Source organism: Lolium perenne, chromosome 3, assembly GCF_019359855.2.
Source record: "Lolium perenne isolate Kyuss_39 chromosome 3, Kyuss_2.0, whole genome shotgun sequence".
NCBI classification, from domain to species: Eukaryota; Viridiplantae; Streptophyta; class Magnoliopsida; order Poales; family Poaceae; genus Lolium; species Lolium perenne.
The window spans coordinates 284,704,798-284,848,976 of NC_067246.2; the positions used below are offsets into that span (position 1 = coordinate 284,704,798).

At 45.1% G+C, this 144,179-nt stretch overlaps 7 protein-coding genes across 10 annotated transcripts in view; 4 read left to right on the forward strand and 3 right to left on the reverse strand.

Moving 5' to 3' along the window:
- Positions 1-16,104: 16,104 nt before the first annotated feature.
- LOC127339976 (uncharacterized) lies at positions 16,105-21,108 on the forward strand. The gene is made up of 5 exons (XM_051365762.1): positions 16,105-16,434; positions 19,594-19,781; positions 19,872-20,492; positions 20,706-20,858; positions 20,983-21,108. The coding sequence occupies exons 2-5, from the start codon at positions 19,602-19,604 to the stop codon at positions 21,106-21,108; spliced, it is 1,080 nt and encodes a 359-aa protein (XP_051221722.1). The 5' UTR covers positions 16,105-16,434; positions 19,594-19,601.
- An 817-nt stretch (positions 21,109-21,925) lies between these two features.
- LOC127344255 (uncharacterized) lies at positions 21,926-25,487 on the reverse strand. 2 transcript variants are annotated; one of them, XM_051370483.1, is made up of 3 exons: positions 24,489-25,487; positions 23,391-23,484; positions 21,926-22,192 (listed from the first exon to the last, which is right to left on the reverse strand). In XM_051370483.1, the coding sequence occupies exons 1-2, from the start codon at positions 25,438-25,440 to the stop codon at positions 23,438-23,440; spliced, it is 999 nt and encodes a 332-aa protein (XP_051226443.1). In that variant the 5' UTR covers positions 25,441-25,487; the 3' UTR covers positions 21,926-22,192; positions 23,391-23,437. The 2 variants fall into 2 exon arrangements, with proteins under 2 accessions (XP_051226443.1, XP_051226442.1); XM_051370482.2 differs by lacking the exon at positions 21,926-22,192 and having other exon boundaries at positions 23,462-23,548.
- A 10,192-nt stretch (positions 25,488-35,679) lies between these two features.
- LOC127344254 (protein YIP4b) lies at positions 35,680-38,822 on the forward strand. Its single transcript, XM_051370481.2, has 3 exons — positions 35,680-36,394; positions 38,109-38,183; positions 38,302-38,822. Exons 1-3 carry the CDS (start codon positions 35,891-35,893, stop codon positions 38,560-38,562), a joined length of 840 nt encoding a protein of 279 aa, XP_051226441.1. The 5' UTR covers positions 35,680-35,890; the 3' UTR covers positions 38,563-38,822.
- A 3,874-nt stretch (positions 38,823-42,696) lies between these two features.
- LOC127344253 (uncharacterized) lies at positions 42,697-44,203 on the reverse strand. The gene has a single exon (XM_051370480.2). It carries the CDS (start codon positions 44,123-44,125, stop codon positions 42,959-42,961), a length of 1,167 nt encoding a protein of 388 aa, XP_051226440.1. The 5' UTR covers positions 44,126-44,203; the 3' UTR covers positions 42,697-42,958.
- A 29,481-nt stretch (positions 44,204-73,684) lies between these two features.
- Positions 73,685-75,263, reverse strand: LOC127344251 (putative F-box protein At5g60060). The gene has a single exon (XM_051370479.2). It carries the CDS (start codon positions 75,170-75,172, stop codon positions 73,886-73,888), a length of 1,287 nt encoding a protein of 428 aa, XP_051226439.2. The 5' UTR covers positions 75,173-75,263; the 3' UTR covers positions 73,685-73,885.
- A 33,174-nt stretch (positions 75,264-108,437) lies between these two features.
- Positions 108,438-114,083, forward strand: LOC127344248 (polypyrimidine tract-binding protein homolog 3). Its single transcript, XM_051370476.1, has 15 exons — positions 108,438-108,633; positions 108,732-108,825; positions 108,950-109,021; positions 109,125-109,201; positions 110,606-110,687; positions 111,780-111,909; positions 112,143-112,207; positions 112,301-112,350; positions 112,431-112,472; positions 112,582-112,633; positions 112,756-112,804; positions 112,907-112,920; positions 113,051-113,158; positions 113,241-113,384; positions 113,495-114,083. Exons 2-15 carry the CDS (start codon positions 108,769-108,771, stop codon positions 113,882-113,884), a joined length of 1,332 nt encoding a protein of 443 aa, XP_051226436.1. The 5' UTR covers positions 108,438-108,633; positions 108,732-108,768; the 3' UTR covers positions 113,885-114,083.
- A 26,312-nt stretch (positions 114,084-140,395) lies between these two features.
- LOC127344247 (uncharacterized) overlaps positions 140,396-144,179 on the forward strand; it is a 15,927-nt gene continuing 12,143 nt past the window's right edge. Inside the window, exons 1-9 of one of the 3 annotated variants that reach the window (XM_051370473.2) lie at positions 140,396-140,619; positions 140,738-140,805; positions 141,245-141,374; positions 141,707-141,965; positions 142,047-142,275; positions 142,355-142,505; positions 142,606-142,821; positions 143,917-144,072; positions 144,174-144,179. The exon at positions 144,174-144,179 is cut by the window's right edge and continues 15 nt beyond it. In XM_051370473.2, coding sequence (XP_051226433.1) covers positions 140,548-140,619; positions 140,738-140,805; positions 141,245-141,374; positions 141,707-141,965; positions 142,047-142,275; positions 142,355-142,505; positions 142,606-142,821; positions 143,917-144,072; positions 144,174-144,179 — 1,287 coding nt within the window. In that variant the 5' untranslated portion in view covers positions 140,396-140,547. Of the gene's footprint in view, positions 140,620-140,709; positions 140,806-141,241; positions 141,375-141,651; positions 141,966-142,046; positions 142,276-142,354; positions 142,506-142,605; positions 142,822-143,916; positions 144,073-144,173 lie in introns of those variants that run through there. The other 2 variants (XM_051370474.2, XM_051370475.2) reach the window with 2 other exon arrangements.

The window sequence follows — 144,179 nt, forward strand, 5'->3', positions numbered from 1 at the left end:
TTCGCTTTGTCGTGCTCGTCGACTCTTGCTTGTGCTGCCGTATCTCTTGCTCCACTTGGCCCTTCAGGGGGCTGCCGCCGTTGTCGCCGCAGTGTCGTGGACTATTTTGCCTTGCCGTTCCTTCGGGAGGCGTTGAAACGAACGCCGTCCCCATAGCTCCAACTCCTGCTATCGCCATATTGTATAGTGTTTCCCTTGGATCACCCGGGAGGTGGTTTAGACGCGAGGATAAAAGCTTGTGTCGCCATATACCCAGCTTCGGTGTCTTAGGGATAATGTTTCCTCTTGTGTCTATCGACATAAAGGACATGTCGAGGTTTTGAACCAAGTGCTCTCTTTCTGCTTCGGGTATGTGTTGTAACCTTGATCTTCCTCTGTTCCGAGCCTCCCTGTGGCTATCACCCGAAGTTCTAGATTGTCGACTCAGATCTGCCCTTCTCCCGCCGGATGCGAAGCTGCTTCCTTTCTCTGTTCAACTCACTGTCTGTTTTTCCAATTCCCTCGCAGCTCGTGCGAGCCTATATTGATATGCTTGCAATTCCTCCGGTGTGGCCGTGGTAGCCATTGGTTCTGCACCGTTCATAGCTCTCGCGGCTCTGTCCCACGCTGTTTGTGAAAGTTGGACTCTATCTCGCGGCTCGGCCCGACGTATTTATTGCCTGTGCCTTGTCGCAGATTGGAGGGATCGACGTATGGATTTCCCAGATCGTCGAAAGCCTCAGATGTTTCCTCTTGATCTTCAATGGCATAAATATGATGATACTTTGTACTCAGATCTATGTTGGGTTTGGTGGCATCATCGTTTAGATTGATGAAGACCTTGCCCACTGTGATAGATTTGTCGATGAAGTCATAGCTGTCGACATCGCTTGAGCCATCGCTTATATATGAGTCCGCAGATGACTCAAACGACATGTCGTTGAAGATCTTGGCGAGTTTCTCTCTTGTTCTGGTGCTGATGTAGCGTGTCGCCGAAGTTTCTTCTTCTCCTGACTCGGTTGACGACGCATAGCTTGAAAAATCGGAATCGACCTTCGACGATCCCGACGAAATCGGAACCTCGACACGATACGATCCTTCCTTCTCGACGCGAAAGTGAAACCTTCCGAACGTCATCTCCATGGGCTCCGCCAGATACGCATATGCATCCAAACGGGAGGGTGGGTGAGGAACAAAATCGACAAGACCAGCAGCGATCTGTTTACCTCGATCCATTGTGTTGCTTGCAGTTGATGATGTCGAAGATCTTGAACGTGCCATCGAGATCAGATCCTTACGCCTCTAATTCCCACAGACGGCGCCAATTGACAAGGTATCAACTTGTCAATGCCTATGGATTGTAGGCTAGGGTTTAGTTAGAAGTAGAGGGCAAGTAGATCTCGAAGGTTTCAGCCGAAAAGTACTCGACGATTATGAAAATTAGGGTTTGCAGATAATGATTCGATGATCTCCTCGTCCCTCGACCCCCCCTTTATATAGGAGGTGGAGCCGAGGGATTCGTGTAGTACAAATTACAGAGTCCGGGACGGTTTCTAACTTATCCCGCCAGATTACAAAATAACACTTCCTATTACAACTCTATCTTTCCTTAAATACATCTTGGGCTCTCGAATCCTCTTATTCTTCGGGTAGTGGGCCTTCAGTAAACCCCGGGTACTATCTTCGGCAAGCCCATTTGGGATGCCTATGTCACTTATTGATGCTTGTCTTGAAGTGCTATTCATGAAAAGTCTTTGTTATATGATTCACTTGTTTACTCATGTCATATACATTGTTTTGATCGCTGCATTCACTACATATGCTTTACAAATAGTATGATCAAGGTTATGATGGCATGTCACTCCAGAAATTATCTTTGTTATCGTTTTACCTGCTCGGGACGAGCAGAACTAAGCTTGGGGATGCTGATACGTCTCCGACGTATCGATAATTTCTTATGTTCCATGCCATATTATTGATGTTATCTACATGTTTTATGCACACTTTATGTCATATTCGTGCATTTTCTGGAACTAACCTATTAACAAGATGCCGAAGTGCCGCCTCGTTTTCTGCTGTTTTTGGTTTCAGAAATCCTAGTAACGAAATATTCTCGGAATCGGACGAAATCAACGCCCAAGTTCCTATTTTCACCGGAAGCATCCAGAACACACGAGAACCGCCAGAGAAGGGGGACAGGGCCACCAAACCACACCCCGGCGCGGCCAGGGGGGGGGGCGCCCCCCTATGGTTTGGGCAGCCCGTGGCCCCTCCGACTCCGACTCTTCGCCTATTTAAGCCGTCATGACCTAAAACTTCGACACCAATTGACGAAACCCACAGAAACCTTCCAGAGCCGCCGCCATCGCGAAGCCAAGATCTGGGGGACAGGAGTCTCTGTTCCGGCACCCTGCCGGAGCGGGAAAGTGCCCCCGGAAGGCTTCTCCATCGACACCGCTGCCATCTCCACCGCCATCTTCATCACCGCTGCTGCTCCCATGAGGAGGGAGTAGTTCTCCATCGAGGCTCGGGGCTGTACCGGTAGCTATGTGGTTAATCTCTCTCCTATGTACTTCAATACAATGATCTCATGAGCTGCTTTACATGATTGAGATTCATATGAGTTTTGTATCACAATTCATCTATGTGCTACTCTAGTGATGTTATTAAAGTATTCTATTCCTCCTGCATGGTGTAAAGTGGATAGGGTGTGCATCATGTAGTTCTTGGCTTAGTTTATGATCGTGATCTCTTATGGATTGTGAAGTTAACTATTACTATGATGGTATTGATGTGATCTATTTGGTTGTGTTGATCTATCTTACACTATAAGGTTACTTAAATATGAACAAATTGTGGAGCTTGTTAACTCCGGCATTGAGGGTTCGTGTAATCCTACGCAATGCGTTCATCATCCAACAAAAGTGTAGAGTATGCATTTATCTATTCTGTTATGTGATCAATGTTGAGAGTGTCCACTAGTGAAAGTCTAATCCCTAGGCCTTGTTCCTAAATACTGCTATCGCTGCTTGTTTCTTGTTTTCTTTGCGTTACCGCTGCAATACCACCACCATCAACTACACGCCAGCAAGCTATTTTCTGGAACCGTTGCTACTGCTCATATATATTCATACCACCTGTATTTCACTATCTCTTCGCCGAACTAGTGCACCTATTTGGTGTGTTGGGGACACAAGATACTTCTTGCTTTGTGGTTGCAGGGTTGCATGAGAGGGATATCTTTGACCTCTTCCTCCCTGAGTTCGATAAACCTTGGGTGATCCACTTAAGGGAAAACTTGCTGCTGTTCTACAAACCTCTGCTCTTGGAGGCCCAACACTGTCTACAGGAAAGGAGGGGGAACGTAGACATCAGAGGGGTCTTCTGCTACAGCGGCGACTGTGGTGGCGATAGAGAAGGAGGGGGGTTTTATAGGCCGATGCGACTCGGGAAGCGGCGAAGAAAGGGCGGGAAGGAGGGCTGCCGCATTAGGGTCGTCGTGACGCATTGAGAAGGCGCATCGATAATGGGACGTCTCACCTGCCTCCACCTCGAAAATACCATTATGGAAAGTTATCACTGCGTGATTTGTGTCGATGACAACCACTCGCCACGCTGCCTTCGGCATTGTGTCCGGCGCGCCCATAACGAATATTATGTAGCAGGGATGGTATCAGGGCATTGAACACGGTATTGAGCCGCAATGGACAGAAAAGGTCTTTGGGCCAAGCGACTGAGCGCGCTTATCTATCCGGCGTGCTTCAAAAGTTCGTTGAGAATGCTTTGGGAACGTGACTGGAGATGCTCTTAGAGCATGTCTAACAGACCCCTTAAAAGGGGTAAACCCGTATAATAACCGCCAGAATACGGGTTTCGGCTCTACCCGGCCGTCTAGCACGCCCCGTAAAAATGGCTCCCGGTCCGATTTTTCCTGTTTTCGATTACGGGGTGGGACTTCGCCCCCTACTTGTGCGGGGTGGGAGCGGGGATAGTGGGCGAAACCGGTATCGTCCACTCCACTGCGCGCGAAGGGTTTCGCTGAAGCCAACCGCCGCTGCCCGATCTCCTCCGCCCCGCCCTTCCCGGCCGGATCCCGCCGCCATGGACCGTCCGCAAGAGCCGCCTACCGCCGACGGTACACCTCCTTCGGCCGCGGTGGTTGATGTCCCCGTCGGAGGTCCGCCGACCGCCGGCGTCGTCTCGGCCATGATCTCCGCCACCATCCCGTCGAAGAGGAAGAGGATCCCGAAGCAATTCTTCGAAGCACCTGCGGCGGCCGCAGCTTCGCCGGCCGCAGCCTCGCCGGCCGCAGCTTCGCCGGCCGAAGCCCCGCCGGCTGCCAAGAAGGGGGGCGGCAGCATGAAGACGAAGGCGGTCGGGCCGAGGGGCGCCGCGCCGGCCAAGGTGCGGACAAAGGCAATCAGCCGCATCGGCCTCGCGCCTCCACCGCCCTCCAAGGTCACGACCCCTCCTCCCTCCGTTCCGGCCGATGCGCCGCCCGCGCCGCCGCCACCCACCATCGACGTAGACAAGGTGTTCGATGTGAGTCCACAACATCCTACTTGGACATGCTCAACGAATCCGCGGTGAATTTGGACACCGGTATCGATGCATTCGATGGGGAGTGCAACGTTGATGACCTTGATGACGAGGAGGAGGATGAGGGTGATGAGGAGGAGGTGGTTGAGGTTGATCCGGCTGCCGCCGGTTCTTCGTCGACGCCGAAGCCACGCACGGCGAACTACATCGAGATCGAAGACGCCATCTTGGTCGTGCTTGGAGCAAGGTGGGGATGGATGCGTGCACCGGAGTGGACCAAGGCGGCAAGCGCTATTGGCAGCGCATTGAGGATTTGTACCACCAGCTGAAGCCTCGCACCAAGAGCATGGCTGACAGATCCTACCGCTCCCTTGAAGGCCGATGGAACATAATCAAACCAGCTTGTTCCCGTTGGAGTGCTACCATGGATCAAGTGGCCGACAACCCTCCTAGTGGATGCGTGCCGGAGGACTATGTGAGTTTTCCTTGTTTGTTGCTCTCAATATTTATGTTTTGATGATGAGAAAACATCACATACTATTGAAATTGGACCAACTCATGAAGTCCAAGGAGGCATTGACGATGAAGACATTGGAGACCAAGCTCATCATCACCGAGAAGAAGAAGGAGGTGAAGCTTGCCAAGGTGCAAGCAAGGCGGGAAGATGCCAAGCTGAAGGCCGAGCTTGACATGAAGATGATCGCACTCAAAGAAGCCAAGGCCATGAAGGAGCTCTTGGCCGAGGAGGGGGATGTCATGATGATGCGCACCGATGGCATGGACGAGGATCAGCTGGCGTGGTGGAACGAGACGAAGGTGGACATCATAGCGAGGAAGAAGGCTGCGGGTGAAGCTCGTGATGCAAGTGCTCGAGGTGAGTCTCCGGCGAGTGGTGGCGCCGCTGGCGATGATCTCGTTGACGGTTGATCACATTTGGGAAATTTGGTGGCTTGAACATTGCCTATGATCGCGTTGTGATGTTAAAAACTATGAATTATGCATCATATTTTTTAGATGTGCTATGTTTGATCTGAAATTGTTGTGCAAATTGCTGTCTAAAACCCTGTTTTGAGGGGCCGAAAACTCGGACGAGCTAGCAGAACCCGTATCGCCACCCCGTAAAACAGAGCGGAGCTCCCATTAGGTCAAGGTAGGGCAGACGCCCTACCTTTATTTTTGGTGAATACACTTAGATACGCGTGTTTTTTCTGGAAATTTTGAGTGGTCATACATCGACAACGGACTCCGTATGAAAAAGTTATGCGTGTTTCAGTAAAAACACTGCGCAAAATCGATTACAGACCAAAAACATAGACTATTTTTACCTCCAAATATAAACTCGTATTCTAGATTCAATGTGAATAATATTGCTTGCATTACAGAGATTTATCATTGAATGTACTCTAATATATACAAGATAAGCTCGAGTTATTCATTATACATACTCGTAGAATTGAAGATTTTTAGATATTTTAAAGGCACCTAATAGTTTCTCCGACCGTATTATTACTCCATTAAGATGACATAGGGTTTACCCGTGACAACATCAACAATGAAAGGAATTTTCTAGCAACAAAATAATCAAAATCGAACGAGGGATAATCAAACGTCTTGATTATTTGAATTACATCATATTTTTTAAAAAGATGTAAAGCTTTACCGTTGAGTTAGCATTATTGGTATGTTTTTTTAGGTTATACTTATAATTTTTTTGTTATATTGAGATATTACTACTTTTTTTTAGAACTATTTAGTATTTGCATCATTCAAAGTTCGCCCTACCTTAAATTTTTATCGTTCTTCGCCACTGGTGGTGATACGTGTTCTGCTAGCTCGTCCGAGTTTTTGGCCGACGAAAAGTGAATACAGGACCCTTTACTCGTGTTTTAAGGGCGAAAAAATACGGAGCCTGTTAGACATGCTCTGAGCCGATGTTTTGGAGGATGTTTACTTCTGAAGCTAAGACGCTAACCCGATCTATGTAGCCCTGTTAATAACCGCGCCCAACCTATAAGAGTCTCCTCCATCATCTCTAATGGCAATGGATGTCGGCATGTCGCTGCTGGAGTTCCACGCTGTTGCTGGAACGAGAAAGTGGTATCTGCGCAAGCAGCCGGGCGACGTCGTTCCCAAAAGCTTTGTGGCCCAGAGAAGGAAATGTTGGGTCGTAAACACTAGACATTCGGCGGAGTCGACAAAATAAATAGATCGGTGTCGTTGTCGTCGAGCACCACCGGCTCGAGGAACACCACGGCCACCGTCGGTGGAATCGGAAGGGCCAACAAAGCGACGGACAAGTTGAGACCTAATTAATGCCCCAAGACGTAGGTCACGGTTCAGCGCTTGAATCAATAGATAGCACTAACGAAGTATCCTCCTTTACAAAATGTAGTGTATATTTTTTTTTTGAAAAATCAAAGGAGGTAAAGTTTGGCCAATTATGTAGGTGTAGAATATCAACATATAGATTACCAAATCAATACCATTATATTAGTCATGATGTATATTTTTATATGGTATACATTTGGTTTTGTAGATATAGATAATTTTCTCAATAAGCTTGGTTAAATTTTACATGTTTTACTTTTTAAAAATATATTAATTATATGCACTACATTTTAGCAAGGACATCTTATGAACCTCTTGTCTGTGTTGCCTCTCAGCGCCGCCATGGGTGCCTCATCCGAGCCTGTCATTGGACTCTCCATGGCGCGACTCTGCACCCATATCTTCACGAGTTCATCAACTTCGACTAACTCGATCATCGTGTTGCCCACCGCCCACCCTGCACCGTACATGCACCACATCATCACAGGCTAATCCAACTTCAAGCTCGATCTCGCGGCAAACAACTACTCCAAATGGAAAGAATTCTTCCACTTCGTTCTAAGTAACTTTCATGTGCAACACCACGTCAAGAAGGCGCGCGGCCCAAATGGCGGCATGAAGATGCCACCATAGTCCTCTGGACCTATGCCAATATATCCAACGAGCTGCTCTCACCGTCATCGATCAGTTCCACCCACGCAACACTGCCTTCCAAGTCTGGAAGCTCCTACACACGTATCACGGTCTTAACTCACGGTTGTCACACACAGTGAATTAGAGACAGAATTCATTATATTTTGAATACAAGAGAAGAGAACGTTGAGAAGGGAGATAAACAAGAGAGGGGTAAGTAGTCAAAGCTACAACATACATCCATCATACCCGACCCCCCGCTATCCCAGATTACATAGGCCCGGTGGCCTTTGCACTGGACACAAGCAGGTTAGTTTCTACATGGTCCGACCTGACCGCTTCAGTCATTGCCGCCTGGGTCCTTGTCGGGTGCGTGACATTCCTCTCCACTTGCTTGCCTGAAGTGGCGGATCTAGCACGATATGTTAGCAGGTGAATTTGGATAATCTTCAAATAGTCTGTTCTTGTTCTCCCAGGTAACCCAAGATGAAGGCATATTAGACCACTGAACAAGGACCATGATGAATTTTTTTGTTGCCTGCTTGAAGTTCTTTAGTGTCCACAATGGCGAGAGCAACAGTAGCTTCACCCATGGAAACACAATGAAGAGGAAGATCAATCTCAGTTGTGACCTGAGTTCGCAATGCAGGTTTCAAGAGGGAAACACATACCACCAGATGATTCTTACTGCCTTGGGGATAGTGGCCATCTATGGAGCTTGGCATATCTGGAAAGAACGATGTCGTAGGGTGTTCCAAAAGTCTTTCATGCCTGAACGTCAAATCCTGGAGCTGATCAAAGATGATTTGTTGCTCCTAGGAGCATACTTGCATGAAAGGGAAGGAGGAGACGAGCCAGGCGCCCAGCCGGATATCAACGATTAGTCATTTTTAGAGCTTAGTTTGTTGGCATTTTTGTTTTTCCCTTTGTCTCCATGTCAGCTAGTTTCTCTCTAGCCTGTAACTGAATTCTATTCTCCTACTTAATTGATTTGGCAGAACACCTGCCGTTTTCCCTCAAAAAAAAAAGATTGTAACTGAATTCTATTCTCCTACTTAATTGATTTGGCAGAACACCTGCCGTTTTCCCTCAAAACAAAAAGAATCTTACTGCCTTGGGGAAGATCAAGCTTATATGCAACAACACCCACCCGTTGTAGTATCTTGTATGGATCAAAGTACTTGTAGCTCAGTTTTTGATTTGAACATCAAGGAATAGAAGTTTGTACATAAGGTTGTAGTTTTAAGTACACACTGTCACCCACTTGGAATGATCTATCCATTATTTTCTTGTCAGCTTGGCTCTTCATGCGTTGCTGGGCACGCAACAATTGTTGTTGAACCAACTTGTTCATATCCTCTTCTTCTTTAAGCCATTGAACTAAATCAGGTGTTGTCTGGGATTCTGGGAAGTACCATCTTGAATTCCAAACTGTTTAGGTTTGTAACCATATAACACTTCAAATGGGACTTGTTCAATGCGGAATGAAATGTTGTATTATACCAATATTCGGCTAATGAAAACCATTTGGACCACTTGGATGGACATGAACTGCTCATGCATCACAAATAATTTTTGAGACATTGATTAAATCTTTCTGTTTAACCATCCATCTGTGGATGGTAACTAGAGCTCATATTCAATGTAGTATCAGTTAACTTGAACAATTTCTGCCAAAAGATACTAGTAAAAACTTTATCTCGATCTGAAATGATTATCTCGATGTTGACGTGGTGCATGAACAGCTAGGCAGTGTGGGCAGCGCGGAAATCTGCTCAGCCAAAGTTGATGAAGTCGCGCCGATATTAGTGCAAAAAGGCGCCAGGGAGAGTCCACTGATCGGCGCAGATAAGGCGCTAAGGGCGACAATGAGAGGCGGCACCAGCGAGACGCTTAGGCCAATAGTGGGTAGAATAACCGTGACACCGAGAATGCCCGCTCTTGAAACAACAGGTCTAGCCACCATGGCGATAGAAGGGGCATCAGTGGGGAGAGGGATTGCCTGAGAGGGTGTTGAAGCAGAGTGGGAGGACGCACCGACCAAGCTGGAAGTCGGTGTGGTGTCGCTCATGGTGAAAGTGAGGTGAAGAGTAGACAAGGATGCTCTGATACCATTAAGAACAATATAATCGAGACGATCTTTAATCCCTAAGTGTACAATGTTACAATGAGGTTCTTATAACATAATCGGCATAGGTCGGGGATGAATGTGCACACACACTGTGCGTGGAGCAGCTTGTGGCGACTATGTTTAATGGACTCGGTCTAGGTTGTTATTGTGTATCTGAGGGAGCGTTGCAACACAATTACAAGTGATTGACAAACATATTTCAACAAGATATACTAGACACACAGATAAAAATTTGCCGAAAACAAACTAGGTTTCATAGTAAGTCCAAAAACATCTTGTTTTGAAAATAAAGGAACCATAAAAAAAATTATGTGTGTTCAACAAACGCCATGAGAGTTGAGTATAAGTTAGGCAACTAAATTAACTGAAGCAATATAACTCATTAGAGCCTTACCAAACTGATGGAGTCTTTTTTATTGATGTACTAAACTGTGTTAACAATTTAGAGTTTCTTTCGAGGTGCCATAACGCTATACTCGAGACATAAAGTAATATAAAAACTGAAAGAAAGTTTACCATGACATTCGGTACGCATTTTCTTTTGTCAACATATTTAGCAGATACCGCCGGAGACAAATATGGACCGAATACGGTGCTGACGTAGACGAAAAGCAGATGATTACCGAAACCAAAAGACCCATTGATCATACAGAAAAACTCAAGCAGACCGACAAAATTGTTCCTCAACCCTATCACGATTGCTTGGTGCATGTAATGGGAAGCAGGGGATAGCTAGGTTGCCTAGGTAGTTTAGTTTGTCAAGGTTACATTTTAGGTGTGCTAGATTGACCTTTCAGAACAACCATAAAACAAACATTTCGTGTTAGTCGGAAACGGACGCTCGAATATGACTTCCCGTCCATTTCCTCTTCCACCGAAATAAAATCCTTTTCATTTCCTCTTCCACACAAAAAATCATTTACATTTCCATTTCGCAAAATACCGTTTTCATATTTTCATTCCCTTTGTTTTTCTTGTGAAAAAGTTGGAAAATGTTTGCTCTATTTTCATCCCTACTAGGCAGTACACTATCTAGTTTCCTACAAATTTAGTTTTGGTTACTACCATAAAATCATACTTCAGAAGAACGGAGGAGCCAGATAAATACTTTTAAACTAGTCACTCATATGAATTTGTATGTAGTACCCCCAATTACTTGGGCTACTTAGTACCTTCAAATAAAGGTGGCACTTTATTTGGTGTCAATAAACAAATTTATTGCACTTAGAATTAGTGTAATCTAGAGCAAACTACACATTTTTTGTTTAATCTTAAATTGTTCTCAAGTTGCAGAAACACCCACCCAGTCTGATTTGACTGGATTTACTAGAAAGATTGAAAAACGTTGCAAGTTGCTGAAATGTGCGGGTTTACCGAAAGTTCAGAAACTGGTGTAGGGATTCAAAGATAAGTCGTTACAAACCAAAAGGAATTCTATATCTCTGCAGCCTCATCTTCTTCTCTCTGGCAGCATTAGCCTTGTGCTAGTCTTGGCTTCTTGCATTCTAGCTCACTTTCAACAAGGGACGGCTGTGGCCGTTTCACGATACCAAGTTTCTCATATCTCCCAGCTGCAGCTGAATAGACGTAGATAATGTACAGATTATATACATGCAACAACCTAGGACAGCAAAGCTGAATTCGGATCTTCAATGGACTGAATGGAGTTTGTTACCGCCTTCCCCATCTCTCCATCCTCTTCGTCCTCCTCCGTGCCCTCGTCCTCCTCCGTGCGGCGGACTGTGCCCTCCTCCTCCATGCCCTCCAGGCAAGCGTTCGTTTCCTGAATAGTAAATAGATGTCATTTGGAGTATCTTACAGAGTTACAGTATTATAAGTACAACTTGAGGATGGAATACAACAGAGCGCATGGACGCAACAGATCATCGGTTTCTCGTCAACACGAACATAGGTAAGAGATCTAGACACACGGATGGGAGAACTTATATACTAAGAATGCTCAATCGACGAACTGAAATCTGAAAGAGAAAAGCAATGGAACGCACCTCTTCTAAGAGTTTGATCATTTCATCACCCGTAATTTCTCCACGGTTCATGCGATTCATGATGGCATTGATCTTCTCCGTGTTCAAGTGCTTGAACAGGTATGATACGCGGGGGGATAAAGGACCGGAGCTGGCTTCCCTGTCAAACCACTTGAAGGTGGTTACCTTGCCTTCGCCGGTTATCTTGCTGCCACTTGACATGATTGATAGATGGGAACGGCAGCGGCGGCGGGCAAGGAAGGGAAGGCGTGTTTGGAGAGCGTCCGGTGATTTGTTTCAGTCGGAGGTTGGACTCGCATAGGGAGGGCGTGTTTGGAATTTGGATACGAGCAATTCCAGTTTTCAGCAGCCGGTGGGCTAAAATTCGCCGGTTCGATTACACATAGAGAACTTTTGGCCCATACAACACGCTCCTTAAAGCAGCAAAAAACATGGCCCATAGACACACTTGATTCGGCCGTATGTGGCGAGATACGTGTTGGCGAGCGCAAATGGGAACGTGGCTGCACACGTGTAGAAAAGCGGTAGTCCACGCGCCATAATTATCCTTGCCGCACACTTTCCCCTGCCACTGTGTCGTTCTCACCTGTCCTCTCATCTTCCTCATCTCTCCTCTCTTCACCGGTGATTGCACTATCATCGGTGGATCCAAGAGCACCACGACGACGATGGAAGAGTAGGCAATCGAAGTCGAGTCGAGCGCCTTCTTCCATGGTTAAGCTCTACTCACCGAGGTTCAACAATGGTGGTATGTTCTGCTCTTATCTATACCTACTAATAAAGGAGCTAAAGTTTTTGCCAAAATTTTCATCTAACTTTTTATTTTCCGATTTTGCCCTCTCATCGTAATACATAATACAGCTAAATGCCACTATACCGGTTCCTTCAGATACAAAAGAACGATTCTCTTCCCGTCTGCGCTGTCGAGCTGAGCCGCCACGACGCCGCGGGAGACCTGGTTTTCCTTGACGGCGGCCCCTTCCCTCGACCGGGTCCTCTGGACGCGCGGCTATGTGACCACTGACTTTTTCTCAAATCAGGCCCATAGGAGAAATTCACAAGCATCGATACTCAGAGTTAAATAGTCCCACATCATTCTCTTACAATGAGTGCCACCGGTTTATATACGTTGGAAATATCACCAAGGTGAATCAAGTACCACACCATTGATTGGTGCGAAATCTGCTGCCTACATGAATTAAATTAAAGAGAGGAAAAGGAAGGATTGAAAAATATATCGGCTGGAATTGACCCGGAGGAAAAAGGTGAGCGCAGGCGCGGCGTTCAGAGAAGGAAATGGGGCATCGGATCCCCTTTGCTGCAAGAAAGCCTTATCCTTTCAACACCACACGGATCTCCTTTTCAATTTTCCCTAGCACGTGTCATCCAAACCTCTTCTTCTGCTTTACATGTTCCCATCACACTAGAGATATTTTTCCTTCTCATTTTTCAGCATGTATTTCCATAAATGCACATAAAACGTTTTAATAACTGCCCCACACTAGAAAATTCCCAAAAGACGTGTACACGTTTGGTCTTCCTCATTTTCCATCGAGTATTTCCAACATAATATTATCTTCAATATACCAAAATACAAAATACAAAATTATATTTAATTTTTATCAAGATGGAGGCCCGTGGGAGACGACCGCGAGTATTTCCAACATAATATTATCTTCAATATACCAAAATACAAAATTATATTTAATTTTTATCGAACATGTGCACACACGATGGAGGCACGTGGGAGACGACCGCGGCGAGGATCCAAGGGAGGGCGCGGCACCGAAACCTTGTCGGTGTCAAGCAAGACAGGACTATTGGTTGAAAGACGGCCAATCATAGGAGGGTAAGCATGTTCAAGCTAGGTGCATGAGTCAAGCGATTTTATTATGGCAGGTAGAGGTTCGTTCAACAAGTGTGCATGTGACATAAGCCCCTTCCACTGACGATGTTTCCATAGTTTTGTAAAAAATCATTTCGGTGCAACGCACGTATATGTTTCCTAGTATAGCCCTACAGCAATGAATTCATCCCCGCAATCTAAACCTGCAACAAAGAAGCCATCACAGCGATCTACCCCTTCAGCCAAGAAGTCATCACCGCAATCTACCTTAATCAACAAGGAGGTATGGTAGAATCTGCATTGACAAATAAGGTTAGTAGATCTGTCAATATGCTAACAACACGTCTTGTTGTTCCTTCTATCAGGATCCATCCTCATCCAAATCTGTCAAGAGCAAAGCGAAAATACGTCATGTTCCAACATTACCAAAGGATTCCACCGAAAAATCCAGAGAATAGAAAGTCATAAATGCGACAGGAGCAGATAAGGTACATATATGGAATTCACTACTTTCTTGGTGTGGAGGTTGCTTGTATTGTTATGACGCAGAAGAAGTACTTCTTGGACTTGCTGCAGCGGGCTAGGATGCTTAAGTGCAAGATGACTACAGTTGATGGTGAGCTTTTGCCATCTGAGGATGCTAAAGAGTACAGGAGTATTGTTGGTGGCCTCCAGTATTTGACGATCACGAGACTAGGTATTTCATATGCTCTCAACAGAGTTTTTCCGTATCTTCAGGTGCCTCGCGACGCTCATTGGTATGTTGTTAAGCGCATCTTACGCTATGTACGACTCACAGTGTCTCATGCGCTGCACCTTCGGCGGCCGAACCCCTATGGGGTCCTCTCGGCGTATTCTGATGCGGACTGGGCTGGCAGTCCGGATGACAGGCGATCCATGGGGGCTATGCTGTGTTCTTTGGCTCCAACTTAATCGCCTGGAGTGCTCGAAAACAGGCTACTAAAGCTGAATACAAGGTTGTGGCCAATGCCACTGCAGAGCTCATCTGGGCACCGTCTTTGCTTCAGAAATTGGGGATTTTCTAACAGCCTCCCATCCTTTGGTGCGACAACATCGGTGCTACATACCTCTCGACGAATCTGGTATTCCATACCCGAACGAAACACGTCGAAGTTGTACTCCTTCTGTCCTCACAGAGTCACAGGCTGGCACTCTACTACCTACGTGACGCACTGGCACATACTGAATCAATCTGATGGCCGCAAGGCACCGACGCATCTTGAATCTGATGACGGCAACGAAGGGGCACAGCCTGAACCTGATGACCGCGACGCACGATCAAATCCTGACTGATGACGGCAACACGGGCGAATCTGAATCTGCTGCTTATGATTACGAATATGAATCTGAATCCAATGACAGTGGCGAGGATGACATGAGTACATTGAGAGAGCGAGCGGAGGAGCAATGGACTTGGAAGAGGAGCCCTACGTCGATTCCTTGCGGCGCTGGTGCCGCCGCCTCCCTCGAAAGACTCACGTTCTATGTCACTTCTGGTCTGGCGGTACACCCAGATGAGCGCACCATCTTTCTATCAACTGTCCACGAAACTCGTCCTAGGAAGGAGATAATGAGCACTTTTCCTTGGACACCGATCAGCCTGGTGGGGAGTGGACACGCCTAGGCGACTGGAATCTGCCCTTCATGAGCAAGGCACACTACGACCGCGAGCTGGATGCGTTGGTTGGGATCCAGTACTCCAACAACACGGGCACTTGCCATGGTGGCAAAGTCATTTCTAACGGAGCCGTTCCCTACCGGTGCTCTGCTTGCCGTTCATTTTCGTCGAGATTCGTGTAGCCACGTCAGCGTAGGTGGGTATTGTCATGAGTAATTCAAGTATTCGTGTTTGCTGCCGTTCCATCTGTTTTCTCTCTCCCTCAATTACTCCATCAGTCCATCCCCTCCTGAGAACACTTCTTCTTCTTCGTTGCATCCGGCTCTCAGCTCGCTTGGGGGCCGAACGAATCCTCAACCTACACTCCAGCTGTTGGAGATTTCGCGGCCGCCGCTGCGTGAGTCGAGGTGCGTATACAAACCCACGGCCGCCCTTTCTGATTGTGAGGTTTGCTAACTTCGCATTGAAACTGCAATCCCCTTTCATTCTGCCGCCGCCGTTACTAGGGTTTCCCTCTTGTATTTATCGGGACAGCCCCATTAGATCTAGCAGTTCTCCACCTAGATAATAGCCCATCTGAACAGATTCCCTTTACACAGTTTACCCGCCGCCAGTAGTACCAAATTTCGCCCGGATGCATGCTAGTTCTTCTCGTTTAAGCCGGTATCTCGTTTAAGCTGATGCTCTGTTTGAACTCTAGGTGGAGCCAAGAGTTTAATGCGTGTACTATAATTACACTGTAGCCTCTAGGTCCTGGCATTATAGTTTAGAAGCGGAAATGTAGCCGAGAAAAATGTAATATTACTAACCTACAAACTGGCTGTATCCTAACGGAAATGTGCCCTGTATATGTGTGAGCTTGCCTACCATAGCTGTTAGGTCGTATATGTTTTGCCATAATTATCTCATACTCCCTCCGACCCGAAAAACTGGGCGGGCGGGCGTTCTAATTCAATTTTACATAAAACCCCTTAGAATTTTAAAAACTTTTGCAATCAGGTCCTCCCGTCGTGTTCCTCGCATCCGGAGATCGCGCGCCGCTGCTCCCCGGCGACCGCGCGCCTCTGCTGTCCGGCCACCGCGCGCTCCCCGGCGACCGCGCGCCTCTGCTGTCCGGCCACCGCGCGCTCCCCGGGGAGCAGCCGCTGCTGTCCGGCGATCACGCGCCGCTGCTGTCAGTGGCTCCGCCCCCCGCGGAGAAATCCCAGCGGCCGGAGGCTTCCCCTTCCCCTGCCCAGGCGACCTCGCCGACGGAAGGGTCGAGCTCGCCGCCGGAGAATTGCAGCGCTTCCAACCTCGCCGGAGTATCCTCGTCGCTGCTGCCCCCAGGCAGGTGAGCTCGCCCTCTTCTTTACCTTGTGTTCCCGACTCATCCCGACGGCGAGAGAGGATCGGCTTCTTGGCCTGCATTATCATTTCACAGAAACAAAGGCTCAATATTCCTGCCCCACCTTGTTGGCAGAAACCAAGGAAGGCATGAATGCATGCTTAGAGAAAATACAAACAGGCATGCAACTATTTATCAAGACAATGTCTCTGTTAGTTGATAACCTCTTTACGCTTCTCAGCACGCTCCTCCAAGCGGAAACTAAAACCAGAGGCAACAGCATTCTTGCGTTGAGTATTGGTACTCCTGAAACGCAACGCCGAATGACAGCATTCTGTGTTAACATCATAGCACAAAATGTGAGTGAACCCATAGTTAGACCAGATCCCTTTTACATGCTCACATACGTTTTAGTATTGAAACTTAACTATATTTACTAGAGAAGACTGAAAATTCAGTAAAATTATGTGGTCAGTGCCATACTTATTTGCTATCAAACTGATTGTCGTCCTGTAATTCCTCGAAATAGGCTTTCGCCCCGCTATATTAATATAGCAACCAACCGATACAACAGGCACGCTGGGACCGCAGCACAACCAAGTCCAAAGGAACGAAAAAGAAAGAAACGAGAAAACAATGCCGACGCTGGCAGCTCGACAAAAACGAAGATGACTCGCAACCGCTGCGCCCTCCGAGTAGTTCCACCACACACCCAGCCTACCGAAGCCCCGCGTATCAAACAACACCTTCAACAAGGAAAGCGACGACGACGCCGCTGCTGCCCGGACGAGTCCTAGGGTTTCCCCCGATACGCGGAAGGGATTGGGGAGGAGGTACACCCGACGCCCTTCAAGAAGGCAGGGCGACACCCGCAGGCGTCTCCGCGTCGGTGTCGGGCACGCCGACAAGGATTTCTCCCGCCCACCAAACCCACAACCCCGAAAGCTTCGATGTGCTCCACCTAACTTCCGCCCACCAGCACACGCCACCGCGGTCTTGAAGCCATCAACGCCGTCTCGCTGTGGTCACCGGAGCAGGGCCTGGACGTAGAGAATAGCAGTAGCCGGGCCGGGGGTCGCAGCACCTCAGCCGCGCGGGAGGGAACTACCTCCACCGCCTTCGCGGTAGCCGACCGGACATGGCAGCGAGGTCAAACCAGGCCCAGCTGGCCCGGCCGGGCCCAAAAAGGCCCGTAAAGTCCCCACTGCCGAGCTGCAGCAGGCCGGCCGGAGCACCGCCGACACCCAGCCACCGCCACCGCGACTTCTCCGCCTCCAGGGAGCTCCGCCGGCGAGCCAGACGTGGCAGCCCGCCCAGCCCCTCCGGGCCCCGCCTGGGCCCAGATCTGGGCGTAGCAGGCCCTGCATCCCGGCTGCCGGCCTCGCTCCGCCGCCAAGGGCCACGCCGCCGCTCCTCCTCCCACCCGACGAACGGAAACCACGCCGCCGCGCCGGACCACCGCCCGCCGAAGAACACCGCCGCCGTCCCGAGGCCCCCGCGCCCCTGTCGTAGCCGCGGGTAGAGTCCGACCCGCCACCGCCGGCACCGCACGGGCAAGGCCCGGCGGCGCACGCCGACGGCGGCGGCAGGGGAGAGGAGGGGAGGGGGAGCTAGCCGCGGAGGTGGAGATGCGCGCCCGGCCGCCGCAGGGGGGCGGCGCGGGATGCGAGAGGGGAGGGGGTCTTTTTTCGATCGAGCTCAGTCGTCCTGTAATTAGACCAATTCCCCCTGCGCAAATGCATTCGAATTCTGCAACTTAATTAGATTTACTGCATGTAATGTACAAAATTCAGTAAGCAAGTGTGGCAAGTATTGAACCCATACCGAGACCAAATATATCTGAAGATACTTTATGAACAATCTTAAATGAAACAATTAAAAAAATGCTCGAATATGTGTAAATCATAGTTGTGTGATCAAAATAATATTACTGGGTTAAGTGTGAACCAAACTGACTAAGCATCTTCTATATATATGTTTAAATGAAAAATTAGCAGCATGATTTCAAAATTGTACTGGATATAGCACAAGCATGATGTATTTCACTAACAACATAATTGTGATCTATATACTTGAAAAATTGTACAAATCATGGTAAACAAATAGATTGCGAAATATAAGGTAAACAAATAGCAATATGTTGGTATGTATTAATTATGTACTACTTATGTATGATATATTAGCTAGCCTACATATCCTATGTGTATCTGTGTGACCTTGCAAACCATAGCTGGTAGGTCGTATATTTTTTGCCAATAGGTTACTAGTATTTAAGTTAGTCTATGTTAGTGCATACTGCCCGTCATTCTGGTGCGTGGACCTGCAAAAGTAACGGTTGTACTTGTCAGTTGGTTATGCAAAGAATTCAATATTTCGTACTAGGCCCACAATCAAAGGGAATATCAAAATAGATTTTTTAATCTGGTACTAAAGATTACATCCTTGTTTAATCGTGAGGAAATTCCTTATTGGACACAACACTTAAATGTTGTCACTTTGTTGAAACTGAAACACTTTTTCTTCCCAATTTGGCACTAGGCATAAAATTCGTTCCTTGTATGACACTACTGTCTACTTTGTTGGACTGTTCGGTCCAAATACAAATTAGGCTGGTCAGTTATTGGTTTGAGTGACCAAAATAACCCTGATATAAACGTGAGTACAGACCTGAGACCGAACCATCCAGGAGCACAGGTCTCCACTGACGTTGCAAGACCTCTCACACATTCACGAATTCAGCGCAGAACGAATGAGAGAGACACAGTTTTTTGCTGCGTACAACATACAGCTTTTCACCTTGTATACTCCTTATCTGATCCTCTTATGACAGAAAACAAATGGAGAATCAGCTAACAGAGCCTTTTCATGTTTCATCTAACAACATTAGTGTTAAAAATGGACGGATCTAGTGTCTAATAGGGAAGAAAAGAAGTTTCGGTCTCAAATAAGGAAACACATAAGAAGGTAGTGTCAAATTATGAGTTTACAGGATATTAGTACTCTTGATGCAACGATTTATTTGTTTTATGAACTTCCTGTTAACCCCAGTTCTACCTCGTTGACAGTTTAGCTCCTCTGAATAGTTATTCTTATGTATGGCTCAGCTTGCCGCATATTTTTATCATGATTACTCTACTAATGCTAGTTATAACTTTTTGTGTATAGAGAGCACAATGGACCTCAGCGATGACGACTTTGAGAGACCATCACGTGCATCTCCAAGATTAAAATCCAAAAAATGTACCAGGAAGAAACGTATGGACGGATATGTCTCTGATTCAGGATCTGAGAACAGAACAACCACGAAAAGGAAAAAAACCAGGAAAAACACAAAGGATGCTAAGGCCAAACAGGTGATGAACCCATATTCTTCCTTCCTTTCTTTATAGGATTATTTACACGTGCAAATTGTTCCTGACTTAGTACCCTTCAACTTTAAACAGAATATTGGGTTCAAATGTTCCCCTCACTTGTTGGTCGATCTTGTGAGGAGCCTTGACACGGATCAGAGGAAATGGGTTGAGGAGATTGGCTTTGCGGTATTTCTTTCCATGCCAAATTGCAGGCTCCCTAAGGACTTGACTGTCTGGCTAGTTAACCAGTGTAGTTGGAAGGACAAAGCTCTTATTGTACGTGGTAGACCAATCAAAATCAAACCCCTTATCAAGAAATTGTTAGGTATCCCTGATGGTCCATATGATGTTCCTTTGCCACGTAGCAAACGTGGGAAAGCCAAGGGGTCCACGGATGAAGATAAAGAACTAAAGGAAGAGAAAGGTGCTAGGTGTTTGAGCTCTAAGTCCACACTAGAGTCTCTAGTAGCGACCCATGACCCGGAACAATTTAAAAGATCTTTCATGCTCTACGTCCTCTGTATATATCTCGCTCCATCAAGTGGACACTTTGTCAACCTTAGCTACTCCCCAATTGTCAACAATGTTGAGATTATTAAGGACATGAATTGGTGTGACCATGTAGCCGATGTGCTCATTGAAGGTATTCGGGAGTATAGAGAATCGAAGGCTGCTAATGTCAACGTGCACGGATGTATTCATGTTTTGCTTGTAAGTCAGATGGTAGCCATTACATCCTATATGTTTTCTTCAGAAGTATATTACACCTGATATGTGTGTTGGTTAAGTAATCATGCACGGATGTGTTCATGTTTTGCTTGTAAGTCAGATGGTAGCCATTACATCCTATATGTTTTCTTCAGAAGTATATTACACCTGATATGTGTGTTGGTTAAGTAATCATGCCTCAACTTTTTTTTGCAGCTCATTTATATTGATGTTGTTAAATCTGCCATTTTGAAAGTCCCCCACGGAGACCCTCGTGCAATCTATGTTACAACTGATATGCTGGACCTTTTAGATCTGACTGATTTGAAGTGCAGAACAGCTGATGGCCCAGTGTATGGGAAGCTAGAGGTAATTCCGATGTGTCATACATTTTTCGTGGAGTACATGTGTGCATCTAGTTTCAGCATAGAAAGAGGAAACCATGCTACTTACCCAGGTATTCACAACATTTTTGGATTAAACCGATTTTCAGATGGACGAGTCTACTTACGCGGACGAGTGCAACCATGGCAACACAGCAACATCAAGCTCACATGATGTAGGTGCCAAAAATGACAGTGATCCTTGCAGCCATAGCTTGCCCGTCATTCATCTTTGACAAGGTAATTGACTTGTAGGAAAAACATTTACAGAATAAGGTCAGCAAGCATTTTCCTGGCCTATTTCATCAACTCACAACTCTGTGCTCGTGATCAGGTTTTCCTCAATGGAATTATGGAAATCGACGCGCAGTTTGTGAAAGCAAGAGATGAAGTCTATGCAGAATCTTTCAAAACATTGTCAGAGATGCTTATGAAGATTGATTCCGAACGAGCATCTGCCATTCGTTCTCTCCACGAGAAATTGTATGCTGCACAGGCAGATTCTTAAATCAAAGGCGGTTATCAATGTGAAGAGGCAAATCCTTGCTATATTTTATGGCATTAGCTTTGGTTCATCTATCCTGGTCCTAATCAAAAGAAAAAAGATTATTCATGTTTATTGCAAGGAAGAAGTGAGACATTTTAATTCTTTAGAACTCATAAGTAAACACCAAATTTAGGCAACCCATACAAGTCTTCACAGCAAATAAAAGAAAGCAAAATAGTGTTGATACAAGCCCTACTTCAATCCGCACAAAACAAATCCCTATTTATGCAGTAGAAAAGGATGGATACAATTCAGCATACATTGAGCTTCTTCTTAGCTCCAACATGAGATTACTAATGCTGATTCAACACTGACTAGCCAGAAGTAAGCCCCTCTAAATATCGAGCTCGGAACCAGATAGAAATTCAACAGAAACACAGACAAAATGAAACATCATGGAATATATGCACAAATGCAATGTCAAAATCTCCACACTTGATACACCACGGAAGGTAATCAAACACATTCGCACATGCGCACACAAACTAAAATGCAAACAAGATCAGTTCACAGTGAGCCCACCACAAGGTAGTGATAATTCATCGAAGCGAGTCAATTTGCAGTCAACCTTCATGCCAGTTGAAGGATGCCAAAGAAAATTAGATAACAGTCATTAACAAATTAAGCAATTAATTCCTACAAGTGTTACTTCACAGCTGACTGGTGCATGATACATAAAGGGTTGATCTCCGCGTCAAGCATACAAATGGAAGAAACTACACCCAACAGCCCATTTCTGCATCTCAATACCACCAGAATGTAACAATAGGTACCTGCAGAGCAAGTAATACACTCAATCAAAGAAACTTGTATTATTCAATCAGGAAAAGTTTTTGGAGTTATTCTCATATTGTTTGTATGACTCGAACAGAAAACAATAACTTCCAAATTTGTGCCAAAAGCTCCAAAGTTGAATGAACTCAACATTATTAGACAAAACCAACATCTGAAACGAGAACATCAATAGGTAATTTGTAGTCTGATAGTACTTGCAACTTATATTAGAAAATTTTGGCTACACTGAGTATATGCCAAAAGAAGAGGGGGCATATGAGGGGTTCCTCGGGTAGGAAATCATAAACATCTGACTGGCTCATAGGCAACTTATAGAAATGTACGAGCTAGCTAGTCACTACAAAAGTGAATTTGATCAAATTCATGCAGTACGAGCCTCAGGCAAGGGGCCAGGCATCTTATTAATTGATACTTCGTTTGATCCAAAATGACTGCCATTCTTTTACTCCGTACATCATTGAGTACTTTCGGCACTACTTTACTGATAACATGCTAGTAAAAGTGTAAAGCTAATGCATGTTACTAGTTATATAGCCGTGTCATTTTGATCCCTGTTTGATATGAAGTATTAAATATCCATGGTGGCCAAAATTGAAGAAATTAGAGTATTAGACTGCATATAAAACGTAGCTACATATGGTTTGTACCTGCCAAATTATATTAGTGGCTAGTTACATATATATGCAATCTGGTGGGTAACAAGCGACATGTTGAGAAACTGTTTAACCGAACAGCCTTACAAAAGAACAATCATCCATAACACTACAATGACTCCAAGAAAAAAGATAAACAGATGTATAAGATTTAGCGAAGGCATAATCTTCGAGTATCGTGTCTATCATTAGTTCACTAAGGTATGACGGTGATCCAGAATAAGAAGGAATGTGAAAGGTTAAGCCTATAAGTCTGTATAAATAAAGGAATTCTGAAAACAAATGCTCAGTTAATTCTACTTACAACATAAGGAAAGGGTTAGTTCATTTGCTACTACTTAGCATGACAGGAGTCTCTCTCTAAGATTATGCACACAATAGAGAATGAGGAACAGTTCTAAGTCATCGGTCATTGGAGGAGCTAGAGGGAGAAGAGCCTACAGTAACATAAGGAAATGATAGCAGTACATTATTTGATGGAACAGATCCGATACCTCAAAATAAATGCAGAAGATAAACCTACCTGCTCAACAAGTAAATCGTGACGGCATATCTAACTGGACAATCCTCTTAAGTATTGTGCGGAAGATCAGTTGCATCATGTCCACCACCATTGCCTGTTTCAGCAAGCATAAGAAGTCAAACAACCAATGACAATCCAAGGAAAAGCCAAACTCATAGCTGTAGTTTGTAAACACAACAGTTTTTATACATCATTAGGAATAGATAAATAAACTAAAACTACCTTCAAATTTAAAGAATATATTGAAAACATCGTAAGAATGAAGAACATACACACTCAGACTATTAGCTGGTCAGAACAGACAACTTATCAATTATTAAGCTTGTTTGATGCCATATCAGGAAAAAAATCATAATAATAAATGGCGGCAAAAAGTAATCATGAGTTTTCAGATTAGGTTATCTTCAAATATTGTTAGCACTAAAATGAAATGAACTCTATTTATTAGTTTTCCCAGGTAAAAATGGACTTGCCACACATGACACATTATCTGAAATGTGATAGAATGACCAGCTATTCATAAATTTTAAACAAATTAATCATTACTGATTTAAGATTACTAACAAGATTAGCAGAGACAATCATACTGAATGAAAGAATTAGAATTAGCTATAAAATTCCAAATATACCTATTGATTCAAAGAATTTTCATAGGGATCTCGAAGAATTTAACAAACCAACAACAATTGATTGCCAGGACTTGCACAATTTTTAAGTGAACTACTGAATAGAGAATAAACAACTTGATACTTAATAGTATCAGCTCTAAAAGAAAACCAGCAGCAAAATTTCAGTGAGCCCTTGCTAGCAATAACAATGTGCCATGATCTAAAATATATCAGGCACAAAACTCAAAACCAACTCCAAGTCAGCTTTCTGTGAGCAATATAGGGTATGTTATGTTTTTTAGTGCCACACATTAAGTTATCTCCAGCACAGAGAATTGAACTTGGCAAGCTCCATATGTGAATACAACTAGTAACACATATTGATTGAATTGTGACAAATTATTCACAATCCACAACCAAAAAATTAAGGAAACATACAGAAGCTGTAACAGACAAGACGCAAGACACAAGGGCCAGTATCATATCATACCTGGAAGGTAGAAGCTCATGTAGGGCAGTACGCTAAAGTATTCTCCAGGCTCATCAACCTTCTTAGCCTGCCCAGATTTGAGCTTGATCGTGAATAAGCCAACACCTGAGCTAACGAAGATGACACCCACACCCTCTGCAAAGCCGACCACGATTGATTCGTTGTTGGGATTGGCAAAGCCAACCACGATTGATTCGTTGTTGGGATTGGCAACAGGAATTGTCTTCTCCAGCTGGATGACCATGTATTGTACCCATTCTGCAGCTTCTTGTGTATCCACCTTCCTTGACCACGTATAAAGGGTGGAATCCTGAATGCAGGCAAAGCCCAGTGAAGTGTTGTCCTCCATGGCCATGAGGGTGATGTAGTACACGTCTGGTGTCGGTGGGTCAATCATGGATAAGCGATCCTTGCCCAAGTCATACTTGACGATTGCATTATCCCGTCGAACTGTGAAGTAGACTGCATCTCCCACAACGGCGGCTCGCCTAGGCTGGAGATAGGGTATGTAGTAGTATCTTTCACGCACCGCTTGCAGCACGTGCTGGGCATAGGTTTCACAAGTGTTGTCAAGGCATACCGGCACGCTCCACGCACCCGTCTCTGATGAGTAGACGCTGGCAACTATGATCTCCGTGTGGTCATGGGTGCCCGCCAAGACGACGCGGAAGGGGCCGCCGTGGCAGTCGAGGTGGTCGCAGCCCTCGGCGGCGCAGAGCACCGCGGCGGAGTAGATGAGCCATTCGATTTCCTTGGGCTCGGGTGGCAGGCAATGTCGCTCGCCCGTGATGGGGTCCCAGACGAGGAAACCCGGCAACATGTGGATGAGCACGCGGCCGTGGCGGCAGTCGAGGGGGCGCGTGCGGCGGCGGCCGTCGGAGCCAGGGTGGGGGAATTCCGGCATCGACGTGGTAGAGGAGAATCGAGCAGGCGGGTCGCCTTGGATCACCATGCGGCGGTGGAGGAGGCCGAGGAGGGGAGGGGCGCCGTGGAAGTCGCGGTAGCGAAGGGCGATTCCAAACCCTAGCTCAAGCCGCCCCCTCCTCCCCTCCCCCCGCCGCCGCCGTCGGCGCGAGCCGCCGGGCAAAGCCCGTGCGGTTGCCGGCGGCGGCGGATCTCGGCTCCCGCGCGTGAGGTGGTGGCGCGGGGCTTCTCCACTCGACGGCGGCGATCTAAAGCGACGAACCGATGACTCCTCGCGCGGTGGGCCGGCGAGCCGCGGCGAGGCGGTTCCTCGTGGTGCGGCGGCGGAGCTCGGCAAAGCTGTCATCTTCCCCGGACGGCGGCAGCGGCGGCGCGGCTTCTTCGAGCGGTGGGTGCTCGGGCAAAGAGGCGGCGGCCTACGGTGGTGCGGCGGCGTCGTCTATGGCGGCTAGCGGCGTCCGCGGATGCGCGCCGTCGTCCTTGGTCGCGTGGGCGGCACGGTGGCGGTGGACGGCGGTCGCGACGCGGTGGCTGCCCCAGCGACCACCCGTCAGATCGGCAGGTCCGTCTTTCCCTCCCGCTGGTCCTCTTCCCCACCAGGTTTGGTAGTCGGAGCCTGCTGGTTTCGGTGCCGATTGGGGGTGGTGGTGTGAGATCGGGTGCAGGAGAAATCCTTGGTCGGCTGGTTTGACCACAGCAGTGGCGACGCCCACGGGCGCCGTGTATCCCTCTTGAGGCGCTGTTGAGGTCCCGATTCTCCCCACCCGGCCGTGTTCCCGGGTGAAAACCTACAATCCTTCGGATTGGGCGACGACGACGCCATGGGCGCCGTTTCCTCCTTGGGGGCGTGGCTTGGGGAACAGTTGGCCGGTTGAGGGTGCCTTTGGTGGTTGGAGGCTGGTTGCGGTGGTATCCGAGGCTTCTTGGTGCCCTGCTCCTTCCTCATCAGCGATTACGGTCCCTGTTTACGTTCCCAGCGGCAGCTCCTTCGGTGTGTGGCAGCGCAACCTCGATGGTTTGTCAGCTTCGGCGAGGGGTCTCTAGCTCTGACCAGATTGGTGTGTGGTCAGTATCGGCCATAGCTCAGGGGAGTGCATCTAGCGTCCGACGGTTCGGCGTCCTTCGAGCCAGGACGAGAGGGAAGGGTCCCTCTTCGGCGCTGGAAATGGTCGATGCTGCTCCCCCTCCCATCATGTGCTGCAGATGATGGTCTTCCTCAAGGCGGCAGGCGGTTCCCTCGAACCTGGGCTGTTCCTTCCTTGGTGGCTTCGCGAGGAGGCTTCGACATCAACAAGCTGTGTTCTTGTGTGTATCTTGTGCTTTTGGTGTTCGTTGTTTGTAAGCTGGTTAGCATCTTGTATCAAACTCGGCCGTTTGTGGCTTTATTAATTTAAAGCTGGGCACTTGTGCCTTATGTTTAAAGTCGCGGTAGCTGCGGTGGAAGCCGGGGTCGCAGATGATGCCGAGCCACGGCTTGCAGACGAGGGCGGCGCGGACGAGGTGCTCGGGCTCGTCCGGCGGGAGGCGGAGGAGGATCTCGGCGATGACATCATCGAGTAGCGGGGGTGGCGGCGGCGGCGGCATGGTGCTGTCTCGTGGTTCGTGTGGAAGAGCCGACAGGCGACAGCACTCTGCTAGTCTAGTGAGATTAAAGCCCAAAACTTTTTCTTCGGAGAGAAGCCCATGATTGCTAAAAGTGAAAGCCCACTGCACACAATCGTCTAACACGACAACCTTTCATTTCGTAGTGAAAGCCTACACACACAAATGTTCTAAAGCTCATTTAAAAAGTTCTAAAAAATATATACACAGCCATATAGGCAGATTCAAATGTATTTGCTGCTGTAAAACAACTCACGTAGCTATCGAGCCAACTAACACGACAATATTTCCTATAAAAGAACCTTGATAACTTTATTTATCTCACGCTAGTGCATATAATTGACTCAAATTTCACTAGAACAATAAGACCAGCATTTATCATTTACTATTTTTATCATATTTTTGTAAAAAGTATCAGAGTTCAGCCAAAATGTGATCCAGAAACGTGAAAACAGGGTTCCTCTTAAGCTACTGCCCATAATTGATTTAATTTTGACTGGAATATTAAGGAAACCATTTATGATTTACTCCAAAGTTTCAGATTTTTCTGGGTAGTGTCAAAATCTAGCCAATTTTGATTAAAAATTGATGTCGGATTAATCTTAAATTATTGCCTTATAGTGCGGACACCATTTAATTTGGTGCACATGAGCACCAGTGATCTCGTTTTTCAAATAAATCAAAAATCATATTTTTTGAGTTTCAAAAAGAAAATCTACATATAGCCAATAATGTGTCTCACATATGTGTAAAATATCAATTTAAAATACTTTATATTTTAAGCTACATAAAAATGACAAAAGTGCAGATCTGAGTAGTTATTTTCAAATCTCCAAAAACATATTAGATTTTGTTATTTTTGTCTAGCACAAAATAAAAACAATTTTCGGTTGAGATTTTTCATGATTGTGAGATGTATCACTAACAATCTCCAGAATTATTTTTTAGATTTTTTGATAATTTACAAATATTTTTTGAAAAAAACTGGTGAGAGCACCGGAGCTCGGGAGCCAAAACGCACTTTTCGTTACTATAATGGTTTGAGATTTTTCTAAAATAAGTTTGCCCTTTTAGTAGCACTTCGACAGCATTAGTTTGACCAACATTTGGTTAGCACTTAGATATGACCTTGAAATAAGAATGCACACATAATTTGAAATGCTAAATAGTACACGCGGATATGTTATGTTATTTCCATGCTATTTTCTTATAAGGACATCATTTATGGTCTTTTGATATTAGTTCCGGCCAAAATTTGACAAGGAAACTTGGAAACTGAATTTCTCTTAAACTACTACCTATTATGGATTGTTTTATTGCATGCCTATTAGGAACGACCTTTATCATCTACTGTAACACCTTGGGCGCGTTTGGTAGGCTGTGCCGAATTCCAGCACCACTGGCGCAGCGTGACGAGCGTTCCTGCGCGTCGCGCCACTTTTAGCCCAGTGTTTGGCAGGTTGTGTTGCATCGGCCCGAAGTGCATGTTGTTTACATGCCTCGATAAAGAGTTCCATCTCTATTTAGCTACAACGCATGTTTTTGGTTGTCATTTTGGGCATCCATGTTGTGCTTCCCCTCCCCACATTCAAATATGGTGACCTTACCATCACACAAGAGCTCAGATACAGGCATTAGCACAACACACAGTTATACACAATGTCGTTGCCTAATCGACGGTACCTCGGAGGAGGGATCCTCACGAGGGGGAGAAGAAGTAGGGGCCATAGGGCGGAGTGCACACGGGACGGTGGTACGCGATTTACCCAGCTTCGGAACACCTGCACGATGACAGGGCCTACTGCTGCTTGTCTGGAATTATCTGGGCGCTTTCGCGTTGTTACAATGAGTTGAAGTTCTCGTGCCTCTAGGGCTCCCGGGATCCGGCTTATAAAGGCGCACGGATCTAGGGTTTACATGGAGAGTTCTAGCCGGATTACAGATAGCCTAACTACGGTACAATATCTTGCCGTGCACGTCACGGATCCGCCTTCCATATACGTCGTACTAGATCCGGGTTCCTCACGGGCCTCCGCGGATCCGGGTTCCTCCTAATGTCGGTACGGATCCGGCTTACTGATCCTGGGCTGGACTTCTTCCTTCATGATCAACAGCAACTGGGCCGCCCGATGGGCCACATGCCTCATCACCATCTGTGGGCCACCCGGGCTTGCCGGATCTAGGCACTGTCGATGGTACACCCATGAAGTATACCCACAACACACAATGAACAGGGTACTTAGTACCTAGTCCTAACGCCAGAGTGGTAATACGCGTACTTAAACCTGGAGATAGACTACACAGGTACAAAATAATTGTAGTGTACTTACAATAGTATATTTACAGTCAGTGTGAAGTTAAGCTTGACTGGGAAACGTCATAATTAAACCTAACTGTATAACTGAAATAACTAAAATACGGTTGCAGTTCGGTTTTTTCCAGTCTGGTTTTTGGTTTCAGTTCGGTTATGCACAGCGTGAGGGAGCAAGCACCAGCACCTTAATGGCGAGGATCAGCATAAGGGTCCTCGCGATGCCTCCTGCAGCCGAAGATGCTGGAGCACGAAGTCTCCTTCCTGAAAACATCGACCTTGAAGCCGTCATCCTTAGGGTGAAGACGATCGTGTCGTCGACGTAGCCTGGCAGCGAAGTCGCTCCATCCCTTGATGAAGCCGACGCGCTCGACCCTTCACTGGAGCTGCACCTTCCGCTCGCAACGCTCACCCATGTACAAGCACACCTTCACCAGCGGGCCATTGTTCTTCAGCTTGTACTTGGTGATCAGGTGCTGCTCCATGTAGGGCGGCACGGCGAGGGAAAGGAGGTTGTGGCTCTCCAGCTGCACGAAGAACGCCGGCACCTGCGCCCTTGGACCGTGCCCCATATCAGCAGGACGGCCAGCGTGCACCCTTGGCGCGGTGATCTGCCGGTGCACTTCCATGAACCATGCATTGGGGTCATGAAGCTGCATCCGGACGGCTATGTCCCTTGCGTTCAGTATGAGCCCTTCCGGAAAGGTTTCCAGGAAGAGCCAGTTCTGCAGATGCAATGATAATGCAAAGTGTTAACCATACTTACGTTGTCAACACCGGGATCAACTCCATGAAGGCCATGAAAATATCAAGATCGTCATTCCAATGCTAATGTCAATCACTATCATGTACATGACATTGATGATGGAGCATGGCAATGTCAAGCTCCATCATGGACTTGCCAATGTCAAGCTCCATCGTGGACTTGCCAATGACAAGTCCATGATGTTTGGCATGCCAATGTGAAGAAATGTCATGGACATGACATTTTCAAGTCCATCATGGAGCGTGCCAATGTCAAGCTCCATCATGGAGCGTGCCAATGTCAAGCTCCATCATAGAGCTTGCCAATGTCAAGTCCATGATGTTTGGCATGCCAATGTCAAGCAATGTGAGGTCTGCATGTCATGCCAAGCTCAAGCTCCATCATGGACTTGACATTGTGGCCAAGCTCAAGCTCCATCATGGACTTGACATTGTCATGTCCATGACATGCAGACCTCAACACTTCACATGCAGCGAACATTGACATGAATCCTATCTACATGCACATCAATTGGAGAAGCTACAATGTCATCGACCACATCTACATTAGCATATATTAGATAGGGAGGGATTGAGAGTGCTTACGATGAGGTGGTTTGAAAGCGGCCCTGACTGAGGAGGAGGCCACGCACCGGCGCCGACATGTCCTCGAGGAGGCCGCGCTCCTAATCCAGATGGAGGCGGATGCGGGGCAGGAGCACCCGTCGGCTAGTAGGGCGCCGGAGCCGTAGCCGGGAAGCGGGGCGCCGAGGGAGCTGTCGGTTGCCGACGAGCACGTGGTCGCCTGAACTATCAACCAATCTCAGCAATGGGCATTACTAAATGAACATCTTCAGATATCAGCTGCATAAATTCTATCCATTAGGCTGGTGCCAATGCCTCACCTCACTATAGCCTGCCACGTCAGCTTTTTTCCTCACTCTCACCCCACTCTCACCCCACGGTGCCAGTGCACAGGCTATAGTGCCAGCTCTCACTTCTCTCTCCTCCACATCACCATTTCTTTTTCAGATTAAGTTATTTCACTCGATTTTTTGTAGACATTCAAAATAATGCAAGAAAATTATTTTATTCAACTAAAAATGTTACCGATTACATAATAATTAATTAAATTACATAATAAATAAAAATTCTACTCCTCTTCCTCTTCTTCCTGCTCCTCCTCCTCGTCGTCATCATCTTTCAGACCAAGCTCTTTTTCCACCATCTTGATGGCCTTCGCATGTTTGCGCTTTTCTCCTTCGTTCATGTCGTCGGTTGATCGGTCTTTCATTTTGTTCCATTGCTTGAATAGCTTAGCCTTCACTAAACCCTTCATCATGTTCCTCATCGCGAAGGATTTACTTCCTACCTCACTGCTTGATGAGGAGTCCTTCCCCTTCCTCCTACCCTTACGTGCCGCGGCCTTGGCCCTATCGCGGCCTGTTGGACGCTCCTCCTCCGTCGTCGCCTCGCTAGAGCTGTACTCACCAGAAAGTCCTAGACGGCTTCTCTTGGAAGTGGACTCGGTTCCACTACCAGGACCATGTTGTCCTTTCCACTTCGCTTCATTGCGAACAGCTAGCCACCAGTGGTGCCGTCTGAACGGCTGAGTCACTCTTTTGTCATTCGCGTACCTCTCCATTTCCGCCTTCATGACCATATCATCGTCTGCTCCACTCTGACGTAACGCTGATTCTTGGACGTGGAATGCATTGAACAGGGACACCTCCTTGTTGTAGGCGTTCCAATGATCCTTTAGCTGCTTCGAGGTCCGATGACGGGCAGGATCCGAGGTAGAGTTGAAGGTTGCAGCTATCTGACCCCAAAACTAGTGCCGGTCTTGCAATTACCGGCAACAGAGTCCTTGGAGTTAAAAAACCAAGCATTAACCTACCCCGAAATAGATATTGTTAGTGAAAAATCCAAGCAAGAACCAACCCCGAAATAAATATGTGATGGGTAAGTAAAGTACCAGTTTTTCCTCTTCCGCAACAGTCCAGTCAAGCCTCTTTGCACGCGGTGGTACGATTGTTTCTGCGGCATTGGACTCGGAGCTTGGAGCGGGAGCGTCAGAAGGTGGTGGGGGGTACGGACCATATGGCGCGTATGGATACGGAGGTGGAGGGTATGAACCGTACGAAGGTGGTGGGTAAGGAGGTACAGTGCCACTCCCACTACCTGTAGGTGGAGCATTTGGAGGTGGTTGGGGGTATGGATACAGAGGCGGAGGGTATGAACCATATGGCGCCGGAGGTGGAGCGTATGGCCCATATGGCCCCGGAGGTGGTGTGCCGGAGGAGTATAAAACTCGGGGAAGCGGCGAAGAACCGACATTGGTGCGACGATGTGTCGGAGAGACATCATCTAGGTGTATTGGTGACCCGTCGGGCCCCAACAGATCCGTGAACGTGGTCAAATCTGGTGGAGTCCAACCGGACATGGTGGAGAAGATTTGAGAGAGGGAAGGTGATGAATGAGATGAAATGGGTGTGGAGTGAGTGAAACCATATGGGGGGTATTTATAGGGGGTGGGGATGAAATTTTAGGGTTTTTGAACCAGCAACGGCTACCCCAACGGCTAGCTGACGTGGACGAATCAGATCGCGCCACGTCAGCTAGCCGTTAGACCCTATCGCCCGCTCTCGCCCGCATCTCGCCCGCCAGTCACCCGCCTCTCGCCCGCTCTCGCCCGCCCTCTCGCCCCCAGCGCTCTCGCCCCGCCTCGCCAACGCTGCCGCCCCGCTATCGCCCGCCTCTCGCCTCCCTCTCGCCCCCAGCGCGGGCGGTAGCTGGGCGGTAGCGGGCGATAGCGCCGGGCGCCCGCGCCACCGCCCCGCGCTCTCGTCTCGCCCCTCTCTCGCCCCTCTCTCGCCCCGTCGCCGGCGATAGCGCCCCCACTACAGCCCGCGTTGGCACCAGCCTTAAACCAGTGAGAAGTCTGTAACCTTTCCGTACTGATTTCTCTGTTAAGGTAGGCACTACATCATCTGACTTATATCCATCGACTTGCATAATCTGAGTTTATCATTTAAAAATAAAATAGCATCGGAACTGTACCAAGAATAGCAGCAGAAAACCCGTCAGCGAGGAGATTTTTTTATCCTATAAACGAAAGAATATGAAAAGGCAATAATTTAAACCAGAGATAGTCTAACACACCAGTTAACGCATAGACATATACTCTCATATGCAATACCTCAAGGTTTTAAATCTCAACCTGAAGAAAACATATATCCTTTTGCTATCCCTGCGGTGTGCACATCAAGAATTAAAAATTCACCAATGAGACCGAATGGGAAATGCAGCTCAGTTAACTTAAATTCATCGGAACACTATGGAAAAACAATGAACACTTTTTTTCTTGAGGTTCTGCAAAGGCTCATACTTCTCGACTGGATAAATCTCCACAACTAATCCTGAACCTATTTAATCTTCCATGGCAAGCTCAAGACCTTTGCAGCTAACATATATGTCAAAATTAAACAACCACATAATAACAAAAAATAGCTAGATTTTAGAAATAAAATACATGAAAATAGTACAAGGCACAATATTCCATGCACCAAGAAAGCATATTATCATAAGAAATCCAGATAGCTAGCATATTATGATATATAAAATTCAAGGATCGGATACTATTGCAAGAGAAATCTTTTACTCAATGTATGAAGAAAGATAAAGTGAATCTCTCATAAACTGTAACGGGATTCCATGGATCGAGTCTATTGGGCATCAGTATAAGATTGAAAGTGTCATCACTCCAATTGGAGGTTACATGCAGCTACGGGGGATGTCGATCGGGATTGGATAACAACCCAAATACCTGGCTCTGGTTGTCTCTGCCCTGCGGCCGCGGCACAACGCTTGGGCGGTGGTGGCGGTGAATGGATGACACCGGGCGGACGACAACGTCAGTGCGAGGACGGACTTGTGATGGAGATCCTACTCGTTTGGGATCACGCAGCGGGAACAACGATAGAAGCGGGGACGTGGTAAAGGGCGTTGACGGCGCTCTGCGGGTAGGCGCTTGTGTGAGCAACGGCGGCGCATGGCGGACCTCGAGGGGGCGGTGTAAGATGGTGGGCACCTAGGAATGGTCTCGCGGGGGTGGGCGACCGGGGGTGCTTGGTGTGCTAATGGGACGGATGCATCAGAGAGGGCCTGTTGGAGCCCCGCTGCTCGTGAAGGTGAAATTCCGGTTGCAACCGTGGGCGGAGAGTGGGTAGAAGGTGGTGCTTATCGTGGACGGAGAGCAAATATGGTGACTGTGCGGAAACTAATATCTGATTGATTCCTTTGTATGGCTTACCTTATTATAGCTAATTAAATATATAATTAAATATAGATAAAGGAATATGCTATTACAACTAATTAAATAAAAATCGCTTTCTTTGATCCAGTACGCGGGAGTGAAAAGGTGATCTAACGAAGGAGAGATTCGAGATTAGATCGAACGGTCCGGATGCTCCCAATCTTCTTCACCAAATGCGTTGTACGACCTACGACCAACTCCAATATAATAGTATAGAATAGTAAAGAAGATTACACACAAGAAAAAAACAAGTCCAAAAAGGTAGAAAAAGATTAATAAAATCCTAGCTAGCTTATAAATCAAGCCCGTTGCTTGCATCTAGCGCCATGGTAAAAAAAACATTATTCCCGTAGCCCAAGAACAAACAAAAACCCTACAAACTGCAGCCAAATAGGCCGAGCCAACAAGGATACGAGTCGCTAATCTTGGCGACAAAATTAATTGAACGGCCGAAACCATTGCGCGCGATTAACTTGTTTCTCGGCAAACTAAAGAGTTATGTTTGGTAGCTCGTGTCAACCCAGAAAATCCCATCCCAACTTAGATTTTCGGTGAAACATATGTTTGTTAGCCCGTCTCAACTCATCTCAGCCATGCCTATCTCATACAAAAAATGCCCCTCAACCAGGCCAGGTTATGAAGCTCAGATTGAGTTTCACAATCCAGCCAAGCTGAGTCCATCCCGCAAAGTTTCTCGAGAGACCCATGAGCGTACTCCCAGACCTGAGCCCGCCTCCTCACTTTCCTCTGGAACAAAAATCCCACACAACTGAAATACACGGCCCCACGCCCCTCCTCTGGCCACTGTCAGCCGCCCGCCACCGCCTCCTGGTCGCCGGCCGCCACCGCTTGTCGCCGAGCTCATGCCGACGCTCTCCTCCCGCGCCTCCTACAGTTCATGCCGAGTCCGAGCTCGCGCCGGCGCTCTCCTCTCCCGCGCCTCCTGCAGTTCCTTCCGAGCCCGAGCTCTCACCATACGGGCTAACAAACAAATTATCAATTTAGATTTTCTCACCACATACGGGCTAACAAATACACCACAAAATATTATGCTAGATTGTATGAGGTGAGATATCTCAAGTCGGAGAGTGAACTTGAAGTGATCCGGGCTACCAAACACGCACTTAGCAAATCGCATTAATGGTACGAAAGCCAGTTCGGCTCTGCCGTGCATTTGCCTCAACTCTGGGCCGTCCATTTCCCCGATGGACGACGCGTGAGCCGTGCAGCCGGTCGTCGCCTGGCCGGCCTTGCATCTGAAGGCAACGCTCTCACGTGCCCTCCCTCGTCTCGCCTCAACCCCACCGCAGCAAGCAAAGCAGGCCGGCACGCACCCGCAAATCCCCAACCCCCACTCCCGCCAGGGCGCGAGATCTCTCTCCCTCCTACCCACCGTCTCCCACCCAGATCCACCTCGCCGACACCGCCAGTCCCCGCCGCCGCCGCCAGTCCCCGCCGCCGCCGCCGCCGCCGCCGCCAGTCCCCGCCGCCGCCGCCGCCGCCGCCATGTCGCACAACTACGGGGACACGATCCCGCTCAACGCGTCGTCGGCGCAGTCCGACATGGACGAGATCGAGAGCCTCATGTACGACGCGCCCTCCGCCACCGCCACCGTCCTCCCCGCGCGCCCGCCCTCCCCTCCGCGCGCCTCCATCCCCATCTCCAGCTCCCCGCCCCCGCCCTCCTCCAAGCCGCCGCTCCCGACCTCCTCCATCCCCATCTTCGTGCCCCAGGCGCCGCCCTCCGCCGCCAACGCCCCGCCCGCCTCCGTCTCCGTCGCCATCGCCTCCGACGGCTTCGGGGCCCCGCCCAACACGCTCACCGAGCCCGTCTGGGACACCGTCAAGCGCGACCTCGCGCGCATCGTCAGCAACCTCAAGCTCGTCGTCTTCCCCAACCCCAACCGTGAGGACCCGGGCAAGGCGCTCAGGGACTGGGACCTCTGGGGGCCCTTCTTCTTCATCGTCTTCCTCGGCCTCACGCTCTCCTGGTCCGCCACCGTGAAGAAGGTACCCGCTATCCCTCCCTACCACAGCCAGATCTCATGGTAGCCTTTGCATCTACATGACATGTTTTATGGTATGGTAGATCGGGCTGTAGATTACTCAACTACATGACATGTTTCATGGTTTGTTTACTTGGAGGCAAGCATCTGCGATTACATTCCGTTGCAAGCGCAATGTTGCTCTTGCGATAACCAAATCTGAGGTTGTAATCAAAGGTGTGAGTCTGGCTTAGAACAGTCACTCATATATGGTAAGGTAGATCCTCGGGCTGTAGATTACTGAACTACATGACATGTTTCATGGTTTGTTTACTTGGAGGCAATCATTCCGTTGCAAGCTCGATGTTGCTCTTGCGATAACCGAATCTGAGGTTGTAAGATTAGGTGTGAGGCTGGCTTAGAACAGTCAGTTACTCATATAATGCTGCATCTTGTTAATTTAGACGAGCGAATCATGTGCTTATTCCGCTATGGGTTCTACCTGTCCTCACATCCGTTAATTTTGCGCATTGATAATTGTTGCCATCCTAAAAAAGGAATCCTGCTAAACTGATGAATTCTATATTATCAGTTATTCAGATACGGCTTGTGCAATATGTTTTTACTTTCTTAGTTCTCGATTTGTTTGGAACCATCACGTTGGTTCAACTTGATGTACCTGTACGCTATGGTGAATGATGTGCTCAAGTAATTTGCTGGCATGTTTACTCTCGCCACCTGTCATCCGTTTCTCGTAAACCAGAACTATCTAGTGGACCAGTTGTAGATTTGTGCTGACCTGCGAAGCTTCTAGGTACCATTACGACAAACTAGGTGGCGTTCTTTGTTATTTTAAAACAAAATATGGTATAGCTTACTGGACATGCGCGCTAAACAGCTACATTCTCGTACAATATGTACGCATCCTTGTGAATTAGAATGTGTAGTGTCACTTGTAAGATTGGTGCACCAAAAAACGTGCTTCTAGAACTTGTTTTAGATTCTGTAATATACTAATATTGCAACACATCCTTGTGAATTAGAATGTGTAGTGTCACTTGTAAGATTGGTGCACCAAAAAACGTGCTTCTAGAACTTGTTTTGGATTCTGTAATATACTAATATTGCAACACATAGTGACAGCAAGTTACTAAAGCTGCTTTTGGGGAAAATATGATCTCAATTGGTAATAATCCAGAAGGCCGTGCTAATTCTGCATGGCTAAGCGAATACCTAGGAGAAGTTTTATTTTATGACATTGTACACCTGGTAGAAGTCAAAATTTGATTCTTCAACATTTTATCTTGCAGAAATGTAGTTTTGCATTTTTAAATATAGGTTTGATGGTTGTCCTGAATGAGTAGAAAATATGCGAAAATATATCTTCAGGTTCTTTTACTACCATGTTTAAGTGTAACACATGTCATTGAATGTGGTGTTTATTGTAAATAAGTGCATGCTATGGAAGAAAGCATGGTGGTTCCCTCATTTTCTTGTAGATTTCAATGTTGCACTGAACAATCGTAGTTAGAAACTGATGAACCATTCACTTTTGAACTTTCGGTGGTTTTCCTTTCTCTGTGTTGTCATGTTAGCATTGTTACACAATTTTCCACATAAGCGGCCAATACTTATATGCAGTCCTCCCTTATAGTGGTCCTCCTATTTTTCTACTTTACAGTTTATCTTTGTTTCCTTCTGTGCAAAAGTGCTGATTTCTGTGTCATCTCTCTTTGTAGTCTGAAGTATTTGCTGTTGCATTCGCTGTCCTGGCAGCTGGGGCTATAATTTTGACACTAAATGTTCTGCTTCTGGTAAGCGCTCTCTCTCTCTCTCACACACACACCGTTGCTATAGTTATATGCACACTTGCTTAATCGTACTGTACCCTAATGTGCCATTTTGGAATGATTTCTTGCTGCCAACCTGCAGGGTGGGCACATCATCTTCTTCCAAAGTCTCAGTCTCCTGGGGTATTGTTTGTTTCCCCTGGATGTTGGAGCCCTAATTTGCATGCTGAAGGACAATGTCATACTAAAGACCATCGTTGTGACAGTCACATTGGCGTGGAGCTCCTGGGCTGCCTACCCATTCATGAGCGCTGCAGTTAACCCAAGGAGGAAGGCTCTGGCACTATATCCTGTATTCCTCATGTATATCTCAGTCGGGTTCCTCATAATTGCCATAAATTAATCCTTGGGGTCAGCAACTGTAGTTACATCTGAAATGTTGAGAATCTTCCTCATTGAACAAGCGGAATACAGACATGTTTTAATAGACACTATCACCCCTATGGAGTCGTTGCTCGTTGTTTTGTTGAGATTTTGGCCTTCACATGAGCAAGAGGCATAAGGCTGTAAAATTAGTTGAAAAGTCTATAAGGGTTGACTGTTGTAAAGGGCATCTTGGCTTTGGACCACGTAATTGACTATATATCAAACTTTCTTCAAACATCGATTGTTTGCTGTTTCTAGTAAACTAGATAATTCATCTGGTTATATGCCCCATCCTTTATCTTGGCGGAGAATATGGCTTTATCTTGAATGTACATTGTTATGCCAATATGCCCCTTAATATGTAACTTGCTCTACCATCTCTGTGTTGATGTTTTCTGTTGTACCTAGTTATGCCTTTTCTGTATGTGTTGCATACCAGGATCTGAAAACGTTGTGTACACGGGTTACATGTAGGACACTTGTTGCTTTGGTCTTGTTTTTTTTTTTTTTGAGAAAGATTACTGCATTACCAAACATACAAACCAAGGTGATACAGACGCAGAAATCTCGAGAACGCTCGAGAAGACACAGGAGACCTGGAACAAAAGCAGAAAGACCCCTCAAGAAAGGAGAAATTACAAACAAGGCCCTGCAAGATCTTTCTGCCGCCGACAACAAGGCCACGACCAGCCGCCGCCAGAGGACGCCGGAGAAGGCCGCGAGCCACCAGCAAACCCAACAACCGAGGTCGCACCATTGCCAATAACTGGCTTTGTGAGTCGAAGAAGGTCCCCGCCGCAACCAGCGAGGCACAGCCGCTGTGGCGCGTCGACCGGGGAATACCCCGTGCTAGCTCAGCCACGAAACCAGCCGCCCCCGTCGAGCACGTCGACGGAGCAACGCCGGATCCGCCACCTCGAGCCACAAACCTTGCTCCAAGGCACCATGTCACCCGAGCTCCGGCGCAGGCGAAGCCAACACCGGCGACGAAGCTCCTGCAAAAGCTCCCGGATCCACAAGCAGAGTCGGAGGAAACTCTGCCGCGGCGACGACGGATCCGAAGCACAAAAGCCCAGGGGTTGGCCGACGCCGCCACCTTGCCGGCCAAGCCCGAGCACACCACCACCAGATCCGCGCCCGGCGACGCCAGACAAGGCCTCGCTTGACTCGGATCTGGAGGATCTTTATTCGCCGGCGACGCCAACCTCACCGGAGCGCGGCGACGCCCGCCGGAAACCGAAGCTAGAAAGTCTAAACCTAGACTACAGCTATACACGGCCAGGCGCCAGATCCATTGACCCCCCTTCCACCAAAGAGCACGAGGCTCTCGGGGAAGAGGAGTCGCCGGAGCCAGCGCCGGCAAAGCGGTCGCCTCCCTTTTCGCCTCTGCAAGCACTGTAGAGAGAGAAGGGAACGAAGGGGTAGTCTTTGCTTTGGTCTTGTTGTCAATAAACTCCCGTGCGTTTTTTTTCGCAATTCCGTAGGCTGGAGCTGGAAACAGGCGCGCCAGGAAGACCAAATCGCGTCCCCCAAAAGAATTTGGCGCGCCGTCGGACAAAAAAACGTTCCTAGCCGCTCGTCCCAAATGCCCGTTTTATTCAGCACGGCCAATACGGTGTTTGACGTCCCGAACCCATCTCCGCTACATAGGGGACGCTCCGGGCACGTCGGACACAACGAAATGAGAGGCGACAAGGTGCGGGCCCGAAGCGTCAGCGTCTCGGATGCTCAACCGTCGCCTATGTAGCGACGGTGTAGTTGCCGGGAAGCGGAACCGTCGCATTGGCAACCGCGTCGACCGACGCGCCAACCGCCGGAATGGAGCGCAAACTTCTCGGAAGAGCAACCGCCGCTCTCTTCGACTTCTGCGCCGCTGTTCATCCACGCTCAATAAGATCCGTACGTAGGTGCTTTCAGATCTTCAACCAGCCGCCATTCATCCAAGCTTTCATCCGACACCTCCAGCGACGATGAGCTACATCTCCCAGCTTCCATCCGACACCTCCAGCGAGGGCAAGTCTGCTGGATGGCGCCATTGGTGGGACAGAACCCGGACACCCACCAGCGGCGACGATTCCCCGCCGCCAGTTGACAGTGAGGAGGAATGGCTGGGCGTGGAGGAGGACGCGGAGGAGGCAGCGGCGGCCCGTGCGAAGGCGGAGGCGGACGCGAAAGCGAAGGCCAAGGCGTAGCCGGCGAGCACCGGCGACGACAAGGAGGACACTAGTTCCTCTGACGCGTCGGCTGACACTGCCTCTTCGGAAGAGGTGACGAGCAGGAAGCGCCACCGTGATGACGACGACGAGGCGGGGCCATCATCGAAGAAGAAGTAGCAACTCAGCGAGGTCGCAAGCGAATGCGATACAACAAGGGAACAAAGTATGCATCCGCAACTATCAGGTTTGACCCATAGAAAATTACCAATGTATCTTAGGGCATCTCCAACCACGCGACCCAAACCGCGCCCGCGCGTCCGTTTCGGTCGAGCCGGACAAAAACGCGGCCCAACGCGGGGACGCACCGCAAAAGCGGACGGCCGCGGAGTCCGGAACGACGCAAACCCGGCCCAAATCTGGGCCGGGTTTGCGTGGCCGCGGATGGCACGCGGCGTCCTCGCGTGTCCGCCATGTCCGCGTGGCTGGCCCACCTGTCGGTGCCCCAGTCCTATTAAATGTGGACTGGGGAAGGGGACTGTCCCTATCCAGTCCCCACTCTCTCCACTCCGGCCGCACGCGCGAGCTCGAAGCTTCCGCGCCGCCATGGCCCCGAAGCGCGAGTTCGAGCCGTCCGCCAACGACCACGAGGCCGGCAGCAGCCGGCCAGTCGCGCCGCCGGCGTTCGCAATGGGGCCGCCGGCGACGCCGAGACGCGACCGGATCTACGTCACCGTAGCGGTGGCGCGAGATGTTCCGGGGACGCCGGCGTCCCAATGCCGTGGGGGACGTGCACCTCCCCACGGCTGGCACCTGAGCCCGGATCGGGTTCCGGTGCCGCCCATCCGGCGTCCGGCCGCGCCCGCGTCGCGGAGATCCGGAGGCGCCGCGCGCAGCTGCCGGCGGACCTCCGCAGACCCCGCTTACGGCGACGCAAGTCCCAGCGGGACTTGTGGTTCGAGGTGGAGCACGATGCGCGCCGGCACACGTGCTTCACCTCCGCGACGGCGGCCTCGCGCGCAAGCGCGCACACCCGCAAGGCGGGCTGGCCGTCGCCCGGCGGCCTCTACATCGGCGAGCAGCCCCGGGCCCCGCACCAGCCCCGTGCCCGGGCGGAGGAGGACGACCCGAGCCGCGGCGGCGCTCGCGGCGTCCCGCGAGTAGAGCGATCTCGACGAGCTGGCCAAATGGCCGCACCTCGCCGAGACGTTGCGCGCCTCCGCGCTGGAGGAGGCGGCCAGAAGGCCTGTGGAGGACGCCTGTGCGGAGGCGTGGGCCTTCCTCGAGCCGGCGCGCCGTCGGGAGGAGGCAACGCGTCGCGGCGCTCCGGGAGGAGGAGGAGCGCCGGCCGCGCGCTCGGCGGAGGAGGAGCGCCGGCCACGCTCCGGCTACGGCGGAGCTGCAGGCCGCAGCGGAGGAGCAGCTCCGCGGTGAGTCCGCGCGAGGGCACGGCTGCGCAGCCGGCGAGCCCGCCGAACCCGGACTCCGCCGGGAAAGGGCGCGGTGGTCGCCACGGCCGGAGTCCCCGATGCCCTCCGGCGTTTCGAGCCGAACAGCCGCGTCGCCGCCGGGCGTCGTCGTCATCGGCGCCGACGACGACGAGTACTACCGGGGGTAGTATCGCGGCGGCCACCGCGTGCTCGCAAACCCTGGCTAGGGTTTGCTTTTTTTTAGTTTAAAGCCCATATAGGGCTTTCTTTTGTGTAAAATTTGCCCAAAATAGGGCTAAGTTTAGTGACCAACTAGTTTAAATTTATGTTTTGTTGTTTTCCTTTTTTATTTTCATTTTTGTTTTATTTTATTACAAATGCGCTGCGTCCGCGCGTTGGGCGCAGCGCGCGACCCAAACGGACACGCGGGCGCGGGGCGCTGTCCGCGTGTCCGGGCGGCCACGCAAACGGTCCAAAATGGACGGCCAGCGAGTCCGTTTGGGTCGACCGTTTGGAGATGCCCTTATGACCCAAAGGTGCTATACATGTAACACTCTGAACATTTTTTTGCCAGTATGTACACTCTGAAGTCTGAACATGTGGTGAACGAGCCAGATTAAACGGGGATCCCAACCAGCATTGGCTTGCACTTATAGAGCTCGCAGTGCTCCCTTTCGGAGTATGAAGTTCATCTGCTCAACTCACAAATAGATCAAAGTCACCTCATCTACTCATCTCAGAGACAGATGACAGTCATAGGGAGAAGAACACACACGCGCGCGGACAAGTTTCATCCATCGCAAAGGCGGGAAGCCTGCTGATAATTCCTGGACGCCGACGCGTGGGAACAGGGAACCGAGGGGATGATCCACACGGGCTCCACGTCGGCGGAGTGCCCGCCGGCGATGGCCACTACCGAAGTCTCGAAGTCTTCCAGCGAGTACACGCCGATGGCCTGCGGCACTATCATTTCCACCTCCCGCCGCGCGAAGTAGACGCAGTTCTCCTGGACCCCCGGCAGCGCCGCCGTCACCAGCACCGACACCGACGCCACGGCCCCCACGAACACCGCCCTCCCTGGGAGCTCCTCCACCTCCTCCCAGTTGCACTCCTCCGGCCGGAACCGATGCACCTCCACATCCACCTCCGCCCAGTCCCCATCCACACTGTACAGCTTCCTCACCAGCAGGAGCTCCCCCTCGGACTCCACCAGGTACGTGCGGCGCCGCCACTGCCGCAGCACGTTCCTCTCATGCCACCCGTCCTTCTCCCGCAGCTCCGACACGGCCGCCACGCGCGCGCGGAGGTCGGCTCGGTAGGCCAGCACCGTGCCGTCGTAGCCCACCGCACAGAGCCGCCCGCGCCAGAAGGCCATGTCCCGGAACCCTCCGTGCTCCGCCCCCGCCGCGATCGAGATCCAGGCGTCGGCGCCGGACACGTCTGGCTGCAGCAGCGCGAGCGTGCCCGAGTTGCCCAGCAGGGCCGCCACCCACCCCAGGGAGGTAGGCGGCGCGGAGAGCATTATCTTGGCGACCGGGAACACGGGGGGCCGGGGCATGGCCACGGATTCACCGGAGAAGAGGTTGCGGAGCTCGATCGCCCGCTCATCGTCGAAGGCCATCGCGAGCCAGCAGCCGATCTGGCCGCAGCACCGGCCGGCGTTGAGACGGTCGGGGAGAGCGTAAGGGAGGATCTCCAGGCGGCGGAGGCTGAAGAAGGCGAGCCTGCCGCAGGATCCTGGGCGACGGAGGAGTAGTCGCGGGGCCTCGAAGGGGAGGTCAGCCGAGAGCAAAGCTCGCGCGCAAGAGCGCCACGAGGAGCAAACGAGGCGGACGGCGACATGGTCGAGCGGGTCGAGGCGGAGTAAGATGCTCTCCAGAAGCTCCGGTGGTAGATCGGGCCAGGCGGACTGCCCCGCCGCAAGCTGCCGCCGGGGGGGATTTTGCGAGGAAGCCATCACATGTTCGACGCCTCCCTCCACTCAGATGGAGATTTCCCCCCACTCTTTCTTTTTCTTGTTTTCCTCCTTTATTTGAACAGGTTTCCTTCTTGTCTTCTCATGAGAGAACACTCTCAAGTCTCACCTCCCAGTCTCCCACGCTCTCACTCTATCAGCTACACTTTTTTGTTTATCTAAAAAAACTACACTTTTTTTTGTTAACCTCCTTAAGCATTGTTTGGTACTACAATGATTGTGGGGATTGGTGGGAATAATACTTTCGAGTATTAGGTGAATCACACCTACCATCACTCAATCCCGACGAAACTCCATTCCCAATCCACTAGGCAAGGATAGAGGTATTAGTGGAAATAATATTTTAGATTATTGGGTGAACCACACCTACCGTCACTCAACCCCGATGAAACTCCATCCCCAATCCACTAGCCAAGGGTAGAGGTATTGGAGATTGAGAAAAATACACTAAGATTTGGAAAAAAGTAGGATAGATGGGGATTATACTCGCTTAATACTCTATCACCAAACATGCATTTAGAATAATTGGTGATTTGGAGTTCGCTCCAAATCCACACTAAAACTCCAAATCCACAACTTTTTTTTGGCTAAAAGCCATACTAACGGTTTCTTCGCCCTTCTCCCCTTTTTCCTCACGAGACACTCCGACAAGGGGAGGTGACACCTTTTCCCCTGATCTCCATAGCGAGGGTGCTGATTTTTCTGCCCCTTAACTTCTCCTTCGGCATGAGAACGTAGTGAGACCCCATTCCTCCATTTTGGCCTGAGAGTTAGGGTTAGGGTTAGTATGTTGTTGTGCGTCATTTGGGTGGCGGGAGCGATGACGGCAGTGCCCTTCATGGCGGAGTCTCAGAGTTGATGGCAACGTGTACTCGTCGATCCTTCAAATCGACAACGTTAGGGTTCATGGATAGTGTCAGTGAGGCGGTGGCAGCGACTCCAACAGATGTGGATGTCCTCCTTCTCTGTCCCCATTGATGCGGCGTTGTCTCCGGCTCCATGATGGAGCAGGGATGACTTGTTCAGGACTTGTCCGGTTGCTCCAACATGTGGTTGTGGCGGTGCAAGCATGCGGTTGAAGATGGCAACTCCAAAGCATGGAACGTGGTCCGTGGATAGTGGATCTGGCGCTACTCATCGGTAAAGCGCGAGGAAGATCTACCTCGCCACCCGCGGCAGGTTAGGTCTTCGACTCAAAAATCCTTGATGGCAACGTTAAGGTAATTCAAAACCCTAAATTTATTAATTCCTACCTCCCCTTCTATCTAGTTTTAGTAGATTTGAGCCCCGAGAGATCCATCTTCTTCCTCATCTCCACTACCCACCAGGGTTCTGGCAAACCAACCCTCGCCAGCTTCTCGTTTGGTACGACTACCTCTCATGGAGGTTGTCGTACTCCCAAGCTCCAACGCCACATGGGTCCTGACAAATAAGAGGAGGGTGTGGCACAAGGGGAGGAGGGTAGAGGCATATGTGTGTGGTGGTGGTGCGCATCTCCCTCGTATCCGCAAGGATGAACACAACGTGTTCGTGAAAATGGAAAACTAGCTATAAATAAAAAAAAATACAACATTATTGGGAAGGACGAACTAGGAGAACACACCCCAATATATAGATGTTGTGTCTGGTGCCCCCAAAGCCTTCCCAAATGACTCGTGACGTAAATTGTATGAAGGTTCCGACTGGTGATGCTCTTAGGGCATCTCCAATGGCCCGACACATGTTCGTTTGTGTCCGCGCAGACAAATTTAGGGGAAAACCCTAGCCCAGCGACCCGACGCAAATGGACCGACCTGTCTGCGGCGATCCATTCGTGACCCAAACTTGGGTTGGCAATGCGTAGCCGCAGACAGTCAACACGTCTCGTGTCCCCTCTTCTACCCTAGGGCCCACAAGACAGTGGCACACAAGACACTTCTTCACCCGCGCCACCATGTACGTCGACCCCGATGCCCCAACCGCCACCCATTCGCCCCCAATTGCCGCCCCATTGCAGGCCCCTGCTGTCGGCCAATATATGAAGGCCACGACCCCAAAGAAAGAGATGACGCCGCTCGGGAGGACCATTGACACCAAGAAGTATGGCAGCAGGCGTGCCACCGCGAGGGGAAGGAAAGCCCATGAAGCCGCCACCGACGCAACAATGGTTGCCGCTGACATGGCCATAGTCCTTCAAGTAAACGCTAAGGTACTGACCTCTATAGCTGATGTGTTGGGCGTCCTCTTATAATCAAGCAAGAGGCGGTCGCTTAGGTTCAAGCCGCCTGCTCCACAAGCTCAATATCTTCCTTGAACGCAAAGCCGCCTCTTGTATATAGTTAGCCGCACATGACGCCTCTTGTCGCGCACGACCAGGTACCGATGAGTCCAAAAAGTGACATGTTTTTCATTACATAATTTTTTTTGTCTCATTACATGTTCAGCTGTGACTATGTCCTAAATGCATGATTATAAGTACTCCTTTTTTATGAGAGATTTGCACAAGTAATAGTTTAGTAGTATTTATCACTTAATTTTCCTTGTGTTTGATGTGTGTAGGTATTATGAATGTTTATGAACAAAACATGAGGAAAGAAGCCAAATCAAGACAATCTGGAGGAGTTACAAACACCCAGACTTAGTCATTTCAAGGGTGGAAAGGAGCCAATTTTTCCATCACAAGATAATAATGATCCAAAAGACCATAGTGTTGTAACCCTCATCGATAGGAATCCAACGAGTTGAAGAACATCTAAATCAGAGTTTGTACAAAGAAATGGTGGCCAAAATACTAAAAAGGGTCATCGACTTTAATGAGCGCTAGTACGTTCTTGATGACCGTACCGCGCGCCCGTACCGCGGGTTTCAAGGTCACAAAAAAGCCCAAATTTGACGCGATTCTCCACTGATTTCTCCCATGTTTATTCCTAGATTTTTCTTAGGTGGTAAGGTCGGTTAGGGGACTATTGGTCGGATGCCTCTCGTAGACCTATATAAATGAGGGGAGAAACCAGCACAAGATCCAATCTCCACCACATCTCCGCACGGCGGATCCCTGCTGACTCCATAGATATTCACACCACCACTGCGCCATTCAAGGAAGAGAGGAAGAAGGCTTGGGACGATGCATCGACATCAACACCATTACCATCTCCGCGTTCATCACTGATCCCACCATCCACCGCATTGTAATCCAAACTCTGTTGTGGATCTTACACGTGTATCAGATTTATCCATCCATGTTCATTCATATGATGTCTTGTGACTCTTTTCTTGAGTAATTTAGTTGGGGATGTGGCTGAACCCTTGTTGGGGTATGTTGTTCATTTGTAACATGTGAAAGTGGTGGTTGTCGTCAATGATGTTTTATGGTGTGCACTATGCAATATTTTCCATTAGGGACATTAAAGGTAATCATCGTTTAGTATGGTTGAAGGTACGTGGACGTAAAGTTCCGCCACCTCTTTCAACCATGTCTCAACGAGGGGTACGAGGTACAAGATCCTATGACCATAGCCATGAGGAGACCCTTAATTACTGGACCTACGTACGCGGCATGCGATCAGAAAGATAGTGGTTACGAGGGGTGCATAATAGTACTTTTGGGAGCACCTTTATTCAGAACTCGCATCACTTCACACATGTAGTAAAAACATATTAAATCCTAATCATGATTTAACTATTGTAGTGGTTATTCTAGACTCCCCTCCCTCATAACACCTTTATCTTGATTTTAGTTTACTTTTGGTTTTAGTTACTTTCAGCTTTTACATTTTATCTTGCTTTATTATTGTTCTTATTCACAACTAGTTTAAACTCTATGGTTGATTACAACAGTTCCGTAGCAATCTATAGAATAAGCTATTTACGAACCATGCTTTGGGTGTAAACATGGCTGCACTGATTACGAAGTTGAGGGGTTGTGTAGTTTCCATTCTGCAAAACTCTCATGGCCGGAAAGAATCTTTTAATAAATATTTGTTGTTTCTCAAGTACTGCAATGGTTTTGGTGCAGGAAAGCCAAACATCAGCCTCCCATCTCGATGGGTCAAGATCTTCATCGAGGTCCCATTGTACAATGGAAACCTTGTGGCGCTTGGCCTTGACCTCAACCGCACGGTGGTGACTCGGGACCGGTGCTTGCAAAGAAGGCACAGGCGATCCCGCTAGAGAACATGCCCATGCCTCGCAGTTTGTTCGACGGAATGCCCAACCCTACCCTGGACGACAAGATATGCCATCAACCCATATGCTTGCTCGTCCATTATCATTTGCCAATAGCCTTGTGATGTCCAATGATCGGCAGGAATACTAGGCCGACGAGAGTGACACCTACATGCATGCCATGATCAATGGTCGCGACTTCATCCTCGATAATGGCCTTGGTACGGAGGGAATGACTCAAGGCTACTACATCAACGTGGAGCCTTTGTTTGACCAATATGGACATCCAATGGGCAAAAACAACGCCATGGATGTTGATGTTGAGGGCGATGGTGTAATATCCCAGAACATAGGAACAACGAAGGGTAGATTTAGAAATAGGATGTGCATTTCATCGCAAAACGAGGGAAATTTCGCGCCTTATTGCAAAAAAACCTAAGAGGGATCGAGGTTATCTCTCGTTGCTATTAGGGTTAGGCAATGTGAGTGTTAAGAATTTCGATATGATCTCTTTTGCAACTTGTTGATTTGGGGAGATGATTTGAATTGACAATTCATATTTGATTTAAAACAAAAGAAGTAATAGATAAACAATGTATAAATGAATTATTCATAATTCAAATCACATCATATATATATATACATAATTCAAATCACATTATATATACAGAAATAATTCATAAGTGAATGATAAATTTACAGAAGAGCTCATAACCAAAAACTTGAGCTTTATTGATCATACACACACATTACATTGTCTTTACAATATTTGTCGTACAAGAATTGGATGGAATAATAATCAAAACTAAATAAAATTACAAGAATTGGATTCTATCCTAGATCGTACACTAAATGTCTTGGAAGGATTTGTCCTTGGATCACATCAAGCTTGAAACCTGCAAAATAGAAAATAAACTAGACAGGGGGGTTAAACCAAGTGTCAATGACACTTGTCACTGTCCAAATTCTTGCCAAAAGCAAGATAGACACCAGCAGACCAAAACTGGAGCTCATCATGAGCTCAAGTTTCACCACAGCCCACACACAGCTGACCAGCTGGTGTGCATGCTCAACAGCAAGCCAAACCATGGCTTAGTCACCAAGTTTGGCCAGGACTGTGTGTCACGGCCAGGGAGAACCAGTAGGCAGTATAAAAGGGCAGAAACCATCAGAAATAATTCACAAGTCGACCAGATAAGCATTCACCAAGCAACCAACAATGAACAGTGCATAGTTCATATATGTTCTTGCTCAAGAACACCAAGAACCACTAGAGAAACCATCCATCCATCCAAAACCACCAACCAAAGCTAGTGAGGGAGATGGGAACACAAGCAAGATCATCCAGGAGGTAGGAGGAGCAGGTCAAGTAACCAAAGTCATCCAGCAATAGCTCAACATCAACTAATCATAGCATCTAGGAGCTGGAACAAGATATAACATAAACCTGGAGAGGATACAGTGGATCCAATCAATTCTATAGCATGACACAAGACATAAGATGAGCAGATGCTCATGGGGTTGTCATCACTTGGTGTTGAGCAAGGATTACTGGCAGAAGTGGAGCAGCTAGATCCCAAGAGCATCTAGATACTATTCATGTGCAAATAGACAAGTATAAATGCACATATTGCAACCAGTAGAGGATATAGAAGTACTAGAAGCTACCAAAAACCACCTAGTAAGATCCTAGCCAAGGAACCATCAGATTTATATTTATTTCTTCATAGGCAAACACAGTGGCATTCATATCTAGTATGATTCCCTACTGTGCAAGAAAAGATGAGTAGCCAACAAGAATTAGTCAAACTGTGAGAGCAACCAAGCAGTAGCAAGGCTATTGTGGTCACATCAACCACAAATCCATCCATTAAACAAAAATTATAACTCATCATCATCCATAAATGGATCCAGACTTTAATTATCTCCAAATTGATCATGGAGATATCAAATCATACACATCAATGCATATAATCAACACTACATAAGCAGTTCATCCATAAATAATCCACCAAGGTATATATATATATATAAGATAATCCATCAAGTGGACAAGCAATAACATCACTGAGAGGCAACAGTGGCTTGACCAAGTGCATCCTAGCCATTGGATTTTATCAAATGAGCTATGGACAACAACAACAGCACATACACACACTTGTGCATCAGCTAGAGCAAGCATAAGTCACAACATTAGCTAGAGCAAGCCATTCAATTAGCCAAGGACCAAACCAGCAACTAACCACTAGCATCTGTTGATCAATTGGATCAATTAGATCAAGCACAAGGCACTGCAAAGCATCACAAGAATGTAGTGATCCAAGAATTGGATCAAATGGATCCTACACAGGGCACAGGTGAGCATCACTGACACCACAAGTGTCAGCAGTGCTAACTGATACGTCTCCGACGTATCGATAATTTCTTATGTTCCATGCCACATTATTGATGTTATCTACATGTTTTATGCACACTTTATGTCATATTCGTGCATTTTCTGGAACTAACCTATTAACAAGATGCCGAAGTGCCAGTTGTTGTTTTCTGCTGTTTTTGGTTTCAGAAATCCTAGTAACGAAATATTCTCGGAATTGGACGAAATCAACGCCCAGGGTCCTATTTTGCCACGAAGCTTCCAGAAGTCCGAAGAGGAGACGAAGAGGGGCCACGAGGGGGCCACACCCTAGGGCGGCGCGGCCCCCCCCCTTGGCCGCGCGGCCCTGTGGTGTGGGGCCCTCGTGCCGCCTCCTGACCTGCCCTTCCGCCTACTTAAAGCCTCCGTCGCGAAACCCCCTGTACCGAGAGCCACGATACGGAAAACCTTCCAGAGACGCCGCCGCCGCCGATCCCATCTCGGGGGATCCAGGAGATCGCCTCCGGCACCCTGCCGGAGAGGGGAATCATCTCCCGGAGGACTCTACGCCGCCATGGTCGCCTCCGGAGTGATGTGTGAGTAGTCTACCCCTGGACTATGGGTCCATAGCAGTAGCTAGATGGTTGTCTTCTCCCCATTGTGCTATCATTGACGGATCTTGTGAGCTGCCTAACATGATCAAGATCATCTATCTGTAATTCTATATGTTGCGTTTGTTGGGATCCGATGAATAGAGAATACTTGTTATGTTGATTATTAAAGTTATATCTATGTGTTGTTTATGATCTTGCATGCTCTCCGTTACTAGTAGATGCTCTGGCCAAGTAGATGCTTGTAACTCCAAGAGGGAGTATTTATGCTCGATAGTGGGTTCATGCCTGCATTGACACAGGGACGTGTGATGAAAGTTCTAAGGTTGTGTTGTGCTGTTGCCACTAGGGATAAAACATTGATGCTATGTCTAAGGATGTAGTTGTTGATTACATTACGCACCATACTTAATGCAATTGTCTATTGCTTTGCAACTTAATACTGGAGGGGGTTCGGATGATAACCTGAAGGTGGACTTTTTAGGCATAGATGCAGTTGGATGGCGGTCTATGTACTTTGTCGTAATGCCCAATTAAATCTCACTATACTCATCATGATATGTATGTGCATGGTCATGCCCTCTTTATTTGTCAATTGCCCAACTGTAATTTGTTCACCCAACATGTTGTTTATCTTATGGGAGAGACACCTCTAGTGAACTGTGGACCCCGGTCCAATTCTCTATCTTGAAATACAATCTACTGCAATACTTGTTCTACTGTTTTCTGCAAACAATCATCTTCCACACAATACGGTTAATCCTTTGTTACAGCAAGCCGGTGAGATTGACAACCTCACTGTTTCGTTGGGGCAAAGTACTTTGGTTGTGTTGTGCAGGTTCCACGTTGGCGCCGGAATCCCTGGTGTTGCGCCGCACTACATCCCGCCGCCATCAACCTTCAACGTGCTTCTTGGCTCCTCCTGGTTCGATAAACCTTGATTTCTTTCTGAGGGAAAACTTGCTGCTGTGCGCATCATACCTTCCTCTTGGGGTTCCCAACGAACGTGTGAGTTACACGCCATCAAGCTCTTTTTCTGGCGCCGTTGTCGGGGAGATCAAGACACGCTGCAAGGGGAGTCTCCACTTCTCAATCTCTTTACTTTGTTTTTGTCTTGCTTAGTTTTATTTACTACTTTGTTTGCTGCACTAAATCAAAATACAAAAAATTAGTTGCTAGTTTTACTTTATTTGCTATCTTGTTTGCTATATCAAAAACACAAAAAATTAGTTACTTGCATTTACTTTATCTAGTTTGCTTTATTTACTGTTGCTAAAATGGCTACCCCTGAAAATACTAAGTTGTGTGACTTCACAACCACAAATAATAATGATTTCTTATGCACACCTATTGCTCCACCTGCTACTACAGCAGAATTCTTTGAAATTAAACACCTTTCTTGAATCTTGTTATGCGAGAGCAATTTTCTGGTGTTAGTTACGATGATGCTGCTGCCCATCTTAATAATTTTGTTGAACTATGTGAAATGCAAAAATATAAAGATGTAGATGGTGACATTATAAAATTAAAATTGTTCCCTTTCTCATTAAGAGGAAGAGCTAAAGATTGGTTGCTATCTCTGCCTAAGAATAGTATTGATTCATGGACTAAATGCAAGGATGCTTTTATTGGTAGATATTATCCCCCTGCTAAAATTATATCTTTGAGGAGTAGCATAATGAATTTTAAACAATTGGATACTGAACATGTTGCTCAAGCTTGGGAAAGAATGAAATCTCTGGTTAAAAATTGCCCAACCCATGGACTGACTACTTGGATGATCATCCAAACCTTCTATGCAGGACTAAATTTTTCTTCGCGGAATTTATTGGATTCAGCTGCTGGAGGTACCTTTATGTCCATCACTCTTGGTGAAGCAACAAAGCTTCTTGATAATATGATGATCAATTACACTGAATGGCACACGGAAAGAGCTCCACAAGGTAAGAAGGTAAATTCTGTCGAAGAAACCTCTTCCTTGAGTGATAAGATTGATGCTATTATGTCTATGCTTGTGAATGATAGGACTAATATTGATCCTAATAATGTTCTGTTAGCTTCATTGGTTGCACAAGAAGAACATGTTGATGTAAACTTCATTAAAAAAAATAATTTCAACAACAATGCTTACCGGAACAATTCTAGTAACAACTATAGGCCATATCCTTATAATAATGGCAACGGCTATGGTAATTCTTATGGGAATTCTTACAACAATAATAGGAGTTCACCCCCTGGACTTGAAGCCATGCTTAAAGAATTTATTAGTACACAAACTGCTTTTAACAAATCTGTTGAAGAAAAGCTTGGGAAAATTGATATACTTGCTTCTAAAGTCGATAGTCTTGTTGCTTGATGTTGATCTTTTGAAATCGAAAGTTATGCCTAATGAAAATCATCATAATAAAATTGTTACTACAGCAAATGCCATCCAAGTTAGAATTAATGAGAATATAAGATTAATGGCTGAACTGCGTGCTAGGTGGGATAGAGAAGAAAATGAAAAACTAGCTAAAGAGAAGAATGTAGCTAAAGTTTGGACTATTACCACCACTTGTAATGCTAATGCTACACATGTTGCTGCACCTCCTACTAATAATAATAAAAGAATTGGTGTTAGCAATGTTTCCACTTCTAATGCAAAGCGAGAAACCGCTCGAAACTGCTAAAACTGCTGAAACCGCTTGTGATAAAGCTGAAATTTTTTCCAACATTGGGGATGATGATCCCATTGCTTTAGATTATAATGGTTTGAATTTTGATGATTGCCACATCTCTGAAGTTATAAAGTTCTTGCAAAAACTTGCTAAAAGTCCTAATGCTAGTGCTATAAATTTGGCTTTCACGCAACATATTACAAATGCTCTCATAAAAGCTAGAGAAGAGAAACTAGAGCGCGAAGCCTCTATTCCTAAAAAGCTAGAGGATGGTTGGGAGCTCATCATTAAGATGAAGGTTAAAGATTTTGATTGTAATGCTTTATGTGATCTTGGTGCAAGTATTTCCGTTATGCCTAAGAAAATTTATAATATGCTTGACTTGCCACCGCTGAAAAATTATTATTTGGATGTTAATCTTGCTGATCATTCTACAAAGAAACCTTTGGGGAAAGTTGATAATGTTCGCATTACCGTTAACAATAACCTTGTCCCCGTTGATTTTGTTGTCTTGGATATTGAATGCAATGCATCTTGTCCCATTATATTGGGAAGACCTTTTCTTCGAACTGTTGGTGCTATCATTGATATGAAGGAAGGTAATATAAAATATCAATTTCCTCTCAAGAAAGGTATGGAACACTTCCCTAGAAAGAGAATGAAGTTACCTTTTGATTCTATTATTAGAACAAATTATGATATTGATACTTCGTCTCTTGATAATACTTGATACACACTTTCTGCGCCTAGCTGAAAGGCGTTAAAGAAAAGCGCTTATGGGAGACAACCCATGTTTTTACCTACAGTACTTTGTTTTTATTTTGAGTCTTGGAAGTTGTTTACTACTGTAGCAACCTCTCCTTATCTTAGTTTAGTGTTTTGTTGTGCCAAGTAAAGCCGTTGATAGAAAAGTAAGTACTAGATTTGGATTACTGCGCAGTTCCAGATTTCCTTGCTGTCACGAATCTGGGTCTACCTCCCTGTATGTAGCTCAGAAAATTAAGCCAATTTACGTGCATGATCCTCAGATATGTACACAACTTTCATTCAATTTGAGCATTTTCATTTGAGCAAGTCTGGTGGCCTAATAAAATTCGTCAATACGAACTATTCTGTTTTGACAGATTCTGCCTTTTATTTCGCATTGCCTCTTTTGCTATGTTGGATGAATTTCTTTGATCCACTAATGTCCAGTAGCTTTATGCAATGTTCAGAAGTGTTAAGAATGATTGTGTCACCTCTGAATATGTTAATTTTTAATGTCACTAACCCTCTAATGAGTTGTTCTAAGTTTGGTGTGGAGGAAGTTTTCAAGGATCAAGAGAGGAGTATGATGCAACATGATCAAGGAGAGTGAAAGCTCTAAGCTTGGGGATGCCCCGGTGGTTCACCCCTGCATATATCAAGAAGACTCAAGCGTCTAAGCTTGGGGATGCCCAAGGCATCCCCTTCTTCATCGACAACATTATCAGGTTCCTTCCCTGAAACTATATTTTTATTCCATCACATCTTATGTGCTTTGCTTGGAGCGTCGGTTTGTTTTTTGTTTTTTGTTTTGTTTGAATAAAATGGATCCTAGCATTCACTTTATGGGAGAGAGACATGCTCCGCTGTAGCATATGGACAAGTATGTCCTTGGTTTCTACTCATAGTATTCATGGCGAAGTTTCTCCTTCGTTAAATTGTTATATGGTTGGAATTGGAAAATGATACATGTAGTAATTGCTATTAATGTCTTGGGTAATGTGATACTTGGCAATTGTTGTGCTCATGTTTAAGCTCTTGCATCATATGCTTTGCACCCATTAATGAAGAAATACATAGAGCATGCTAAAATTTGGTTTGCATATTTGGTTTCTCTAAGGTCTAGATAATTTCTAGTATTGAGTTTGAACAACAAGGAAGACGGTGTAGAGTCTTATAATGTTTTCAATATGTCTTTTATGTGAGTTTTGCTGCACCGGTTCATCCTTGTGTTTGTTTCAAATAAGCCTTGCTAGCCTAAACCTTGTATCGAGAGGGAATATTTCTCATGCATCCAAAATACTTGAGCCAACCACTATGCCATTTGTGTCCACCATACCTACCTACTACATGATATTTTCCGCCATTCCAAAGTAAATTGCTTGAGTGCTACCTTTAAAATTCCATCATTCACCTTTGCAATATATAGCTCATGGGACAAATAGCTTAAAAACTATTGTGGTATTGAATATGTAATTATGCACTTTATCTCTTATTAAGTTGCTTGTTGTGCGATGACCATGTTCACTGGGGACGCCATCAACTACTCTTTGTTGAATTTCATGTGAGTTGCTATGCATGTTCGTCTTGTCTGAAGTAAGAGAGATCTACCACCTTATGGTTAAGCATGCATATTGTTAGAGAAGAACATTGGGCCGCTAACTAAAGCCATGATCCATGGTGGAAGTTTCAGTTTTGGACAAATATCCTCAATCTCATATGAGAAAAATTATTAATTGTTGTTACATGCTTATGCATAAAAGAGGAGTCCATTATCTGTTGTCTATGTTGTCCCGGTATGGATGTCTAAGTTGAGAATAATCAATAGCGAGAAATCCAATGCGAGCTTTCTCCTTAGACCTTTGTACAGGCGGCATAGAGGTACCCCTTTGTGACACTTGGTTAAAACATGTGCATTGCGATGATCCGGTAGTCCAAGCTAATTAGGACAAGGTGCGGGCACTATTAGTATACTATGCATGAGGCTTGCAACTTATAAGATATAATTTACATGATACATATGCTTTATTACTACCGTTGACAAAATTGTTTCATGTTTTCAAAATCAAAGCTCTAGCACAAATATAGCAATCGATGCTTTTCCTCTATGGAGGACCATTCTTTTACTTTCATTGTTGAGTCAGTTCACCTATTTCTCTCCACCTCAAGAAGCAAACACTTGTGTGAACTGTGCATTGATTCCTACATATTTGCTTATTGCACTTATTATATTACTCTATGTTGACAATATCCATGAGATATACATGTTACAAGTTGAAAGCAACCGCTAAAACTTAATCTTCCTTTGTGTTGCTTCAATGCTTTTACTATGAATTATTGCTTTATGAGTTAACTCTTATGCGAGACTTATTGATGCTTGTCTTGAAGTGCTATTCATGAAAAGTCTTTGCTTTATGATTCACTTGTTTACTCATGTCATATACATTGTTTTGATCGCTGCATTCACTACATATGCTTTACAAATAGTATGATCAAGGTTATGATGGCATGTCACTCCAGAAATTATCTGTGTTATCGTTTTACCTGCTCGGGACGAGCAGAACTAAGCTTGGGGATGCTGATACGTCTCCGACGTATCGATAATTTCTTATGTTCCATGCCACATTATTGATGTTATCTACATGTTTTATGCACACTTTATGTCATATTCGTGCATTTTCTGGAACTAACCTATTAACAAGATGCCGAAGTGCCAGTTGCTGTTTTCTGCTGTTTTTGGTTTCAGAAATCCTAGTAACGAAATATTCTCGGAATTGGACGAAATCAACGCCCAGGGTCCTATTTTGCCACGAAGCTTCCAGAAGTCCGAAGAGGAGACGAAGAGGGGCCACGAGGGGGCCACACCCTAGGGCGGCACGGCCCCCCCCTTGGCCGCGCGGCCCTGTGGTGTGGGGCCCTCGTGCCGCCTCCTGACCTGCCCTTCCGCCTACTTAAAGCCTCCGTCGCGAAACCCCCTGTACCGAGAGCCACGATACGGAAAACCTTCCAGAGACGCCGCCGCCGCCGATCCCATCTCGGGGGATCCAGGAGATCGCCTCCGGCACCCTGCCGGAGAGGGGAATCATCTCCCGGAGGACTCTACGCCGCCATGGTCGCCTCCGGAGTGATGTGTGAGTAGTCTACCCCTGGACTATGGGTCCATAGCAGTAGCTAGATGGTTGTCTTCTCCCCATTGTGCCATCATTGACGGATCTTGTGAGCTGCCTAACATGATCAAGATCATCTATCTGTAATTCTATATGTTGCGTTTGTTGGGATCCGATGAATAGAGAATACTTGTTATGTTGATTATCAAAGTTATATCTATGTGTTGTTTATGATCTTGCATGCTCTCCGTTACTAGTAGATGCTCTGGCCAAGTAGATGCTTGTAACTCCAAGAGGGAGTATTTATGCTCGATAGTGGGTTCATGCCTGCATTGACACAGGACGATGTGAGAAAGTTCTAAGGTTGTGTTGTGCTGTTGCCACTAGGGATAAAACATTGATGCTATGTCTAAGGATGTAGTTGTTGATTACATTACGCACCATACTTAATGCAATTGTCTGTTGCTTTGCAACTTAATACTGGAGGGGGTTCGGATGATAACCTGAAGGTGGACTTTTTAGGCATAGATGCAGTTGGATGGCGGTCTATGTACTTTGTCGTAATGCCCAATTAAATCTCACTATACTCATCATGATATGTATGTGCATGGTCATGCCCTCTTTATTTGTCAATTGCCCAACTGTAATTTGTTCACCCAACATGCTGTTTATCTTATGGGAGAGACACCTCTAGTGAACTGTGGACCCCGGTCCAATTCTCTATACTGAAATACAATCATCTTGCAATACTTGTTCTATTGTTTTCTGCAAACAATCATCTTCCACACAATACGGTTAATCCTTTGTTACAGCAAGCCGGTGAGATTGACAACCTCACTGTTTCGTTGGGGCAAAGTACTTTGGTTGTGTTGTGCAGGTTCCACGTTGGCGCCGGAATCCCTGGTGTTGCGCCGCACTACATCCCGCCGCCATCAACCTTCAACGTGCTTCTTGGCTCCTCCTGGTTCGATAAACCTTGGTTTCTTTCTGAGGGAAAACTTGCTGCTGTGCGCATCATACCTTCCTCTTGGGGTTCCCAACGAACGTGTGAGTTACACGCCATCACTAACCTAGGTCAACAGCAAGGCCACTAGCCAGCAATTGCATGGCACAGAAGTATCACTAGATAGGATATGATGAACAAGCCCCAGTAAACATATGAACAAGCACTAGTGAGCATATGAACGACACAAGGACATGAACCAATCTGATAGGCCTAGCACGGAGGACCAGCAAGAATTACACAGGCATAAGCATAGCACCAGTAGACATGGATTGGCAAGAACATGACACTAGTAGGCTTAGGCAGAGCAGCCATCAAACACAGCAAGCACAACCAGCACATCATCATCATACGCATAGGAGGAGCAGTAGGCACAACTCGATCAGATGGAGAGGATGGAGTAGAGAGGGTAGCAGAAGAGGAGGAGGTTACCTGGCGAGCTCGTGGAGGCATCCATGGTGGCACGGTGGCACAGGCCAGCCACAACGGCGCTAAACCGCGGCCAGGCCGGTGCCAGACCATGCACCGCCAGCGTAGAAGGCGGCGAACGCGCAGGAGTGTCGAGGGAGTGCATGCAAGTCAACGGAGTTCGTCGAGGAACTCGTCGGTGTCTGTCAAGGTCGAGCACGCACATGAGCAGTAGAGGAAGGGGAAACTGGATCGATGATGACCCACAAGTATAAGGGGTGTATCATAGTACTTTTGATAAATAAGAGTGTCGAACCCAACGAGGAGCAGAAGGTGTTGACAAGCAGTTTCGATGAAGGATTCGCTGTAAATGCTCACAGACAAGTATTCAGGGGGTTTTGATATAGCAGATAAATAAAGTACAAGTAAGTAAGATGCGAGAGTAATAATTGCAGCGAGTGGCCCAATCCTTTTTAGCACAAAGGACAAGCCGGTTTGTTTACTTATAATGACCAAACGTTCTTGAGGACACACGGGAATTTAGTTTAGTGCTTTCGCTTCATATAGCTGATTAATCTTAATTGTTTTGATAAGTGTTGTGTGGGTGAACCTATGCTAATGCACCGCCCTTCCTAGGACTAATACATACTTGTGATTATACCCCTTGCAAGCATCCACAAATACAAGAAAGTAATTAAGATAAATCTAACCACAGCCTTAAACTCTGAGATCCTGGTATCCCTCCTGCATCGATATACCAACGGGGGTTTAGGTTGTTGTCACTCCGGCAACCCCACAATTAGCAAACGAATACAAGATGTATTCCCCTAGGCCCATAAAGGTGAAGTATCATGTAGTCGACGTTCACATGACACCACTAGAAGAATAACACCACAACTTAAATATCATAACATTGAATATTACCCAACATAATTCACTACTAACATTTAGACTTCACCCATGTCCTCAAGAACTAAACGAACTACTCACGAGACATCATATGGAACATGATCAGAGGTGATCTGATGATGAATAACAATCTGAACATAAACCTTTGTTCAATGGTTTCACTCAATAGCATCAATAACAAGTAGTAATCAATACCGGGAGAGTTTCCCCTATCAAACAATCAAGATTCAACCCTAGATGTTACAGCGGTGACGAGGTGCAGCGGTGGAGATGGCGGTGGAGATGGCGGTGATGATGATGGTGATGATGATCCCAATGATGTCCAGCTCGATGACGGTGACGATGGCGTCGATTTCCCCCTCGGGGAGGGAATTTCCCCGGCAGATTTCAGCCTGCCGGAGAGCTCTTTTCTCTCTGGTGTTTTCCGCCCCGCAGAGGCGGCTGTGACTCTTCGCGACTATTCTCTGGAGCTTAGGTTTTCGGGGCGAAGAAGTACGCGAAGGAGAGGTGGCAGAAGGGGGATGTGGGCCCCTGATGCGTGTGGTTGACACGTCCGTTGGGAACCCCAAGAGGAAGGTGTGATGCGCACAGCGGCAAGTTTCCCTCAGTAAGAAACCAAGGTTTAATCGAACCAGTAGGAGTCAAGAAGCACGTTGAAGGTTGATGGCGGCGGGATGTAGTGCGGCGCAACACCAGAGATTCCGGCGCCAACGTGGAACCTGCACAACACAACCAAAGTACTTTGCCCCAACGAAACAGTGAGGTTGTCAATCTCACCGGCTTGCTGTAACAAAGGATTAACCGTATTGTGTGGAAGATGATTGTTTGCAGAAAACAGTAGAACAAGTATTGCAGTAGATTGTATTTCAGTATAGAGAATTGGACCGGGGTCCACAGTTCACTAGAGGTGTCTCTCTCATAAGATAAACAGCATGTTGGGTGAACAAATTACAGTTGGGCAATTGACAAATAAAGAGGGCATGACCATGCACATACATATTATGATGAGTATAGTGAGATTTAATTGGGCATTACGACAAAGTACATAGACCGCTATCCAGCATGCATCTATGCCTAAAAAGTCCACCTTCAAAGTTATCATCCGAACCCCTCCGGTATTAAGTTGCTAACAACGAGACAATTGCATTAAGTATTGCGCGTAATGTAATCAGTAACTACATCCTTGAACATAGCACCAATGTTTTATCCCTAGTGGCAACAGCACATCCATAATCTTAGAGGTTTGTCACTCCCGCATTCACGGAGACATGAACCCACTATCGAGCATAAATACTCCCTCTTGGAGTTACAAGCATCTACTTGGCCAGAGCATCTACTAGTAACGGAGAGCATGCAAGATCATAAACAACACATAGACATAAATTGATAATCAACATAACAAGTATGCTCTATTCATCGGATCCCAACAAACGCAACATATAGAATTACAGATAGATGATCTTGATCATGTTCGGCAGCTCACAAGACCCGACAATTAAGCACAATGGGGAGAAGACAACCATCTAGCTACTGCTATGGACCCATAGTCCAGGGGTAGACTACTCACTCATCACTCCGGAGGCGACCATGGTGGCATAGAGTCCTCCGGGAGATGATTCCCCTCTCCGGCAGGGTGCCAGAGGCGATCTCCTGAATCTCCCGAGATGGGATTGGCGGCGGTGGCGTCTCTGGAAGGTTTTCCGTATCGTGGCTCTCGGTACTGGGGGTTTCGCGACGGAGGCTTTAAGTAGGCGGAAGGGCAGGTCAGGGGGCCACACGAGGTTCCCACACCATAGGTCGGCGCGGCCAAGGGCCAGGCCGCGCCGCCCTAGGGTGTGGCCGCCTCGTGGCCCCACTTCGTCTCCTCTTCGGTCTTCTGGAAGCTTCATGGCAAAATAGGACCCTGGGCGTTGATTTCGTCCAATTCCGAGAATATTTCGTTACTAGGATTTCTGAAACCAAAAACAGCAGAAAACAGAATCGGCACTTCGGCATCTTGTTAATAGGTTAGTTCCAGAAAATGCACGAATATGACATAAAGTGTGCATAAAACATGTAGATAACATCAATAATGTGGCATGGAACACAAGAAATTATCGATACGTCGGAGACGTATCAGCCCCCTCCCCACAAGGCGGCACGGCCAGGCCAGGGCCCGCGCCGGCCTATGGGGGGGCCCATGGCGGCCCTCCCCGGTTCCTCCTTTTGGCTGGCTTCATCTTCGGGAAAGATAAGATCTTCGGTGTAATTTCCGTCAATTGTTGATCTTCAGAATTATTGCATTCCGACGGTGCTTTTTCCAGCAGAATCCTGACTCCGGTGAATGATTCTCCAATGATCATGAAACATGCAAAATAGGTAAAATAACATAAGTATCATCTCTAAATATGAAATATATCAATGAATAACAGTAAATTTTGATATAAAATAGTGATGCAAAATGGACGAATCAACTCCCCCCAAGCTTAGACTTCGCTTGTCCCCAAGCGAAACTGAACTCAGTAAACAAGACCACATGTTTATGGAGTGAAGAGTCGATAAATAAAATACGGACAAGAAGCATCATAATAATTCACACAAGACATTCTAGTGAACAACTTCCTCATATGAATCAACTTGAAACAAGTAAAAGGAAATCACAAATAAAGGTACATAGGAAATCATAATTGGTGATGGCAAACTTCGTTCTTGGTCAAAGAACAGTTAACAGATTGTACTTATCTATCGAGCAACGCTCTTATATTAAATCTTATACAACAAAGCTTGCATACTCAATCATAATAATCCCCTCATAATCATTGATAACCTTCAAAGCTATATTCATTCAGATAAAACTTGTACTAAACAAGGAAGAATAATAGGCATGATTAAATAGATCACAATATAAATGGTTTGATCACAACAACTCAGTTGCTTGCTTAAGATAGAGGGAAATAGGTTTACTGACTCAACATAAAGTAAAAGATAGGCCCTTCGCAGAGGGAAGCAGAGATTAAATCATGTGCTAGAGCTTTTTCAGTTTTGAAATCATATAGAGAGCATAAAAGTAAAATTTTGAGAGGTGTTTGTTGTTGTCAACGAATGGTAGTGGGTACTCTAACCCCCGTGCCAGACAGACTTCCAAAGAGCGGCTCCCATGAAAGACGTTATTGTAGGATAACGTTGCATAGAAAACAAAAAATTTCCTACCGCGAACACGCAATCCAAGCCAAGATGCAATCTAGAAGACGGTAGCAACGAGGGGTTTATCGAGTCTCACCCTTGAAGAGATTCCAAAGCCTACAAGAGGAGGCTCTTGTTGCTGCGGTAGACATTCACTTGCCGCTTGCAAAAGCGCGTAGAAGATCTTGATCACGATCCCTCCGGTGCCACGAACGGGCAGCACCTCCGTACTCGGTCACACGTTCGGTTGTTGATGAAGACGACGTCCACCTCCCGTTCCAGCGGGCAGCGGAATTAGTAGCTCCTCTTGAATCGGTGGTGGTGGAGAACTCCGGCGGAGCTTCGCTAAAGCACGCGGGAGCTATGGAGGAGAGGGGGCGGCTAGGGTTTGGGAGGGGGTGGCCGGCCACTCAAGGGGGGCGGCCAGGTTGTGGTCTTGGGGTGGCCGGCCCCCTCCCCTTGGCCCCTCATTATATAGGTGGAAGCCCCAAGTGTTGGACTACAAGTCTCCGAATAAGACCCGAACCCAAAACCTTCCATATGATAGGGAAACCTACCCAAGGTGGGAATCCCACTTGGGGTGGGATTCCCCCCTTCCATATGGGAGGGGTGGCCGGCCCCCATAGGGGGAGTCCACTTGGGACTCCTCCCCCACTAGGGTTGGCCGGCCATGGAGGTGGAGGGACTCCACCTTCCTTGGTGGTTTCTTCCGGACTTTTCTAGAACCTTCTAGAACCTTCCATAGAACCTTCCGCATCATTTTAATTCACATAAAATGACATCCTATATATGAATCTTATTCTTCGGACCATTCCGGAACTCCTCGTGATGTCCGGGATCTCATCCGGGACTCCGAACAAATATTCGAACTCCATTCCATGTTCAAGTTCTACCATTTCAACATCCAACTTTAAGTGTGTCACCCTACGGTTCGCGAACTATGCGGACATGGTCGAGTACTCACTCCGACCAATAACCAATAGCGGGATCTGGAGATCCATAATGGCTCCCACATATTCAACGATGACTTTAGTGATCGAATGAACCATTCACATACAATACCAATTCCCTTTGTCACGCGATATTTTACTTGTCCGAGGTTTGATCTTCGGTATCACTCTATACCTTGTTCAACCTCGTCTCCTGACAAGTACTCTTTACTCGTACCGTGGTATGTGGTCTCTTATGAACTTATTCATATGCTTGCAAGACATTAGACGACATTCCACCGAGAGGGCCCAGAGTATATCTATCCGTCATCAGGATGGACAAATCCCGCTGTTGATCCATATGCCTCAACTCATACTTTCCGGATACTTAATCCCACCTTTATAACCACCCATTTACGCAGTGGCGTTTGGTGCAATCAAAGTACCTTTCCGGTATAAGTGATTTACATGATCTCATGGTCATAAGGACTAGGTAACTATGTATCGAAAGCTTATAGCAAATAACTTAATGACGAGATCTTATGCTACGCTTAATTGGGTGTGTCCATTACATCATTCATACAATGACATAACCTTGTTATTAATAACATCCAATGTTCATGATTATGAAACTAATCATCCATTAATCAACAAGCTAGTTTAAGAGGCATACTAGGGACTTCTTGTTGTCTACATATCACACATGTACTAATGTTTCGGTTAATACAATTATAGCATGATATATAAACATTTATCATAAACATAAAGATATAAATAATAACCACTTTATTATTGCCTCTAGGGCATATCTCCTTCAGTTATCTCTACCAGCAAGGTAGATCATCCCTCTTCTCTTTTGTTTACACATGTACTTTAGTTTTTATTTATTTATGGGTGACACTCCTCCCAACCTTTGCTTTCACAAGCCATGGCTAACCGAATCCTCGGGTGCCTTCCAACAATCGCATACCATGGAGGAGTGTCTATTGCAAAATTAAGTTGCTTACTGATGAATCAGGGCAAAACATGTGAAGAGAGTTATTAATGAAAGTTAATTAATTGGCGCTGGGAACCCCGTTGCCAGATCCTTTTGCAAAATTATAGGATAAGTTGATGAAGCCACTAGTCCATTAGTGAAAATCTGCCCAACAAGATTGAAAGATAAAACACCACATACTTCCTCATGAGCTATAAAACATTTACACAAATAAGAGGTAATAACTTTTGAATTGTTTAAAGGTAGCACATGAAGTATTTACTTGGAATGGCAGGGAAATACCACATAGTAGGTAGTTATGGTGGACACTGATGGCATAGGTTTGGTTTAAGGGTTTGGATGCACGAGAAGCATTCCCTCTCAGTACAGGTCTTTGGCTAGCAAGGTTGATTAGCAAGCATAAGAGTTGAGGGAAACAAATATACATGTGATAGAAACAATCATGCATCTTCCTTGTAAGCACAAACAATTTTAACTTCAGAATACTAAGCTAAGAGCTAACAAGAAAGAAAGATAATGAAATAACATATCTACATGTATTTCCTCTTTTCTATTTAAACTTCAAAGTGTTGTTGCTATTGACCAATGCTAAGTTTGCCAAAACCAAATAGATTTACTCAATGCTCCCAAAGTGATACCAATACTAACAACAAGATCAATCATATAATAGATATTGCAAACTAAAATAAGATGTGCAATATGTAAATGATAAAACTTCTCATTAATATTCCATAACGATAACTCACACCAAGGGATACATAGATAACCAACTAAAAGAGAGATACTTCCACACTGCAACCCATCTTATATGATAATTTCCCTACTCATGATATGGCAGTACTTGATAGTAAAAAGGTAAAAGATAGTGATGATGTAATGCCACGGCACCCCCAAGCTTGGACAAACCAAGGGGGTGCCAATACCAATGATGAATTACTCCTTCGGCGGTGGTGTTGATGATGGGACAACCCTGATGGGAGTGAGGAACCGCTCTAGCATTCTGCAAAGTCGATTATTCTCCTCCTGAAGTATCTCCACTTCCCTTCTCAGAGCACGGTATTGATCACAAAACTCCTCGGTAACCCTTAAAGCTTCTTCCAAAACAGGGAAAGAGTCGAGGCTAGGAGCAGGTGGTAAGGGTCCCTGCAAGTTATGAGAAAAAGAACGCCCGGTGTTAACCGATCCCACCAAGATTTGCTTACTCCCAACAGCTTGTTGCTCTCTCTCTTGTGTCCATCAATAAGTTCAGACACAATCTTCTGGAAGATGTCCACTTCACGCTCAGCCATCTTCTTGTAGTTGAAAACCTCTTGTTCTAGTTTCTCCATCATGTCTTCCAAGCTTCCTTCCCCTTTAGGACCCCGGACATCTTCAATATGCAACTCTCCATCCACGAGCAGCAATTCCTTGGGGTGCATCTTCAGCTCGTTCATGTACGGATTGACGACGTCCTCAAAGAAGCTGTCCTTCGGAGTTCCCGACGAAGACATGGTGGCTCTAGATCAAACAGATCCTGGCAGAAAACAGCTCGAAACAAAACACGACGAGAAAACGATATACGGACCTCCAGGGGTCCGGGGGATTATATAGCAAAAAAATTCACAACAGAAGGAAAGTACCAGGTCGAACCAGAGTCGGAGAGGGACACCGAGGGGCCGTCCTCATAGGGCGGCACGGCCAGGCTGGGGCCCGCACCGGCCTATGGGGGCACGCCCTCGTGCGCCTCCTCCTCTCCGTTTCGATCTCGTAATTTTTCATATTTTCCAAAAATAGAAAAAACATTGTTCGAAAAGTTAAACGCGGACTTTTTATTACCAGAACTGTTACCTATTCAAAGTCGAACTCTGCAGAACTGTCAATTTGACCTTTGATGAAAGCTTCCTGAGTCACCACTCGAATAACATCAACATCTTCATTATAAGAATCACCAGAGATATAATGCTTGAGTCTTTTTTCCATTCACCACTTGTGTGGCATCACCTTGCAGAGAACTAATTTTAATTGCCCCTGAACGATACACCTCCACAATGACATATGGTCCTTCCTATTCTGAGAGTAATTTCCCTACAAAAAATCTGAGACGAGACCGATACAATAGGACTTTATCCCCAACATTAAATTCTCTTTTGATAATTCTTCTATCATGCCATTTCTTAACTTTCACTTTAAAGAGTTTAGCATTTTCATAAGCTTCACTTCTCCATTCATCTAGAGAACTCAATTGTAGCAATCTCTTCTTACCGGCAAGTTTAGGATCTTTATTTAGTTCTCTTACAGCCCAATAAGCTTTGTGCTCTAGTTCTAAAGGTAAATGACAAGCTTTTCCATAAACCATTTTATAAGGTGACATACCCATGGGATTTTTATAAGCAGTTCTATAAGCCCATAGTGCTTCCTTCAATTTACTAGCCCAATTCTTTCTAGATTTATTAACAGTCTTTTGCAAGATAGATTTAATCTCTCTATTTGTTAATTCTACTTGCCCACTAGTTTGAGGATGATAAGCGGAAGCAATTCTATGATTAATACCATATTTAGCAAGAGTTTTTCTAAAACCACCATGAATAAAATGAGAACCTCCATCAGTCATAGGATATCTAGGAACTCCAAATCTAGGAAAAATAATATCTAAAAGCATTCTTAAAGAGGTCTCACCATCAGCGCTTTTTGTGGGTATGGCTTCCACCCATTTAGTAACATAATCAACAGCGACAAATATATGAGTGTTACCTTCTGAAGAAGGGAAAGGACCCATGAAGTCAAATCCCCAACAATCAAATGGTTCAATAACAAGAGTATAATTCATAGGCATTGCATTGCGTTTGGAGATATTACCAACCCTTTGTCATTCATCACAAGATAAAATAAACTTTCTTGCATCTTTGAAGAGAGTTGGCCAATAGAAACCTGATTGTAGAACCTTTTGCGCGGTTCTATCTCCGGCGTGATGTCCTCCATAAACACTACCTGACGCTTACTCAATATCTCTTGTTGTTCATATTCGGGAACACATCTTCGCAGAATACCATCCACTCCTTCTTTATTTAAGTGTGGGTCATCCCAAAAATAATGCCTCAAGTCATAGACGAATTTCCTCCTTTGCTGAGCTGAAAAGGTTGGAGGCAAGTACTTGGAAACAATAAAGTTAGCATAATCAGCATACCAAGGACTATCTCGCGAGCTCACCTTTATTACAGCCAATTGTTCATTTGGAAAACTATCATTAACAGGAACATGATCATAAGCAATATTTTCCAATCTAGACAAATTATCAACAACAGGATTATCAACACCTTTCCTATCTATAATATGCAAATCAAATTCTTGCAAAATAAGCACCCATCTAATAAGCCTTGGCTTAGCATCTTTCTTTTCCATAAGGTACCTAATTGCAGCATGATCAGTATGAATTGTAACTTTTGAATCAACAATATAAGATCTAAACTTGTCACAAGCAAAGACTACAGCTAATAACTCTTTTTCAGTTGTAGCATCAAGAGTTTTACTAGCATAATGAATAACATTCAATTTTTTATCTACTCGCTATCCAAGGACAGTAGCTACAGCAAAATCACTAGCATCACACATAATTTCAAAAGGTAAATTCCAATCAGGAGGTTCAACTACAGGAGCAGTCGTTAATGCTTTCTTTAGAGTTTCAAAAGCTTCTTTACAATCATCATCAAAAACAAAAGGTACATCTTTTTGAAGAAGATTAGTAAGAGGCTTTGAAATCTTGGAGAAATCTTTAATAAATCTCCTATAAAACCCAACATGACCAAGAACACTACGAATACCTTTAACATCCCTAGGATAGGGCATCTTCTCAATTGCTTCAACTTTATCTCTATCAACTTCAATACCTCACTCGGAAATTTTATGTCTCAATACAATTCCTTCGTTAACCATAAAGTGGCATTTTTCCCAATTAAGAACAAGGTTAGTTTCTTCACATCTCTGTAAAAATTTATCGAGGTTTTTAAAGCAATTATCAAAAGAATTCCCATAGATAGAAAAATCATCCATGAATACCTCTACAATATTCTCACAAAAGCCATGAAAAATAGCAGACATGCATCTTTGAAAAGTAGCAGGAGCATTACATAAACCAAAAGGCATACGCCTATAAGCATAAGTTCCATAGGGACAAGTGAAAGTGGTTTTCTCTTGATCTTTAGTTTTAACAGCAATTTGTGAAAACCCAGAATAACCATCAAGAAAGCAAAAATGAGTATTTTTAGACAACCTTTCTAACATTTGATCAATAAAAGGTAAAGGGTAATGATCTTTCTTAGTAACTTTATTAACTTTTCGATAATCAATGCACATTCTATACCCTACAACTACTCTTTGAGGGATGAGCTCATCATTATCATTAGGCACAACAGTCATTCCTCCTTTCTTAGGAACACAATGCACAGGACTAACCCATCTACTATCAGCAATAGGATATATAATACCAGCTTCAAGAAGTTTTAATACCTCATTCCTTACCACATCCTTCATCTTAGTAATTAGACGACGCTGATGTTCAACAACAGGCTTTGCATCATCTTCCATGTTGATGGCATGTTGGCAAATAGAGGGAGAAATCCCCTTCAAGTCATCAAGAGTATAGCCAATAGCTCCTCGGTGTTTCTTCAATATTTCCAATAACCTTTCTTCCTCAAACTCTGAAAGCTTAGAACTAATAATAATAGGATATATTTTCTTATCATCAATATGAGCATACTTAAGATTATCAGGCAATGGTTTTAAATCAAAAACAGGATCTTCCTTTGGTGGTGGTGTTGTACCTAGATCTTCAACCGGCAAATCATGTTTAAGAATAGGTTGATGAAGGAAAATTTCATCAAGCTCATTCCTTTCTTCCCTAAAAACTTCACTCTCACTATCCTCCAAATGTTGCTGCAAAGGATTATTAGGAGCAAGAGCAATAGACGCACACTGTTCAACTCTAAAATCATTATTAGGCAAATCAGCTTTATAAGGAGTTTTGGCAAATTTAGAGAAATTTAACTCATAAGATTCACCAGCAAATTTAGTCACAATTTTCTCTTTCTTGCAATCTATAACAGCTCCACAAGTATTTAGAAAAGGTCTACCAAAAATAATAGGACAGGACTTACTAGCAGCAGAACCAAGTACCAAAAAGTCAGCAGGATATTTAATCTTACCACATAGAACTTCCACATCTCGAACAATACCAATAGGAGAGATAGTTTCTCTATTAGCTAGCCGAATAACCACATCAATATCTTCAAGTTCACAATAACCAATTTCATGCATGATTTCCGTGTAAAGCTCATAAGGAATGGCACTAATACTTGCACCAATGTCGCATAAACCATAATAACAATGATCACCAATTCTAACAGAGAGCATAGGAACACTGGCTTTCCTAGACTTATTAGGATGCGAAACAATATTAGAAGCATCTTCACAGAAAATAATATGACCAACTTCTACATTTTCAGTCACAAGATCTTTAACTATTGCAATAGCAGGTTCAACCTTTATTTGCTCTTCAGGTTCTATAGGTTTCTTTGCACTTTTATTAACCGCACTAGTTATAACAGAATACTCCTTCATTTTAGCAGGGAAAGGAGTTTTTTCAATATAAGCTTCAGGAAGAATATGATCAACAGTTTCAATTACAACACATTTATTTATAGATGAATCAGTTTTATCTTTGTATGGGTCATGATACTTATCAAAATTCTTCCTAGGCAATTCGAAATGAGAGGCAAAAGCTTTATAAAAATTTGCAACAACTTGAGAGTCAAGACCATAAGTAGCACTCATATTACGAAATTTATCAGTATCCATAAAAACTTCAATGCATTTATAATCATAATTTATACCTGACTCTCTATCTTTGTCGTTCTCCCATCCTTCAGTATTCTCCTGAATCCGATCAAGAAGTTCCCTTTTAAACTCTTCTTTGTTGCGTGTAAATGATCCAGAACAAGAAGTATCCAGCAAGGTCTTATCTTGAAAAGAAAGTCTTGCATAGAAATTATCAATGATAATATTACCAGGAAGCTCATACATGGGGCATTTGAGCATTAAAGACTTCAATCTCCCCCATGCTTGGGAAATACTCTCTCCATCATGAGGCCAAAAATTATATATGCGATTCCGATCCTTGTGAATTTCACTTGGAGGATAGAACTTAGAATAAAACCGGGGCACAATATCATTCCATTCAAGAGAATCCCCATTATCCAGTAATTTATACCAATGCGCCGCTTTACCAGACAACGATATAGAGAATAGTTTCTTCCTAAGTTCATCCATAGCAATACCTGCACATTTGAATAACCCGCATAATTCATGTAAAAACAGTAAATAATCTCCATGATGGACAGTTCCATCCCCTTCATAGCGGTTATCCACAACACGTTCAATAATTTTCGTAGGTATTTTGTATGGAACCTCTTTCTCACCTGGCGCCTCATCCACTACCTTTGCAGTAGTAGTAGATTTTCCAAATAGAAATTCAAGAGAAGATCTCTCCATAATGAATTATCGCAGCAGGCAGAAATAAAATCAGCACGTACAGTAAAAGTTTCCCTTACCAATTCCACTTACCAATAGCGCTTCACTCCCCGGCAACGGCGCCAGAAAATAGTCTTGATGACCCAAAAGTATAGGGGGTGTATCGTAGTACTTTCGATAAATAAGAGTGTCGAACCCAACGAGGAGCAGAAGGTGTTGACAAGCAGTTTCGATGAAGGATTCACTGTAAATGCTCACAGACAAGTATTCAGGGGGTTTTGATATAGCAGATAAATAAAGTACAAGTAAGTAAGATGCGAGAGTAATAATTGCAGCGAGTGGCCCAATCCTTTTTAGCACAAAGGACAAGCCGGTTTGTTTACTTATAATGAACAAACGTTCTTGAGGACACACGGGAATTTAGTCTAGTGCTTTCGCTTCATATAGCTGATTAATCTTCATTGTTTTGATAAGTGTTGTGTGGGTGAACCTATGCTAATGCACCGCCCTTCCTAGGACTAATACATACTTGTAATTATATCCCTTGCAAGCATCCGCAAATACAAGAAAGTAATTAAGATAAATCTAACCACAGCCTTAAACTCTGAGATCCTGCTATCCCTCCTGCATCGATATACCAACGGGGGTTCAGGTTGCTGTCACTCCGGCAACCCCACAATTAGCAAACGAATACAAGATGTATTCCCCTATGCCCATAAAGGTGAAGTATCATGTAGTCGACGTTCACATGACACCACTAGAAGAATAACACCACAACTTAAATATCATAACATTGAATATTACCCAATATAATTCACTACTAACATTTAGACTTCACCCATGTCCTCAAGAACTAAACGAACTACTCACGAGACATCATATGGAACATGATCAGAGGTGATCTGATGATGAATAACAATCTGAACATAAACCTTTGTTCAATGGTTTCACTCAATAGCATCAATAACAAGTAGTAATCAATACCGGGAGAGTTTCCCCTATCAAACAATCAAGATTCAACCCTAGATGTTACAGCGGTGACGAGGTGCAGCGGTGGAGATGGCGGTGGAGATGGCGGTGATGATGATGGTGATGATGATCCCAATGATGTCCAGCTCGATGACGGTGACGATGGCGTCGATTTCCCCCTCGGGGAGGGAATTTCCCCGGCAGATTTCAGCCTGCCGGAGAGCTCTTTTCTCTCTGGTGTTTTCCGCCCCGCAGAGGCGGCTGTGACTCTTCGCGACTATTCTCTGGAGCTTAGGTTTTCGGGGCGAAGAAGTACGCGAAGGAGAGGCGGCAGAAGGGGGTTGTGGGCCCCCTCCCCACAAGGCGGCGCGGCTAGGCCAGGGCCCGCGCCGGCCTATGGGGGGGCCCATGGCGGCCCTCCTCGGTTCCTCCTTTTGGCTGGCTTCATCTTCGGGAAAAATAAGATCTTCGGTGTAATTTCCGTCAATTGTTGATCTTCAGAAATATTGCATTCCGACGGTGCTTTTTCCAGCAGAATCCTGACACCGGTGAATGATTCTCCAATAATCATGAAACATGCAAAATAGGTAAAATAACATAAGTATCATCTCTAAATATGAAATATATCAATGAATAACAGTAAATTATGATATAAAATAGTGATGCAAAATTGATGTATCAATCGACGCAGATGAGGAGGAGAGCCGTCGTGCGCTGCGTTAGGGTTAGGGTTTGCGCGAGCAAAGCGATGACGACGTCATCGCCAAGGGAGTCGCCAGTTAGGGTTAGGGTTTGTGCGAGCAAGAGAGAGAGAGAGGCGAGTGGGGGTGGGCCAACTCGGTCGGTGTCCACCAAACCGTTTTGGTCTGGCCCAAGTGGGCTGGCCAAATAGGCTGCCCTATTGGGCTGGCCAATTGGGCCAGAGGAGTATTTTGGCTTTTTATTTTTTTAATAACCTTTGAATTCTACCAAATTCCAAATAATATTAAATACCTCTAAAAATCCAAGAAAAATTAGATTAATGAATTAAAAGTATTCTTAACAGGAATAAAATAAGAAATATAATTTACAACAAAATTTAACTTTTGGAATTTTTGAATTTAAATATGAACTTGGAATTTTAAATTTGCTCCTGTCATTTACTCCTGTCACAAACAAATCACGGCTTGAACACACACGCTGATAAGTTTCATCCATCGCAACAAAAGCAGGAAGCCTGCTGATAATTCCTGGACGCCGACGCGTGGGTTCATGCGACCGAGGGGATGATCCACACGGGCTCCACCTCCACGGAGTGACCCCCCGCGATGGCCACCACCGCCGTCTCCCGGTCCCCCAGCGAGTACACGCCGACGGCGTGCGGCACCATCATGTCCACCTCCCGCCGCGCGAAGTAGACGCAGTTCTCCCGGACTCCCGGCAGCGCTGCCGTCACCAGCACCGCCACCGACGCGACCGCCCCCACGAACAGCGCCCTCCCAGGGAGCTCCCTCACCTCCTCCCACTTGCGCTCCTCCGGCCGGAACCGCCGTATCTCCACCTCCACCTCCACCGAGTCCCCATCAACCCTGTACAGCTTCCTCACCAGCAGGAGCTCCCCCTCCGACTCCACCAAGTACGTCGGCTGCTGCCACCGCCACCGCCACACCAGCCCGTAGTTCAGCTCCGACACGGCCGCCACGCGCGCGCGGAGGTCGGCCCGGTACGCCCGGATCGTGCCGTCGTCGCTCAGCGCGCACAGCCGCCCGCGCCAGATCGCCACGTCCCTGAACGCCCTGTGCTCCGCCGCCGCCGCGATCGTGGTCCAGGCGCCGCCAGACACGTCCGGCTGGAGCAGCGCGAGCGTGCCCAGGCTGCCCAGCACGGCGGCCACCCACCCCAGGGAGGTGGGCGGCGCGGAGAGCACGATCTTGGCCACCGGGAAGGTGGGGGCACGGGGCATGGCCACGGATTCACCGGAGAAGATGTTGTGGAGCTCGACCGCCCGCTCCTCGTCGTAGGCCATCGCCAGCCAGCCGCCGATCTGGCCGCAGCACCGGCCGGCGTTGACGCGGCCGGGGAGCGCGAATTGGAGGATCTCATCGCGGCGGAGGCTGAAGAACGCGAGGCTGCCGCAGGAGCCGGGGCGGCGGAGGAGGAGTCGCGGCGCCTCGAAGGTGAGGTCAGACGAGATCGAAGCTCGCGCGCACGACCGCCACGATGAGCAGACCAGGCGGACGGCGACACGGCCGAGCGGGCCGAGGCGGCATAAGATGCTCTCCAGGAGCTCCGGTGGGAGATCCGGCCAGGAGGACTGCCCCGTACCAAGCTGCCGCCGCCGGGGATTCTGCGGGGAAGCCATTTGGCAACTCCTTCCGAGCAGAAAGAGATTTTCTCCCACTCTGTTATTCGGTCTCTCAAGCTGTCGGCTATACTTTTTCCCCAACCACGCAAACACACCTCTTGCCATAGCAGCATAGCTGATTGGTTTCTGAGACAACAAATGTAAAATAGGTAAAAGCAGTTTTGGGGCACCTGCTTTATAGATTTTAGGCATGAAATTTAAGACCACGCTGCAGATGATGTAAACTAGGGTTTGGGCTATTTTTTAAATGATGTAAAATAGGAAATAGGGCATCGACCAACACATTCAAACATTCAAACTTAAAAAGTTTGACAACTTTGACGCATTCAAACAAAACAAAGACCATCCTACATAGTTCGACACTTTCAAACTCATCTTACTCCTAAACGGAATCCTCCTCCTCGTCGGAATTATGTGCGAGGGCCTCCCAAATTAATACACCCGTAGAATGCACCACCTTCCTCCCGCTTCACCGTCAAGGGGCTATTCTCGCCTTCCTTCTTCTCCTCGACTCTCTTCTTCTTCTTCGTTGTGTCCCTCGCAACATAGAATTTGTACTCCACCTGCACGAGCTTCGGATGCACCTGTTTGTACCTCGCCATGGACAACTCATCGGCTGCTAGAGCGGGCTACCACATGGTGATCGGTGCTTCTTCTCCTCTTCGCGAGACGTCATCCGCACTTCGGGAACTAGGTACTCCACCTCCTGTCGGCTCCCCTCATTAGGAAAATTGAGCTCTGGCTTCAGCCAGCCAAACCTCCACGCCGCAGTGTCGTATGTGTGGGTGGATTCCTCCATCGAGTCGAAGGTTTTGAGGCACACCCTCTCATCATCGTAGGTGGTCTCTGCCGCATAGCAGCCAGACTCCCGCAATCTACCGTGGTGGCGCTCTAGTTGCGACGGCGATGCAGGGCCATCCCGACGTGGCGCGTGCAGGAGGCCACGACATGGATGACTACGGATCCAAATCACCCGTGTTTTGAAGGGGCGGCATGACATGGATGGGGGCGGCCAGATCTGGTAGTGTTTTGGCGCGGTGGAGGCGGTGGGGCGAGTGGGAATCAAGGGGCACGCGATGCAGAAGGGAGAAGGGAATGTTGCAAGAGGTGGATGGGCTGCACGTGCTGCTGTTTTATGTGATAGGGCAACCCCAAAAGATGGCGTAATGTGTTTCCTACAACTAGTTTTTAAACACAACTTTTTTTGCCTCTTATTGTGGCGTGCCAAGTCATGCCTGTCACTGGCGGGTGCTACACGTGAGAGTAATGTAGAGGTGCCATGGCATGCTCTTTTCCCGCGGGGTGTTGCGCACGCTGGCTCCTATTGCCAGGACAAGTCATGCTTGTTGCTATTGGATCGAAGGTGGTGCGGCATTGACGGGAGTTGAGACGGTATGGGACGTGTACGGATTTCGGTATTTCTCCCACCGTATCCGACTTTCAAGGTGTCTTTTGTTTCTAAAATTCGCAGTCATTTTCTAGTTTATTTTTTCCTCTAAAATTCATAGTTGTTTGACACGGGTATTATTGGATTGTAGATGAGTTCGAGTTCATATGATTATTCAACATCCGATGAGGAGTTTGGCAGGGACGAGGATGAAGACATTGCTCTCATTTTTGCATTGCACAATAACAAGTGGGTGAAACACGGTTCTTCCGTTATCGGCCATGAAAAATTGCGGAGGGCTAGGGTTGATGGAAAGAACTGGTTGATGATCAATTATTTTATGGAGAAACCGGTGTATCCCGAGCGATATTGTTGTCGCCGTTTTAGGATGAGAACCGAGTTGTTCCAACACATTACGGAGTGTGTGAAGTTGCATCACCGATTTTTCGAGCAGAGGAGAAATTGTGTTGGAGAGCCTAGACACAACACCGTCGATCTAGAAGGTTACCACCGCATTGCACATGATTGCATATGGAATTCCAATAGATCTTGTTGATGACCACTTGGCAATGTGTGAGTGTCAAACCGTCAAGTGTGCCAAGCGCTTTGTAGTTGATATTGCTGAGGTATTTGTTCCTTGATAGGAATAGACAGCTTGTATTCCCTGAGGGCCAAAGGCCACAATATATAGTTACATGTACAGGTGATAATATGCAGGAAAACCCCCTAACATATGGGGAAACTACAATATACAGATATATACATCTAACACCCCCCCCCCCCCCCCCTCAAACTCATGGTGGATCCACAACACTGAGTTTGGAGAGTAAGAAATCATGCCGCGCCGAAGTCACGGGCCTTCGTAAAGAAATCCGCCAACTGCAAATCTGAAGGCACATAATGAACCGCAACAACATCATCCTGCACCTGAGCACGTGTGTAAAAAGCATCAACACCAATATGCTTGGTCAGCTCATGCTTGACCGGATCACGTGCAATACTGATAGCACCTGTACTGTCAGACAAAAGTGAAGTGGGTGTCGTAACAGAGACCCCAAAATCTGCAAGCAACCACCGTAACCAGGTCACCTCAGCAATCAACAAAGCCATAGCCCGCAACTCAGCCTCAACACTCGAACGAGAAACTGCTACCTGTTTCTTCGTCTTCCAAGCAACAAGCGAACCACCAAGAAACACACAGTAAGCGCAGAAAGTGAACAACGATCCGTAGGATCACTCGCCCACGTAGCATCCGAGTAGCACTGGAGCTGGAGAGAGCTGGAACGGGGAAAGAAAAGGCGACGAGTGATCGTGCCACGAAGATAACGAAGAACACGGAGGAGATGACTATAGTGAACAGTGGTAGGAGCGGAGACAAACTGACTTAGAATATGAACAGGATAAGAAATATCAGGACGAGTGACAGCAAGATAAACAAGACTCCCAACAAGATGACGATAACGAGTGGGATCAGGAAGAGGATCACCATCAGTAGGACGAAGCTTAACATTAAGCTCCATAGGAGTATCAACCGTGCGCTCATCCCAAGAGCAGCACGAGCAAGAAGATCCTGAATGTACTTTTCTTGAGAGATAGAAAAGTCATCAGAAGTGGAGAAAACCTCAATGCCAAGAAAATAGCGAAGAGGACCAAGATCAGTCATAAGAAACTGATCGCGAAGACGAGCCTTAACGAAGGCAATATACTCAGGATCATCACCAGTAATGATCATATAATCTACATTTAGAATAAGTAGAGTACGTCCACGAGGAGAAGTGTGAACAAAAAGTGCTGGATCATGAAGACTAGGAGAGAAACCAGCAGCAGTCACCACAGAGGCGAAGCGCTCAAACCAGGCACGAGGGGCCTGTTTGAGACCATAGAGAGAACGTCGAAGACGACAGACCATCCCATCGGGAACAGAATACCCAGGAGGAGGCAGCATGTAAACCTCCTCACTCAACTCGCCATTAAGAAAAGCATTCTGAACATCAAGCTGGGAGACAGACCAACAAGTAACGTAAGCAACAGCAAGAAGGGTACGCACAGTAGTCATATGAGCCACAGGAGCAAAAGTCTCATCATAGTCACGACCGTGCTCCTGCTGAAAACCACGAGCCACAAGACGCGCTTTATAGCGCTCAAGAGATCCATCAGTGCGAGTCTTAATTTTATAGACCCACTTACACGTGATGGGACGAACACCAGAAGGGGAGAAACAAGATCCCAAGTGTCAGTGCGCTCAAGCGCAGCGATCTCCTCAGCCATGGCAAGCTGCCATTCAGGATGACGCTCGGCATCCCGATAAGAAGTCGGCTCGGAAACGACAGAAAGACCATACTGACTAGGAGAGTAACGAACTGGAGCATGACGCTGACGAACAGGCCATGAAGGGGGAAGCTCATCTGCAGAAGACAAGTCATCAGAAGAAGGGGAAGAAGGGACAACATCGGAAGGAGCCAAAGCCGGAGAACGAGGAGTACTAGGTGGACTAGACGAACGAGAGGATGGCGCCGAAGGGGGCGCATCAGAAGTAGGAGGGAGGGGAGGAGGGACAACAGGGGGTGCATCCGGAAAAAGAAGAAAAGAGATATCATCCACCGGGTAAGTACCCGAGGTGGGGCGAGGATAGAAGGGACGCGTCTCATCAAACGTGACGTCACGAGAGATGCGCATCCGACGACCAACGGTGTCCCAACAGCGATAGCCCTTATGCTCATCACTGTATCCGAGAAAAACACACTCAACAGACTGAGCGGTCAGTTTGGTGCGTTCGCGAGGAGGCAGAAGGACATAGCAGACGCAACCAAATGAACGGAGAGTCGAGTAGTCTGGAGAAACACCAGAGAGACGCTCGAGAGGAATGCCACCCTGTAGAGCAGCGGAAGGCTGAATGTTAATGAGGTGTGCCGACGTAGCGACAGCCTCAGCCCAGAAATGTGGCGGAAGAGAAGAAGCAATCATCATAGCACGGGTGGTCTCAAGAAGATGACGATGCTTACGCTCGGCGACGCCATTTTGAGCATGCGCGTCGGGACAAGAAAACTGAGCGAGGGTGCTCTCCTCAGCAAGGATACCACGAAGGTGCTGAAAGATATACTCACCAGCAGAATCAGCACGGAACACGCGAAGCTCCATTGCAATGCATGTCTTCCCTTAGCAACATAATTTCATTCTAAAAATTAAATGGTTCTTATTAACTGCAAGAGATTACTATTAGAAAAAGAAGACATATCTTCTCATGCCCTTACGTGGGGAGAGCACAGCGGAGTCTCCTATATACCTACAAATCTGAACCAATCCGGTGGTTCCAACTCAATCCGTTGAAGATTTCCGTAACAAATTTCAATCTACATAAACCCACCTCTTCCTCCTGCAGCGTATCAAGTTAATTCCGGACCAGCGAAGCTCTCAACTATGGCGGCAACGGAGACGACGAGAGCGCCTCCAGCGGAGCAAAAAGGGCCTCCTGGCCTAGCATTATCAATGGAGATGGACGCGACTTCGGCTGCAGGTCGACCGGGGGAACAGTGCGAGTATGCTTTCATGATCGTCAGCTTCGTGGTCATGACGCTCTTCACGCTATGGCTTGTGCTATGGTTTATCTGGGCGTGCAGCACGTACAAAGGGCCGGAGTTCTCCGTCGCAATAGCCGCCGTCTCCGGCCTTGTCCCGGCGCCGGACCGGCCCGTGCTGGATCCGGAGTTCAACCTCACGGTCCGCATCACGGTGCGGAGCCGGCTGATGCGCTCGTGCGACAAGCCGTGCACGACGGTGCAGGTGAGCTACCACGGCTTCACGCTCGCCTCTGCGTCTGCACCGGAGGTCTGCAGGATCAGGATGCACGCCGACGACGACCGGACGGTGCTGACGACCGTCGTCGCGCGTGGGACCCGGGTGTGGCTGCCGGGGCCCGTGCTGGACAGCCTCGCGGCGGACCTGGGACGCGCGTCGGGGGTCTTCGACGTCGCGCTCGCCATCCCGGGATACACGAAGCGCTCCCACGACGACGAATGGCTGGAGGTGTCTTGCGTGGCAAGGCCGATCGGGGATGACGGCGGCAGGGCTTTGTGCGATGTGCATGGGGCGTGGGCTGGTTGTGGCCTGGTGTTCAAGAATAAAATGATGTTACTTGCACCTTTGCTCAATTTTTAATTGTTTCCTTTACCCCGCATATTTTCCACTTTTTTTTAGATATCTTGTGTTACCCTGCACTACTTGTATTTTTGCGCATCTGTTTTCTACCTGGTAGGATGCTATAATTTGGATAGAAAACGAATTGTAATCAATGGAATGAATCATGATCAACATCAAACCATTATTTGAGTGACAAAGGTTTTCATTAGGTGTGTGTTTGGTTTTAGCCTAAGTTTGTCCAAACAAAACTTAAATGATCTCTCCATTGCGTGCAAGGAGCACTGGACGAGAATTTTGAGTATGGGCCGGTATTCAAATTTATAGTGATAATTTATTATATGAAATCTTTACTATTATATGGCGATAGGACCGTGGTACGTCGCACCTGAGACTCCCGCGCGCTGCCGATCGAGAAAAAAGGCAAGACATAGCGATCGGAAAATACCGGCAAGACACAACGATCCGAAAAAACAGCCACGCTTGCCGAGCGATCGGAAAAAACCAGGAGGTTTCGTCCGTACACGTCAAGGATCAGGTGGCCGAGCAAGTAAACATCTTAATGGGCTTAAGGCCCAGCTAGCAAGCCAGCCTTGTACTGACAAAAGAAAAGTAATGTTTTGGTAGTACCTAAAAAAAAAGAGGAGTCGTGTATACCTAAAAATAGAGGAGTCATGTAAACAATTTACATACGTATCAGGTCTTCTTTTTGGTCTCCCAAAAAAGTTAAAAAAGGTATTGTTTTTGTACCTAAAAAAAGGAGTCGTGTAAACATATGTACATATCAAGTCTTCTTTTTAGTCTACCAAAAAAAAGCTACATATTAGGTCTGGTCTCTATGTAAACGAGCTCATGTATACACCGCTATCCATCGACCAAGATGATCAGCACATCTTCACCGGCGAGTCGATTGATGTGAGGAGCCGAGGATCAGTTCGCCGGTGAGTCAATCGACTTATGCGAGGAGTTGAGGATAAGTTGAGGATCTGATCGAGAAGACGAATACTTTTGCGAGGATATGCCGAGGATTAGATCAAGACGACGTTTATTTTCATTTTCACTGCTGCCCATCGCGGTCGCATGAGGCGGTATGTATCCCTCCGGCGACGTTGTTCTCGCCGCTATCCATCTAGGTTGAGCTCATTTCTGGTCGCTGGCGCCTAGGGTGAATACCTTCTCCACGAGGAGCGAGCTTCTGGAAGTCGTCTCTCGGCAGAAGAAGCGTTCAAGCAGCAGTTCCGGTTCCAGCGAGTCAGGGTGTCGCGTTCCCATGAGCCTATGGGGTGGTCTCACGTGCCCTAAGAAACTCAACGATGTGGAGGAAATGCGTTAGTCACAAAATGCAGCATTGGGATTTCCTTGTTCATTGTTCAAGTGAAAATACTAATTAATGAGTATACAAATTATAAATGTGGGTGAAATGAGATTAACGTGGGATTGAGAGGCACAAACCTGATTCCTAACTCCACGGCACCAAAGTTGAAGAGGAGAGGAGAACCAACCTGAGGTTGGGTGGTTAGGAGGATGGTTGTATCCCCAGCCCACCAGAGTTCAAACCCCAGATTTGACATCTGTGTGTCTCATAAAAGGCGGAATATTCATTCAGTGGGAGGCGACGTTCCCGTCGACAGCGAGGCGCCTGTGGTGACTTCGTCAATTTCAAGATCCAATCCGCTGGCTCAGTCTTTCGGAGGTGCTCATAGGGGTAGGGTGTGCGTGTGTGCGTTCATAGGGGTGAGTGTATGCGCGTGTATGTGGGCGTCTGCGTTTGTACTGTGTTTCTCAAAAAAAAAAAGTTGAAGAGGAGAGTGGTGTCGGAGTGGCGGAAGCAGGACAACGACTCAAACAACATTTGGTTGGATTAATGCATGTAATTTTTTTATTTGATAGAAAGAAATCCGTAGCAACGCACGGGTAAATGTGCTAGTAAAGTTTATAGTAGAACTATAGTATGAACCAATGACCACACACATCCCATATTTTCTTGAGAAACTCTCACAATGAAGGATACTTGTGCTTGAGAGACATGTGAATTTGCTGAAATAAGGGTACCGAATATGTAACATGGCATAAATTTCTAACCATTGGAGTTAACATGAAAACGTAACAGTAGAAGAGACACTGAGATTTATATAACAAAAATACATGAATAATTTCGTTTTTAAAAAAGTATTTTTTGTGAAGGACCTTTTGCTTTTTCATGAAGTTCGCCAACACTGACAAGAAAAAATCCATTTTACGATTTTAGGAAAATGAATCAAGTCATTGGGAGATAATGAGATGTAAGTGAAAATGTATTTAATGAATATAATTTTTGTAGGCTTAAGAGGAAAATGTTTGTACTTATTTAAAGCATGAAGAGAGATAGAGAGAGGAGGAGGGAAGAGAGTTGATAGGTGGGGCCATCCTACCCGTGAGACACAAACATGGGATAAGACGTGCCACGTGGGACGTGGCAGCATAATATTTTTCTGCCACCAAATCTCAATTTTTTTGCCACCATTCAATTCAAATAGTAACTTTTATTTTATCAGGACAAAAATCGAGTAGGCTGCATTTTTGCAATGTACTTCCTTTGTCCCGGTTTATAGGACTTGCACACATTTCTAGATTGTCAATTTAATCAACATAAAACTTATATCATTATAAAGTGGAAAATATATGAAGTTTCTAATGATATATGTTTTGAAATATATAGCTTGTATTACGATGGTCCAATTTACGACCTAGAGATATAGAGATAGGTGCATGATCTATAAACCAGGACAGAGGTAGCACATGATTTGGTAAGGTATAAATACCACCTCGATTCTTTTTGGCTGACCAAACACGTAACCTCAACTATCATAACAAATAGCACATGTATTTTTTGACCTACTGTAAGCTTAACCTCAACTATCATAACAAATAGCACACGTATTTTTTGACCTACCGTATGCTTATTCGATCTACAGGGCACACGGTATCGAAAAAATAAGGGAACCACTGTACTTCTACTTTTTGAAACGTGACCAAAGATATGTCATGTTCATTGATTAATGAGAAGTTTATAGAGGGCTTACAAACCAAACAGAAAATGCCAAGATCAAAAGAAAAATGTGCCTACTCTCGCATCATTACATTACCCAATCCGTTAGCCTCGGCAAGGCACCACACCGTTGCCTCCTCTTTGATTTTTTCAACAAGCATTGTTGAGGTGGTTTCGAAAATACGAGCATTCCTTTCTTTCCAAATTTCCCATGAAACCAACATGGCAAGAGAAGCCATGGCCTTTTTTTGAATGGTCCCTCTTGTGGATTCCATCTATCCACCACTCTTTCACACTATGCATGGCCTGCCAATATCTTGGATCCACATCATAAAGACCAAGCTAATTCTTCAAGGAGTACCACACCCTAATAGAGAAACAACACTGTAAAAGGATGTGAGCCTCCGACTCTTTACTTGGTTACAAAGCTTGCACATCCCATAATGTTTCCATCCTCTTCGCTCAAGTCTATCCGCCATCTAAACCTGGTTTTGAAGAATCAACCAAGAAAAAACTTTGCACTTTGGAAGCGCCCATGGCTTCTGAACCAAGGTAGACATCGGAGAGGATATGAGGCCACGAAATTGCATATTCTATGCCGACTTAGCCATATAGCACCCCTCATTTGTAAGCTTCCAAGAGATCGAATCCACAACATTATTGTCAAGGTGCACACTGTAAACTGTCAAGTGCTTCCCAAAGCTTGGTAAATTGGACAATGTGTACCAAAGAGAGGCCATCTTGAGTGTTAATTTGAGTGACCCAAAATTATGCTCCCTAAAGAAGTGTTTTCTTTCCCTTCCTAATAGTGACCTTTGTGGCCGCCGCAAAGAGGTCGTAATCTTGAGGTTGACAAGGGTTTCCAAGGCCAGCCCACGGTTTTGGCTCCTCGTTCCACTCACTCCAAAGCCATCGTATACGATGAGCCGAAGCAAACTTTGTGAGGTTTAGGATTCCAAGCCCTCCAAACTCTTTTGCTTTACAAACTAAATCCCGATTAACCTTGCATTTTCCACCGGCCGGTGACCTTGTCGCAAGCCGGCCAAAGGAATGCTCTTCTAATGCTATCAATCTTCATAACACCTCCACTGCAACGTCAAGCACGGTGATGTTGGGCCATAGTGACATGTTTTCCAAGCCAAGGGGATGAGTGATGCGTGTGGTTGACACGTCCGTTGGGAACCCCAAGAGGAAGGTGTGATGCGCACAGCGGCAAGTTTCCCTCAGTAAGAAACCAAGGTTTAATCGAACCAGTAGGAGTCAAGAAGCACGTTGAAGGTTGATGGCGGCGGGATGTAGTGCGGCGCAACACCAGAGATTCCGGCGCCAACGTGGAACCTGCACAACACAACCAAAGTACTTTGCCCCAACGAAACAGTGAGGTTGTCAATCTCACCGGCTTGCTGTAACAAAGGATTAACCGTATTGTGTGGAAGATGATTGTTTGCAGAAAACAGTAGAACAAGTATTGCAGTAGATTGTATTTCAGTATAGAGAATTGGACCGGGGTCCACAGTTCACTAGAGGTGTCTCTCCCATAAGATAAATAGCATGTTGGGTGAACAAATTACAGTTGGGCAATTGACAAATAAAGAGGGCATGACCATGCACATATATATTATGATGAGTATAGTGAGATTTAATTGGGCATTACGACAAAATACATAGACCGCTATCCAGCATGCATCTATGCCTAAAAAGTCCACCTTCAGGTTATCATCCGAACCCCCTCCAGTATTAAGTTGCTAACAACAGACAATTGCATTAAGTATTGCGCGTAATGTAATCAGTGACTACATCCTTGAACATAGCACCAATGTTTTATCCCTAGTGGCAATAGCACATCCATAATCTTAGAGGTTTCTGTCACTTCCCCAGATTCACGGAGACATGAACCCACTATCGAGCATAAATACTCCCTCTTGGAGTTACAAGCATCTACTTGGCCAGAGCATCTACTAGTAACGGAGAGCATGCAAGATCATAAACAACACATAGACATAACTTTTATAATCAACATAACAAGTATTCTCTATTCATCGGATCCCAACAAACGCAACATATAGAATTACAGATAGATGATCTTGATCATGTTAGGCAGCTCACAAGATCCGACAATGAAGCACAATGGGGAGAAGACAACCATCTAGCTACTGCTATGGACCCATAGTCCAGGGGTAGACTACTCACACATCACTCCGGAGGCGACCATGGCGGCGTAGAGTCCTCCGGGAGATGAATCCCCTCTCCGGCAGGGTGCCGGAGGCGATCTCCTGAATCCCCCGAGATGGGATTGGCGGCGGCGGCGTCTAAGTAAGGGTTTCCGTATAGTGGCTCTCGCACCGGGGGTTTCGCGACGGAGGCTTTAAGTAGGCGGAAGGGCAGGTCGGGAGGCGGCACGAGGGGCCCACACCACGTGGCCGCGCGGCCAAGGGGGGCCGCGCCGCCTAGGGTGTGGCCACCTCGTGGCCCCACTTCGTCTCCTCTTCGGTCTTCCGGGAAGCTTCGTGGCAAAATAGGACCCCGGGCGTTGATTTCGTCCAATTCCGAGAATATTTCGTTACTAGGATTTCTGAAACCAAAACAGCAGAACAAAGAATCGGCACTTCGGCATCTTGTTAATAGGTTAGTTGCGAGAAAATGCACGAATACGACATAAAGTGGGCATAAAACATGTAGATAACATCAATAATGTGGCATGGAACATAAGAAATTATCGATACGTCGGAGACGTATCAGCATCCCCAAGCTTAGTTCTGCTCGTCCCGAGCAGGTAAAACGATAACAAAGATAATTTCGGAGTGACATGCCATCATAACCTTGATCATACTATTTGTAAAGCATATGTAGTGAATGCAGCGATCAAAACAATGTATATGACATGAGTAAACAAGTGAATCATAAAGCAAAGACTTTTCATGAATAGTACTTCAAGACAAGCATCAATAAGTCTTGCATAAGAGTTAACTCATAAAGCAATAAATCAAAGTAAAGGTATTGAAGCAACACAAAGGAAGATTAAGTTTCAGCGGTTGCTTTCAACTTATAACATGTATATCTCATGGATATTGTCAACATAGAGTAATATAATAAGTGCAATATGCAAGTATGTAGGAATCAATGCACAGTTCACACAAGTGTTTGCTTCTTGAGGTGGAGAGAAATAGGTGAACTGACTCAACATTGAAAGTAAAAGAATGGTCCTCCATAGAGGAAAAGCATCGATTGCTATATTTGTGCTAGAGCTTTGATTTTGAAAACATGAAACAATTTTGTCAACGGTAGTAATAAAGCATATGTATCATGTAAATTATATCTTACAAGTTGCAAGCCTCATGCATAGTATACTAATAGTGCCCGCACCTTGTCCTAATTAGCTTGGACTACCGGATCATCACAATGCACATGTTTTAACCAAGTGTCACAAAGGGGTACCTCTATGCCGCCTGTACAAAGGTCTAAGGAGAAAGCTCGCATTGGATTTCTCGCTATTGATTATTCTCAACTTAGACATCCATACCGGGACAACATAGACAACAGATAATGGACCCCTCTTTTATGCATAAGCATGTAACAACAATTAATAATTTTCTCATATGAGATTGAGGATATTGTCCAAAACTGAAACTTCCACCATGGATCATGGCTTTAGTTAGCGGCCCAATGTTCTTCTCTAACAATATGCATGCTTAACCATAAGGTGGTAGATCTCTCTTACTTCAGACAAGACGAACATGCATAGAAACTCACATGAAATTCAACAAAGAGTAGTTGATGACGTCCCCAGTGAACATGGTTATCGCACAACAAGCAACTTAATAAGAGATAAAGTGCATAAGTACATATTCAATACCACAATAGTTTTTAAGCTATTTGTCCCATGAGCTATATATTGCAAAGGTGAATAATGGAATTTTAAAGGTAGCACTCAAGCAATTTACTTTGGAATGGCGGAAAATACCATGTAGTAGGTAGGTATGGTGGACACAAATGGCATAGTGGTTGGCTCAAGGATTTTGGATGCATGAGAAGTATTTCCTCTCGATACAAGGTTTAGGCTAGCAAGGCTTATTTGAAACAAACACAAGGATGAACCGGTGCCGCAAAACTCACATAAAAGACATATTGTAAACATTATAAGACTCTACACCGTCTTCCTTGTTGTTCAAACTCAATACTAGAAATTATCTAGACCTTAGAGAAACCAAATATGCAAACCAAATTTTAGCATGCTCTATGTATTTCTTCATTAATGGGTGCAAAGTATATGATGCAAGAGCTTAAAAATGAGCACAACAATTGCCAAGTATCACATTACCCAAGACATTTATAGCAATTACTACATGTATCATTTTCCAATTCCAACCATATAACAATTTAACGAAGAAGAAACTTCGCCATGAATACTATGAGTAGAGCCTAAGGACATACTTGTCCATATGCTACAGCGGAGCGTGTCTCTCTCCCATAAAGTGAATGCTAGGATCCATTTTAATCAAACAAAACAAAAAACAAAAACAAACCGACACTCCAAGCAAAGCACATAAGATGTGATGGAATAAAAATATAGTTTCAGGGGAGGAACCTGATAATGTTATCGATGAAGAAGGGGATGCCTTGGGCATCCCCAAGCTTAGACGCTTGAGTCTTCTTAGAATATGCAGGGGTGAACCACCGGGGCATCCCCAAGCTTAGAGCTTTCACTTTCCTTGATCATGTTGCATCATACTCCTCTCTTGATCCTTGAAAACTTCCTCCACACCAAACTTAGAACAACTCATTAGAGGGTTAGCGACAATAAAAATTAACATGTTCAGAGGTGACACAATCATTCTTAACACTTCTGGACATTGCATAAAGCTACTGGACATTAATGGATCATAGAAATTCATCCAACATAGCAAAAGAGGCAATGCGAAATAAAAGGCAGAATCTGTCAAAACAGAACAGTTCGTATTGACGAATTTTATCGAGGCACCAGACTTGCTCAAATGAAAATGCTCAAATTGAATGAAAGTTGCGTACATATCTGAGGATCACTCACGTAAATTGGCATAATTTTCTGAGTTACCTACAGAGAAAACAGCCCAGATTCGTGACAGCAAAGAAATCTGTTTCTGCGCAGTAATCCAAATCTAGTATGAACTTTTCTATCAACGACTTTACTTGGCACAACAAAACACTAAACTAAGATAAGGAGAGGTTGCTACAGTAGTAAAAAACTTCCAAGACACAAAATAAAAACAAAGTACTGTAGGTAAAAACATGGGTTGTCTCCCATAAGCGCTTTTCTTTAACGCCTTTCAGCTAGGCGCTGAAAGTGTGTATCAAGTATTATCAAGAGACGAAGTGTCAACATCATAATTTGTTCTAATAATAGAATCAAAAGGTAACTTCATTCTCTTTCTAGGGAAGTGTTCCATACCTTTCTTGAGAGGAAATTGATATTTTATATTACCTTCCTTCATATCAATGATAGCACCAACAGTTCGAAGAAAAGGTTTTCCCAATATGATGGGACAAGATGCATTGCATTCAATATCCAAGACAACAAAATCAACGGGGACAAGATTATTGTTAACGGTAATGCGAACATTATCAACTTTTCCCAAAGGTTTCTTTGTAGAATGATCAGCAAGATTAACATCCAAATAACAATTTTTCAGCGGTGGCAAGTCAAGCATATTATAAATTTTCTTAGGCATAACAGAAATACTTGCACCAAGATCACATAAAGCATTACAATCAAAATCTTTAACCTTCATCTTAATGATGGGCTCCCAACCATCCTCTAGCTTTCTAGGAATAGAGGCTTCGCGCTCTAGTTTCTCTTCTCTAGCTTTTATGAGAGCATTTGTAATATGTTGCGTGAAAGCCAAATTTATAGCACTAGCATTAGGACTTTTAGCAAGTTTTTGCAAGAACTTTATCACTTCAGAGATGTGGCAATCATCAAAATTCAAACCATTATAATCTAAAGCAATGGGATCATCATCCCCAATGTTGGAAAAAAATTCAGCAGTTTTATCACAGGCAGTTTCAGCAGTTTTAGCAATTTCAGTGCTTTCTCGCTTTGCATTAGAAGTGGAAACATTGCTAACACCAATTCTTTTATTATTAGTAGTAGGAGGTGCAGCAACTTGTGTAGCATTAGCATTACTAGTCGTGGTAATAGTCCAAACTTTAGCTATATTATCTTCTTTAGCTAGTTTTTCATTTTCTTCTCTATCCCACCTAGCACGCAGTTCAGCCATCAATCTTATATTCTCATTAATTCTAACTTGGATGGCATTTGCTGTAGTAACAATTTTATTATGATGATTCTCATTAGGCATAACTTTCGATTTCAAAAGATCAACATCAGCAGCAAGACTATCAACCTTAGAAGCAAGTATATCAATTTTATTGAGTTTTTCCTCAACAGATTTGTTAAAGGCAGTTTGTGTACTAATAAATTCTTTAAGCATGACTTCAAGTCCAGGGGGTGTGTTCCTATTATTGTTGTAAGAATTCCCATAAGAATTACCATAGCCATTGCCATTATTATAAGGATATGGCCTATAGTTGTTACTAGAATTGTTCCGGTAAGCATTGTTGTTGAAATTATTATTTTAATGAAGTTTACATCAACATGTTCTTCTTGTGCAACCAATGAAGCTAACGGAACATTATTAGGATCAATATTAGTCCTATCATTCACAAGCATAGACATAATAGCATCAATCTTATCACTTAAGAAAGAGGTTTCTTCGACAGAATTTACCTTCTTACCTTGTGGAGCTCTTTCCGTGTGCCATTCAGAGTAGTTGATTGATGCGTGTGGTTGGCACGTCCGTTGGGAACCCCAAGAGGAAGGTGTGATGCGCACAGCGGCAAGTTTCCCTCAGTAAGAAACCAAGGTTTAATCGGACCAGTAGGAGTCAAGAAGCACGTTGAAGGTTGATGGCGGCGAGATGTAGTGCGGCGCAACACCAGGGATTCCGGCGCCAACGTGGAACCTGCACAACACAACCAAAGTACTTTGCCCCAATGAAACAGTGAGGTTGTCAATCTCACCGGCTTGCTGTAACAAAGGATTAACCGTATTGTGTGGAAGATGATTGTTTGCAGAAAACAGTAGAACAAGTATTGCAGTAGATTGTATTTCAGTAAAGAGAATTGGACCGGGGTCCACAGTTCACTAGAGGTGTCTCTCCCATAAGACGAACAGCATGTTGGGTGAACAAATTACAGTTGGGCAATTGACAAATAAAGAGGGCATGACCATGCACATACATATTATGATGAGTATAGTGAGATTTAATTGGGCATTACGACAAAGTACATAGACCGCCATCCAACTGCATCTATGCCTAAAAAGTCCACCTTCAGGTTATCATCCGAACCCCCTCCAGTATTAAGTTGCAAAGCAACAGACAATTGCATTAAGTATGGTGCGTAATGTAATCAACAACTACATCCTTAGACATAGCATCAATGTTTTATCCCTAGTGGCAACAGCACAACACAACCTTAGAACTTTCTCACACTGTCCCAGTGTCAATGCAGCATGAACCCACTATCGAGCATAAGTACTCCCTCTTGGAGTTACAAGCATCTACTTGGCCAGAGCATCTACTAGTAACGGAAAGCATGCAAGATCATAAACAACACGTAGATATAACTTTGATAATCAACATAACAAGTATTCTCTATTCATCGGATCCCAACAAACGCAACATATAGAATTACAGATAGATGATCTTGATCATGTTAGGCAGCTCACAAGATCCGACAATGATAGCACAATGGGGAGAAGACAACCATCTAGCTACTGCTATGGACCCATAGTCCAGGGGTAGACTACTCACACATCACACCGGAGGCGACCATGGCGGCGTAGAGTCCTCCGGGAGATGATTCCCCTCTCCGGCAGGGTGCCGGAGGCGATCTCCTGGATCCCCCGAGATGGGATCGGCGTTGGCGGCGTCTCTGGAAGGTTTTCCGTATCGTGGCTCTCGGTACTGGGGGTTTCGTCACGGAGGCTTTAAGTAGGCGGAAGGGCAAGTCAGGAGGGGGCACAGGGGCCCCACACCACAGGCCGGCGCGGCCAAGGGGGGGCCGCGCCGCCCTAGGGTTTGGGCACCCTGTGGCCCCACTTCGTTTCGTCTTCGGACTTCTGGAAGCTTCGTGGAAAAATAGGCCCCTGGCCTTTGATTTCGTCCAATTCCGAGAATATTTCCTTACTAGGATTTCTGAAACCAAAAACAGCAGAAACAAAGAATCGGCACTTCGGCATCTTGTTAATAGGTTAGTTCCATAAAATGCACGAATATGACATAAAGTGTGCATAAAACATGTAGATAACATCAATAATGTGGCATGGAACATAAGAAATTATCGATACGTCGGAGACGTATCAGCATCCCCAAGCTTAGTTCTGCTCGTCCCGAGCAGGTAAAACGATAACACGTATAATTTACGGAGTGACATGCCATCATAATCTTGATCATACTATTTGTAAAGCATATGTAGTGAATGCAGCGATCAAAACAATGTATATGACATGAGTAAACAAGTGAATCATAAAGCAAAGACTTTTCATGAATAGCACTTCAAGACAAGCATCAATAAGTCTTGCATAAGAGTTAACTCATAAAGCAATAATTCAAAGTAAAAGCATTGAAGCAACACAAAAGAAGATTAAGTTTCAGCGGTTGCTTTCAACTTGTAACATGTATATCTCATGGATATTGTCAACATAGAGTAATATAATAAGTGCAATAAGCAAGTATGTAGGAATCAATGCACAGTTCACACAAGCGTTTGCTTCTTGGGATGGAGAGAAATAGGTGAACTGACTCAACATTGAAAGTAAAAGAATGGTCCTCCATAGAGGAAAAGCATCGATTGCTATATTTGTGCTAGAGCTTTGATTTTGAAAACATGAAACAATTTTGTCAACGGTAGTAATAAAGCATATGCATCATGTAAATTATATCTTATAAGTTGCAAGCCTCATGCATAGTGTACTAATAGTGCCCGCACCTTGTCCTAATTAGCTTGGACTACCGGATCATCACAATGCACTGTTTTAACCAAGTGTCACAAAGGGGTACCTCTATGCCGCCTGTACAAAGGTCTAAGGAGAAAGCTCGCATTGGATTTCTCGCTATTGATTATTCTTCAACTTAGACATCCATACCGGGACAACATAGACAACAGATAATGGACTCCTCTTTTATGCATAAGCATGTAACAACAATTAATAATTTTCTCATTTGAGATTGAGGATATATGTCCAAAACTGAAACTTCCACCATGGATCATGGCTTTAGTTAGCGGCCCAATGTTCTTCTCTAACATATGCATGTTTAACCATAAGGTGGTAGATCTCTCTTACTTCAGACAAGACGGACATGCATAGCAACTCACATGAAATTCAACAATGAATAGTTGATAGCGTCCCCAGTGAACATGGTTATCGCACAACAAGCAACTTAATAAGAGATAAAGTACATAATTACATATTCAATACCACAATAGTTTTTAAGCTATTTGTCCCATGAGCTATATATTGCAAAGGTGATGATGGAATTTTAAAGGTAGCACTCAAGCAATTTACTTTGGAATGGCGGAAAATACCATGTAGTAGGTAGGTATGGTGGACACAAATGGCATAGTGGTTGGCTCAAGTATTTTGGATGCATGAGAAGTATTCCCTCTCGATACAAGGTTTAGGCTAGCAAGGTTATTTGAAACAAACACAAGGATGAACTGGTGCAGCAAAACTCACATAAAAGACATATTGAAAACATTATAAGACTCTACACCGTCTTTCTTGTTGTTCAAACTCAATACTAGAAATTATCTAGACCTTAGAGAAACCAAATATGCAAACCAAATTTTAGCATGCTCTATGTATTTCTTCATTAATGAGTGCAAAGCATATGATGCAAGAGCTTAAACATGAGCACAACAATTGCCAAGTATCACGTTACCCAAGACATTTTTAGCAATTACTACATGTATCATTTTCCAATTCCAACCATATAACAATTTAACGAAGGAGAAACTTCGCCATGAATACTATGAGTAGAAACCAAGGACATACTTGTCCATATGCTACAGCGGAGCGTGTCTCTCTCCCATAAAGTGAATGCTAGGATCCATTTTATTCAAACAAAACAAAAAACAAAAACAAACCGACGCTCCAAGAAAAAGCACATAAGATGTGATGGAATAAAAATATAGTTTCAGGGGAGGAACCTGATAATGTTGTCGATGAAGAAGGGGATGCCTTGGGCATCCCCAAGCTTAGACGCTTGAGTCTTCTTGATATATGCAGGGGTGAACCACCGGGGCATCCCCAAGCTTAGAGCTTTCACTCTCCTTGATCATGTTGCATCATACTCCTCTCTTGATCCTTGAAAACTTCCTCCACACCAAACTCGAAACAACTCATTAGAGGGTTAGTGCAGAATAAAAATTAACATATTCAGAGGTGACACAATCATTCTTAACACTTCTGGACATTGCATAATGCTACTGGATATTAGTGGATCAAAGAAATTCATCCATCATAGCAAAAGAGGCAATGCGAAATAAAAGGCAGAATCTGTCAAAACAGAACAGTTCGTATTGACGAATTTTAAAATGGCACCAGACTTGCTCAAATGAAAATTCTCAAATTGAATGAAAGTTGCGTACATATCTGAGGATCATGCACGTAAATTGGCTTAATTTTCTGAGCTACCTACAGGGAGGTGGACCCAGATTCGTGACAGCAAAGAAATCTGGAACTGCGCAGTAATCCAAATCTAGTACTTACTTTTCTATCAACGGCTTTACTTGGCACAACAAAACACAAAACTAAGATAAGGAGAGGTTGCTACAGTAGTAAACAACTTCCAAGACATAAAATAAAAACAAAGTACTGTAGGTAAAAACATGGGTTGTCTCCCATAAGCGCTTTTCTTTAACGCCTTTCAGCTAGGCGCTGAAAGTGTGCATCAAGTATTATCAAGAGACGAAGTGTCAACATCATAATTTGTTCTCATAATAGAATCAAAAGGTAACTTCATTCTCTTTCTAGGGAAGTGTTCCATACCTTTCTTGAGAGGAAATTGATATTTTATATTACCTTCCTTCATATCAATGATAGCACCAACAGTTCGAAGAAAAGGTCTTCCCAATATAATGGGACAAGATGCATTGCATTCAATATCCAAGACAACAAAATCAACGGGGACAAGGTTATTGTTAACGGTAATGCGAACATTATCAACTTTCCCCAAAGGTTTCTTTGTAGAATGATCAGCAAGATTAACATCCAAATAACAATTTTTCAGTGGTGGCAAGTCAAGCATATTATAAATTTTCTTAGGCATAACAGAAATACTTGCACCAAGATCACATAAAGCATTACAATCAAAATCTTTAACCTTCATCTTAATGATGGGCTCCCAACCATCCTCTAGCTTTTTAGGAATAGAGGCTTCGTGCTCTAGTTTCTCTTCTCTAGCTTTTATGAGAGCATTTGTAATATGATGTGTAAAGGCCAAATTTATAGCACTAGCATTAGGACTTTTAGCAAGTTTTTGCAAGAACTTTATAACTTCAGAGATGTGGCAATCATCAAAATTCAAACCATTATAATCTAAAGCAATGGGATCATCATCCCCAATGTTGGAAAAATTTCAGCAGCTTTATCACAGTGCTTTCGGCAGCTTTAGCAGCTTTCAGCAGTTTCAGCGCTTTGCATTAGAAGTGGAAACATTGCTAACACCAATTCTTTTATTAGTATTAGTAGGAGGTGCAGCAACATGTGTAGCATTAACATTACTAGTGGTGGTAATAGGCCAAATTTTAGCTACATTCTTCTCTTTAGCTAGTTTTTCATTTTCTTCTCTATCCCACCTAGCACGCAGTTCAGCCATTAATCTTATATTCTCATTAATTCTAACTTGAATGGCATTTCCTGTAGTAACAATTTTATTATGATGATTCTCATTAGGCAAAACTTTTGATTTCAAAAGATCAACATCAGCAGCAAGACTATCGACTTTAGAAGCAAGTATATCAATTTTCCCAAGCTTTTCTTCAACAGATTTGTTAAAAGCAGTTTGTGTACTAATAAATTCTTTAAGCATGGCTTCAAGTCCAGGGGGTGAACTCCTATTATTGTTGTAAGAATTCCCATAAGAATTACCATAGCCGTTGCCATTATTATAAGGATATGGCCTATAGTTGTTACTAGAATTGTTCCGGTAAGCATTGTTGTTGAAATTATTATTTTTAATGAAGTTTACATCAACATGTTCTTCTTGTGCAACCAATGAAGCTAATGGAACATTATTAGGATCAATATTAGTCCTATCATTCACAAGCATAGACATAATAGCATCAATCTTATCACTCAAGGAAGAGGTTTCTTCGACAGAATTTACCTTCTTACCTTGTGGAGCTCTTTCCGTGTGCCATTCAGAGTAGTTGATCATCATATTATCAAGAAGCTTTGTTGCTTCACCAAGAGTGATGGACATAAAGGTACCTCCAGCAGCTGAATCCAATAAATTCCATGAAGAAAAATTTAGTCCTGCATAAAAGGTTTGGATGATCATCCAAGTAGTCAGTCCATGGGTTGGGCAATTTTTAACCAGAGATTTCATTCTTTCCCAAGCTTGAGCAACATGTTCAGTATCTAATTGTTTAAAATTCATTATGCTACTCCTCAAAGATATAATTTTAGCAGGGGGATAATATCTACCAATAAAAGCATCCTTGCATTTAGTCCATGAATCAATACTATTCTTAGGCAGAGATAGCAACCAATCTTTAGCTCTTCCTCTTAATGAGAAAGGGAACAATTTTAGTTTAATAATATCACCATCTACATCTTTATATTTTTGCATTTCACATAGTTCAACAAAATTATTAAGATGGGCAGCAGCATCATCAGAACTAACACCAGAAAATTGCTCTCGCATAACAAGATTCAAGAAAGCAGTGTTTAATTTCAAAGAATTCTGCTGTAGTAGCAGGTGGAGCAATAGGTGTGCATAAGAAATCATTATTATTTGTGGTTGTGAAGTCACACAACTTAGTATTTTCAGGGTTGGCCATTTTAGCAACAGTAAATAAAGCAAACTAGATAAAGTAAATGCAAGTAAACTAATTTTTTTGTGTTTTTGATATAGCAAACTAGATAGCAAATAAAGTAAAACTAGCAACTAATTTTTTTTGTATTTTGATTTAGTGCAGCAAACAAAGTAGTAAATAAAACTAAGCAAGACAAAAACAAAGTAAAGAGATTGAGAAGTGGAGACTCCCCTTGCAGCGTGTCTTGATCTCCCCGGCAACGGCGCCAGAAATTTGCTTGATGCGTGTGGTTGGCACGTCCGTTGGGAACCCCAAGAGGAAGGTGTGATGCGCACAGCGGCAAGTTTCCCTCAGTAAAAAACCAAGATTTAATCGGACCAGTAGGAGTCAAGAAGCACGTTGAAGGTTGATGGCGGCGAGATGTAGTGCGGCGCAACACCAGGAATTCCGGCGCCAACGTGGAACCTGCACAACACAACCAAAGTACTTTGCCCCAACGAAACAGTGAGGTTGTCAATCTCACCGGCTTGCTGTAACAAAGGATTAACCGTATTGTGTGGAAGATGATTGTTTGCAGAAAACAGTAGAACAAGTAGTGCAGTAGATTGTATTTCAGTAAAGAGAATTGGACCGGGGTCCACAGTTCACTAGAGATGTCTCTCCCATAAGACGAACAGCATGTTGGGTGAACAAATTACAGTTGGGCAATTGACAAATAAAGAGGGCATGACCATGCACATACATATTATGATGAGTATAGTGAGATTTAATTGGGCATTACGACAAAGTACATAGACCGCCATCCAACTGCATCTATGCCTAAAAAGTCCACCTTCAAAGTTATCATCCGAACCCCCTCCAAAGATTAAGTTGCAAAGCAACAGACAATTGCATTAAGTATGGTGCGTAATGTAATCAACAACTACATCCTTAGACATAGCATCAATGTTTTATCCCTAGTGGCAACAGCACAACACAACCTTAGAACTTTCTCACATCGTCCTGTGTCAATGCAGGCATGAACCCACTATCGAGCATAAGTACTCCTCTTGGAGTTACAAGCATCTACTTGGCCAGAGCATCTACTAGTAACGGAAAGCATGCAAGATCATAAACAACACGTAGATATAACTTTGATAATCAACATAACAAGTATTCTCTATTCATCGGATCCCAACAAACGCAACATATAGAATTACAGATAGATGATCTTGATCATGTTAGGCAGCTCACAAGATCCGACAATGATAGCACAATGGGGAGAAGACAACCATCTAGCTACTGCTATGGACCCATAGTCCAGGGGTAGACTACTCACACATCACACCGGAGGCGACCATGGCGGCGTAGAGTCCTCCGGGAGATGATTCCCCTCTCCGGCAGGGTGCCGGAGGCGATCTCCTGGATCCCCCGAGATGGGATCGGCGTTGGCGGCGTCTGCGGAAGGTTTCCCGTATCGTGGCTCTCGGTACTGGGGGTTTCGTCACGGAGGCTTTAAGTAGGCGGAAGGGCAAGTCAGGAGGGGGCACAGGGGCCCCACACCACAGGCCGGCGCGGCCAAGGGGGGGCCGCGCCGCCCTAGGGTTTGGGCACCCTGTGGCCCCACTTCGTTTCGTCTTCGGACTTCTGGAAGCTTCGTGGAAAAATAGGCCCCTGGGCTTTGATTTCGTCCAATTCCGAGAATATTTCCTTACTAGGATTTCTGAAACCAAAAACAGCAGAAAACAAAGAATCGGCACTTCGGCATCTTGTTAATAGGTTAGTTCCAGAAAATGCACGAATATGACATAAAGTGTGCATAAAACATGTAGATAACATCAATAATGTAGCATGGAACATAAGAAATTATCGATACGTCGGAGACGTATCATTGATCATCATATTATCAAGAAGCTTTGTTGCTTCACCAAGAGTGATGGACATAAAGGTACCTCCAGCAGCTGAATCCAATAAATTCCGCGAAGAAAAATTTAGTCCTGCATAGAAGGTTTGGATGATCATCCAAGTAGTCAGTCCATGGGTTGGGTAATTTTTAACCAGAGATTTCATTCTTTCCCATGCTTGTGCAACATGTTCAGTATCTAATTGTTTAAAATTCATTATGCTACTCCTCAAAGATATAATTTTAGCAGGGGGATAATAACTACCAATAAAAACATCCTTGCATTTAGTCCATGAATCAATACTATTCTTAGGCAGAGATAGCAACCAATGTTTAGCTCTTCATCTTAATGAGAAAGGGAACAATTTTAATTTTATAATGTCACCATCTACATCTTTATATTTTTGCATCTCACACAATTCAACAAAATTATTAAGATGGACAAAGCAAAGATCATCGTAACTAACACTTAAAAATTGCTCTCGCATAACAAGATTCAAGAAAGGTGTTTAATTTCAAAGAATTCTGCTGTAGTAGCAGGTGGAGCAATAGGTGTGCATAAGAAATCATTATTATTTGTGGTTGTGAAGTCACACAACTTAGTATTTTCAGGGGTAGCCATTTTAGCAACAGTAAATAAAGCAAACTAGATAAAGTAAATGCAAGTAACTAATTTTTTTGTGTTTTTGATATAGCAAACAAGATAGCAAGTAAAGTAAAACTAGCAACTAATTTTTTTGTATTTTGATTTAGTGCAGCAAACAAAGTAGTAAATAAAACTAAGCAAGACAAAAACAAAGTAAAGAGATTGGGAAGTGGAGACTCCCCTTGCAGCGTGTCTTGATCTCCCCGGCAACGGCGCCAGAAATTTGCTTGATGCGTGTGGTTGACACGTCCGTTGGGAACCCCAAGAGGAAGGTGTGATGCGCACAGCGGCAAGTTTCCCTCAGTAAGAAACCAAGGTTTAATCGAACCAGTAGGAGTCAAGAAGCATGTTGAAGGTTGATGGCGGCGGGATGTAGTGCGGCGCAACACCAGAGATTCCGGCGCCAACGTGGAACCTGCACAACACAACCAAAGTACTTTGCCCCAACGAAACAGTGAGGTTGTCAATCTCACCGGCTTGCTGTAACAAAGGATTAACCGTATTGTGTGGAAGATGATTGTTTGCAGAAAATAGTAGAACAAGTATTGCAGTAGATTGTATTTCAGTATAGAGAATTGGACCGGGGTCCACAGTTCACTAGAGGTGTCTCTCCCATAAGATAAATAGCATGTTGGGTGAACAAATTACATTTGGGCAATTGACAAATAAAGAGGGCATGACCATGCACATACATATTATGATGAGTATAGTGAGATTTAATTGGGCATTACGACAAAGTACATAGACCGCTATCCAGCATGCATCTATGCCTAAAAAGTCCACCTTCAGGTTATCATCCGAACCCCCTCCAGTATTAAGTTGCTAACAACAGACAATTGCATTAAGTATTGCGCGTAATGTAATCAGTGACTACATCCTTGAACATAGCACCAATGTTTTATCCCTAGTGGCAACAAAACATCCATAATCTTAGAGGTTTCTGTCACTCCCCGCATTCACGGAGAGACATGAACCCACTATCGAGCATAAATACTCCCTCTTGGAGTTACAAGCATCTACTTGGCCAGAGCATCTACTAGTAACGGAGAGCATGCAAGATCATAAACAACACATAGACATAACTTTGATAATCAACATAACAAGTATTCTCTATTCATCGGATCCCAACAAACGCAACATATAGAATTACAGATAGATGATCTTGATCATGTTAGGCAGCTCACAAGATCCGACAATGAAGCACAATGGGGAGAAGACAACCATCTAGCTACTGCTATGGACCCATAGTCCAGGGGTAGACTACTCACACATCACTCCGGAGGCGACCATGGCGGCGTAGAGTCCTCCGGGAGATGAATCCCCTCTCCGGCAGGGTGCCGGAGGCGATCTCATGAATCCCCCGAGATGGGATTGGCGGCGGCGGCGTCTCAGTAAGGTTTTCCGTATCGTGGCTCTCGGTACTGGAGGTTTCGCGACGGAGGCTTTAAGTAGGCGGAAGGGCAGGTCAGGAGGCGGCACGAGGGGCCCACACCACAGGGCCGCGCGGCCAAGGGGGGGGCCGCGCCGCCCTAGGGTGTGGCCACCTCGTGGCCCCACTTCCTCTCCTCTTCGGTCTTCTGGAAGCTTCGTGGCAAAATAGGACCCTGGGCGTTGATTTCGTCCAATTCCGAGAATATTTCGTTACTAGGATTTCTGAAACCAAAAACAGCAGAAACAAAGAATCGGCACTTCGGCATCTTGTTAATAGGTTAGTTCCAGAAAATGCACGAATATGACATAAAGTGTGCATAAAACATGTAGATAACATCAATAATGTGGCATGGAACATAAGAAATTATCGATACGTCGGAGACGTATCAATGAGCTTGTTAGCCACTTTTTCTTCCAAAGGTTGGAAGTGGATTCTCTTTAGCCGCCTCACCGACACTGGTAGGCCGAGGTATTTCATAGGGAAGGCGGTTCTAATGGCCAGGAAATCACTATACTTTGTGAATGTCATAGCTAGCGAGTAGCGGTATACATAGAGAATGGATGTGTCTAGGAAGTACTTTGCCCCATATTTCGGTAGCTTTTGGGTTGCAAATCCAAAAAAAAGATTCACGATAATTTAGGACTCACTGACTAGTAATTTTCGACGGACCTGGCACGATTTGTGCCATCAAAGCTTTTAGTAGATCCTTGATTTATTTTGGATAAAAAGCTTTCGATGGATATTACATTAATAATGCCATCCATGGCCAATATGTGCAAGTGAATAAGATGTTGGGGAACTATTTTACGCATAAAGCACACGCCAAGGCGTGAGGAAGAAAGTCTAACAGAGAAATAGAGACATCAAAAGATAGATATCTAAGTCATCATCTACCGAAGTCGATGACCTAGGAGGAGAGATGTTGAGCCAACCAGTCGAAATGGCACCAACGAAAGAGGACGCCTTCATCAACCTCAAAACGACACCCGACATCACACTACCATTTGTACATCGATGAAGACATCACTCGACGTACCCCCTCGCCTTGGCTCGAAGGGCGCAACACCGCTAGATGACAAATAGCTCCACTGAGCACAAATGGCAATCGAAAACTGGACCAGTACTAAAGATCAGGAAACTCCAAGCACAACCACCTTTGATGAGCATCTCACAACATGGGCAACTTCGCAAATGACCACGAAACAGAACCACGACGACCGAAACCCTAGAGTGGCGCCTTAAGGAAGGGAACGGAGCCCAAGCATTGCCACCGCTCGTCCGGCTCACTGGACCTAGGCTTTCACCTGGAGCCAAGGTGGAGGGTACAAACCCACGACAACGCCTCTTGGGAGGGAAACAACACTTGGGGCATCGTTGTAGCCTACACCAACCATGTCGGGGATGACCTTCACCCGAGAACTGATCACCTACCACATGTGATCCCATACAAATAACGAGGTGCGCCACCACATGCCATCCTAATTATTGCATGGATTCTAATAGTAAGTTCCCGTATAGTTTAAACAAAATTATACTCTTGAAAAGGATATATACCTAACGCCCAATCACCGGGCCGGTAATATTGTTATAGAGGCATGACACCATCGCGGTTCTTGTACACACATAAGCCAGAGTGTCTCCTAAGTTGGTCTTCGCCATTCTAGCATGCGCTTGTTGGACAGTGTGCATATTCTTTGTCCCTATGAAGTAAATAGACTTCTATATATATACATAATCTAAGAAAATCAGCATACATGATTTTTAAGAGATCAAGAAATCAATCTACTTGATGTAAAAGTATTGGCTCATTTGGCAGCTTCTACAATAAACGAAGAGGATAACATTGTATTATTTTTGTGTTATTGTGTATGTTACTTTGCTTGGTCATATAGTTATATTTGATGTTTATATTTGGCTATCACCGTAAACAAGACTAATATAACAAACCAATACATTTAAAAGGCATTGGTACGGACATATATTTTTGGTTCCTGGGCACCAGTGCTCCCGCCATTTAAAAAAATAAAATCACATTTATGTGTTTCAAAAGAATTTAAAAAAAATCATATGTGATCTTTACTATTAAATGGGAGTTGGTCGTTTGACACTCAACGCACTTTGATGGTCATCATTGGGAGCATCCTAGCCATTCAATTTTACCTCGAAGCCTCCGCCTAAAATCAATCCGTCCAATCCCACTTTGTTAGCGCTGGAAACACTTCATACCTGCATTAGGGCTGAAAAAAATCAATCATGATCAAAACCTTCCCTGGCCATCAGAAACGTCATTTAATAGTATCAATGATGACAATCACACTATTCTTTCCTTCTTTCTGTGAACAGGAAGAACTCCCGATCGCCGAGGTTTGGCCGAGATGGGGCGAACAGAGGAGGCGCCACGGAGCTCGGAGCTCGCCCTTCAATGAGCACCAAGACATGGATCAACTTCAACGCCTACGAGGAAATCTCCGCCGAGACCGGTGGCCGGGTCGCTGGGAGGTGCCGCCCGCCGTCGCCCACGTCTCGTGCAAGAAGACGCCATCCCGATCTCGGCTGGCTAGGTGCGACCTCATGGCCTGTACCACACGGCCGCCTTTTGCTTCGCCATCATCAACGACATCATGCAGGGTATGTCTGTGCAGCGGCCTGAACGGAGCGGAATTAGGATATCGTGCCCGCTCGCTCTCATTCTGCCGCCCACACGAGAGTTATCCATATAGGTGATGCTCGTCAACATCTTGTTATTTCTTTTGTTAATTTTTCCATGTGATGTAGATATGAAGAAGATGCAAACAAATTATCATGTCAGGTTGGTAGTCATGCCAGGGGCGTCCTGTCCTGCTCCCCGCCGCCTATGTCGTAGGGGGCTGCAGACCCGGTTACAAATGATACCTCTATTTTCATTATTTAAAGGTGATTGGCCAGGTTCTATCTTCGGGCTAGAGACCCGGTTGCTATGGTACTTCAAGCGTAAGCCTCGAGACATGATGCCCAAGCTCAAATATCAACTCCCTCCATATTAATGCCAACTTGCGGGTCAAGGACAAATGACCGAAGATGCACAATGGCCATGTATGTATCTCTTCTCGTAACTACATGTTTGCGCTTCTTTCCTCTTAGATGCTCGAGTTGTTTCTTTGCTTGCTGCAGATGTTTAGTTTCATGTCTTCGATCTGTACAACAAAAGGGAGAAACACCACCACATCATGGTACCAAAGCCGCCTTATTCCTCTCATCGGTCATCATACGATTTTGACCATAAAAATATTACCGTATCGCCATTTAAGCTAACATCAGCCTATCGTTATTATAATTGATCTTCAAATGCCACTACACTATTACCGTTAGATTATTCATTTGAACCGACGTTATTTATTGGTGAGAGAAAGAAGTGTCGTGCATGTCTGCTGAGTTTTCCAAATATGAATCGTTTCTACAAATCATGTTCTTTATGTTAAGTTGAATTTACCTTTCTATAACTTATGCCAGATGGAGGAATACAATATCCAGGAGGTTGTATTTTGGAACGATAAAATTATGGTGGGCATTGATCATGTTTAACATTTGCAAATCCTGAACCGCGCATATATACATATATTTAATACCAGAAATTGTTGAGAGATTTTTTGTTACTTAAGGGCTCCCCTGGTAATAGCATTTATATAATTATTTACTGAATACACAGTAGTACTTTACCGTCTGACATTCTGAATGTTTCATTATAACCTATGTTTCTATCTCCACCTAGATGCCTGGTTACCGCGATTGATGCCTTTTACACTTTTTGTGGTTGACGAATTTTTAATTGTGGTTATCAACTATGCGAATCAGTTGTATTTGTAACTTGGCCAAAACATGTTTTTGGGAGATCTTAATGTACATGTCTTACACTTTTGCACCGTAGCTGAGAACATGAACAATCGCTAAGTGGGCATTTTTTGTAGCATGGCCAAGGAGAAGTTTGACAACCACACGGGGTGAGTGCGGGCGTTTTGTCGCATCTTCTCGTTTCTTGTTATGGTCTCAAAACAGCTTAATGCTCCCGTTCTTTATCAAAATCCTGCAATTGGTACCGAGCTTTCTTCCTCGTGGAGTGAAAAGTAGTGTGACAAGTAACACTCGGTAGGTATTGTTTCAGGTTTCAATTGTAGGAACACCACTTCAGATTCTCGCACACCATCATACCAACTTGTGCTCTCCGTGCTTCGTCAGGTGATGTCCATTCCTTAGATCCACTATAAAAGAGACTAGGGCTGCGTTTGGTAGCAAAGTTTTTCTGAAGTATTATTGCAATACCACAATTTTTAAAAATATCATGGTTCCAAATACTTTGATGTGTTTGGCTATAACTAAAAACTGCAGTATCGATACTTTAGTATCCCTTAAACTATGGTATTTTTGAAGATTGCAAAATCAATTTCAGACTTCTTTTTTCTAGAACACTGCCGACTCGCTCGCTACTTTGAATTGATGCCGCCGCATATTATTCTCGAAAATCGGATCGCCCCAGCCATGAGCAAAGGAGAAAGACCTTTATCTTTCATCCATTGTCTATTTCCCATTGGTTTGGTCCGGCGGCCGGCCTGCGAGGGAGTTTGTGTAGAAGAGCTTGATATCCTTGCATCCGCTCTGTGCGGGACTTTGGTGGCGGCGCTCGTTGCCGCAGGTAGGATGGAGCGACGGGACTTTGCCGTAACATGATCGGTCAAGGTGTCCATATAGGCATACATCGATGAAGTATTGGATGGCACTCCGCAGTATCCCCATATGAACCGGCCTCTTGTTGTCATAGTTTCGTGCATGAATCCAATCCAATCAGTGCAGATTCCGACAACCGTGTATGCAATAGCCATGCACACATCTATATGCCAAAAGAAATCATACATCCAACGTGGTCAAAGGATGGTAAAATAGCACTTTCCAAACGTCTTGAAGTTTTTGACAGAAACTGCAGTATTTTTTCCCTATGCATATAAATACTTAAGTTTCAGAAAAACTTTGTTGCCAAACTCGGCCTAGAATCTGATGATTTTTTTTTGCCTCATCTGAAGTACAAATGTCGAGATAAGGCCAGCCAAGTTATTCCAATGAGATTTCCACGTGATATGGTAAAGAACATAAATAACAATAGTTGCTTGTACTATCGCAATTTAAAAAATAGGTGGTTGAAGGTTCATCGATTACACGAGATATTTTTACAAATGATACCTCTATTATTTTTGTCTTTCCTACTTATAAGATAAATGTGGTGTGCTCATAAAAATGTTTTTTTGATAATTGACACATTGGTATATTTCTCTTTTTCACGGAATGTGAATCTATTCGTGTAAGGAATGTTTTAAGCGTGTATAACATGTGCGGATATAAAAAAAGTGACTTGATGACGACACCGAGGGGGTATCAATTGCAATGACCTATGAACAACGAAATTCGTGGCTAGGGATGCTGTAGAAGAGGGGAAATGTTGTGTAACACTGTGTAGCAAAAGGGGGATTGAAATGAGTGCAAAATTTGATATTGTTTGAGTAAACATATGCATAATGAGTTCATTGATCGATGATGTTTATATGTTGCATTATTAGCCCGCATCAACTCCCTATAATTGTTTGTAGAAATGATTATGGCAATTTATCAGAGTTGGAGAAGACACTAGCCCAAGGAGTGGAGTTACATGGTGTGGCAGGGTGCCTACGACGCGCAATGATGCTAAGAAAAAAACTTGAAATCCGTAGCAACGCACGGGCATTCAACTAGTATAAGTAAATGTTTACTCTCCACTGAATCTTGTGCATATCGTCCATCTTTGCAGATTCGTTCTTTCAATTGAACCATGTGTGATATTTTTGAGCTTCCTTTTCCCGCTGTTTAGCTGCCTTCCCGCCATCCTAGGCTCGTCTATAAATCGAGTGAGAGCCGTTGGTAGCTTAGACCTGCAAAAATGGTTGAACAAACTACATGAACGATGCCCCGCCGCCGTAGATATGTGTCGAGTTACCAATCATTGCTTGCACTCAGAGCGAGGAAAGGAGGCGACGCTAAGGGCTTCGCTTTCCGCAAGGCCTCGTGGCCTTCATAGGCCGTTGGTGTCCCATCCCCCATGATGCCAAGTGAAGGCGCGCACCCGGCCTCTAACCCTATTATTGAGTCATCGTTGGAGGATTCTGACTCGCTGGAGGACTTCGTAGATGAACTCAAGGCGAAGAGAAAAAAGCTTACATCCTCCAAGAGTGGAGCGGGCACTGTTGTGGCCTCGGGCTCCTGCAAAGGCCATGCTGACGAAGATTTATAGTTTAATTAATTACTATATTAGATTTTCTATATGTAATATGGGCGTAAAATGTCGATCATGAGCCCTCCAAATATTAAATGTATCGTAATTTAGCGTGTTTTGTGTAACTGAAATGTTTGACTAATACATATATGTTGCGAAATCCACGGACTGGTATACATATATGATTACTTGGTGACATTGATATGCAGCATGCGAAGATAGACTGTCATAAATGTATTTTAGTGAACTTTTGCTTTATACAAAATATAGATATATATTTCTTTAATGTGGAGTTCTCCCTGCCATTGGTCCAAAAAAACAAAAGAGATTTTCTTAAATGTCATTTTGCTTAACAACAATATATTTTATTCTATGATTTAAGGTGATGGAATCAAGGCACTCAAAGCCGTAATAAGTGAAAAGGTAAGATCTAAGTGAAAATGCTAGCTACTTGATACTACCTCCGTTTCAAGGAATAAGGCACACTCGTTTTACGTGCTTTTTGTTTGACCAAGAATTACTTCAAATAGATAAACATTGTTTATATGAAATTAGTATCATTAAAAAGTTCTTTTCAATACGAATCCAACAATACTAATTACATATAATATAATCAAGATTTTGATGTTCAATTTGTATGGTCAAAGTTCGTCTTGGAATACGCGTGCGCCTTATTCCTTGAAACAGAGGTAGTATGATTTTGTCTTAGGCTTAAGATTGACACAAAGAGATAGAGACAGAGAGTTCCTGTTTGCGAGAGACAAAAATGGGAGACAATGACGAGACTTATCATTGACATATGATGGTCCGACGAGTATCGTGAATAATATGACATTGTCATGGGCCAACGATGTAGCAGATGGTCTGGGACGACAAGTGAAAGGACCACGGAGTCTAGATAATGGTGGCGGAAGAATAGGTGATGGAAGAATAGGTGGCTGCTAGTGAAGCTCGGTTCCTACAACTGAGTTGCGTAAAAGCTCATAATAAGAAAGGAGACACACGTGCAACATGAAAAAAAAAAATTAGGCGTCGCAAGAGTTTGACAAGTTTTGTTTTGGCTACAATGCAAATCTACCCTTCTACCAACTACTTGCCATATTTACATGATTTTTAGAACCTCGATTTGGTATTTTTTTTTTGGTTGCTAACCAAACATAACCTCAACTATCTTAACAAATCGCACGCCCATAACACATTATCTGAACTATCGTGAGTCTACCCTAGAAGACTCCTCCCCGTACAAAAAAGGAAAAAAAGAAAACTCTATACACATTGCAACATCGAAAGAATAATCGAACCAACTATACAAGTACTTTACCCCATATTCGGGTAGCTTTTGGGTTGCAAATCCACACGCTCCCGTAATAAACAAGACACGAGACACACGATAATGAAGATTAGCTGACTACTAGTATTTTTGTCCCAATTCCGGCTAGCTTTTCGTATGCAAATCTACAAAAATTTGTAGTAGAGCCTCAATGTTCGCAAAGTTTACAAATTTTTGATCAATTTTGTGGTTGGTAAATTTTCCCTATCGAGCCAAACAAGGCCGCAAACCCAGGAGCCCTTAATTTCCACGGGTGCGTGCAGCCTGTCGGTCTCTTGTCAAACAAACAGGTGGTCACCTAATCCTAATCCGCAGTCCAAACAAATCTTGGATCCCTTCTTTGCTCCGTCCTCTCAAATCTCCACTTCTCCATCCGTCCTCCCCTCGTCTTATTCTACTGAGCAATCCCCCCGAGCTAAACCCTAGATCCCCCGCCCGACCGCTAAAACCCTAGCAGAAGAAGGTACCGCCCTCCCCCGATCCCTCCCCTGCTCCTCTCCGACGCCGCACGGATCGAGACTTGTTTCTTGGATTAATCTGTTTTTCATCGGGTTGCTGCAGTTTCGTCGCGTGCGATTACAGTCGTCGGGGAGAGAGGATGGCCGAGCCCTCCAGGGTGATCCACATCCGGAACGTCGGGCATGAGATCTCCGAGGTGACCAAATCGCTGCCCCCCTTTTTCTTCTATCCTTGTTCGGCGAAATTTCTTGTCTCGCCGGATTCTATCCTGTTCGCCGGTTCAAAGTTTGAACTTTTCGGTCGTCTCGTTGCGTGTGCAGAGCGATCTGCTCCAGGTGGTGCAGCCCTTTGGCACGGTCGCCAAGCTCGTCATGCTGCGCGCCAAGAACCAGGTGGGAACCCTCATCCGTTTCGCTAGTTTCAGCTGTTATTATTAGGTGGATTTACCGTTTTGTGATTGTGATGTGGAGTTTCTTTCTTCTGGTGCTGGTGCAGGCTCTTGTCCAGATGGAGGATTTGGCGGCTTCCGTCAGCGCCATCCAATACTACACTACCATTCAACCTAGCGTAAGGTATTAAGATTTTCCTTTTTTGGCTGCGCCCTAGTGTTTTATGGCGTAATGCTTTTTACGGCGACCGCCCCCCTTCATAACATTATAACGGCTATATGCGTATGGTGTGGCGGCATCATATACATAACCTAATATGTATGATGGCAAATCAAATCGCTACTTCATTGATGCAATATGAGAGGAAATATGTAATTATTTTTTAACTCATATGACAGCAAATTAGGAAATTTGGCAACATAAACATGGCAAACTAATACAATAGTAGTTGATGGAATAGCCCGTAACACACACCAAAGCCTTAAATCATTGTATGTAGATGATAAAACGACTTCTTTGAAAACTCATCGGAGTAGGCGACCACTTGCTGCAACAAGAGGGTAAAGGGAAATAGAGGAGTGAGTGGAAGGCTGGAATCAGAGCAAAGGGGTAGGTGTTGGGCAACAAGGCAGAGTACATTAGAAATTCAGACCACAAGGGGAGAAAATAGAGCACAACCGGCGACGGACAGGGGGAGGAAGAGCAGGGATAAGTAGAGAGGGGCGGGGAAAGGTAGCATACCTTGCTGATATCATGGCCTGATGCGCGTGTAGCAGCAAGTGGTGGCTGGATTGGAGCCTAATTCTACAAGGTGCCCTGCCCATACAGCTCGCAGATCTGTAGTTCGAGGACCACCCGAAGTTGGGGAGGAAAGGGGCTGTCGGGAGGAGGGGAAAGGGATCGCGGGAGGAGGTGATTGTGGTGGGGGCGGAGCAGGCGAGGTGGTACAGAGGCTGGAGCTGCCGTTGTTGACTGGTTGCCGGAGAGGACAAGGTCAACGTACGGGGCTAATCCCCCCCCCCCCCCCCCCCCATGGCGGTCTCTCTTCCTGTCTTTCTCTCTCGCTCACTCCCCCCCCCCCCCCCCCCCCCCCTCTCCCTCTCTCTGCCTCTGGACAACTCTTTTCCCTACCAATTCCCTTTTCCTTCCCGACATGGCTGCCGTTTCCCACGTGTGCCAATTTCTCTACTCCTAGGCGCGGGAGATCAAGCTCACCCATCCATAGGGTTGAGATTTAGGCATGGTGACAAAAATTGCGTCACATGGATCTTACGGGGTCACCACTTGGATATGGCGGGCACCACATGCCAAAAATATTGCTAGACTGGACACCTCAGGCTGGGACTGCGCCACATAGTTATATTGTTGCTATAGAGACGGTACCGATGCCATAAATACCTTTGGTTGCACCTGTGCTTCTGCCTGCAGAGCTATTTATTTCACAGGTTTTTTTTGTGTTCTGATTATCCAAGATAGTGACAGAGAGTGCTGCCATTTGACCTTGGAGTGAAAGATCGAAGCTGCACTATTTCATTCAATGATTTTATGCTTCAGTTAATTAATTACCATGCTCTTATGCCATCTTAGGGGAAGAAACGTATACTTGCAGTACTCATCTCACCAAGAACTGACTACTGATCAGAGCTCTCATGGAAGGAATCCTGATCAGGTACACAATTAAATCCAGCTGCACTTTGGGTTCTCTCCGCTATTATAGTTTGATAATTTCTTATTAGGTAATCGGCATTTTGTTGCATTTATGTATTCTATATGTGCTCTGCATGTAACATGTCCTATATTTATTCTTTCTATTTAGAGTGTCAGTTGGGATCTGCTTGACGATACCAACTTAATGGTAAAGAGCTCCGAAATGAACAGCTAGCTTTAAAAAAATACTGATAATATAACAAGTTACTGGCACAATAAAAAAAACATCATTTTCTTAAAAGAGATCATCTGACCTTAGCATAGTTGACCCTTTGTCATAACTTTTAAACCTAAGCTCTTACCCAACTGCGTATGATGGTTTTGTTGCATCCGTTTATCACCTGTTCTATCTTTTGGGCCCTGGCTAGTTGGCTTGTAATTCTCAGGGTTTTAACTGGCTTGTTATGATACCCACGTTTGGTCATGAAGTAGGTGGTAGGTAGGTCCCTATTTAGCTGCTTAGGCCTTTCAGAGTGTGCTTGCTAAACAAGATTATTTTCATGAAGTATGCATCAGGTTGCTCAAATCTGTTTTTAACTGTTTGGGTATTTCATAGTGTGCTACTCTGCTTGCTAAAGAAGATTCTTTTCTCCATGCAACTAACCATTTAATGCTGCTGTTACGTATTAATTCAATTATATAAAAAGAAAAGGGGGAAATATGTCACTACTGACTAGAAGAAGATTCTTTTCAGGAAGTAGGCGCTAAGTTGCGTAAATCCATTTTAACTGTTTAGGTCTTTCTTAGCGTGCTACTTTGCTCTGAAAGAAGATTCTCTTCTCCATGCCACCAACCATGTAATATACTGCTTTTACATTTTAACTTATTTAAATTAAATTAAAAGAAAAGGGAATAAGGTCATTAAATATATAATGTATTAACTATTTCATACTGTTGTTACTGTCATCTACATTTTCACCATTTGTTGTAGATCACTCATTTAGTTTACATGCTCTCTCTGCTCTCTTCTATTCCAACTAGATGCATATTCTTCTCTATTCATTCTTCTCTTTCCTCTATTCTTTCTCGGTACTCGTTTGCTGCTGGGCCTCAGGACGAACCCAACCGAATTCTCTTAGTTACTGTTCATCATATGCTCTATCCTATGACTGTCGAAGTGCTTCATCAAGTGTTTTCTCCTTATGGATTTGTGGAGAAGATTGTCACATTTCAAAAGTCAGCTGGTCAGATTCTTCCCGTCTCTACTTCTCACTCTTCCTATACTGCATGCATATTTATTTTCTTCTTAGATAGAACACAATCGCTGTTGTATTTTTGCACATTGCTCTGCAATGCATATTTTGAAGTCTTTTTAGCCATTTTCTAGTCAGTTTTTTCCACTAGAAATATCGGTAATTAACCACATTTTTAATCAAAGGACTTGTGTATCACAATACTCATTTTCTTGGTGATGTAGGTTTTCAAGCCCTCATACAGTTTGAATCACGCCAAAGTGGAATACAAGCAGCTGGTGCTTTGCATGTAACTATCTATTGCATACACAACTTTGAGAACTAAATGATCAAATGCTTTTGCTAAGACATCTCTTACATCCACCAAAATAAATATTTTCAGGGACGAAACATTTATGATGGTTGCTGCCAGCTAGACATTCAGTATTCAAAGTATGTCCTTGAGCAGTTCCTATGTTATATTTTCTTTTACATTAAGTCCCGAGTCTGATCTTGTTCTCTTGAACCTCCAGTCTCACCGAGTTGCAAGTTCACTACAACAATGATAGATCTAGGTAAGGTGACTTCATTTTTGTATCTGGTATGGTTAGCTAGAAGTGTTTGTAACACACTTTTATTTTATTCTTTGTTTCTGTACCTCTGAGCCATGCTTTTCTTCCTCAGAGATTTCACAAATCCGTCTTTGCCCACAGAGCAACGTCCAAGATCTTCTCAGGTAGTTACTTCTCTTCGTTTTGTCTTCCTAGTTCCTAGTATTATTGTTTCCACTATGTAAAGGTCGTTATGTTATTTGGACAATTTTTGGTGGCTAAGCCTTGTACCTGTTGCTTTGAACAGCCTGGTTTTAATGATCCTAGTGGTCTTTTTGGTTTCCAACAGCCTGGAGGTAAGACATTGCAATGTTCCTTCATGCTTCTTTATTCATCTTTGTCATCACATTGAAAATATATTTTAACTTCTTTATTTTGATCGTCTTTCTGGGCCCCAGCTGCATATGCACAGGTTTGTACTTTTGGACTCCCTTTTCCCCAATTTAGCACACAATAAGTTTCCACTGCTTCATTTGGTGCTTCTTCTAAACCTTCTATCTCACATAAAGTATTTGATTTGCCTGCTATAATGTCTCTAACAGATGGGCCAGGCTGCAATGGTTGCTGCTGCATTTGGTGGAACATTGCCTCCTGGAGTGACTGGTACCAATGATCGCTGCACACTTATAGTTAGCAACTTGAACAGTGATGTAAGTAGAGACCTCACTTGCCATCAACTCCCCAAGTTGTTCACATCATACTTATCTCTTTTATATTGCCTTTTATGTGCAGCGAGTTGATGCGGATAAGCTCTTCAATCTGTTTTCTATTTATGGAAATATAGTGCGGATCAAGGTACTCCGCAATAAGCCAGACCATGCCCTTGTCCAGATGGCTGATGGGCTTCAGGCCGAGCTTGCTGTACACTATTTAAAGGTACTTTGTGGTCAATTAAGCTCCTGCATTAGTTCTTCCAGTCATTGGTCCTACACTCTTTACCTGTTTGTTGTAATCACCCTTGATACCAATGGAATTTACTTCGACAGGGAGCAATGCTACTCGGACAGAAACTGGAAGTTAACTTCTCTAAATACCCTACTATTACCCCAGCTCCTGACGCAAATGACTACTCAACTTCCAACCTTAACCGGTTCAACAGTAACGTGGTTAAGAACTACCGCCACTGCTGTGCCCCAACCAAGATGATCCACATCTCGGCGCTTTCACAAGAAATTACCGAGGATGCGATCCTTGATCATGTAAGTGAGCACGGCACTGTCGTCAAGTCAAAACTGTTTGAGGCAGGTGGCAAGACGCAGGCTCTTGTGCAGTTTGAAAGTGAGGAAGCGGCAACCGAAGCGCTCGTCTGTAAGCATGCAAGCAAGCTTGAGGGGTCTACCATTAGAATTTCATTCTCCCAGATGCAGAACATATAGAGGTTCTTCCTGGAATGCGGGGATTTGAAAAAAAAAAAAATGCCCCCTCTTCTCTGTAAACTTTTGAACTTCTTTCTGTCAACCTAGCTTTGTTTGCACCGTGACAAAGGATTGCTACTCTGTCTTGACTCAAATCTTGTGTGATGCGTGTAAACTGCTTCATTTGTACTCTGTTAGCCTTCTATGGTTTGCTTCTGTACGAGTTACCTTCACTTGCATCATCCTTATGTTTGGCACGAGCTTCTGAGGACATAATGCCGGTGCCTCTAGTAGAAGTTTTTTTTTTTTTTTTTTTTTGCTTTTTTTTGAAGGCAAGTGGAAGTTTTGTTTTGCTGATGATCTTTTTTTAGATGTGGGTTCGAGGCTCCAGATGTTGGGCTCGCATTCAGTTTTCCACTTATTCGTTGGCCCGTAAATGAGCTGTTCCAAACGTCTCGGCCCACTTAGCTGGGCTCTCCCGTATATTTCCGAAATCCATCTCGCGTGTCGCTTCTCGCTTCCCACAATATACTGTCTCGTCTTCCTCCTCGGCGCGCCGCCCCCTCCCCTGCAATTCTCTCTTCTTTCCCGTAGCTTCCTACCATCTCCCTGCGCGGTTCAATCGATCGCGTGGTAGTGCAGCGGCTGCCGAGGAGAGGGAGAGATGGCAGGGACAGGGAAGCGGAAGCGAGAGTCCCCCTCCGACGCTCCCGGATCGTCGTGGCCGCCTCCCGGATCCTCTTGGCCACGTCCACCGTTGAGGGGGGCTGGAAACTACGAGGATGACTCCTCCCTCAGCGACTACACCGAAGGTGGGTTCCCAAATCCCAAGCGCGCTGTCCCTTTTCTTCTTATTCATCTTCTTGATGTCCGCTCGGTTTGTTAAGACTGTTGTTCTCTTGGTTTCTTGCAGACTCCCGCAGCGACAGGTCGTACCTGTCTGACTCTGAAGACGAGCTCTACTTGTCATACCCCGTCGCCGACTATGCCGGCGGCGGAGGTGGGTGCTCAAGCGCGCTCTTCTTTTTCTTGGTGTCTGCGTTTCTTTCTTGAAATTTCGGTGTGTTGAGAGTTTGGTTTCTTGGTTTCTTGCAGACTCCAAAGAGGAGAGCGAGATTGCAGACTTATTTGATTTCTTCTTGAGCAACCCTCCTGCCGGTATGTAATCTTCCACTTCCGCTTAGTTTCTTGGCTTGCGATTCGTTTCTTTCTTGGACTGACATTTCTTCTTGGTCTGAGACGCAGAGGCGAAGGTGCAGCCACCACCGCCGCCCGCCGATCATCCCGCAGCGGCGGAGGTGGCCGATCGGTCCGTCGCAGAGGCGGCGCCCTCACCGGAGATGGTGGTGCCGGCCGCTGAATCCGTCTCGTGCTTCGGTTGCGGGCGCGAGCCGGTACTGCGCCTGGTGCCGGTGGAGCACGTCTGCTTCTGCCAGCCCTGCCGTTCCAACCCGTCCCGCTGGTCATACTGCGCGTTTTGCGACGGCCCCCTCCATTGAGAACTCCGGTGAAGAAGATTTTTAGATTCACGGGTGAAGAAGATTCAAGGGACGCAGCACTGGTCATCCATCCATATGAAGTGAGGAGTTGGTTTGGTGTTAAACAATGATTTGGTGGAAACTGGCTCAACGCATCTGGTGCGTGGCCTATCACTTTATATATGGGTACCAAGAGGTACAATACAGGTACAGATACAGTTGTACAAATATACAGTCTAACACACTCCCTCAATCTTTGTGGCCTGAGGTACTCAGTAAGTTAAAATTGCGTCTACAACCTATGAACAAAGGGAGAGACAGAGGTTTAGTGAAGATATCAGCAAGTTGATCTTTGGAGGAGATGAACTTGATCTGCAGAAACCTCTTTGCAACACGCTCTCTCACAAAATGATAATCAACTTCGATGTGCTTTGTTCGGGCATGAAATACCGGATTCGATGAAAGGTATGTAGCGCCGATGTTGTCACACCAAAGGACAGGAGGCTGTCTGTGAGAGATCTTCAACTCTCGAAGAAGAGCTTGTACCCAAATAAGCTCAGCAGTAGCATCAGCAACGGCCTTGTACTTAGCTTCAGTGCTACTCCGAGAGACAGTGGCCTGTTTGCGAGCACTCCAGGCGATCAGATTTGGACCAAAGAACACAGCATATCCCCCGTGGATCGCCTGTCATCAGGGTTACCAGCCCAATCCGCATCACTGAATGCCGAGAGCACACCAGAGGGAGCCGGCCGCAGATGAAGGCCATAGATAGCAGTAGAGCGTACGTAACGCAGAATACGCTTGACAGCTGTCAGGTGAGGCTCGCGAGGAGCATGGAGATACTGGCAGACACGGTTAACTGCATAAGAAATATCAGGGCGGGTGATGGTAAGATACTGAAGGGCACCAACAAGGCTTCTGTAGTCAGTAGCACCATCAGTAGACAGAAGGATCCCATCAGTAGCAAAAATAGTCTCAGTGGAAGACATGGGAGTAGTAGCAGCCTTGCACTCCAACATGCCCGCACGGCGCAAGAGATCCTGAGAGTACTTCTGCTGAGACAGAGCAAGACCATCCTGAGGATAAGTGACCTCCAAGCCAAGAAAATAGTGAAGTTTGCCTAGGTCCTTGACAGCAAAATCAGAACTGAGAGCCAGAACCAAACGATTAGTCGCCGCAACAGAGGAGCTGACAAGAATGATATCATCAACATAGACCAGAATATACATAGTGACTTCCGGTCTCTGGAGAATAAACAGTGACGTATCAGCAGTAGAGGGCACAAAACCATGAGCACGAAGTGCAGAACCCAGACGAGCATACCAAGCACGGGGAGCCTGTTTGAGCCCATACAGTGCTTTCACCAAGCGACAGAGATGCTGAGGACGGTCAGGATCAACAAACCCAGGAGGCTGGCGCATATAGACCTCCTCCTCAAGGACACCATGCAAAAATGCATTCTGAACATCAAGCTGGCGAAGGGACCAGCCACGGATGACAGCAAGGGACAACAGCAGCCGAATAGTGGTCGGCTTAACAACAGGACTGAAGGTATCCTCGTAGTCAAGGCCGTACCGTTGTTTGAAACCCTTAGCAACGAGTCTGGCCTTGTACCGCTCAATAGAGCCATCTGCATGCCGTTTGACCTTGAAGACCCATTTGGAATCAATGACGTTGAGACCGGAGCGAGGAGAGACCAGCTGCCAAGTACCATTGTCACGGAGAGCCTTAATCTCAAGGTCCATGGCAGCACGCCAGTGAGGAATACCCAATGCAGCCTGATAATGTCGCGGTTCCGCAGTTGGATCAGACTGCGCATGAGCAACAGATGCAGCAATCCAAGCCACAGTGCCATCCGTGCGTTCCTTGGGCCGATGAATGCCGCTGCGACTGCGCGTATGCGGGCGATGGATGGCCGGGGCTGGAGGTGGAGCAGCACGTCCCTCGGCGAGAGAGGCAGGTGATGGTGCAGGAGGCGAGCTCCCTGGTTCCGTCGAGGTAGACGGTGGCGTAGCAGAGCCAGGGACCAACCCAGGCGAGGCCGACCCAGGTGAGGACGGCGAGGGCAACGCGGGCGGTGATGACCGCTCAGGCGACGCGAGCGGTGAAGACCGCGCAGGCGACGCGGGCGGTGATGACCGCTCAGGCGACGCGGAAGGCGAGGACGGCCCAGGGTCAGCCGACCACGCGGGCGACAGGCCAACTGAACCAGGGGAGGCCGAGGAGGAGCCCTCGGGGCGCGTGCCCACTGCATGAGGCATGCAGCGATCGTGTAAGGGTACATTGCCCCTATGTGTGGTTTTGGTAATTAATGACAACCCCTATGGACTAATGTTTTCATTGAGTTTATATGAAGGAATATTCCATAGGTACTACTTGCTCTCCATGTGTTGGATTCAAGTATGGATGCCATGAAGATAAAGGTATATCTTGTGTATTGGCATCAAGATCATCGGTATGAAGATATATATATGTGATATGATCAATAAGAAGAAATGAAGATGGAGTTCTTATGTGGGACTCAATATTAGCCATGCTCTATCTTATGTGAGTATGTGAAGATACAAGGTTGAGTTGGGCAAGTTCAAGATGAGCGTCTCAAGTGAATCACATACTTGAAGCTTGCCGTCCATTTGATGATAATAGACTTGTGAAGATGTGCATCAATGAAGCTTTCCCATCATAGTGTATGGGGGAGCATTTGTGAGTCTTCACGAAGCAACATTGGTCAAGTGAGGCATTCCGGCTTGAGTGAAGCTTGAAGAGTTATCATCAAGATCAAGCGGGATGCGCAAGGCAAAGGTATGGCCTTGCTAGGTTTTCCTTTTACCGGTCTCAAGGTGGATGTTGGGAGACCGGATTATAGGATAGATAGCCGCACTATTAAGAGGGGCTTTCGGTTGAGTAACTTGATCACATCGTCTTAGGGAGCTCAACCCTTTGCATACTTTGCATATCCTTATTGCTTCTTGGTGTTTCTCTATGTGAGGTTCTTGAGCTTGTTGCTAGCTTTACAACAAGCCCGAGTTCATCGAAAATGGAGTTCGCATGCATCTTCTATTGCGTTTTCGAGGTTGGGTGATTTTACCGGTTATTCATGATATAAGGTTCTACCCTTTCATATTCATGATAAAATCCCCTCCTACAATTTCTTGAGTTTGCACTTTCTATTGGATGGCATTTGTTATTATCTTTCCAACGGAATTTGTTTCATGTCAATCGGAGTTCGGGAGCAATAGTTATTAAAGAAAAGGTAAAAGAGAAAAAGAAAAAGAAAAGAAAAAAGGGGGAGGCGGCCGGTTGCCGCCCGGCCTGCCGGGCCGCACGCCGGCCCACCCGGTCGACCGGGCGGCCACCGGCCCACGCGCCGGCCTGCCCGGGGCTTCCTCCGGTCCGACCGGATCCGACCGGCCGCCTCGCCCGCCGAAGGCCCGCGCGGCATGAAGCCTCCGCGCCGCCCGTGCGCAATCGGGCCGCCGGCTCCGCCGGCCCACCCGCGCGCCTTGCTCCGGCTGGCCTCCTGGCCGTGCTGGGCCTCACCACCCGCCGGCCCAGCCGCGGCTCCGGCTTCCCAGCGCGCCTCGAGGCCTTTCTCGCCGCATGGGCCGCGCTCTGCCCCGCCCGGTCGGTGGGCCGGTCCGACCGGACAGGCCACCGGCCTCTCCGGCCCAGGCTCCGGTCGGCCGGCCTGCTGGCCGGCCTGGGCACTTTTTTGACTCGTTTTTTAGCCGATTTTCACCCGGTTTTTTCCCCAACGGTTATTTTTCTCCCTAGACTATAAATAGCCCTTCTTCCACCTTGAGCAACTAGTTCTTCCCATTCTCTCACCTCCATTGTTGCTATTTGAAGAACTTGCTCCCCCCCTTGATTCCTCCAACCATTCTTGCTCATATTTGAGGATTTGAGAGAGGGGATCTAGATCTACACTTGCACCAAACCATTTCTTCTCTAAGTGAGGGAATCTCTTGGGATCTAGATCTTGGAGTCTTTGGTTGACTTCCCCCCTTGTTCTTCCTCTCCAATCTCATCCTAGCATTCGTTGCTTTGGTGGGATTTGAGTGTGAAGGACTTGAACACCTCCGGTGTTCTTGCTTTGCATCATTGCATAGTGTTGAGCTCTCCACCACGATTTGTTCGAGTGAGAGACCGTGAGCTTGTTACTCTTGGAGGGTGACCTCCTAGTTGGCTTGGTGATTGGTGCTCCGGTGATCTCTTCAAGAAGATTGTGAAGAGGCCCGGGCTTCTCCTTCGTGGAGCTTGTGAAGTGGTTGTGGAGCTTGCCATCTCCGGAGCGGAGGAAAAGCTAACCATAAGGAAAGGGCCATTATCCTTCGTGGGTGTGGTTCGGAGAATAGGGTGAGCCTTCGTGGCGCGGGGAATCCTTCGTGGGACCTCCACTCCTCCAAACGTGACGTACCTTGTTGCAAAGCAAGGGAACACGGGAATACATCCTCGTCTCCGCGTGCCTCGGTTATTTCTATACCCGAGCTCTCTTTCCTTGTGATAGCCATCGTGCTTGAAGTACATATATCTTGCTATCACTTGTGCTACATATATCTTGTGCCTATCTTGCTTAGCTCTAGTTGCTATTGTTACACTTAGTTGAGCTTAGCATATTTAGGGTTTGTGCTTGTAAACTAAACGATAGTTTAATTCTGCATTCATACAAGACAAATCCGCAAGAGTTTGTAATTGCCTATTCACCCCCCCTCTAGGCGACATCTCGATCTTTCAATTGGTATCAGAGCAAGGTCTCTCCTTGTTTAAGGCTTCACCGCCTTGAGAGTAAAGATGTCGGCTAGTATAGTGCACAATGACACAATTGTCTTTAATGGCACAAATTATCTTTTGTGGAGAAATTGCTTGCTTTGTAAGCTTCGGACCTTGTGTCCACATATAGAGCAATTTCTAGATGTCGGTTTTTCTCCTCCGATGGATTCTCAAAATCTATCTTTAGAGGATGAGAAAAACTTACATCTTGAAGCTCAAGTATCTAATGAGCTTTTATTCTCTTTGAGACCCGATTTTCATAGGTTCTTGATATATATAAAGCGAAAATCGTCTCATGAGATGTGGATCAAGCTTAAGGAAATGTTTGGTGGATCCACTTCTCAATTGGTCGGTGGTGACTCCGAGGAGCTCTCTTCCCCTTCACATCATGAAGAGCTCCAAGTTGCTTCCACCTCCGGTCGTGATGATATATCATCTACTTCCACTTCACCAACGTGTAGCAAAACACGAGGTAATGATATGGTGAGTGGTGAGGAAAATTGCAATGTTGATATTGTGCTCAATAGTGATGATTCTTCATCTCTATCCCATTGCAATGCTTCCACTTTGGACTTAAACACATCTAGCATAGAAAATAATCTACATGCTTGTGTTGATAGTCCTTGCATATCATGTGTAAATTGCTTACATAGATCTCATGATGATATGCTTACCTTGTCTTGTTCCCATAATCAAAATGCTTCTATTCCCTCTAGTTGGTTGTTGACTAACAATGTAGAGGAAACCGAACACTCTATGGATCAAGACACGACTTCAAATGAGGATTCAAGAATATCTTCATCTTCATCCTCCGGTTTGCACATGTGCCTTATGGCAAAAGGATCAAAGGTATCTCCTACTTTGACTCCTAACACATCCTCTAATGATGAGAACGATGATGATGATAATGATGAAGAATATAATACCTTGGTGCATGATATGTTAATGGTTTATGCTTCTCTTCGTGGTAATAAAGAAGCTCGTGCTAATCTCGAACACTCTATGGATACCTTGTATAAATATAGGGAAACCATAGTGGAGTTGGAGTCCCATATTGAAAATGGGGAAATGAGATTCACTCTCCTCAAGCATGAATTAAAAGATGAGAAGCATACTAATTTTATGCTTACACAAAAAATTGAATCCTATGAGCTTGAAAATGAAAAATCTATTGATGATGCTTGTGCTACTAACTCTAATTCTTGTGAAGCATCGACCTTAAAGGAGAATGTTGAGCTAAGGGCTCAACTTGAGTTGCTAACTAGCAATTATAGGAAGTTGGAAGAAAGTCATAAAAAGCTCTCGGGCTCTCATGATGACCTTCTAATTTCCTATGATGGGCTTAAGTTAGCTCATGAGGCTAGTATCACTAAGGTAGCATCTTGTGAGCCTCATATGGACATTAGCACAATCTCTACTACAAATGCTATATTGCCATGTGCTAGTCCTTGTAATCCATCTAGTCAAACTAGTGACACACCTTGTGTTGGATTACTCACTTTGCCTTGTTTCTCTAACAATGAAGCTTCTACTTCCTCTAGTACTTGTATTTCTACTAACCATGTAGAGGAAATCAAAGAGCTCAAGGCCCAAGTCCTTTCTTTGAAGAAAGACTTGGAAAAACGTCATGAAGGGAAATCCGCACTTGACAAGATGCTAAGTGTGCAACAATCCCCCAATGACAAGAGTGGGCTTGGATTCAACTCCAATAACAAGAACAAGTCCAAGAGCAAGAGCAACAAGAAGAAGGGCCAAGACAAAGTCAAGGATCCGGCCAAGTTGGTTTGCTTCAAGTGCAAGGTTGAAGGGCATCATGTTAGATCATGCCCATTGAAGAAAAAGAAGAAGCACTTGAGTGAGAAACAACAAGGGAAACGGCCACAAGGTAAAGGTCAAGCTCATGCTCGACCTCAAGTTGAAGATAGGCCACTTCCCAAGAAGAATCAAGATATTGTTCCCCAAGAGAAGAAATCAATAAAGAAGAGAAAGGGGAACACTTGCTACTTATGCCGTGAGAAGGGGCACTTTGCTTCTTCTTGCTTAGGTGGTACCTTATCTAACCCTATAATTGTTGATGATGATTATTCTCTAGGGAAGGATAAGGATGGCAATGTGTTTGCCAAGTTTGTTGGAACTCAAAGTGGTTTCAAGAAAAGAACCATTTGGGTTGCCAAGCCTATTGTGACTAACCTCTTAGGACCCAACTTGGTTGGGGACCAACAATCACAAACTTGATCAATAGGTACAAGTGGAGGGCATTGGAGACTTGGCTACTTCATGAAGAATTAAGGGATCTTCATATATTATATTTTTACCAAGCCAAGTCGTATGGATTATCATCTATATCTTATATCTAATGTTCCTCTTTGCGGTAACTTATATTTCAACTCTTCATGTTTATTGTAAGTTACTTGCCCCTTTGCATGTTTGGTTTTTGTACCAAATATGTGTATGTATGTGTTGTGTCTTACTTGCCTATCTTATGTATTCAAGTATGTTTGTTTGACTCATCATATACTTGTGTATTGTTTTGAGCCTAATGCATCTTGATGATATCTTATTTGGCTCTCTTTGAAGTGATTAATGGAACATCCCATTTTGGGGGAGTGATATGCTTTGTGCATCTCTCTTTCTTTAAAAATGTGTACATGGGTACCACCACTTAGTATTGATATTGCAAGATTATCTAGTCACTATGTGGTGTGTCATACTCATGAGAAATTCAAATTCTAAAATATCCATTAATCATCTCTAGTTAAATTTTAGTTGCCTCTTGTTTGGGAAGAAATGACTTATCACATTATGGGGGAGTAATATGTTTTGTACATATCACAAGCCTAGAAAATGTGAACATATGAGGTTATGCCACTTAGAGTTGATGCTCTTAATTATCTTGTTTCTAGGTGGCATGTTTGCTCAAACAAGCTCCACTTGTAGTAAAAAGATTTTATTGCTCATCTTTTGGTTCTTGTTTGAATAAGAAATTCTTGGTGCGGTTTTTCCTCAAGTACATATCTCTATATCTTATTTGGGACACCGTTTGCTTCAAGTTATTCTAATCATTGCCGTGCGTGATTGTGTGACTAGTTGAAGTTATCAAGAATCTTCATCCATGCATAGTGCTTAATTCTATATACTTATCCTATGCCTGTTATTGTGAAGTTGATCCTTACTATCTTTGTCAATTCACCACCGGAAATTATTTCCAATATACTCATTGTCTTTGACAATTGATAACCTTATATGTGGTTGAATTTATGGATCACCTTCACCTTGGATTGCTTCTTATTGTCTTATTTTATTTCCAACAAATCCTTGTTGCTCCCATGTGTCTTCCTTGTCTCTTTGAACAATCTTTTGATAAATTATCTTGATTCATATCAAGTGTTTGTTTTGGAAGACAAACCTTTTCTTTATGGTACATTGTGCCATTGTGAAAGGTGTAGAGGGTTTGGTTTATTTGTTCGAACCTTGCTCTTTTGGGGAGTTTGCTATCTCATTCCTTCTTACATATTCTATTAGCTTGAATGAGATAAATCTTTGAGCATGTTTGGTTTATTTCATCCTCTATGCTCAATGGTTTCTTCTTAGTTCACTTGTTGAACTTTGTTGAACAAATCTTTTGTGATTTGCTTCTTAGATATAATTTGGACAACAAATTTGTTTTGTGACACCTCTATGCCTTATTTAATTCCTTTGGTGTTTTGTCCAAAGTATATCTTTCTTGGATCTTTAAAAGTTTTGGTGCATGCTTATATGTAATTTGTTTATACTTGTAGCATGCTTGCTTTCTTTCGATCCATTATGTAGGATATACTCCATCAAATCCTAAATGGCTAAGATGTGCATGAAATTCAAACTTCATCTAAATATGCACATGTTTATATGGAGTGTGTCCTATATATTGTGGTTAGTCTAACCATGTTGGACCCAATGAGTTTGGGGACCAAGATGTACTTGAATGATGTTTTAGGTACATTGGAGATGCAATGGAGGCTTGTCTCATCTATAAGGAAGGTGTTGTCACCATATGAGGATTGGAGTCAAGCTAGGATGATCGATGAACTCTTATCTACTACATCAAGCCTTTGCCATCTCGGTAACAAGTATCTTATTCATGCTCTCTCATATAGCATCCAACCTCTTGTAGGTTGTATCTTGGCATGAAATTATTTATTTCGAAAATATTGCGGTTCTTGAAAAACCCTTTTAAAGTAAAACTTCTTATTGAACATTTGAGTAATTTGAGAAGATGCATATGATAGGTTATATATATATATATCATATTTTATGATTCACCTATCACAAATATGCCCTCTAGCAATTTAGTGCATATCAATTCCTCAAAGAGCTATTGTGTGCAATATTGATGAATTTGTGAAATAAATCCGTATTTGTGATACTTGTTGCCTTTCTCAAAACACTCCAACTAGCTCTACTTCCCTTATTGTTATTTGTAATGCTTTTGAAGTTTAACTTGGTTGAAGTTCATTCATATATACCATAAGTGAAAATTGGAGCCATTGGCTATATATGCTTCTTAAGCAAACATCCTTTGGTATATTTTATGACTTCATCTTGGATATCTTGTTTTATCTATTTTGTTAACCTCTTGTGTGTGCATGTTTCTTTATGGATCACTTTGTCCACTTTAGAAACTCATATACATAAGAGTGTTAATCCATCACCTTGATATCCTTGATCTTTGCCGACCATCTTTTACCCCTTTTGTTTTTAGTGGGTTGGTAAAGAAAATTTATGAGTGCTTGGTTTATTTATTTTCTTCATGCACTCATATCTCGTAATTGTTGGATTAAAGTTGTTCTTAATAAGCATACTCTCTTTATCTTAGTTGTGTTCTAAATGATATATAGGGAGTGAGGATTCCATGTTTGTGCATATTGTATTCAAATGCAAACATTATAAATTGTGCACGAACCTTGGGGAGCTTTCTTATTTTTTTGAGCACTATATTTCTCTTATCATGATATCTTTGTTTGTCCAATTGGATCTTTGATTGCTTGCTTTATTTGTTGAAGCTCACCTCACCATGTTATCTTTATGCAATCTTTGATCCTCAATATAGTTTGATTTCCTTCAAGTATTCATCATTGGATATGTGCACTTGATTCCACTCAAATTATGAGAAGTGCACACTTTGGGGAGGAACTCACATTGGTCTTCTAAATTTTTCACCCATTTTGACAATCGATGCCAATGGGGGAGAAGTTTAGAGGGTTTAAGGGAATGGTTTTATTCTTAAGTTTGGTTTGTGCTTAAGTGTTTTTTCCTCTCATGCATTCCATATTTACATGTCTTGCATGGTTGTATATATATATAGTGGAAACTATCCCAAAGGTTAATCTTGACAATGTATGCAATGAATTCATGTTCATCACACGTGCATACATTGTGGGGGAGTTTTCTCTATATATATTGGTTCTACTCACATCCATTGCATTTGTTGTAGTTGTGTGAGTAGAGCCGGTTTTGATATGGGCTAGTAGCTTTGTGTTACTTGACCATATCAAATACAACCTCTTGTATACAACTTATTCTCGGATAAGTTGCGTACTTGTCACTAATATTCATTATATAAACCCTCTTATTGTGGTTGTCATCAATTACCAAAATGGGGGAGATTGTAAGGGTACATTGCCCCTATGTGTGGTTTTGGTAATTAATGACAACCCCTATGGACTAATGTTTTCATTGAGTTTATATGAAGGAATATTCCATAGGTACTACTTGCTTTCCATGTGTTGGATTCAAGTATGGATGCCATGAAGATAAAGGTATATCTTGTGTATTGGCATCAAGATCATCGGTATGAAGATATATATATGTGATATGATCAATAAGAAGAAATGAAGATGGAGTTCTTATGTGGGACTCAATATTAGCCATGCTCTATCTTATGTGAGTATGTGAAGATACAAGGTTGAGTTGGGCAAGTTCAAGATGAGCGTCTCAAGTGAATCACATACTTGAAGCTTGCCGTCCATTTGATGATAATGGACTTGTGAAGATGTGCATCAATGAAGCTTTCCCATCATAGTGTATGGGGGGAGCATTTGTGAGTCTTCACGAAGCAACATTGGTCAAGTGAGGCATTCCGGCTTGAGTGAAGCTTGAAGAGTTATCATCAAGATCAAGCGGGATGCGCAAGGCAAAGGTATGGCCTTGCTAGGTTTTCCTTTTACCGGTCTCAAGGTGGATGTTGGGAGACCGGATTATAGGATAGATAGCCGCACTATTAAGAGGGGCTTTCGGTTGAGTAACTTGATCACATCGTCTTAGGGAGCTCAACCCTTTGCATACTTTGCATATCCTTATTGCTTCTTGGTGTTTCTCTATGTGAGGTTCTTGAGCTTGTTGCTAGCTTTACAACAAGCCCGAGTTCATCGAAAACGGAGTTCGCATGCATCTTCTATTGCGTTTTCGAGGTTGGGTGATTTTACCGGTTATTCATGATATAAGGTTCTACCCTTTCATATTCATGATAAAATCCCCTCCTACAATTTCTTGAGTTTGCACTTTCTATTGGATGGCATTTGTTATTATCTTTCCAACGGAATTTGTTTGATGTCAATCGGAGTTCGGGAGCAATAGTTATTAAAGAAAAGGTAAAAGAGAAAAAGAAAAAGAAAAGAAAAAAAGGGGGAGGCGGCCGGTTGCCGCCCGGCCTGCCGGGCCGCACGCCGGCCCACCCGGTCGACCGGGCGGCCACCGGCCCACGCGTCGGCCTGCCCAGCTTCCTCCGGTCCGACCGGATCCGGACTGGGCCGCCTCAGCCCGCCGAAGGCCCGCGCGGCTGAAGCCTCCGCGCCGCCCGTGCGCAATCGGCCGTCGGCTCCGCCGGCCCACCCGCGCGCTTGCCTGGCTGGCCTCCTGGCCGGTGCTGGGCCTCACCACCCGCCGGCCCAGCCGCGGCCTGGCTTTCCCGCGCGCTCGAGGCCTTTCTCGCCGCACGGCGCGCGCTCGCCCCGCCTGATCGGTGGGCCGGTCCGACCGGACAGGCCACCGGCCTCTCCGGCCCAGCTGGCTGCCGGCTCATTGGCCGGCTGGGCACTTTTTTGACTCGTTTTTGAGCCGATTTTCACCCGGTTTTTTCCCCAACGGTTATTTTTCTCCCTAGACTATAAATAGCCCTTCTTCCACCTTGAGCAACTAGTTCTTCCCATTCTCTCACCTCCATTGTTGCTATTTGAAGAACTTGCTCTCCCCCTTGATTCCTCCAACCATTCTTGCTCATATTTGAGGATTTGAGAGAGGGGATCTAGATCTACACTTGCACCAAACCATTTCTTCTCTAAGTGAGGGAATATCTTGGGATCTAGATCTTGGAGTCTTTGGTTGACTTTCCCCCTTGTTCTTCCTCTCCAATCTCATCCTAGCATTCGTTGCTTTGGTGGGATTTGAGTGTGAAGGACTTGAACACCTCCGGTGTTCTTGCTTTGCATCATTGCATAGTGTTGAGCTCTCCACCACGATTTGTTCGAGTGAGAGACCGTGAGCTTGTTACTCTTGGAGGGTGACCTCCTAGTTGGCTTGGTGATTGGTGCTCCGGTGATCTCTTCAAGAAGATTGTGAAGAGGCCCGGGCTTCTCCTTCGTGGAGCTTGTGAAGTGGTTGTGGAGCTTGCCATCTCCGGAGCGGAGGAAAAGCTAACCATAAGGAAAGGGCCATTATCCTTCGTGGGTGTGGTTCGGAGAATAGGGTGAGCCTTCGTGGCGCGGGGAATCCTTCGTGGGACCTCCACTCCTCCAAACGTGACGTACCTTGTTGCAAAGCAAGGGAACACGGGAATACATCCTCGTCTCCTCGTGCCTCGGTTATTTCTATACCCGAGCTCTCTTTCCTTGTGATAGCCATCGTGCTTGAAGTACATATATCTTGCTATCACTTGTGCTACATATATCTTGTGCCTATCTTGCTTAGCTCTAGTTGCTATTGTTACACTTAGTTGAGCTTAGCATATTTAGGGTTTGTGCTTGTAAACTAAACGATAGTTTAATTCCGCATTCATACAAGACAAATCCGCAAGAGTTTGTAATTGCCTATTCACCCCCCCCCCCCCTCTAGGCGACATCTCGATCTTTCAGATCGACGTCGCAGTCGGCAGTAGCAGATGCCGGTGACACAGGGGCGTGAAGGAGCTCAAGACGAGCACCGCGTCCAGTACCTGCACCGTGATTAGGCAATAATACAGGCGAATATGCAACATCCTCAAGTTGGTCAGGCGAAATAATAGAGGTGGGAGATGAGGAGGACAACGAAGTAGAGGATGGCATAGTCGAAAAAGGAAACAGATTCTCGTCGAATACAACATCGCGAGAAATGTAGACTCTATTTGTGGGAACATGAAGGCACTTGTAGCCTTTGTGAAGAGCTCTATACCCAAGGAAGACACATTTTTTGGAGCGAAACTCAAGTTTGCGACTGTTGTAGGGACGAAGGTGTGGCCAACATGCACAGCCAAACACTTTAAGGAAAGTATAGTCTGGAAACTCATGAAACAACAGTTCAAGTGGTGTCTTCATATTTAGTACTCGAGTAGGAAGCCTATTGATCAAGAAGCAAGCAGTGGTGAATGCATCACTCCAAAACCGAAAGGGCACAGAGGCATGAGCAAGGAGTGTAAGACCAGTTTCTACTATGTGATGGTGCTTGCGCTCAACAGCACCATTCTGCTGATGTGTATGTGGGCATGAAACACGGTGAGATATCCCAAGTTTAGTAAAGAAGGAATTAAGGTTGCGATATTCACCCCCCCAATCCGACTGAACATGAATGATTTTATGCTTTAGGAGTCTCTCAACATGCAATTGGAACTGAATAAACACATTAAACACATCAGCTTTTGTTTTCAGCAGGTAAAGCCATGTAAACACATTAAACTGACATAGTATTTATGACCACTGACTGAGGTTTGGGCAGGGCCCCATACATCAGAAAAAATAAGCTCTAATGGTGTAGTAACAACTCGAGATGAAGACACAAATGGTAACTGATGACTTTTGCCCTGTTGACAGGCATCACTGATGGCGTGTAACTCACACGTTCGTTGGGAACCCCAAGAGGAAGGTATGATGCGCACAGCAGCAAGTTTTCCCTCAGAAAGAAACCAAGGTTTATCGAACCAGGAGGAGCCAAGAAGCACGTTGAAGGTTGATGGCGGCGGGATGTAGTGCGGCGCAACACCAGAGATTCTGGCGCCAACGTGGAACCTGCACAACACAACCAAAGTACTTTGCCCCAACGAAACAGTGAGGTTGTCAATCTCACCGGCTTGCTGTAACAAAGGATTAACCGTATTGTGTGGAAGATGATTGTTTGCAGAAAACAGTAAAACAAGTATTGCAGTAGATTGTATTTCAGTATAGAGAATTGGACCGGGGTCCACAGTTCACTAGAGGTGTCTCTCCCATAAGATAAAAGCATGTTGGGTGAACAAATTACAGTTGGGCAATTGACAAATAAAGAGGGCATGACCATGCACATACATATCATGATGAGTATAGTGAGATTTAATTGGGCATTACGACAAAGTACATAGACCGCCATCCAACTGCATCTATGCCTAAAAAGTCCACCTTCAGGTTGTCATCCGAACCCCTTCCGGTATTAAGTTGCAAAGCAACAGACAATTGCATTAAGTATGGTGCGTAATGTAATCAATAACTACATCCTTAGACATAGCATCAATGTTTTATCCCTAGTGGCAACAGCACATCCGTAACCTTAGTGGTTCTTGTCACTCCTCCAGATTCACGGAGACATGAACCCACTATCGAGCATAAATACTCCCTCTTGGAGTTACTAGCATCAACTTGGCCAGAGCATCTACTAATAACGGAGAGCATGCAAGATCATAAACAACACATAGACAATAGATTGATAATCAACATAACATAGTATTCTCTATTCATCGGATCCCAACAAACGCAACATATAGAATTACAGATAGATGATCTTGATCATGTTAGGCAGCTCACAAGATCCGACAATGATAGCACAATGGGGAGAAGACAACCATCTAGCTACAGCTATGGACCCATAGTCCAGGGGTAGACTACTCACACATCACTCCGGAGGCGACCATGGCGGCGTAGAGTCCTCCGGGAGATGAATCCCCTCTCCGGCAGGGAGCCGGAGGCGATCTCCTGGATCCCCCGAGATGGGATCGGCGGCGGCGGCGTCTCAGTAAGGTTTTCCGTATCGTGGCTCTCGGTACTGGGGGTTTCGCGATGGAGGCTTTAAGTAGGCGGAAGGGCAAGTCAGGAGGCGGCACGAGGGCCCCACACCACAGGGCCGCGCGGCCAAGGGGGGGTCCGCGCCGCCCTAGGGTGCGGCCCCCTCGTGGCCCCTCTTCGTCTCCTCTTCGGACTTCTGGAAGCTTCGTGGCAAAATAGGACCCTGGGCGTTGATTTCGTCCAATTCTGAGAATATTTCGTTACTAGGATTTCTGAAACCAAAAACAGCAGAAAACAAAGAATCGGCACTTCGGCATCTTGTTAATAGGTTAGTTCCGTAAAATGCACGAATATGACATAAAGTGTGCATAAAACATGTAGATAACATCAATAATGTGGCATGGAACATAAGAAATTATCGATACGTCGGAGACGTATCAGCATCCCCAAGCTTAGTTCTGCTCGTCCCGAGCAGGTGTGAAACGATAACACGTATAATTTCGGAGTGACATGCCATCATAACCTTGATCATACTATTTGTAAAGCATATGTAGTGAATGCAGCGATCAAAACAATGTATATGACATGAATAAACAAGTGAATCATAAAGCAAAGACTTTTCATGAATAGCACTTCAAGACAAGCATCAATAAGTCTTGCATAAGAGTTAACTCATAAAGCAATAATTCATAGCAAAAGCATTGAAGCAACACAAAGGAAGATTAAGTTTCAGCGGTTGCTTTCAACTTGTAACATGTATATCTCATGGATATTGTCAACATAGAGTAATATAATAAGTGCAATATGCAAATATGTAGGAATCAATGCACAGTTCACACAAGTGTTTGCTTCTTGAGGTGGAGAGAAATAGGTGAACTGACTCAACATTGAAAGTAAAAGAATAGTCCTCCATAGAGGAAAAGCATCGATTGCTATATTTGTGCTAGAGCTTTGATTTTGAAAACATGAAACAATTTTGTCAACGGTAGTAATAAAGCATATGTATCATGTAAATTATATCTTACAAGTTGCAAGCCTCATGCATAGTATACTAATAGTGCCCGCACCTTGTCCTAATTAGCTTGGACTACCGGATCATCGCAATGCACATGTTTTAATCAAGTGTCACAAAGGGGTACCTCTATGCCGCCTGTACAAAGGTCTAAGGAGAAAGCTCGCATTGGATTTCTCGCTATTGATTATTCTCAACTTAGACATCCATACCGGGACAACATAGACAACAGATAATGGACTCCTCTTTTATGCATAAGCATGTAACAACAATTAATAATTTTCTCATATGAGATTGAGGATATATGTCCAAAACTGAAACTTCCACCATGGATCATGGCTTTAGTTAGCGGCCCAATGTTCTTCTCTAACAATATGCATGCTTAACCATAAGGTGGTAGATCGCTCTTACTTCAGACAAGACGAACATGCATAGCAACTCACATGATATTCAACAAAGAATAGTTGATGGCGTCCTTAAACATGGTTATCGCACAACAAGCAACTTAATAAGAGATAAAGTGCATAAGTACATATTCAATACCACAATAGTTTTTAAGCTATTTGTCCCATGAGCTATATATTGCAAAGGTGAAGAATGGAATTTTAAAGGTAGCACTCAAGCAATTTACTTTGGAATGGCGGAGAAATACCATGTAGTAGGTAGGTATGGTGGACACAAATGGCATAGTGGTTGGCTCAAGTATTTTGGATGCATGAGAAGTATTCCCTCTCGATACAAGGTTTAGGCTAGCAAGGTTATTTGAAACAAACACAAGGATGAACCGGTGCAGCAAAACTCACATAAAAGACATATTGTAAACATTATAAAACTCTACACCGTCTTCCTTGTTGTTCAAACTCAATACTAGAAATTATCTAGACCTTAGAGAAACCAAATATGCAAACCAAATTTTAGCATGCTCTATGTATTTCTTCATTAATGGGTGCAAAGTATATGATGCAAGAGCTTAAACATGAGCACAACAATTGCCAAGTATCACATTACCCAAGACATTAATAGCAATTACTACATGTATCATTTTCCAATTCCAACCATATAACAATTTAACGAAGAAGAAAGTTCGCCATGAATACTATGAGTAGAAACTAAGGACATACTTGTCCATATGCTACAGCGGAGCGTGTCTCTCTCCCACAAAGTGAATGCTAGGATCCATTTTATTCAAACAAAACAAAAAACAAAAACAAAAACAAACCGACGCTCCAAGCAAGGCACATAAGATGTGATGGAATAAAAATATAGTTTCAGGGGAGGAACCTGATAATGTTGTCGATGAAGAAGGGGATGCCTTGGGCATCCCCAAGCTTAGACGCTTGAGTCTTCTTGATATATGCTGGGGTGAACCACCGGGGCATCCCCAAGCTTAGAGCTTTCACTCTCCTTGATCATGTTGCATCATACTCCTCTCTTGATCCTTGAAAACTTCCTCCACACCAAACTCGAAACAACTCATTAGAGGGTTAGTGCACAATAAAAATTAACATATTCAGAGGTGACACAATCATTCTTAACACTTCTGGACATTGCATAAAGCTACTGGACATTAATGGATCAAAGAAATTCATCCAACATAGCAAAAGAGGCAATGCGAAATAAAAGGCAGAATCTGTCAAAACAGAACAGTTCGTATTGACGAATTTTAAAATGGCACCAGACTTGCTCAAATGAAAATGCCCAAATTGAATGAAAGTTGCGTACATATCTGAGGATCACTCACGTAAATTGGCTTAATTTTCTGAGTTACCTACAGAGAATTTAGCCCAGATTCGTGACAGAAAAGAAATCTGAAACTGCGCAGTAATCCAAATCTAGTATGAACTTTACTATCAAAGACTTTACTTGGCACAACAAAACACTAAACTAAGATAAGGAGAGGTTGCTACAGTAGTAAACAACTTCCAAGACTCAAATATAAAACAAAAATACTGTAGCAAAATAACACATGGGTTATCTCCCAAGAAGTTCTTTCTTTATAGCCATTAAGATGGGCTCAGCAGTTTTAATGATGCACTCGCAAGAAATAGTATTTGAAGCAAAAGAGAGCATCAAGAGGCAAATTCAAAACACATTTAAGTCTAAAATGCTTCCTATGCATAGGAATCTTGTAAATAAACAAGTTCATGAAGAGCAAAGTAACAAGCATAGGAAGATAAAACAAGTGTAGCTTCAAAAATTTCAGCACATAGAGAGGTGTTTTAGTAACATGAAAATTTCTACAACCATATTTTCCTCTCTCATAATAATTTTCAGTAGCATCATGAGCAAACTCAACAATGTATCACATAAAGCATTCTTATCATGAGTCTCATGCATAAAATTATTACTCTCCACGTAAGCATAATCAATTTTATTAGTTGTAGTGGAAGCAAATTCAACAAAGTGGCTATCATCATATATAGGAGGCATATTGTAATCATAAAAGAAAATTTTCTCCTCAATACTTGGGGGACTAAAAAGATCATGCTCATCAGAGCCAACTTCCCCAAGCTTAGAATTTTCCATAGCATTAGCAACAATGGTGTTCAAAGCATTCATAGTAATAACATTCCCATTAGCATGCATATAAAGTTCCATGGGTTTTTTAATTCTCTCTTCAAACACATCATGTCCTAATTCAAGATAAAGTTCATAAAGGTCTCTCATATTTTTGTTGTTTTCCATTATGCTTAACTAGTGAAATAAAAACATGCATGATATTAAGTAAAATAAATGCAAGTAACTAATTTTTTGTGTTTTTGATTTAGTGCAGCAAACAAAGTAGTAAATAAAACTAAGCAAGACAAAAACAAAGTAAAGAGATTGAGAAGTGGAGACTCCCCTTGCAGCGTGTCTTGATCTCCCCGGCAACGGCGCCAGAAAATATGCTTGATGGCGTGTAACTCACACGTTCGTTGGGAACCCCAAGAGGAAGGTATGACGCGCACAGCAGCAAGTTTTCCCTCAGAAAGAAACCAAGGTTTATCGAACCAGGAGGAGCCAAGAAGCACGTTGAAGGTTGATGGCGGCGGGATGTAGTGCGGCGCAACACCAGAGATTCCGGCGCCAACGTGGAACCTGCACAACACAACCAAAGTACTTTGCCCCAACGAAACAGTGAGGTTGTCAATCTCACCGGCTTGCTGTAACAAAGGATTAACCGTATTGTGTGGAAGATGATTGTTTGCAGAAAACAGTAAAACAAGTATTGCAGTAGATTGTATTTCAGTATAGAGAATTGGACCGGGGTCCACAGTTCACTAGAGGTGTCTCTCCCATAAGATAAAAGCATGTTGGGTGAACAAATTACAGTTGGGCAATTGACAAATAAAGAGGGCATGACCATGCACATACATATCATGATGACTATAGTGAGATTTAATTGGGCATTACGACAAAGTACATAGACCGCCATCCAACTGCATCTATGCCTAAAAAGTCCACCTTCAGGTTATCATCCGAACCCCTTCCGGTATTAAGTTGCAAAGCAACAGACAATTGCATTAAGTATGGTGCGTAATGTAATCAACAACTACATCCTTAGACATAGCATCAATGTTTTATCCCTAGTGGCAACAGCACATCCGTAACCTTAGTGGTTCTTGTCACTCCTCCAGATTCACGGAGACATGAACCCACTATCGAGCATAAATACTCCCTCTTGGAGTTACTAGCATCAACTTGGCCAGAGCATCTACTAATAACGGAGAGCATGCAAGATCATAAACAACACATAGACAATAGATTGATAATCAACATAACATAGTATTCTCTATTCATCGGATCCCAACAAACGCAACATATAGAATTACAGATAGATGATCTTGATCATGTTAGGCAGCTCACAAGATCCGACAATGATAGCACAATGGGGAGAAGACAACCATCTAGCTACAGCTATGGACCCATAGTCCAGGGGTAGACTACTCACACATCACTCCGGAGGCGACCATGGCGGCGTAGAATCCTCCGGGAGATGAATCCCCTCTCCGGCAGGGTGCCGGAGGCGATCTCCTGGATCCCCCGAGATGGGATCGGCGGCGGCGGCGTCTCAGTAAGGTTTTCCGTATCGTGGCTCTCGGTACTGGGGGTTTCGCGACGGAGGCTTTAAGTAGGCGGAAGGGCAAGTCAGGAGGCGGCACGAGGGCCCCACACCACAGGGCCGCGCGGCCAAGGGGGGGTCCGCGCCGCCCTAGGGTGTGGCCCCCTCGTGGCCCCTCTTCGTCTCCTCTTCGGACTTCTGGAAGCTTCGTGGCAAAATAGGACCCTGGGCGTTGATTTCGTCCAATTCCGAGAATATTTCGTTACTAGGATTTCTGAAACCAAAAACAGCAGAAAACAACAGAATCGGCACTTCGGCATCTTGTTAATAGGTTAGTTCCAGAAAATGCACGAATATGACATAAAGTGTGCATAAAACATGTAGATAACATCAATAATGTGGCATGGAACATAAGAAATTATCGATACGTCGGAGACGTATCAATCACAAACTGCTAAAGTTTTATTACTAGACGACATAGGAAGCGCATGTCGATGCAAAACATGGCTAACAATGGGGGACGCATGATGACCAAGCCGAGCATGCCAATGAGACGCCGATGTGCGAACAGTGCTGAAGACCTCCGGAAGGGATGGCGCCTCCAACGCGTACAGGCCCTGGTGGATGCGACCTCAAAGTAGAACCTCCCATGTGGCCCGATCCTTAACGAACAGATGAAAGGGGTGAAATTCACAAAACACATCATTGTCATAAGTAAACTTACGAACAGATAATAAGGGTCTAGTGACATGTGGAACACGAAGGACATTACGAAGATGAAGCCTACGGGAGGAACTAGACAGAAGTGAGGCCTGACCAACATGAGTAATGGGCATACCTGAACCATCAGCGGTGCGGACCTGTGCACGGCCGCGGTAGGGCTCCTGCGCATGGAGTCGGCCAGCCTCGTTGGTCATGTGATCAGTGGCCCCTGTGTCGAAGTACCAAGCGGGGTCGATCGGGTAGGACGGGGTGTACCCGCCTCCACCGTGAGAGGCAGCGCCAGGGTAGCCCGTGGAGCTCTGCTCGGCGATGGCAGCTTGCTTCTCATTGCCGCGTCCGTCGTTGCCGATGCCGAGAAAATCTCGTTTGAAGCGACGGTGGCAGCGAGAGGCGTAGTGACCATGGATGCCACAGAGCTGGCAGTCAACATTAGGGCGGCCACGACGGTCGGTGCGGGGCGGTGGTGATGGAGAGGGTGGACGACCACCACCTCCCATAGGCGGCGGAGCCGGCGGGCCGGCAGGAGGTCGAGGGGGACGATAGCCACCACCAGGGGCCCCACGGTAGGCAGCGTGGGCGTGCGGATCAGCCGCATGTAGCTCGGCATGACGGGCGTTGACACGCTGCTCAGTGGAGAGAAGGCGCGAGTAGAGGTCCCAAGGGGACATAGTCTCACGACCCCGCACCGCCTCGACCAGATTGTCATAGTCCTGGTCAAGACCATGAAGCACGAAGTCCGTGAACTCCGTGTCGCGTAGCGGCTGCCCAATAGCGGACAAAGTGTCAGCCAAGGTCTTGATCTTGTTGAAGTAGACATGCGCGGAGGAGTCAAGCTTTTTGCACTCATGAAGTTGTTGGCGAAGCGCGGAGGCACGAGCGGAGGAGTGGGCGGAGAAGCTGTCCGCCAGCGTGCCCCAGACGTCAAAGGACGTGGCGGCAAACACCACCAGACCGGCGACGCCCTCCGTCAAGGAGGACTGGAGCGCCGAGAGGATGGCCTGGTCCTGTGCGACCCAGATGCGGTACGCCGGGTTCTCAGCGGAGACCTGGGCGCCGGTGGCGGTGACCGCGGGGACGAGGCGAGGCGGGCACGGGTGGCTCCCATCGACGAAGCCTTCGAGATGACGACTGCGAAGGAGCGGCAGAATTTGCGCCCGCCAAAACAGGTAGTTGTCCTGTGTGAGACGCACCGTGATGAGGTGCGTGAGCTGGTAAGGACCAGTGCCCGGGCCATCAGCAGCCAGGGAAGGCGCAGGTACGGCGGGATGCACCGTAGTGGTGACGACGGGCGAGGCCATCGCATCGAGCGCAGCCAGGACGGTGTCGCGCGAAGCCGGGGGCGCCGCAGCGGGCGCAGCCAGGGCATTGTCGAGCGAAGCCGGGGGCGCCGACGGAAGCTGCGGTGGCGCGATCGGAGTCGGCGCGTAGGGCGGCGGCGTGGGGAAGAATCCCGAGGCAAACTGCGACGAGCCAAGGTAGAGAGGGCGCGACGTAGTAGACGCAGCCATCTGGCTCGCGTTGTGGCTGGCGGCGAGGATGGCCGCAAGTTGGGGCGGGATGAAGGGCGGCGGCGTGGTGGGAACCGCGGAGGCAGGCAGAGCAGCGGAAGAGGACGAGGAATCACCAGAGGAGCTCATGGCGATGATGATCGTGGCGGCGGCGCGGCAACCAAGATTGGCGGCGGCGGCGGCGGCCAAGGGTAGGGGCGGCGGCTAGGGTTTCGAAACCTAGTCTGATACCATGTTAAACAATGATTTGGTGGAAACTGGCTCAACGCATCTGGTGTGTGGCCTATCACTTTATATATAGGTACCAAGAGGTACAATACAGGTACAGATACAGTTGTACAAATATACAGTCTAACATTTGGTCAGTTCCCTGTCGATGAGACTTCATACGTTGTGCAGTTATTGGTCTCACTTCTGAACCTTCTGATGTGTTCGTCGAGCGAGCATAATGTTTAGCTCATATGAGTAACTTTTTTTTCTTCTATGGTGATGTCGGAAATACAATTGTTTCGCTGTGTATTAATTGGCAACTAGTTTTTGCTGTAGGCAGGCCAATTGCTGCATGCGTGTGTTGTTCTTTTGGCTGGCAGTACAATGTAGTTCAATTTAATTTCTGCAATAGTAATATTTGTGTTCTTTAATTCAGTTTCTGGAATAGTAGACACCTTTTATGTTTCATTTGGTTCGTTTGGGTGGGAGCGGAGGCAGCCTTTGTCTTATGTCCGCCCTCGACTGGTAGGTGCCCCTAACGCAGCCACCTTTTTTTTTTTTTTTTTTTTTTTTTTGCGAGGAAACGCAGCCACCTATTTGATCAGCGCCACCACTTTTTTTTTTTGACAACCTTGGCATTTGGCCAAATAGTCATAGAAATGAGTCAAACTAGAAATAAAATAGCAAATAAATTCAAACAAATATGTGACCCCAACAATTACTAGAGTACCATCAAACGGATCCCACATGGAACATAGTCTACAAACAATCACATAAACAACAAGATAAATAAATATTGAGTGATCAACTCATGGAGATCTTGGATCATCCTTTACCTTTACTGTAAGCACATCCTTCTATCTAGTGTCATGGTGGTCAACTCGACCGTCATGATCAAGTTATCCTTGAAGAGAAGTTTGAGCTCAACTTACTTGGCATTTGATATTGCAAAGAAGTCCAATTTCTTTTCCTTAGCTTCACCTCTTTGGCTCTTGATCTTGCATTGTCCTCATCAATCTCAAACTTTATCCTTCGCACATCGTAGTAGTTTCTCATGGCCTCTTTTTTGCCTCTTGCCTCGACGTTTCCTCTCATCCCTCTTATCGGCCAACAACTCCTTTTTTTTTATCTTACAAGTCCTGCAACGTCGTCGTCGACGACGAAATCACTGGACGTGAAGCCGGCCTTCTTCTCGAGCTAACTGACGACCTTGTCAAGGTCTGCATCCTTGACGTAATCACCGGGAGCGAACCCTGGCACCACCGTGTCCTCGATTTCCATCTTGACCCGCACCGGGGGAGGGGGGGGGGGGGGGGGGGGGGGGTCGACGGGGAGGTGGACGCGGAACGAGGGGGGAGGCGCCATGGCGGGAGAAGGTCTACTCCCGTCGGCAGAACATGGGCGGCGGCGAAAGCCCATACTTGGTCTAGCGGTACGAGCCCGGAGGCACGCCGCGTTAGAGCGCCTCTTCGCGGCCTCGTCCTTCTCGCCATCGTGGCCAGTCGAGCTCCCGCCGCATCCACCCCCACGACCGCTTGAGGAGCTAGTGGACACCATGGCGACGCGGGAGCCTCGGATCTGTTGTCGGGGCAGCATGATTGTGTCGTGATGTGTGCGAAGAAGATGACAGAATATTTGAGATATATTCTTACATGTTATAATCTACCGAATTATTACTTTTAACCGCAAAACTATTTACAACAAACTGCATCCATGTTTTACAGTTTGCTGTTTGTGCCTTTGTGGTACCTGCTAGGCTGCTATGCTCCAACCTATGGTTTTTAAGAGAGTAGTGACACCCCAAGCACATCAGAGTTCAAATCTTAAATTTAACATTTTAATATTTTTTTGTTAAAAGACGAAATATTTTTCAGTGGGAGATGATGTTTCCGTCGATAGCCGAGACATCCGTGGTGACTTCCTCAATAAAAAGATCCGTCAGATCACTTTTTTAAACTCGGTAGGTGCTTATTAAATAGAGTGTGCGTACGATTCATATGATGAGTGTATATCCGTCTACGTTTGTAATGTGTTTGGTGAAAAAAAAAATGCTCCAAGTTGTAACTCGTCTCGCGGAGATTTGCTGCTGGATGCGGCAGAGCATCTGGCCGCTGAGCCCACACGACACCGCTCCTCATCGCCAAGGCCCGAGGCCTCCGCAGGACGCGTGGCCACCTCGTTGCAAGCCGCGCCTGCTCAATGTCACACGTCCTTGATCCTCCACGCTCCTTCCTCTTCTCACTGCCAATGCCCTCCTTGGCTCCCTCCACCCGTGATCACCTGCACACATCCAGTGACCTGACCTCCCCTCCCTCCGATCAACACTCTCCTTTTGTTTTCCGCTTGTGTCCGATGGGATTTGGCTGTGAATGCGTCATGATATTGCGACCCTACGCCATGCTTCTTACTGTTCTTGATTGAACTGAATTTTAGTGAGATCGGTTGCACACAAGGTGTTCGTGGTATTGCCTAAGTGCTCAACTCTTCTTGATGGCTGATTTATTAGGCAAGTATCAGCGTTATCCAGGCGAATACTGATGATTTGCAAGAAGTTAATTCCTGAACCTCTTTTGGATGTCTCACTGTAGTTAAGCTGCTAATCAATTATTCGTTGGTGGGTCGCCATCAAAACTTTTGATTAACCGGTCAGCAAGTACTGTGATTCAGTCAAACTTCCTTCCTATTCCTCTACGCGTCTGAGTTGACCTGCGGGACAGCCTGCAGACCACAAGGATCGACTTCCACATGCTGAGCTTGCTAGCCGCTCATTCTGCTTCAGCTTCAGAAACTACGCTCCTCACTTCGGATCTCATCCAGGTTCGTGCTCTTGCGGTTCTCTTCGTTCCTATCAGTCCAGCACTGCTGGGAAGATGCATCATTTATACCGATCCCTGTAAGTCTTTGTAGGAAGACACTTAGGCTTTGTTTGCTTCAGATCTCTAAAGAGCTAAGACCACAGTCAGGAGTCCTGCTCTGCTCTTCTCTACTCCGCATCCATATCAGGTACCGCAGCTCCACATTGACTGAACTAAAATAAAACAGTGAGGAAGTAGGCAACGGTTCCAAAGTTGAACGGTGTGAGTAAACTCTTTTTCAGATGACAATAGTTGCTAAAAATTAAGGAAATATATTAATATAAATACGATACAAATTATGCCTCCCCTGCAACATCTTGATTTGTTCATGTAATACCCATTTGCAAATACGTTTTATTCCATGTTGATTTCTGCATGAAGTGAGCTGTTTGCCGCAGAATCACCAAAAAAATCATGTGACTAATCTAGCATACAGGTCCTTGTATTTTATTTGCTGCCGAGTTTTCCTGAAAGGATTTTGTGCAAGGTCAGCTAGGAGAAAATCAGTTAAATGGGCAAGAAACACTGTTCTACTTGTAACTTGGTATTTCTCTCCGCTAACTGTCTTCTACTCATTTTCCGACCAGAGAAAGGAATACAATGGACAACACAAGTGGTGCACCAACGCTTATGCCTCTACATTTATCAGAAGAAATTACAAATGATTTCTCCGACGATCAGAAAGTTGGTGCTGGTTCGTATGGAAGTGTTTACAAGGTATGTTTAAAACGTATGTATGGTTTATAGCCAATAGTACCATGTAGTCTTACATGATGGCGTCATACTTGTGCCTGGACGCTGATGTTCACAAGCCACAGTTGATTTGTCCCCTATCGTACTTCTTAGTTACTGCCTTGCATACTTGATCATGCCCTGTTGTGCTATTTTCTTTCCCATCACAAACAAGCTGCAATATACAACAATAGAGGATGTGGACCACTTCATATTCAAACATTACTAAGAATCCTGTTCTGGTTTATACATATTTCAACAGAGGATATTGGTTTTACAAAGGAGAAACTTAAACCATGGATACCGATATTGAACAGGGAGAGCATAAAAATGGGGAGACAATCGCTGTGAAGTTGCTTCATTACATTCCAGGACTTGATGATGAGCAATTTAAGAAGGAGTATCTCAACCTTGCAAGTCTCCAACACAAGAATATTGTGAGGTTAGTTGGCTATTGCCATGAAACTCGACGAGAAATCCTACCGTTTGATGGGAAAATGGTGTTTGCTGAGATGACCAAGAGAGCACTTTGTTTCGAGTATATGGAGAATGGAAGTCTTGACAAGTATCTTTCTGGTATGCTACATTAGGAGGTAGCAAGTTATGCATAATTCTTAACACAAATGTTTTGAGGATGCTCTTTGTTTATTGATGCAGATGAATTTACTGGACATGATTGGTGCACACGCTATGCAATAATAAATGGGATTTGCCAAGGATTGAAATACCTTCACGAGGAACTGCAATCTCCTATGTACCATTTGGATATAAAGCCAGCCAATGTATTGTTGGATGACAATATGGTTCCAAAACTTGCGGATTTTGGCTTGTCAAGGCTTTTCAGCGGAGGAAAAACACAAGTGACAAAAAGTGCTTTAGGAACACAGTAAGATTACTTCATGGAAACTGGATTTAATTTAACACGAAATGATGTAACACAGTAACACATCTGATGTATTGTGCAGTGGTTACGTCCCGCCGGAATACATTGATGCGGCTGTTATCTCAAATAAGTTCGACATATTCAGCTTAGGTGTTGTAATCATAAAGATAATGACCGGACCAACAGGCTACTTCAGAATTGATGAAATGTCTTCCCAACAATTCATAGAGCTTGTAAGAGAAAAGACTTTATTGAGAAAAACAATGTAGATTTCACCCATAAAGCTGCAATCTTGTTGGATATACTAATATGTTTTGTGTCAAAATATTGTAGGTACATGCGAACTGGACAAAAAGGCTCTATGAGACATCAGTGTATCTTTTGGATTCATATTTTGAACAAGTGAGGAGATGCATCGAAATAGCTTTAAGCTGTGTGGAAGCCGATCGATATAAAAGGCCGAGTATAGGCCTAATCGTCAGTAAGCTGAACGAGACAGAGACTATGATACAGTCTCCTGATAAGGACATACGGTCATCGATGTATAAGGTCTAATCACTAATTGCACAATTTATTTATTTTCTATGTTTATTTTCTTGTTTATTTTTACTTACTAAATAAAGTTGAACATACATGCATGTCTATGGTGACCAATCTTCAACTGGAGAGTAATAGTAGCCGATAACACATCCCATATAAATGCCCTCAATCAGAATCATTTTCCTTTTTATCATTCTCAGTATACCTCATTAGTTATTCTAATATACCCCAATACAATTACCACGAAAAAAATCACTGGGACCCTTTTTTTTGAATAAACAATTTTTACGTACAAAAATACGGTACATATGCAAATGGTATAAAGTATGTAGCCTAAAATGATTTTTTCGTAAAACTCACTTTGAGGTATCTAATATTTAATAATAAAATATATTACAATGATAAAGTGGTATAATATTTTTTTTATCTATGTGGTATATTTTAACGTGGGAGTACAGAGTCATTTTGTGGCACTAGATTCTCTCTATATATATATATCGAATCTAGTCTCATATTGCAATTTTGGATATACTTATATACATTTGCTAAGATTTAAAAAAAGCGATGTACATGAAAGAATTACAGGTGAGTCCATTTATTGATATTACTCCTCCTAAAGTATTGTATATATGCTACATAAATAGTCTTGTATACTGTATAGTTACTACAGATATATACTCCCCCTATGATAGGTACTGCCTCGATTAGATCAAACACATGTGGCTGTAACTATACCCGATAGTAGGAGAAAGCCTTATTATAGGTTGAAAACCGTCTTCCCATTTTGGGAAATAGTCATTCTTTATATAGGAAAAATATCACTGTGAGCCATAGTAGTTATTATTGACATATATTTAAAATGATAAGGGTGTAATCAATTCATCTATATGGTATATGAGGAGTGGGGGTACGTACTCCCAGGAGTATAAAACCATTATTTACGACTTTTGGGTAGACCAGGTATATTTATTTATCATTTTCTAAGATACTCGAATACAAAGTTACAAACTAGTTGAAAAACTGCAAGTAATTCATTTTTTTGGTAGCTAGATATTTTTATGAAAGTGTGCATACTTTAAATCTACAGAAGTTTATTTCTTGTAGATCTTCCATTGCATTTCCATCGAGAGTGAGTTGATGGATAACCCACTGAACAAATTAAGCTCGTACCCGCTGCATGTAAATGATAACAGAGGTAGGTCTCATAAGATAACACATTCGACCATTTGCAAGCCAGAGGATGATACAGCAACCTTTGAGGTCAGTTGGCCTTTTAGGCACTTGAACTTGACTCATTATCAGTTACATACGAGGATATTGTTTGATATTTCTTCCTTTGTTGCACGCATACTATCTGGGAGGCAATC

Coding starts and splice junctions, on each gene's coding strand:
- LOC127344251 (XM_051370479.2), bottom strand. CDS start 75,172: ATGCCTAAAATCTATAAAGCAGGTGCCCCAAAACTGCTTTTACCTATT.
- LOC127339976 (XM_051365762.1), top strand. CDS start 19,602: ATGGACCTCAGCGATGACGACTTTGAGAGACCATCACGTGCATCTCCA. Junction 19,782..19,871: donor AGGATGCTAAGGCCAAACAG/GTGATGAACCCA, acceptor AACTTTAAACAG/AATATTGGGTTCAAATGTTC. Junction 20,493..20,705: donor GATGTATTCATGTTTTGCTT/GTAAGTCAGATG, acceptor TTTTTTTTGCAG/CTCATTTATATTGATGTTGT.
- LOC127344255 (XM_051370482.2), bottom strand. CDS start 25,440: ATGGTGATCCAAGGCGACCCGCCTGCTCGATTCTCCTCTACCACGTCG. Junction 23,549..24,488: donor CATGAGCTTCTACCTTCCAG/GTATGATATGAT, acceptor TACAAACTACAG/CTATGAGTTTGGCTTTTCCT.
- LOC127344253 (XM_051370480.2), bottom strand. CDS start 44,125: ATGGCTTCCTCGCAAAATCCCCCCCGGCGGCAGCTTGCGGCGGGGCAG.
- LOC127344254 (XM_051370481.2), top strand. CDS start 35,891: ATGTCGCACAACTACGGGGACACGATCCCGCTCAACGCGTCGTCGGCG. Junction 36,395..38,108: donor GGTCCGCCACCGTGAAGAAG/GTACCCGCTATC, acceptor CTCTCTTTGTAG/TCTGAAGTATTTGCTGTTGC. Junction 38,184..38,301: donor CACTAAATGTTCTGCTTCTG/GTAAGCGCTCTC, acceptor GCCAACCTGCAG/GGTGGGCACATCATCTTCTT.
- LOC127344248 (XM_051370476.1), top strand. CDS start 108,769: ATGGCCGAGCCCTCCAGGGTGATCCACATCCGGAACGTCGGGCATGAG. Junction 112,634..112,755: donor AACGTCCAAGATCTTCTCAG/GTAGTTACTTCT, acceptor TGCTTTGAACAG/CCTGGTTTTAATGATCCTAG. Junction 113,159..113,240: donor TTAGCAACTTGAACAGTGAT/GTAAGTAGAGAC, acceptor TTTTATGTGCAG/CGAGTTGATGCGGATAAGCT.